We start from the raw sequence: 144,179 nt of genomic DNA, 5'->3' as shown, positions 1-144,179 counted from the left end.
ATCAGAAAATTTTGCATTTTGACCCGTTTGCAGGTTCTTGAATCGACTACATCCCGATTTCCAAAGTGTTGTCGTTCTCATGATGAATCTCATGGGCTGTGTCGTCGCATTTATACCGGAAGGAATGCCCGTCGGAGTGGCTATGACGCTGATGATGATCGCAAAACGCATGAAGCAGAACAACATCTTACCGAAAGGTCTCACCACCGTCGAAACGTTGGGATGTGTTAATGTCATCTGTTCGGACAAGACTGGAACTTTAACGCAAAACAAAATGTTTGTGACTACCGTCGGGTTCGGTGATGTGGAGTGCACGCCGGACGAATGTCGTGATATTTTGGAATATTTGCCAAAAAAGCCAACAGCTATCGCTTTTCGGCAGCTCCACCTGATGACCTACTTTTGTAACAATGCTACATTCGATGCTAGCACCATGGACCGTCCAATTCCGGAACGTTTGGTTAATGGTGATGCTACCGATAGCGCTATTCTTAGATTTGCTGCTCATCTTGGCACCGCTGAGAACGAACTTTCACAGTTTCGTCGCGTGTTTGAAATTCCATTCAATTCCAAAAATAAGTTCATGCTCACCATGTACCAACCTGGAGCCAATCCGGAAACCATGAACAAAATTTTCGGTGCTAGCAACCGATCTCTTATCTTCGTTAAAGGCGCTCCCGACATTTTGATGTCCAAGTGTACACACTACTTGTCAGCAGAGACGAATACCGTTCAACCATTGACACCGGACGTAATTTTGCGCTTGAACAATCTCCAAGAGAAATGGGCAAGAAATGGTCAACGTGTTCTCATCCTTTGTCGCCGCTTCTACACTCCCATAAACTCACTAGAATCAAACGAATTGCAAGACGAAATGGTCAACCACGCTGTTCAAGACTTGACAATCAGTGGTCTCGTTGGTATCATGGATCCTCCGCGCCCTGAAATCATAAAAACGGTGGCTGATTGCCGTAGTGCTGGATCTCGCTTCTTTATGATTACTGGCGACTTTGGCCTGACTGCTGCTGCTATTGCTCGTGAGATTGGAATCTTTACCACAGAAAAAGATCCCGATAACTTTGAAAGCATATCAAACACAAATATTGCGTCGTTAGATCTTGCACACATGACTGGAAGTTTATTGTTAACCGGAAGTGACTTGCTGAAGTTGGGAGATCGTGAATGGGACATCGTTTGCCGATACGAAGAAATTGTTTTCGCACGTACTACGCCGGAACAAAAGTTGCAAATTGTGAAGGAGCTTCAAAAGCGTGACCAAGTTGTCGCTGTAACTGGTGACGGAGTAAACGATGCGCCTGCTCTCAAGGCAGCTGACGTCGGTGTTGCTGTTGTCACTGGCAGCGATGTTGCGATTGAAGCGGCCGATTTGGTATTGATGGGAGGTTTCGATTCGATCACAGAAGCCATACGAATGGGCCGGCTTGTTTTCCAAAACTTGCAAAAGGTTATTGGCTACCTTCTACCTGCTGGTTCATGGTCGGAAATTTGGCCAGTTTTGGTAAATGCTTTCTTTGGCACTCCACTTCCACTCAGCTCATTCCTCATGATCATGATTTGCTGTTTCACCGATTTGTTCCCCTGCTTGGCTCTTATCATGGAAAATGAAGAATATGATCTGCTGTCACAAAAGCCTCGGAATGCTCGCAAGGACCATTTGATCAATTTCAAAGTGTATTTGAAATACTACGGGTAGGTTTCCGTTTCATTTAGTACAAGTTGCCAACGAACTAAATCCCTTCCTTACACAGATTCATTGGAACAATGCAAACGATTTGCTCGATCGGAATGTTCTTTCATTTCATGAAAGAATATACTGGCCTTGGTTGGAACGACTTTGTCGGAACGTACAGTAGAGGTCCGTGGGGACCACCTGGCAACGAGACATTCGGCTGGGACAAGTCTGGCAATCTTTTAACGGAGGATCAATTCAATCTCATCCATTATAGTGGTCAAAGTGTTACGTTCATAACTTTGGTGATTTTGCAGTGGGGAAATGTGCTTTGCACTCGGAATCGCAAGATATCAATTATCGAAGGAGATCCAATTCGTGCCAAACGTCGCAATCTGTGGGTGTTCGCAGGCATTTTCGCAGCATTTGTCACGGCCGTAATCGTTACCGAAGTTCCTTCAATTCAAAACGTTATGCAAACAGGAGCCATACCGTTAAAATATTGGTTGCTTCCATTACCTCTGACTTTTGCTGTCATGATGATGGAAGAGACCCGAAAACTGATAGTGAGAGTGTACCCTAAGAGCTTCATTGCCCGATTGTCGTGTTAGATATAGTATGTGATAGATTAGGTGAAACCAACGCACTTCAAGCAAAAGTGATACTCTAAATAGGGTACTGAAACTTGACAGTGCTCCATACAAAATTTTACACTGTAAAAAGAGTGGGGATAAAATTTCATACAAAATAGTACTCTATTTGGCAGCTGTCATTAATAGAACTTTTGCTTGAAGTGCGTTGGTGAAACACTTTTTGTCTATGTTCTTAAAGTTTAGAAAGAAAAACAGGTTTTATTAGTTGTGTATCCAGTTAGTATGATAAGATTTGAATTTAGTTTTGGTAGAAATAAACAGAGTGAAAAATGAGATTCGAAAAACCTGAGATGTTTGTAAAGTTGTGATGCAATTGACGAGAAATTGTCTTTCCACAGAATCCCTTCGGTCCATTTTCAGGTAAAAAACGAGCCATCAGAACAGTCGGAGCGTTTGCTGCGACTGAGCCCCGTACAAACCCGTATATCTATTGCGTACGTGACCCTAGTGCGTCTGTCACCCTACTTTGACCGTAAGCCTATGCGCCGGTTAAAGTAGTTAAAGTAAAATTATTATGTAATGTGTACATCTTAGAAATTGCGCATTTACGAAGCCCCGTACGACGTTCCTTTCAAATAAAACAAAAATTTCAAATAGCCCTAAAATTTTAATTTATTGAGTATACATACACATAGGGCCTAGTATCGGCCTCAGTCCGAGGATCCAATTTTTTTTTTTTTCAACTACATTCTATTCGGCCTTTGATTACCTTCCAAATGAAACAAAAAATACGAAAAACGGATGAAATTTGCTCGAGTTATATATAAAATGCACATAGGGCCCTAGTAGCGGCCTTAGTCCGAGGACCCAAATTTAATTTTTTTTCAACAACATTCTATTCGGCCTTTGATTACCTTCCAAATGAAACAAAAATTACGAAAAACGGATGAAATTTGCTCGAGTTATATATAAAATACACATAGGGCCCTAGTAGCGGCCTTAGTCCAAGGACCCAAATTTAATTTTTTTTTCAACAACATTCTATTCGGTGTTCGATTACCTTCCAAATGACACAAAAATTACGAAAAACGAATGAAATTTACTCGAGTTCAATGTAAAATACACATAGGGCACTAGTAGTGGCCTTAGTCCAAGGACCCAAATTTAATTTTTTTTCAACAACTTTCTATTCGGCGTTCGATTACCTTCCAAATGAAACAAAAATTACGAAAAACGGATTAAATTTACTTGAGTTCTATGTAAAATACACATAGGGCCCTAGTAGCTTTTCACTTCTAAGGCCCTAACTCACGGTCCACTCACCCGATTAAAAAAAAAATAAATATCACCAAAAGACCTTAAATCACTTAGGTGGCCCTAACTCACGAAGGGCCGACCCGAATATGGCCATCTTCGAACCTAGCCTCACTATTTTGACTATCTTTCAGGGAAAAAAAAAAAAATTGAAATCGGATTTGACTCAAGATATCGACGTGACAGACAGACGGACAGACGGCCCAAATTTTTATTGCGGATTCGTCATCTACTATGAACATAGGCAAACACTTTGCCCGTACCGTCTGCTTCGAATTCCATCAATTACACACGGCATCGTAATCCTATAAGCCCCTTCGTACTTCGTACGGGGCTAAAAATTCATGGAACTGGGATGTCCAGTGTTCAAATTTGTGTGATAAAAATGAATAAGAATCACATTCAAATCGCTTGTAATGTCGGGCGTATAATATGCAATGGTCGGCTGAATTCGCATATATTGGCGCTTACATTATGTTCTCGTTTAAGCAGTAACAATTGGTGTGTTCCACGGGCATACGAATTGTCAAAGTACTGTCAAATTTCATCCATATAGAGACATAACCTCATCAATATTTTTTTGAAAATTGGTCTCTATGGATGAAATCGTGTTCGTTCTTCCGGTGAAAATTCGTGTTTACAGTTACTTGGAACAAACCTATATTGGAACGCGAAGCGAATGTTCCCACGGTACATTTACAATTTGTTGAAAATTTTTCAGTCAAAATTCTGTTTTGTTATTAATTAATTAATTACACAAAATTCTGATTTTTCCTGGGATAATGATGAATGAAACTTAAGTTCTAATGGCCTGACTAAGGTTCCTGTAAAGTTTCATAGAGATTGGCTGACTACTTTCCGAGATAGCCCGTCGATAGATAGATAGAAACATACAGAGTAAGTTGAAAGATTTTGGTTGTTTGGAAAAAGTCAATTTGGTGTATTTAGTAGAAAAGTGACCAATTTCAAAACGATGTATCTCCGATAATTTTAAACCTACATAGTCGAGTGATAGCTCGTTTTGTTCGTATTTAAAGCGAGAATATTTTGAAATAGGTTTTGTGATGATATAGACCAATGGGTAGAAACTGAAATGTTCGGCTATACATAGTTGACGCGTCTCAAAAAAATTTCTTCGTTCTTTTTTTGGGAGTTAGACTGCGCTATCGCTATCGCTCCGGACACTCATACATCGCTTGACAGTAGCATGCGATTCTTTCACTTGTTAGTGATATCGCTATACAATGTTAAGCTCAAAACAAATGATGCAACGAAAATGTGTTTCGACAAAAATTTTCTTTGATGCTTGACGAAACCAAGGGCCCTCTCAATAGAACAAACTGACAAATTAAAATGAAAAATCATATGTTTAAATGTGTGTGTGACAGCTTCGTGTACAGACAGTATAGGGACTCTTAATGTCAAAAGTAAGGGACTCATAATGTCAAAAGAATATTGTCAAATTATGGTCCCAAAAATGTCCGCGAAATTTTGATATTATTACTTCAAACGAAATGCTAATTTAAAAAAAAGTATATTTTTTCGTTATAAGTGTTTGTGAATGAAAATTAGTTGAATTAGTTAATAAAACCGATTAGAGTACCTAGAGACACCGTTTCGTCCAGCTGATCTCAAAACTCACTAGTTCACTTCCATAAAATTCCCGTGAATTTTATGTGGAAACAGCACATTGGGGGACTCGTCAGGAACGACAATGTCGAGAGTTTTGTTATCGTATGCGCTCTACGGAAAGGAGGGAAGCTTTCGTTTAAATCACCCAAAATTCAACGTTAAAGAAAATAAATGAAAAGAAACGGCAGGAAAATGGCTTTATTGAAATAAAAAATAAAATTCAAAGCCTGAAACAAAATCCATTCGTCCATCGGCTACTAATGCAACTCGCTCGCTGAACATCACACAACAGACAAGGAAATAAACTTTCACAAAACTTCCACACGACTTTACGCACTTTTTACACAAATCAGTCTAAGAGGATAACAAGAATAATAAGAATGAATATATGTATGAATGGAACAAGACAATTATTGTAATAAAAAAAGGAAGAAGCAAAGTTGACGTTTTCGGATTTAGTAGTGTGTGTGATATGATTTTTCAATGAATTTCGGGTCATAATTCCTCTAGGTAGTCTACCTCTATGGACGAAACTAGTAACAAAGATAATTTTGATCAAAACACGTTGATGCCTCGTGTGCTTTCAGCTGAAGAGCTGAAATAAAACGAAAACAAATTCGGAACGGAAGTCATTTTATTGGCTATAAGTGAAAATTTACAAATATTTATCAGGCTCAAATCTCCGAACCTATTGCTGCCAGAGAGACTTATTGTATAAGACCTTTCAGGACTTTCACACAGACCGTTGTTACAACTTAAAAGCAAGCGTAGATTTTTGAATTTCACTTTTTTACAATAAATTTTTGAATTTGTTTAAAAATATTATATTTTATATCTAGGACTAAGTCTTTTTTTTAGCGCGTGAGAGGTTTCCAGACAGAGCCGAAGGCGATATTTTGAGCAGTGAGTTCCCCCTCGGATCCAGTACATTCAATAATACTTACCATTTAATTTTAGTTTTTTTTTTAAATAAAATAGCTGCCCACTACTTACTAGCAAGGGACGCGCACGGCCTCCATTATGCGCGCTGCCTTTAAAATCAACTCCATTTTTTTCTTCCTTATCATAGCATCCACGTCTCGCATCTCGTTTTGACGCGCCTCAGAGTCTTCACGATAATATTTAATTGTAAAACCATTTACGATATCACGAAGCTTCCTCTTATCTCTCGACTTCTTGGCACTAACATTGTTTTTCATCCGATTTTCTGTGTACTTCCTCAGTTCTTCAGAAGCTGTTGCCTCCGGCGCATTAGAACCTCGAATGTTACGTCTCATGTTTGGATTACTTCCAATTAGTTGTCCATCCCCGGCTTCACGCATTTCGCTCAGTTTGCGTTCCTTATACTGCTCAACGGTCTCTCTCGCGGTCTTCACCATCTTGAACTGTTCCCTATCCTCTACGACAAACTGAGTCTGAAGCGCCTTATAGACTCTATGTTTCAACTTCTCGATCTCACCATCATCTTCCATCATCTGGGGGGGAGTTATTAGCGCACCACCACTCATCAACATGCAACATATTCCGTCCATTTCGAATTTTCTTATACTGTTGTGTTCGCTTTTATTCGACATTTTTTCGGTGATTTCCAACGCATCTGGTGGTCCACTTTGCGCCGTTCCTGTAATTCAAGAAAAACCTGCGTTTAGAAAAGTTTTTTTTCAACATTTTATTAATTACAGTCAAAGGCAGTCAATTTTCAGCATAAATTAGCTTCAGCTGTTTTTCAGCTGATCCATATAAACAATCACAACCGTTTATACGTCTTTATACGGTTTTACCACTATCATGCGCGTGCGTGTAGCAGCTTCAACCGTATTAACAAGGAAAGCAAGTTTTGATTGTATGTGTGGATCAGCTCAAAAACAGCTGAAGCAAATTTATGATGAAAATTGACTGCTTTTGACTGTAATTTGGTTAACATATTTTTAAATTATTATAGATTTAAATACACGCAACAACAGTAATAATAATAATAAATGCACAAATCGAACTAAATAAATAAAATATTCACCCAACATATCGCTAATGAATAAAAGATCTTCCCCAATAAGAACTGAAAAATTCCCAATTTTCAACTGTAAAAAATAAAAGATCTAGTTTGATAGATAGTGATCGACAATGTAGTATTAGGAATGTGAGGCTGCAAACTCAAGGTTCTGAAAGAACAGGTTAAGACAACTCTGAGTTGATCACGAATGCGGTGCACGGGTGACACACAAATTTTGACGATTAGATGTTTTTTATTAAACAGACTCATTGAAGATTGTTTGAAAAGTTAACTTGAAGAAAAGTTGAAAAAAAAAGTTTTTATCAAGTTGACATTTCAAACAATATGTAATGAACACAAAACATCTATTTGTCAAAATTTGTGTGTCACCCAAGGTTCTGAAAGAACAGGTTAAGACAACTGAGTTGATCACGAAGGCGGTGACAAACAAATTTTGACAGTTAGATGCTTTTTATTGAACAGACTCATTACAGATTGTACTTTATCAACTATTTACAGTAGAGTATAAATAGTATTTTGCATAACAAGGGGCGAAATTAAAAAATTTCAAACGTGTGAAGTTTGCAGCCCGCGCCGCAATGAAACTGTTGAGTCATCAACAAAATTTGCTGTAAAAACAGTAAAATGCCGAAAAGTGCAGGGGTTCAGGGGGCTTTTTATTAAAAATAAAAATAAAATTACTATAAACACATTCACTTGCTCATAAAATATTTGGTTATCGTCAACACAACACTACAATGCGTACTTTCAATCAAGTGAACATGTGCTTTCGTTACATATGAGGACCGAAAGTAAAATGATGACAGTGACATTTACTTTCGGCCCGCAAATACGCAAGCCCACGGGGCGAAAGTAAAATGATGACAGTGGCCTCAATTTTTTTACTATCGGTCACCATTTGAGGACCGAAAATACAAACTTTCGCAGTATTTGGCATAAAAAATCATCAAGATCGTTGGGGATGTAACATCAATACAGTGGCACGGGTAACAACTGCTTTCCATATTAAATTCTCACCTCATCAATGATGAGTCATCATATGAGATAAATTATTTTGTAATAAAGACCGTAAACACACTGTCATATTGACATTTTTGAAACCGACAGTAATTACACTTTCCATTATTTTGCCGAACAAAAACAAATCAAAATTTAGTAAATCAAATCAAACTTGATCATCAAGGTAGGTTATTGTACGTCAAGATCAAGTTTCAAATCAAATTAATTTGTGACATTAAATCAAATTTTATTAACAAATTTTTTATATAAATCATGAATTTGAAAACTGTCTAAAAGTATCTTGTGGTCTTTCTAAATAATGTTTCATAGTCACGGAGAAGTCTTTGGTCTTGGGAAATTAAATTAATTCATAACTTTTATCTTAATCCGTATTCATAATTAAACAGTTCAAAATAATAGTACATTACTAGGTTCGGAATCAGGGGAGATTGTTTTCAGCCTGAATCCAGGTTACCTGAACATGATTGGTCTAATTTTAAGCTGACCTGAATTAACCTGAAATCTGACATGAGACTTAAATTTCTGATTAAAATCTACCTCAAGTCAGGCTAGAACGGAAAATCGTGTCAGGTCAGGTAATTTAAATGAGAAACCTGAACATTTTAGTTTACTTTTGACGATATCTTTCCACCAGAATCCTTTTTCAAAAATATAGGACCGTAACAACGACCACGAATGTAATAGCTTTCAACAGAAAATAGATTTGTCTGTAGCAGTTTGACCAGCTCTGAGAAAACTTAGCAGTTTATGAAAATTTCGTTGAACTTCTGATTTTTCTCAGAGTTGGTCAAACGACTACAACCAACACCTAATTGGTGGTCGCTATTGAATTTTTCAAAAAGGATTCTGATGAAAAAATATCGTCAAAAATAAAATACGAGAATATGTATATAGCTAAACATCGATGCCTCTTAAATGATTTTGTAAAATTATCATAGTCAAATATTTAATTTAAAAAAAATGATAATCCCAACAGGGATCATCAAAATTGCTATAGTGTTTTTGGCTTTTTTGATCTACAACGAAAAAAAATCTAAGTTTTTCCTCTATTGTTTAAAAATTTGAAAAGTACAATAAGTCAATGACGTCTTTTAATAGTTATTTACATGACAACGTATAAAAAGTTCAAAAGTCGAGTTTTCATGATAAGTTTGTTGATCCGAGGCTAGGTCAACAATCACATGAAAACGCGACTTTTCATTTTTTATCCCGAGTTTTGTAATAGATTTTACATGTTATATTCGTCGTTCATGTTTCAAGCACTACTTTCGACGCCCTCAGCATGTAACATCCATTACATAGCTCGGGAAAAAATAAATGTCTCGTTTTAGTGTGTTTTTTGACCTCGGCTTCGCCTTGGATTAACAAAATTTACACGAAAACTGTACTTTTCATCTTTATATCTTTAGTCATGTAAAATACTACACTTATCAAAACGAAGGTAGTGACACAATTTTATTTTTTTAAAAGAAACTTCACAATCCACAAATTTCGATATTGTCCCAGACGACATTATTGCAACAAACTCATAAAGAATAAGGTAGATATAATGGAGAGGTAATATCATATAACATAATCAGATGTGCGGTCGATACAACCACCATGCCACCTCTTTCTTTCATTAAAAACAAAATTTTGCATAGAAACTCGGGGTTGTTTTATGATACACACATGAAACATTCTTGTAGACAATATAGCAAAGTAATTACTGAGACTTGAAAACATCTTATAAACCGATCGGGTCTACCCTCACCTTTTAACCTACGCATCAGCCTTGGTGCATGACATAATTTTATTGTTCTCTTGTGCATCTGTCACTTTGTCAATCAAATTGTGGTGTGATTAAATGTAATTTGAGCTTGAGTTTTTGAATTTGACCGAATTATTCTGATTAATTATTTGTGATTTTGATATTAATTAGTGCAGATATTTTCCAAATTATAGGTCATAAGTTAAATGAATTAAACTCAAAACGTATGCAGAAAATAAAGATCCAATTTTGGTCACCGTTGTTGTTTCTAACTATGTGAAAATACGATCAATGTATTGCGCATGTAAATAACAACAACGGTGACCAAAATTGGATCTTTATTTTCTGCATCTGCATACGTTTTGAGTTTAATTCGTTTAATTATTTATTTAGAAAAATATCTACAGGAATTAATATCAAAATCACAATTAATTAATGACGAAAATTCCGCCAAATTCACTGATTAAAGATCAAGTTATATTTTAATCACAGCACAATAGATTAATAAGATGACAGATGCATTACAGGACAATAAAATTATTGATGTCATGCACCAAGACTGGTGCGTACATCAAAAGGTTAGGACAGATCTGTCCCGACCAGCGTAATTGAATGTTTTCAGCTCTCAGTAATTTTTTTGCTATTATTTCTACAAGAATATTTAATGTTGTAGGTATTCAAACATTTTGTTGTCAGCGTAATGTACACTGTACATTGTACAGCACATAAAATTCCTCGTTAAAAAAGGTTGTCCGAGGAACTTTACCAATGCTTCCTAACACATTTTGTACCTACTCGGATTGTACACATTTATGGTAGTATTGGTGAAAAACAAAAACCAAAAAAGTGAAATCTGTTTCACAATGAAATGAACATGCTTAGGTATTTACTGGCAATTTCATAATTGTTTGAGCGGAAATATAGAAAAAGAAATATTTGAAAGATTCGTACTCAATTTAACTTGAGAAATTGAGCCGATTTCATGTAAATTTGATATATTGTTCTTATCGAGATTAAACAAGCAGTCTATTTGCGCGTCGTAAGAAATGTAGTCTGGGACAACATCCACAAAATTATTCAAAATCATTGCTGGGAAATTTTGTGGATTGAATAAAAGATGTGAAAACAAAATTGTGCTAATACGTATCTTTTCATAACTGTATTACATAAAAACAAAAGCATGTAAAATAATAAAAGTAACCATATACAACATCTTCCAGACTTCACAATAGAGTAAGAGTAATTTTAAACCTCAGGACTAGCGGAGTACCCGAGACTTACTTATTATTATTATTACTATATTTTCAAAATATTTGAAATTTTATTTGCAAAAATATTTTCACGTGTCAATAATGTTTCCTCATTTAAGGAATTCATCCACGACGCAAATGGACCAGAGAGATGACGGCTTTACGTCGTTACGACGGATAGAGGGATATATGAAAACGGAAAATATTCGCTCATCAAAAATTAGTTTATCTTTCAACGAGAACGAGACATTATTTCTGATTCATGACTCAAGTACAAAATGAAATGTCAAAAAGTTTAATTCGATGCCGGATGATGTGAAATGTGAAAAAAGTGAGGAAGTTTTGAAAATGATCTTGAAGGACTTTATTAGGAGGACATTTTAGTTTGGTAATGTTTCTTGTTATCAATTTCAAATGTGAAATGTTTCACCGTTTAAAGAATCCAACGGAAACGTCCAAACAAAATGACGCGTCAAATACCGCATGAAAATTATAAAAATCGCGAGTCCAACATATTTTCACGCGGCAAATATTTCCCTGACGCAATAATGAGTTTACGGCGCAAGCGCAAAAAACGCATGAAAATAAGAAATTTCAAACGCAATAACTTCGGATTCTCTTTTGAAGAAAGTTCTTAGAATCGTGAGAATAATTCTTAGCCAATAAGCCAATTATATATGCATTATGTGCATTAGCGGTAGTTGGTTGAATGAAAATTTTTTTCCACTTTTAAGTTTGTGTTTTACAATCGCTGCTCTCGATTCGGTACTTATCAAGACCAACATCCACAGTCGTATCACATGTTTACATTGCCACAGGTAGATAAAAATGTTTCACATAAAGTGTGGTCCCAAGTCCCAAGGCGCCAATTCCTAAAAATTGGCGCGCAAAATCTGATTTATCTGGAAAGTACCACACTCGAAACTTTAACACAAATAATCATTGATAACGTTATCGATCTAATTTATGCCATTTCAATTTTGCCAAAACAAGTCAATTGAATTTTTCTTTTGATTTGATTTGATTCCACAGCGTCGATCGATCAGGTGGTTTTTTCTCTGCTCATTGCAATGCAGAATTTATTTTGTGCCAAACTTTTGGTTAGTTTTCTCTGGGTAGTGGTTCTCATACCTTCGTCCATCGCCCATTATGATCCGGGATATTACCGTGAGCCAACAGACAATTTTAACCGTCGGCCAGACTGGATGAGGAACATCGTTGATTCAGTGCGATTAAGTGAATTGTCGATGCCCGGAACTCATGATGCTGGCGCATTCGGTAATATTATCGAAGTAGCTAAATGCCAGGGAATGGATTTTGATCAGCAACTAGCCGTTGGTGTGAGATACTTCGACATAAGAATTCGCCACTTCAATAATATGTTTCGACTTCATCACGGCATTGTACGATTGGTTGTGGACTTTGAAGACTTTATGGTCAGTGTAACAAATTTTTTGAACGCATTTCCCTCCGAAACGGTTCTATTTCGACTCAAAGAAGAACAGAATCCTGGCGGAACGAACACAAGAACGATGCGTCAAACTCTAGATTCTTATTTAGCTAGATTTACCAGAGTTTTGCGAACAACTAATGTTTTACTGACGTTGGGAGAGGCTCGAGGACGATTCATAATTTCATGCGATGCTGGCAGCCTTTGCTTGGATATCGGTTTGGATTACAATAATCAAATTATCCAAGACGACTTCAGACTTGGGTCTAACGACGATTTACACTGGAAATGGGAACGAGTTCGAGACCATCTCGTGTTGGCTTCAAATGGCCCAAGTAATCGCTTTTTCATGAACTATCTTTCAGGTTCGGGAACCATTCCAATTGTGTTTCCGTATTTTGTTGCCAGCGGTCACGAAGCCGTTGGTACCAGTGCTAATAGACTGAACACCAACCGACCAGACTCAGCATTGTGGCCGGCGTTTCCTAGAGAGCCATGTTCACAAGGCAGATGCATCTTTTTCGAAGGCACAAACATGTTAGCGAGAGACGGAATAAAAGACTACAATCTTGGAGGTGGAACGGCCCGAACTGTTGGAATTATAATGGCAGATTTTCCAGGTGATTCACTGATCGAAGAAATCGTAAACCAAAATAACCGATTCCGCAGAAATAGAGGTATGCGAGTCTGGCGACAACTAACAAGGACATAGGGACGCGACCAAAAGTTTTTTTTGTTGATGTATAAATTGGAATTAAAAAAGAAAAGAAAACTCTGAATGAATACTAGTAAGGGGTGGGTTACGACCCAATTTCTTCAAAAAAAAACTTGAAACTGAACTGAAACCCACATGTTCGTCAGATTAGAATAGATCGGAAGTCTTTATGGCTTTAACCATAGTCTCCTCCATCGTACTGTAAAAATCATTTAGGCCACCCGAAAACGAACGAGAGCATCCACAGCATCCATAACCACAACGCTCTTACGAATATTTCGTCAACAATAATTTTTTGGGTAAGTCTCTGTGGATGATCTTTTTACCAAGGCCTTGGTTTTCACATCTTGCAACAGCCCGGTTTTCCCAAATAATGTGGTGAACACCGGCACACATTAATAATTAGCTGTTACAATCAGACACACTTTCGCAGAAAAGTCAGTTGTCAGCTACGAATCTTAAATATTTATTAGCGTTTTATTACAAAACATGTCTAAATTGTCAAAATTTGTGTTTCACCCGCCTTACTAAGTGTCTTTCAGAACCTTGAAAAAGTCAACTTAAAGAAAACATTCTTTTCAGTTAAGTTGAAATCGTCATTCAGACTTTTTCAGTAGTCCTAATTCACCTAGTCGGTTGGCCTGTAGAGGCGCCACATTTTTTTAGAGTACTTCATTCTCACTGTACTATTTTTTGTGTAACAACTTCACATTGATTCATTCCCAAGAAATGTCACAGCAGTGAAGTTTGTTCATGAAAAAGTAATTCAGTGACAGCAGACTTTTGATGAAGAAAAGAACTAAATTGTAATAGATTTTGCCCTTAGTTTCTAAACTCCATTCTCCTATTACGCCATCTTAAAAATTACCGTTTTGGCTGGAATTTTTGACCATAGACCTTTTAAGTTGAAAAAAAGACTAGATGGTCTGGAGGGATGAATTGACAGTTGACAGCTGTGAGTCTTTGGTCACTATCGTTCACTTTTCAATTTTATTCAACGAAAGAGAACACTTATGGCATTGCAAACAAAATTTATTTTATTTCATTTCAAGCCGAATAGGTTTGTTCCAAGTAACTGTAAACACGAACTTTGACAACCCGAACAACGACTATTTCATCCACAGCAACGTCGCTTACGTGATATTTCATACAAATCGAGCAACGTCGATTTACACAGAAATATTATTGAGGTTATGGTTCTGTGGATGAAATTTGACAATTCATATGGCCTTAGAACAAACCTATTCACACACATTTTTCAGAATTTTCCAGAAAGATGGTAATATGACGCCGCTTCGATTATCGATTAACATCTCCTCTGTAACTCGTCGTGATTATAACTTGTGGGGTGTTCTTTTTTCGAACATGTGTAGGAAAGGTAGGAAAACGACCGTTTTGGGCTATAAAACTAAAAAATGGGTTGAAAAACATCGGACGTTGTTACACTCAATTTTGGTCATACTAAAACATTTCTTGCCGCCATTTTGTTTCGACTTCGCATAACACCTTAAAAGACATACGCATTTCAAACAAAACTAGAGATACTGTTGGATTTTTAAAAAAAATTGCAAAATTTCCAATTTTGGGGAAATTTAATTTAATTTTTAGAATGCAGGAAAGGTGCTAATGTGACGACTGGGACTGGGAATTTATGGAAAACAGTCAACATCGATGAATAATACACCATATTGATCACAGATGACACCAAACTTTGCATTATTTTCGCATCTAACAAAATGGCGGATATCAAACAACGTAAAACTAAAATGACACTTTAGATGCATGCAAGCGTCCATCAGCTCTGATGCCTGTTACGTTCCTTAGAGCCTTACCACTTAAATTTCTAAAAATCGATTTTTAACCGTGTAGCCACGATGGCACATTTTTGGCCAAATGGAGAAAAATGTAGATCAGGCTGCATGTAGTTACCATCATGGCTTCACGAATAAAAGTCGCTTCATTCATTTAAGTGGTGAGGTTCTTTTGGTGTTTCGTTTATGGCAATGTTTTTGTAGTTCAGAGTCAGAGCATAATGTTCACCTCTTCCGTAATTTTCGAGGCATTTCAATCTGGCATTCATTTGTGCAATTATAAAAAAAATTAGGTTACGAACTTTTCAATGGGTTCATTAAGCGCAATGATTTTTCAAAAACGAAACGTGCGATATAAACTGAAGGTTTTGGTCTGTCGAAAAAAAGAATTGTTTTTTATCACTTACCAATAATAGCGTCGTTGCTGCTTCCTTGATTTGTTAAGTGATTCATATTATTGGCTCCTTGATTCTCGTTATTGGCTTCTCGATTCATGTTGTTGGCTCTGCGATTCGATGTCGGTTTAAATTAATTGGTTCACTCTTTTTGCTGTCGTTTAGTCTGTTGATAAAAAAAATAATTTTTTTCTTCAATCTTCTTTTTAATGAATTTGTAAGAATTGTTTGAAACGTCTGTTGTCGAGAACTTCTAAGCGATAAATGAACTGTTGAATTACTGTTGCATCTATATATGTACATACTACAACCCTCGTTCGTTCGTTTTCGTCCGTTTTCGTTCGTTTCCGTGATTATACACACTTTTGCTTGACAAGGTGTATAAAATGCGCCTCGCATTGCTTGTCTATTGAAGCGCGAACAACTAATTGTTCGTCCTCTTTGTTTCATCATAGCCGATGATTATGGTCATCGTTAAATAAATGGTAAAGTCGAAGAAAAGTGTCTTTTATTTAGAAGGTGGAATTACACCAATTCCGTTAATGGTCCTTCTACGCCATCTTAACAAATCAGTGAAATATAATACAGTCCACTAAATCAATTTATGTAAAATTAAAAATACCGGCGACAATGATACGTTCCGGCCGCATAAATAAATAAATTAAAATAACGGCGACAGTGATACGTTCCGGCCACACATAAATTAAATAAAAACGGCGACTGGGACTCGTTCCGGCCAAGCAATAAAGTGAAAAATTAAATAAAAATAACGGCGACAGTGATACGTTCCGGACGCACAATTTAAATAATTAATAAAAATAACGGCGTCGGTGATACGTTCCGGCCGAACAAAATAATTAAAAATTAAAAATACTGGCGACAGTGATACGTTCCGGCCGCCTTAATAAATAAATTAAAATAACGGCGACAGTGATACGTTCCGGCCGCACAATTAAAAATAAAAATAAAAAAAACCAACCAGCCAACCAACCACCCTAACATCGAAAATAAAAATAACGGCGACAGTGATACGTTCCGGCCGCACAATTTAAATAAATAATAAAAATAACGGCGTCGGTGATACGTTCCGGCCGAACAAAATAATTAAAAATACCGGCGACGGCGATAAGTTTTGGCCGCACAACTAAATAAAATCAAAATCGTCAGTGGTACGTCCCGGATACAACATAAAAAAAATCGTCGATTTGAGGTGCGTCGATTAAGTCAACCAAGCAGCAATTAAATTTTATCAACAATTAATCAGTTTCACCAGTTAAATAACGTTAAGCTTCACTACTATGCATCTGAAAACAAAAATTAGAAGCGCCGAAGCATCCATGGCTGGATCAATGTGAGAAAGCAAGTGCAATTTACGAGGCAATTTCATCAAAACTAATTTGGACCGTATAATCACTTTGCCTTGATAAAATTCACACATATCTAGTACACACATCGAAATTCAGAGGTGGCTTGGTGGACATATAGTAACAGATAAAAAAATAATTTTTCTCTACGGTTTAACCATTCTACTGAATTGATTTTCGACGCTCATCGCCATTCTCCAAGGTCATCAAATTTTGCACTAATCAACATCGATGTACAACCAAAATATCAGCTGAGTCGATGCAAATACTTGACGTCAGTCGAAGCACCTGTAATTCATGAAATTTCCGGAACGATCATGGCTAAGTCATTCGCGTTGAACCAAGTTGCAAATTGTAGCGGCATAATTCGTTCATTCAACAGTTTAAGCGATTCTCATGTTCACCACAAGCGCGTGTGGAAATTTTGTTTTCCTCCCGGTATCCGAGTCAAATTTCCCGGTATCTAAAATCGTAAATTTGATTTTTCGTCACATATTTTTCCCGATTTTTTCGATTTCCCGGTATCTAAAGAATTTTTCTGGAAACTTCCTGGTATCCAGGATACCACGGATAGCGTGAATTTCCACACGCGACCACAAGATGCATACGGTTTCACTCATTTTCGGTGTGTGAAATTCGATTTTGGAGCGACTACCGCACCCAACGTTAAGGAAACCGTTATAAAAACAAAATTTCATTTGATCATGCAGCCAATATATTAATGCAGGGAAATTTGTCACCGTGTTCAACAACGAGATGCTTTTTCTGGAAGGTCTGTCACAGTCCGTTTCGAACGTTTCAATTGGGTTACCGAGGTTACCGATTGGACCGAGCGATACTTGATGGGTTTGATGGCATGTTCAAAAATAGCGGCAAAAATCAAATTTTTATTTAATGAACGTAAATTTAATATCACTGAGGAGTTCGGACTAGACGGTGGGGTCGACCTGCACTAGTTGTTCTCATCGCGGTGTTTGTTTTATGTTTTTAAATATTTTACAAATATTTCAAGGTCGGCAGTGTATAAAATCCGCCTTGCATTAGGCATTTGAAATGAATGAGTATCATTGTAAAGGGTATTTGCTGCCCTCTATTAGATTGGATTTGAAATAGTTGTATTACTTGTCTATTTAAGCGCGAACAACTAATTGTTCGTCCTCTTTGTTTCATCGTAGCCGATGATTATGGTCATCGTTAAATAAATGGTAAAGTCGAAGGAAAGTGTCTTTTATTTAGAAGGCGGAATTACACCAATTCTGTTCACAAGGCAAGTTAAAAACAGTGTTAGAAGAGAGATTACAAATTTTGACATATCACCCATCGGGATCAGTTAAATTAACTGGTTTTTTTCCTGTTTTTAGGCTTAATTACTACTGTATACAGTGTTTAAGGAGAGCGATTTTTGACCACTTTATTTAAACTGGTCTCGGGGTCACACGTCAAAATTAGAGAAATCACATACAAATTTAAACTGGGCTCAACTCTCAATTTCTTTTTTCATTGATGAATATTTGACAGCTGACCCCGACACCAATTAAATTTAACTGGTTTTCGCTCTCCTTAAACACTGTATACCATGCCTAAACTATTTTTGAAATTCTATCAGAAATACGCTGCAAAAATTTTAGCACTCTGGATCATTTAATCGCTTCCAGACGTAATTGTTCTTTATGTTTATGCTTGATTCCCACTTACAAAAAGAACCACTCCGTTTACTTAACCACGCTTCTTTTCTATTGTTTAAAGTGTAAACGGAGAGAAAACGGAATGCTTTTGGTCGTAAGTGGAAATCAAGCAATATGCTACAACAACGATATTTCAACAAACTTTATTCTATTTTATCCGTGCGTTTTTTAGACGATCTACGAATGCTTCCATAGTTGAATTCTAAATAATCGCGTGAATCAGGTTGCTAGGAATCTCGCGCCGCGTCATTCACAATAATTCTCATTTTGACACATTTTGTATAAGGAAGATGTCACTTTGTGAGTTATTGTGAATGACGCGGCGCGAGATTCCCTAACACCATGAATCATTGCATATATGGACGATATGTAGGGGTATGTTTTAATACCAACGAATATTTGCAAAAATTAGAATTGTTGTTTCGTAGAATGCCCTATTCGCATTCGGGCGAACATTATTAAATAAAAAAATATTTGTTTTTCAATGAGGGCAATTTTTCCAATTTTCTCGGGTTTTCTGGCAGGGCCTACTTTTCGGAAGCTAATTTCTTGAATTTCTCGAATTTTCTCGAATTTCTTAAAATTTCTCGAATCCGAGAAATTCGAGAAACTTCAAGAAACTCGAGAAATTAGTTTCTTGAAATTTCTTGAATTTCTCGAAGTTTCTCGAATTTCTTGAATTTTCTGGAATTTCTTGAAATTTCTCTAATTCGAGGAAATCAAGAAACTTTGAGAAATTCAAGAAATATTTCTCGAAGTTTCTTGAATTTCTCGAAGTTTCTTGAATTTCTCAAAGTTTCTTGATTTTCTCGATTTTCTCTAAAAGTTTCTAAAAAGTAGGCCCTGTTTTCTGCCCTTTGCATGAAAATTCACAAATGTGTCTATTTCGTGTCTTGGGCATAAATTACAGTTTTTTTTTCTCGTACAGCTGAAGTTTTTTACAAAAAAAATTTTGACAGTTCAAAACACATTGCAGTAATCAAAAAAAGGACGAGCATTTTTTTAGGAGGAGCTAAATTTCAAATATTTGCCCCCTCCGAGTAAAAAATTACATACATTTAGACGATATCCAATTTTTGCGTAATCAATGTGAGCAACCCCTCGGAATTATCGTGGATTTCTTTTTGATCGGTCATCCTGCGTACTTTGATTCTTTTATGTGAACGTTCAACTTTTATTTTTCTCTGTCACTTTCACACAACTGGATATCTTCTTTTGCTGTGGTTGCTCGGAATACACTTTTTCCGTAGTAGTTGTATTATCGGTCACAGTTGTTGACTTGTATCTGTTAATCTCAATATTTTTCGTTACGAAATGCGTGATTCTCTTTTTAAACATTTGACGATGAATTGTCTTCTACTGACGAAGTGACCAACCAATGTCCAATTGCACGACAAAACGACCTCGACTAATGCCAGAGACTAACGAAATGACCGAGTTAATGTCCAATGAACCAGCCAATGTCCAATGAACCGACCAAATGCCCTCGTCTAATGTCAACTACTAAACCACTGTCCAATGGAACGACCAAGCAAATGTCCAATGAAACGACCAAATGCCCTCGTCTAATGCCAACCACTAAACCACTGTCCAATGGAACGACCGAGCCAATGTCCAATTAAACGACCAAATGCCCTCGTCTAATGCCAACCACTAAACCACTGTCCAATGTACTACCAATGGGCCTCGACTAATGCCAATGTCTAATGGAACGACCGAGCCAATGTCCAACGCAACGACCAAATGCCCTCGTCTAATGCTAATGCCTAACCAAACGACCAACCAATGTCCAATGGAATGACCAAGCCAATGTGCAGTGAACCAGCCAATGTCCAATTAAACGACCAATGCTGATTTGTACAAATCAGCTGTTTGCCTGCTGCGCCACTTGTTCAAAATTCTTGTTTCTTGAGTGAAATAAAACTATTCGGGATTTTATTTGAATGCAATCGTTCCATACAATCCTTCTATATTTATAGGCCGAAACCTGGCTACGTGGATGTGATATAATTCAAATGGTGCCTTGATCCACCCTACTTTCAAGAGTTAATTTTTCACTGGAGTGATCTACTTTTCACTGGAGTGTTTTTCCTTTTTATATTTTTTATATTTGCAACACATATAAACCCCTTTCACATAATTGGTGGAATTTCTGAAAACTTATTCAGGCTCGAAAAACGTTTTGAATAAAATTTGTGCCATGGGTACAAGGAAAGCTGACTCATTTTTTAATTATAGTTATACTAATTATGCTATGTATGCTACTATTCAAATTTTTTTAAGACGATCTGAATGAGCGCTATCAACTGTTCACAGATTTTCATCCATGAATACTATGCAATCGTTTGGTCACAAATAAAAAATAAAATTAAATGCGGAACCTTATTCAGCGCTCCGAGCTGATTAATATTGTCCGAATATATCAAAAGTACAATGAAATTGTTCTACGGTATAATGCCTCTAAAATGCACAGATTTTTTTATAAAATGAATTTTGCTTAAAAAGTACGATCCAAAATCGACCAAATTTTGTCAGCCGCCTAAAATGTGCCGGAGGCCGTTTCCAGTCTCGATGAAAATAAGTATGTGTAAGGCGTTCTGCAGCAAGAACTACATGGGTTTGGGTGTCGACCATTCTGATCAAAAGAATTTCTAAAAACAGTGTAAAATCAATAATATAGGACCGCCATTTTGTAATTTTCTTACGGGCGGCTGTATGTTTCGAAGCTTAGACGAACTTATAAAAAGGTCATTGCATTTTAGCGACATACTGCAAAACAATTTTTTGTTTAGAATAATGTTTTACGTCGATCAAAAAAAAAACCTTATCAAAATTTCAGTCCCCCCATCACACACACAATGACTTTTCATTTTTTCCATTCAAGTATTTTACTTGAGCCAATAAATTGACAATTAGTCGTTGCAGTAATTAATCTTAAATCTTTTTTTAAACACTTTGATAACCTTTTACATACAGTTACCACCGATATAAACAAACACAACGAAAATAATAGAAATTGACCCGTGTTGTTTTATGCAGCAAATTAGTTGTGCAATTTTACATTACGGTGCTTTGACATTACACAACGAAAAGAAATGTCTGAAAATTGCTTGCTTTGAAAGATGGAAGTAATAGATTTGATATGATGGGATTATAGTCTTGGGAAGGTTTTAATGAAATAAAACAAAACGATCTTGAAACGACATTACATTTTATTGGCCAGCAAATAAAGTAACTTTCATGTTACTTGCACGCACAAATTTTCTGAAAATTTCGTCTTTTACTTGCTACCCGGAAAAAATTACCGGAAAAATGAGCAGGCATTTCCCTTGACTCCTTTACTTTGGCATCCCCTAATGAAGCACGTTGGCATCATATTTTATGTCTAATAATTATTGCGAACGATTTGAAACCGAGGGGTAACCGACTCGAGAAATTGACTACACACCCTCAAAGGAATTGCCGGAGTATCCGGTAAATAATTGGAATTGATGGAATTGACCGGAATTGATCGGAATTGATCGGAATTGGCAGGAATTGATAGGAATTGACTGGAAATATGTGGAATTGTAAGGAATTGAAAGTAAATGAGAGTAAATGCTGATAAGTGTGATTATCGGAAAGAAGTACCAGCGAATGCAAAACCACATTATTTCCTTTTTGTTTTAATTTTAAAAGCTCCCGCACAATAAATAACAGTGTACAGTGTTGATCAGTTCCATTTTAGAACAGGTCCAACGTCCTTTTATGTTCAAAATATGCACACTGAAGGATTCTTCTTCGGACGATTCTTGTTAGTCAGATACAGAAGAGTTTGAGCCGCAACAAACAAGTGAATATTCGTCGGGGGAATGTTAGGCTGGGGCATTGCCGTTGCGAAATGCTCCAGTTTCAAACCAAATTTACAAAAAAAATGCATCACCGACAATATCATCTATTCCATCAACTTTTCAAAAGCCTAAAATCTTACGATGTCGATCACTTGAGCGAAACAAAAAATTGAGTGCTTTTGCCTTTGCTGACGTGTGCTGAACAAATCCATTTCCTGTCGAGGTACGAACAACGTTTTGTGCATCGGACAACTGAAATAGACAAAAAACAGCAACTTTCTTGAAAACATACACACTTCACATTCACCATAAACCATAAATCGTAAAGAAATGAAGTTTTTTTCATGCACTGGGCATAAATTACGGAATTTTTCTCGTAACTTAGGCCCTCAGCATGAAAAGTTGTATACGCATCTGTTGTGGACGGTTTATTTTAGGCACTTTCGCTTGTCGCCCTCACTTCGTTCGCGCTACAATCCGCGAAATTGCCTAAAATATACCGTCCACAACATATACGTAAATAACTATTCCTGCACGATATATAGTTCGGGAAAAACCGACATTTCTTAATGAAAAATCATGGCAAAATATGTCGTATTTCAGTTGTCGGCACAAAAGTTTTTCGTCATTTCCTGACTTGGTACGAAAAATACTATTTATCTAAAATAAACAATGATCTGCGATGTGAAATCATTTTAAACAAAACTGCAGTCAATTGGACGGTTCAATCTAAATTGAAATTGAAAAATCTCTTCTAAAAGTATGAGTAAAAATTAAAGATTCTAACAAAATGAGTCACAAATGTAGGACAACATAGTTGTTCCAAATTTTTTCTTGATATAGTCTGACGATTCTTTTTCCAAAATGCTTAAGGGTTTGGTGGAATTGAAGGAATTGATTGGAATTATAGGAAGGGCGAATCCGGCAAGTAGTGGTGTTAATCCGTTAATTAAAGAAATGAAAGGAATTAAGAGCAATTAAAAGGATTGACAGGAAGTACCTTTAGAAATTGAAAGGGTATTGAAAGGAAATTGAAAGGGAATTGAAAGGGAATTGAAAGGAATTGAACGGAATTGAACGGAATTGAAAGGAATTGAAGGAAATAGAGCGAATCCGGCAATTAGACGAGTTGGTCCGGTAATTGAGGTAATTAAACGGAATTGACAGGAATTAGAAATTGATTTGCCACCATTTTGGCCAGTCGGTTACCCCTCGTTTGAAACAAGAATTTCAAAATAGTGGTACGCGTTTTGGAAAATACAAAACTGACAACTATCAAAATTTGCAACGCCTACATGTATTAGTGAAAATCTCTACGTAAAATTGTACGAAATATGAATCTTACACAAACTGATGTCGGGACCACATTTTATCGTACGAAATACCTCTCTAGTCTAGGTATGATTACTCTAAGGCTTTATTACGTTAGATAGAACTTTCTTCCTTTTCAGTGAATTCCATTCATACCACATACAGTCACATCAAATATTTAGGGGATCAAAAGTCTATCATCAGGTATGGTGTTATGATGAAAGAGAAAGAAATAATTTTGCACGTACACCAAGAAAAGTTAACATGGTCTTCGGTTCTCTAGCTCGTATCTAAGCGAGTTGAAAGAGAAGCAAATATTTTGACAAATCCCCCAAGGCAAGTTATAATTAACTGGCTTCTCGCTAAACTAAAACTTGATTACCAACTTGATTATCAAAAGTTTTACCCATTTACGACTTGATCTACAGAAATTTGATTCGATTTGATAATCAAGTACCGAAATTTGACAATATCAAACTTGATAGACGAAATTAAGTTTTTTTTTGTGCGACCAAGTCAAGGTTGATTTGAAGATGAAAACAAGTTCAGAGATTGGATTATCACGTTTTGGTTTCATTAATCACAAACTATGATATGATTTTCATATTCGAATCGTGGGTATAGTCAGGATGCAATGGAATATTCTACTCGAATTAAATTTTGGTCCCAAAGAGGATTATTGATGACTAATAAGAGGAAATGGGACACTTCTAGTTTGTTCTGTTTAAACATAGAGACGCTAATATGACGACTGGGACGTCGTTTCGACGGATATATCATTTTCATGACCATGTAAACGTCAGACACGATCCCAACATCCCAACTGTCAGACATGTCGAAAAATATCGAATGAATTGAACGAACGATTTTCATACAAAAAACCAGTAAATTGAACGCAGTTAACGTCAATAGATCACTAAAATGACCGCTGGCGTGACATTCATTTCAAAGAATTGGACGCACTCACTTATTCATTACTATGTGAAATTGTGAAGTTGGTTTCAATTAGTTTGCACACTTTTCCCCACCATTCCTCAAGTTTCCGTCATCAGTTTCACCAAACGAAGAGATCTATTAATTGAGGTTAAGGATTACTTGACGAAAAATTAAGTGGGGTTACGTTCGTTACGTTGCAAAGTACCGTATAATGAAAATGATCTATAGAGGGAATATTTTGAATGACAGCCGGTTTTTTGAGTTTCAATCGTTTCAATACATTTTCTGTCGAAACGACCCAGTCGTCATATTTGCATCTCTCTGAAGTTTTATTACTTTTTATTGCTCAATGATATCGCGGTAAATTTTTTTCCTAACGGTAAACACTTTAAAGTCATAGAATAAGAATGAGAAAGTGTGTTGTTTGTAGTTCTTATTCCTAAATCAGGTACTGGTCGCATTTACATAATTTATATACTTCTGTATATACTCAAAAACTCCTCGTAAATAGTATCAGACATTTTTAATGGGTAACACAATGATCAAAATTGGTGATAATTCGGATCTTTGTCTCCAGATAATCTATGTACTATTGCCGCCGCCACAGTTGTGATGCCGTACACAAAAAATGATGCCGCACACAAAAAATACAGCTGCAGTAGATAATGTAGATAACCTGGCCACCTGGCCAAAAAATGAAGATTCTGTCCACTAAAATTCCAGTGTTCACATTCTGTTTACAAAGGAAAGTCAGGTGTACAGAGTGTTCACATTCTGTACACGGAAAAAGTCAGGCGTACAGAGTGTTCACATTCTGTGTACACAACTCAAAATGTGCACAGAAACCAAGAACATGTGAACAAATGATACACAGTTCGAGTACAGATGTGAACTATTTTGAGCACGAACTGTGAATTTTTCACATTTTGTTAATATTTTGTGAACAGAAGTCGATTCTAATTTATCGTTTTACCCGAAGGGATGGAGATACAGCTACGCAGGTGAGATTTGTAATAGATTGGTACATAATAGCATGAGTGGTACTCTAAATAAAGTACTGAAACGGCTCAGTGTATCGAACAAATTTCGGCACTGTAAAACTTCAAAAAGAACACAAAATAGTACTCTATTTGGCAGCTGTCACTCGAAGCACTTTTGCTTGAAGTACGTTGATTTTTGGCAATTTAAAAGCAAATCAACCGTCCGAAACATGTAATTTTTCATGCAAAGTGCCGAAAGTCCGAGAAAGAATCTGCTCTCCGGCCCCGAAGCATGAAAACTGTTTTTTGTCAGTGTGTTAACGTTTTCAGGCGTAACATAATAGAATGTTGAACCCGAACCTGTTTTGAATTATATCTTAAATGCATTAGCTACTCTGCGAATTGTGTTTGCAATAGAAAGGCACACATTTCTATTACTACAAATCATACAGCCTTCGATTTATTGTCGAGCTTTCTTGGAATCGTTTGAGACAAATTCGCGTGACCCAAATTAAACCCGATCTGGAGCTGTAACGCAGAACGAAATCTCGAAACAAACGCCATCTCTTGCTTTTACTAAAAACTAAAAAAAAACATCGAAATTTGGCTATCTGTTTTGAGCCGGCGACTTTGAAATAAGTGACGCACATTTTGTTTCAGCTATGACCACTATGAGTATGTAATAGTTATTTGTGTATCTGTTTTGGACGATTGTTTTTAGGCAATTTCGCTTGTTGTAGCCCGAACGAAGTGAGGGCTACATGCGAAAGTGCCTAAAATCAATCGTCCAAAACAGATACTCAAAAAAATTTTCATGTAAGGGGTCGAAAACCTGAGAAAAATATCGAAACTCCCTCATTTTCGGCCCCGACACATGAAAAATAACTGGAGATATAGTGGCCAATTTTTAGTTAAAATTTCTATATTGGCGACTCTTTAGACGTAAATGTCAGCCATACCCTCACTGGATTCGGAGACATTATTTCATTATCTTAGTATGCTTGATGTCGTAAAATTTCTTTGTCAGGAAAACTGAATTTATTTTCAAAATTGACGAGGAAAACTAAGATTTTTCTTAGATGATCTCTCAATCGAGAACAAAGTTCCTACATCAATGTCGGGCGGCTGTAAGAGAAAATGGACAATAATTGTATCACAAAATATTCAACGCGATATCGTTGCAGTTTTCATGTGGGATCCGATATTACAGTCCGAAAGTGCTGAACGGTACCAATGCGACTGTTTTGGAGGACATGTATAATAAATGGAAAACGAATAGATCGTCAGTCCATCCGGTATGTCTTTGCGGGACAATTTTTCAAAAGATTTTCATTTTTCTTTTCATTCTTTCGCAAGTCATGGAGTCGAGTGTTTAATGATGACACCGATTGGTCGGGTGTGTTTTCAGTGAAAACTGCCTTAGATGCTTCCATTGTCCCATCTGTGCCAAGCTGTCCCATCGACCAAACTACTGCCAATGAATCAAAAAATGTTGATTCGGCAACCATTCAAAGTCATATTAACGTTCATTCTTTGATAAAGAGCTACCAGCAACGGGGGCATTTAGCTGCCGACCTTGATCCGCTTGGAATTACCACAATTGCTGTGAGAGAGGAGCATGGAGTTAAGCGGAGAGCTGATGAATCAGTGACCAAAAATTATTTTAATTTCTCGGCGAGTGACATGGACAGAGAATTCTATTTGCCACCGTCAACGTTTATCGCCGGATCAAGGAAAACGCTGAAGTTGAGGTATGTTGTGTTGTTTCTGTAAAATTTGTTATGTGGATTGATGTTTGTCTGGTTTTTCGGAAGAGAAATCATCGAAAGTCTGGAAAAGGTTTATTGCAATAAAATTGGGATTGAGTACATGCATAGTCAGGACCACGTGAAAATTTACTGGATTCGGAAGCAGTTTGAAACGCCGGGAAATGGCCACTTTACTAATGATGAAAAGAAATTGATATTGGCTCGTTTGACGCGAACGACTGGGTAATATTGAGACGCAATTTATTAGGGACCATTTTTGGGAAAACTTTTTCCAAAATTTTCTCGAATTTTTTCGAATTTTCTTGCAGTTTTCCAAATTTTCCAAAAAATATTTTTTTTTAATTTAGGAAAAAATGAGAAAATTGGAGAAAATAAGGGAAAATTCAAGGAATTCTTGAATTTTCCCACGTTTTCCTTTCTTTTTTGAATTTTCTTGCATTTTCCGTAATTATACCCAAAAAATATTTTTGGGAAAAAAGTAAGAAAATTCTGGAAAAACTTTTTCCAAAAAAATTGTCCTTGCTCTAATCCATGATGCATGACTGACATTCACCACATTTATTGCACCATTGTAGCTTCGAAACATTTCTGCAAAAGAAATATCAATCGGAAAAACGTTTCGGCTTGGAGGGATGTGAGATGATGATACCAGCTCTGAAAGAAATAATTGATGTTTCGTCCACACTTGGTGTTAAATCGATTATCATGGGAATGGCTCACAGAGGTCGACTGAATGTGTTGTCGAACGTCTGTCGAAAGCCGTTGAGCACTATTCTGGCACAGTTTTCCGGTTTCAAACCGACGGATTCAGTAAGTTTAGAAGCCTTCTTGTAACGAAAATATTCATAATAGGGAGTAGATCGAGGGATTTTCGGTTCATGTAGATTCAACTGGTGAACTAACTTTCTAGGGATCCGGGGATGTTAAATACCATCTAGGTACATTCATCGAACGAATAAACAGAGTGTCGAGTAAACCAATTCGATTGGCAATTGTTGCTAATCCGTCGCATTTAGAAGCCGTTAATCCCGTTGTTCAAGGTAGAACTAAAGCAGAACAATTCTATAGTGGTGACAAGGAAGGCAAAACTGTAACTATGATGTCTCCATTCTAAATCGTTTATAATGTTTTCTGATCCGGAGGGCTGATCCCATTAGGTTATGTCGATTTTAGTTCACGGTGATGCATCGAATTGCGGTCAAGGTGTGGTCTATGAATCGATGCATCTGAGTGATCTGCCTGACTATACGACCAAGGGTACGATCCATGTCATCGTAAATAATCAAATCGGCTTCACCACCGATCCGAGATACTCGCGATCGTCACGGTATTGTACGGATGTGGCTAAAGTGGTCAACGCGCCAATTTTACATGTTAATGCTGACGATCCCGAAGCAGTTATTCGATGTGCCAGAGTTTGTGCAGAATGGCGTAACACCTTTCATTCGGATATTGTTTTGGATTTGGTGTCGTATCGGCGTAACGGCCACAATGAAATCGATGAACCAATGTTTACGCAACCGTTGATGTGTCAACGAATTTCACAGTTGAAGACATGTAAGTTTTGAGAGTGGAAAATTGGGTGTTGCAAGTGTCTTATGGCTTCTGATTAGGTTATGAATTGTACTCGGAAAAACTAATTGGAGAAGGCGTAGTGACTCAACCGGAATGTAATGCAATTTGGGAGGAATACCAAAAGATATGCGAGGAAGCACACGCTATGTGCTTGAAAGAAACTACAATCAAGGTGATTGTACTGGGGTGCTCCTAATAAAATGAAGGTTGATTTGAAATATTCAGTTCAAAGATTGGATTGACTCGCCTTGGTCCGGATTTTTCGAAGGAAAAGATCCCAACGTTTGCTTACCGACTGGTGTTCCTGAAGAAACTCTAAAACACATAGCTGACATTTTTTCGTCACCCCCGCCCAATTCACCCATGTTTGTTCTTCACAGAGGTATTGAGAGAGTGTTAGCAGGCCGAAAGAAAATGGCTGAGACACGACTGGCCGATTGGTCTCTTGGGGAAGCATTCGCCATTGGGAGTTTGGTGAAAGAAGGTCTGACATCGTTGCTAAAATTGATTTTCGTTGTTCGTAACACTTTCGCCCGTTGAAAGGAATTCACGTCCGGATAAGTGGACAAGACGTGGAGCGTGGAACATTTTCGCATCGTCACCACTATTTGCACCATCAAGAAGTGGACAAATCATGGTATTGTCCACTGCAGCATGTGTATCCCGATCAGGCGAACTATCAGATACAGAATTCGTCGTTGTCAGAGTTCGGTAAGCTCGATTGTTTCGCGAAGATATTTTGTTAAATTAAAACTTGAAATTGGTAGCCGTTCTTGGCTTTGAACTGGGATACAGCATGACCAATCCCAACTCATTGGTAATATGGGAAGCTCAGTTCGGCGATTTCGCCAATACGGCCCAGTGCATAATCGACCAGTTTATAAGCAGTGGCGAAAGTAAATGGATTAGACAGAGCGGCATTGTTTTACTCTTACCGCACGGGCTTGAAGGAATGGGTCCCGAGCATTCGTCTTGTCGGATCGAGAGATTCTTAGCCATGAGTGACGATGATGCAGACGAAATACCCGAAATGACCGACACTTTTGAAATCGATCAACTTCGTGACATCAACTGGTTCGTTGCGAATTGTTCAACGCCAGCAAATTTATTTCACGTTTTGCGCAGACAACTGGCGTTGCCGTTCCGGAAGCCATTGATTATAGCAACACCGAAAAGTCTCTTACGTCTTTCCGGTAATTATGCCATTCAATGCAACGAAAAAAAAAATTGGTCTCACGAATGACGACATTCAGCCTGCAGGAGTTCGTTCGATGATATGACCAAAAATACCACATTTCAACGACTCATTCCGGATCATTCGATTCAGGATCCGGAAAAGGTTGCAAAACTGGTTTTGTGTACCGGTAAAACGTATTACGATCTGGAAGTTGCACGGAAAGAACGAGGTAAATCGGAAGAGGTGGCATTAGTTCGCATCGAACAGGTAGAACAGGTGTTCAGTGGTACAAAATTAGGTTTTGGTTTCCATTCTCCTCCTTTCTGTAGATATGCCCGTTGCCTTACGACCTCCTGACCAAAGAATTGTCAAAGTATCCGAATGCGGATGTAGCTTGGGCGCAGGAAGAGCATAAGAATTCGGGTTGTTGGCCATATTTGCAACCGAGATTATCGACGCTATTGGAAAATCGTTGCCTTTTGTAATTCGACTTTTTTTTACGCTAACTTCAATCGAATTGATAAACCACTCAACAAATCATTTAGATATTACGGTCGAGCGCCGTCGGCTGCACCAGCAACTGGATCCATACATCGATATCTGTGGGAACAAGAGGAGTATTTGTCTGCATTGTTTGGTGATAAGCCCGTTCCAATGAAGCCTAATCACGGCACGAAAGTAACCGTTGATCAAAGTGAAGCGCGGAAAAGGTCTGATCATGAAGTGCTGGGTGGTGGTGAAAATCACAAAAAACACAAAAAAAATTTCGGTTTTTAAATTATAGTTTTTGAGTTCATAGCATTCTTGTGATTTTTCCTTGTTCTTTTTGTTGTCAGCCCCTTGTGTCAATCCGCTCGCCTTAAGTTTTTCGATTGTTTTCTTTATCTCATGTAATTGAGCATGAACAACTGTTTATTGGAAAATGGAAAGAGGAGAAAAAGCTTCAGTCAGTGTCTTTCGAATGCTGCGTGCCGGAATCCTGCTGGTCGAGATATAAGCCAGGATTTCCACGGTTCTTACAACTGACATTTTCCAACAATATTTAGTAGTTCTTTCTGAGCAAAAGAGTGACGCATAATTAATAATTGCCAGTGAATTTTGAAGTACGGCCTGTCAACAGCATTTTAGAAATGAATCCTAGTCACAAAACTAGCTCAGGATGTTGTGGATACCCTTCAATACCCAAATTTGCTGCACTAAAACACTTTCAATTGGATGGCTTAACGCTATAAGTGTTTTAAATGGTGATACCTTACTGCACAATATACCTTCCTGATGTTCCAACGTCTCCCCTGCTCTAGAACCTATAGCTTCCACGTATTTTGTCGGATTTTTTTTTCATGTTTTTTTCTGGATTTATGTCATTCTTGAGGTAATTAGACGTCAGTTCATCCCAACTGATTATTCCTTATCCGTTCTTCATCGTCTAGGTCCTAAATATCTACGGTCGTCTATTTCAGATTTTAATAGCTTCGCTAAAGAATCTCTAGAAATAGACGGATTTCGTAAATTCATCTATTTTAGATTAATCTTAGGAAGCAACCTCCAGCACGTTCTCTAACAAAAATTGCGTTATAGACCAGACTACAAATTTTTGTTTATTTTCTATCTGTTATTTTTGACAATGTTATCACTTTATCTAAAAGGTGTGTAAAATAACGATCAGCAAAACTTAATTTGTATTCAAGCAACTTGAAAAGCATACACAAGCCCACTTAATTAACTCTTACGCGTGATACTATGTCCAGTATCTGCACACACAAGCATATTTTACATAAGATAGAGATTTATATTCGGCGCCGTGCAGAGAGAATTCTCAACTATCGCAGAAGATTTTTTTTCGTTTTCCAGTTCAGCACGCGCGTATGTTATGAGAGCTAGGAGCTTATACATCAAAATAAACGGTCATTATGTTTCTTCATATTTAACACACCACAGAGTAATTTAATAGTATGTTACATTGGGTGCTGCGGAGGTAGTTTATTGCATGAGGTATCAATTTGTGATACGAACGGAACTCACAAGTGTGTGTTTTAAGCGCCAAGGTTTGAAAACTGTTATTTTGACGAGGGTACATATCGTACATATCCGAGCCAAAGACGAGGTATGCAACTACCCAAGTCAAAACAGTTTTCAAACCGAGGCGCTTAAAACACACACGTGAGTTCGCGAGTTCACAAATTGATTCTAAATGTAATGAGCTACCAAGCAGCACCACATACCCCTCCGGAAAATAACATTACATGTATGTATGCGCCCGAGGAATAACTACGAAATAAATTAGACAAATACTTTTCCTTCTTACAAAAAAAAAGTGGAAAAACAAACAATCTGTTGTTGCATTGAAACAAACGAATCTAGCTCACTGGCGAAATTGGCTCACGCACCACACACACACACACACACACACAATTCTTTAAAAATATTGATCCCAAAAACATCAGTTGTCTCTACGTACAACAATAACTACTACTATAACTCCTACAACTACTACAACAAAATTGTAATTATGGAATGCATTTACCATCGATTTTGAAAAACAGGGAAACGGGAAAAACGGTAAATGACACAAAGTTTCCCGAGAAATGAATAGTACATTATGTACTCGTTTAGACATTTGTTTTTTGATGAGTTGGGATTTTGTAACTCGCACCAATGGCAAATGTTTTCATGCTACAAGTCGAGATATCAATGTCTAAACAACTAAGTGGCTTATTGTGCTCGCGAATCCCTGCAGAAACGAGTTTACCGTTTCTTTATTTGCGACTTTTCAGGATGAAAAAGAATTCCATATCTCCACAGTTCAACAGAAATATTGGAAATCGATAGCGTGAGGGCGTGGGGTAATCTGGCACACGGTGCTAAAACAGCACACTTTTCAACTACGAAAAAGCGGAACTCTCACACATTTTTCTCTTACAGAAATTTCGTGAAAGGGAGATTGCGTGTGCGAGATTGTAAAAAGTTCGTTTTTAAAACGTCACTTTTTTGCTCCGTGTGCCAAATTACCCGATACCAGCGTGAGCTAGTTTCAAAATTTCTATTCTGAATTTCTGAATTTTTGACGGACGTAGTTACACAATCTTCTCCACTTCGAATTCTGTAAATTTTCTAAGGAACAGCGATTTCGGAGTTGCAAACTTAAGGCTAAGAACAAACGGTCAATTTTGCGTTGCTCAGATCGAAAATAATGCTGCATTTTCTTTTGTTTATCCTGTGGTGAAAATTCGATTGCAATAGAAATTACAGCATAATTGACCACCTCAACAACGCAAAATTGATCGTTTGTTCTCAGCCTAAAGTTGAAAACACACTAGCAACTGAAATTGCTGAGGTGGACAATTTATCCTGCGATTTCCATTGTTTAGCCTGTGGTGAAAAACGGAATACAATAGAAAAAGCAGCATAAATTGTCCATCTCAGTAATTTCAGTTGTTAGTTTGTTTTCAGCTTATCGCTGTCACTTGGAATGGGGTCAATCCTGGTTCTTGCCTGACATCAAAAATAACCCATTCAAGTTACCTTATCACTAGGTCCCACCTTTTGGGCGGGTCAGGTCCCTTGACTGACAATTTTTTCAATATATTTTTGACCTTCGAAGACCGAATGATCTTTGAGTTCTCATTTTTCTTATAAATTTGCAGCAAGATTTTCAATCAACCACAAATAAAATGTGACTCGTGTGAATTACGGCCCTCGCTCCGCTCTGGCCGCAAACTTCCCACTCGTATGAGCTATCTATTATTCTGTTTGATTGCCATTTTGTCAAATTTAATCAGAGTTGATGAGAAGTTTTACGAATGTGGAACGATGAGAGGACTCTTTCACTTTGGTTTTAAGTTACATTTCGTAGAAGGATGAATTCCCTTGGAACGAACAAAAAACCTTCTCGTTACATTTTGTAAAAGGATGAATTACATTTCGTTGAAGGATGAATTCGCTAGGGACGAGCCGCCTTGGCTTTATATTTCCAAAATCGACAAAGTGTGAAGGAAAGACATTTTTTTTACTTTTTACTGATTTACTGAAGAGGTTCAAGCGACATGTGCCACATTTCTATCGGTATTTAATTATTTTTTATCGGTAAAATTGAATTTTTCTATCGGTTGAATATAATATCCCATAAAATTATTAAGACTCGTGAGAATTACGGCCCTCGCTTCGCTCTGGCCGCAAACCTCTCACTCGTATGGGTTTGATAATTGGAATAATGAATTCAAAAAAAATATTCAGAAATTTGTTGAGAATGACTTATACCTTATATTGCCTACAAAGAATGATGGTTACATTTAACGTTTTTCATAAAATTTCCTACAATTTTCAATCATAGTGTGCTCATGGCATTTTTCTGCCGTAAGATATTGAGCAAAAAAAAACATCTTTCTTTGGTAGTAGACGCATTAAATTTGTTAGTCAACTATCAAGTTGTTAGTCAACTATCAAGTTGTTAGTCAACTATCAAGTTGTTAGTCAACTATCAAGTTGTTAGTCAACTATCAAGTTGTTAGTCAACTATCAAGTTGTTAGTCAACTATCAATTTGTTAGCAGTACACTAACAAGAGATGTTTACCGGTTAGAGGCTGGGCATGTAGTGACGAAATTTTTCTTCCTACTTGTTTCATGCACATTATCGAAAACATACTTATACGATTTACACACACTACGCAACAAAATCAAATTTCATCAAAGTAATCTTTTTCGATTGAGGCTACAATCAACAGTGTAAAATCCTGTTTTTCTGGGATAGCTTCCAGATCCTTCGTCCCACATAGCCCATCTTCGAACTTAGCCTCGGTATTTTACTTCCACAAATTTAAAAAAAAGATTCATCCAAATTGGTTGAAAATTACTCAAGTTATCGTGCCCTCAACGATTTTTCGTTACCCACATTTAACGTTTTTCATACCATTTCATACATTTCAATCACAGTGAACTTTTTTGTTACCCACATATTTCGGTATTTTCTGGTGTAAGACCCTGACTTTCAGTCAAGGGAATAACTAGGTCCCACCTTTTGGGCGGGTCAGGTCCCTTGACTGACACTTTCCTAAATGTATCTTTGACGTATTCATGAAAACTTGTCACATTTATTACATAATATATTTACTATATTAATGACTCCACGCAAATAACAGTAAAATTTGACAAATTTTTTTTCTTGGTTTTCTCTCATCGAGGGTAAGGTGGAATTATTTTTGACCACTTTTTGAGCTCACAATTTTCTTAAAAACTTTCAATTTTCAAGATTTTCAATCAACCGTAAATCATAAATAAAATATGACTCGTGTAGATTACGACCCTCGCTTCGCTCTGGCCGTAAACTTCCCACTCGTATGAGCTGTCTATTATTCTGTTTGATTGCATTTTTGGTACATCAGAGTAGATGCACAAAATTCACAAAATAAAAAAGTGCGATAGATATTCGTCTCTTACACTTTTGCGTAAAAAAGTTCACCGGTACTTAATATACCTTCACATGGTGACATGGTAAAAAATGTACTTAATTGTTTTTGTTTCATCATTAAAATAACTCAGTTTACCAATATTTTCGGTAAATTGGTACCACTCTATATTTGTAAAAGGAGAAATTTATTTGTAGACCGAGAAAAAATAATCCCTCGATTTCCCATTCACAAAACCTTCAATCGTGAATAAAATGTCACGACTCGTGTGAATTACGGCCCTCGCTTCGCTCTGGCCGCAAATTTCACCCTCGTAAATTTTTTTACAATATTCTCTTTGATTCATTTAATTCCATGTATTTCAAAAATTAGTTGAGATAATTCATCTTATATTGCCTGCAAAAATTTAACTTTTTTATTAAAATTTCTTGCACTTTTTAATCAAAGTGTGCTAATTTGATAACAGGCATTTTGCTGGCGTAAGATGTGCTTGTAAAGGGAGTAAAAAACTACCTACTTGATAAATGACTAACAAGTTGAAACAACTTGATAGTCAACTATCAAATTTGATAGTCAACTATCAAGTTGTTAGTCAACTATCAAGTTGTTAGTCAACTATCAAGTTGTTAGTCAACTATCAAATTTGATAGTCAACTATCAAGTTGTTAGTCAACTATCAAATTTGATAGTCAACTATCAAATTTGATAGTCAACTATCAAATGTGATAGTCAACTATCAAATTTGATAGTCAACTATGAAGTTGTTAGCAATAGATGTTTACACGTTAGAAGATGGGCATCGAATGATGAAATTATTCTTCCTACTAGTTCCATGCGCGTTGAAAACAAACTTATATGATTTACCCACACTACCAAACAAAATCAAATTTCATCAAAGTAATCTTTTTTAATTGAGGCTATGATCAACAGTATAAAATCCCGTTTTTCTCGGATAGCTTCCAGATCCTTAGTCCTACATAGCCCATCTTCGAACTTAGCCTCGGGATTTTAATTCCACGTATTTAAAAAAAAGAATCATCAAAATTGGTTGAGAATTACTCAAGTTATCGTGCCCTCAACGATTTTTTGTTACCCACATTTAACGTTTTTCATAGCATTTCATACATTTTCAATCACAGTGAACCTTTTTGTTACCCACATTTTTCGGTATTTTCTGGTGTAAGACCCTGACTTTCAGTCAAGGGAATAAATAAAATTTACGATGAAAATGTTCACAAAGAATTCAAATCAGATGTAATGCTTTAATGCAAATAGAAGAACAATTGCATTCAAGGTATTATGCAAAGGAAAAATGAAAAAATAATTCAATTTTTGAAGGTCGGTTAACCGGTTTTAGATTCACAATTGTCGAGACAATTGTATTTAATGTTTCGATGGTGTTTCTTCAATCATTTCAAAGCGTTTTTTTCTTAAATCATGATGTATACTTGCCTCTACTATCAATAGGAAAATGCTAAGATTTACTAATTCAGTTGTTTGATTTGGTTTATATACTAAGTCCCAAGCTATCCAGTGTTAAAAGAGCGTAGAAATTTTGACATATCTGTTTCTCTGTTTTCACGCTCTTTTAGCACTGGATAATGGTCGCGAGTCTTATACGAAATTACAATGGAAAATTTTTTCCACTCTAATAAAACAATCAATTGGAGGCAGATTCGTTTTCTTTTTTTCAATTACTGTACCTCCGGTATACTGCTTGGGGCAGAAACCATAACATGTTATTACGTACATTACAATCTTGTTTTTGAAATTTTTATTTTGCTTGCGTGTGAGGCTTGCAGTCAGATCCGAAGGCAATGGCTGCAATCAAACAAGGCAAAATAAAAATTTCCAAACCAGCATGTACGGTATTATACACGTTAAACCCTGCAGAAGTAAGTTTTCCTGCGAGCACCCGTGACGAAAAACGACTTTCCGTGGGGTGCAGCGAGTAAAACTCTTTTCGCTTGAACTCTAAATCTCTAACACATTTTTGCAATGATCTTTAGATCATGCTAAAATAATAATTTTGGGTGTTCGTCCTGTATTCTTCCAGAAAATATGTATGAAAATGTACTGTTGCCGTACTCAGAATTTTCGTGCGTGTTCCGGGTAACAATCTTTGACTTCGAATGATTGTTACCCGTTTTGTTACGCACACATCTTTCACACAAACACACTAGTACAGAAAGTTTTTTTTAAATGTTTTTTCGCAGTTTGTTCTCTTTCTAGTTAACTCAATGATTTTACATGCTACATGCGTAGAAAACCGTATAGTACAGTTGATAAGGGCCATTTATACGAGAACGTTGACACGTTGACGTAGTCAGCCGAGCGCCGCCGCCGGTACATAAAAATGACATCAGCCGCCGCCAGCCGCCGACAGTTTTCATCGGCTGGACAACGAAGGGCTTATTCAACTAAATATCAACTAAATATCACAATTTTATCTCCAAAAGAGTTTAGCTTTTCTTTGAACGGTAGCATGGCAAATCTTCGTTCTTAGTGTTGGAATTTGTATTTTTTTGTAGTTCTGCGTGTGATAATGTTTCTAATTTACGTTTTTCACAAGCGGTCATGTAGATGTATGTATTCTTAAAGCTGATTATGAAAGACTGTTGGTCTGTTGTTTACGGCAAAACACTCTACTTGTTGCTGAGCGAGACTGATAGCTCTCGTTAAATTCAATGTCTTTGAATATTTTGAAAACAAATTTCAGTCAACTTCAACTTCACCTTGCATTTCAAGCATTTTAAGAGTTTTTTTACTCTCTATTGACTTCCAAGATTTCAGAAAATTACATTTCCAAAAACTAATTCATGAATGAACATCCTCAAACTTTTTAATGCTTTGGGGCTCTAGGTCTGCATTTTCCAGACTTACCATTATATCTCGTAACAAAGTTTCCATATAGTTCCGAATATTTTGCCCTATCTGTAACAAAATGTCCAGCTCTACTCTCTCGCGTACTTTATGGACCATCCATCTGCATATTACGAAAAATTAACTCGATGTATACCACTAAGGTAATTGGCTTTTGACAATAAAGTTTAGAAGTTTTGTTGTTCTTTCGACTATTAGCATACCCAGTTTATTGTTCTCTTCGAATTAAGAGGCACCGGTACTTATCTAATGTTACATTTTCATCCGAATCCTTTTTGAAAAATGTACGACCGCAATTCCGACCACGAATGTGTTAGCTTTAAATTAGTTTTGGTTGTAGTCGTTGGACCAGCTCTGAGAAAAGTGAGCAGTTTAACGAAATTTTCATAAACTGCTCAAACATTCGTGGTCGGAATTGCGGTCGTACATTTTTGAAAAAGGATTCTGGTGTAAATATATCATCAAAATTAAACTAAAATCCAGTGCTTCTTAAATTGTCAAAGATTAAAAATTTGAAAGAAATGAAGTAGGTATTCTTGTGTCGAACTATCTGTAAAGACATTGATATTTGTATGATTTTTTAGAACATTTTTTCAATTATTCGAAATTTATCGGCGCGCCGCGGCTGAGCCGAGCCGCTGAGAAATATTGTTTTCGGCGCGCCGCCGCCGACACATCTACACTCGGCTAGCCGCCGCCGAGAATTTTTGACCGGCGCACACCTCTAGGGCTACCCTTCTAAAGGTTCGTTTTTCTCATTGCAAAGAAGGTAAAATTATCATTAATGAACCCACTGATAATTTTACCTACTTTACAATGAAAAAAATTAACTTTTAGAAGGGTAGCCTAGCTTTTATACGAGTGTAAACGTTCTTGTATAAATGCTCCTTATCAACTACACTAGTACTTTTCATGTTTGAAGCACGCCTTTCGACGCCCTCAGCATGTAAAATCCATTACATAACACGGGATAAAAGTGAAAAGTCTTGTATTCGTGTGTTTATTGACCTCGGCGTCGCCTCGGATCAACAAAATTCACACGAAAACTCTACTTTTTATCCCTAGTCATGTAACATGCTATTTCAGCTCTCGGTAGATCAACAATTTTTCTATATTTTTTTTAATAATTTTTCAGACGTTTTTTAGAACTGTGTAATGTGTATACTCATTTTGAGGCCACATTATTTTTAAATAAATACAATGATATCGTTGTTCGAATAATATACGTGGCATTGTATTTAGAATCTAAAACTCATATTTTGCGATTAATTTTCAAGTAATGTTTACACAATTGTACATTTCATTGTACAAATAGCCCGTGTGCGATTTTGAGAAAAAAATTTCATATTTCAATAAAAAGAAGCTTTACCATGAAAACCATTGAAAAAAATATTTAATTTTTTTAATAAAAATTATTGAAAAATATTTTTGCCATCCCGATGCCATCCCACTTATTTGAATTTTAAGAATCCAATTAGATTGAATTAGAATTAGAATATGCTTTTAGTCTCATTCAAATGACAGCTTTTAAAGTAAGAGAAAATCAAGGAGACCTTTTTCAGATATTCTGTTTATAGTTTTGTTCTATATAGAATAATATACATAATTTACATCAATTAAAACTAAGTTATTTATATTATACTTCACACGGGCTATTGACGATAAATATGGATGGTTATATTTATGAAATTTGTTCATAAATCGTCTATAATGCTGCTCACCTTAAGTTAATATTGTATTATGCAATGCATCTTAAAAGTTGTTACGTACGCAATCATAGAACCTAGGATGAACATTTGGTTTGATTTGAGAACATTTATTTATCAAAAGATTACAAATAATTTACAAAATTAAGCGATCAGACTGACAAAAACATCAGCGTTCGAAACGCATCAGGTACATTCAGTTGCGGATTTCAATTCAAATAAAAGAATCAACAGGAGAGGGATTACGGCGTGAGGGATTCTTTTGAAAAACAGCCTGCCGAAATCGGACACATTTTCTAGTGGATTTTTTGATATGTTCCTAGATAGGTATTGGTCCCGAGAAGCCAAAAACACTTTCAAAAAAATTCGTCCAAGCTTGTGTGGCTAGTGAGAGGTGACCAAAAACCTAAAACATGCACTTTTCTTATGGAAATTTCTCGTAGGCCACGAAACGTACAAGGTCGTGTGGGGTGTCATTAGAAAGGTAGTTGCATGTACTTTCGGGGCAGATTTTCATAAGAGAAATTTCCATAAGAAAAGTGAATGTTTTAGGTTTTTCGTCACCTCTCACTAGCCACACAAGCTTGGACGAATTTTTTTGAAAGTGTTTTTGGCTTCTAGGTACCAGTACCTATCTAGGCACATATCAAAAAATCCACTCGTATAGCACATGATCTTAGGACTCCGGAACAGCAATCACTTTTTCAATCGGCTCTATATCGGCTTAGCGATTAAAGTTTAAAAAAAGAATATGACGCAATGACAGAAAACGTTTTTAGCCCCGTACGAAGTACGAAGGGGCTTATAGGATTACGATGCCGTGTGTAATTGATGGAATTCGAAGCAGACGGTAAGGGCAAAGTGTTTGCCTATGTTCATAGATGACGAATCCGCAATAAAAATTTGGGCCGTCTGTCCGTCTGTCTGTCCGTCTGTCTGTCACGTCGATATCTTGAGTAAATCAAATCCGATTTCAAAAAAAAAAAATTCCCTGAAAGATAGTCAAAATAGTGAGGCTAAGTTCGAAGATGGGCATTTCGGGTCGGCCCTTCTTGAGTTAGGGCCACCTAAGTGATTTAAGGTCTTTTGGTGATATTTATGGCAAAATAAACGATGGAAATGTAAATGACACAGCAAATGATAGGTATTGTCAATACCAATCCAGGAAAAAAAATCGGGTGAGTGGACCGTGAGTTAGGGCCTTAGAAGTGAAAAGCTACTAGGGCCCTATGTGTATTTTACATAGAACTCAAGTAAATTTCATTCGTTTTTCGTAATTTTTGTTTCATTTGGAAGGTAATCAAAGGCCGAATAGAATGTTGTTGAAAAAAAAAAAAAAAATTTGGGTCCTTGGACTAAGGCCATTACTAGGGCCCTATGTGTATTTTACATTGAACTCGAGTAAATTTCATTCGTTTTTCGTAATTTTTGTGTCATTTGGAAGGTAATCAAAGGCCGAATAGAATGTTGTTGAAAAAAAATTAAATTTGGGTCCTCGGACTAAGGCCGCTACTAGGCCCTATGTGTATTTTACATATAACTCGAGCAAATTTCATCCGTTTTCCGTATTTTTTGTTTCATTTGGAAGGTAATCAAAGGCCGAATAGAATGTAGTTGAAAAAAAAATTAAATTTGGATCCTCGGCCTGAGGCCGATACTAGGCCCTATGTGTATTTATACTCAATAAATTAAAATTTTAGGGCTATTTGAAATTTTTGTTTTATTTGAAAGGAACGTCGTACGGGGCTTCGTAATTGAGCTATGCGCAATTTCTAAGATGTACACATTACATAATAATTTTACTTTAACTACTTTAACCGGCGCATAGGCTTACGGTCAAAGTAGGGTGACAGACGCACTAGGGTCACGTACGCAATAGATATACGGGTTTGTACGGGGCTCAGTCGCAGCAAACGCTCCGACTGTTCTGATGGCTCGTTTCAAATCCTTATCGCCAAGCCGATATAGGGTTGAATTAGTAGAATCCTCATATCAGAGAAATCATCAAAATTCTGTCGTTTCAAATTTTTATCTTGACAGTTCTTCTATTTTCGACTTTTTTTTAAACTTTGCAGAGTGATAGAGTGGCGGTATGGAGGAATTCCCCACCGATGCATCCATTTCGTTAATGACATTTTCAAGACATTGGATATGTCGAAAGTTTTTCATGAGAAACATTACGTCTTTTTTAAACTTTCTAGTTTTAATTGTTATCTTGGCAAAGTTAAGCTTGGTACACCGAATCATAATGATTCTTTTATCACTCAGTGTGCGTCTATGGGAAGAAGCAACACCCCGGCAAGGTGGAGATTCTGGGTTCGGGTCCAAGTCGTGGCACCGAAATTTTATTTCAGATTTAATTTCAATGATTCAATTTCTCTTATAATTTCACTTCAAATTCTAAGTTCTAGATTATTTCAGTCACTATTACTGATAAAGATATTCGATTATACATTACTCTAAGTTATATCAAATTTTGCTTTAGAGATTTTTTGCTTCAATAAGATTCTAAAATAATTTTCCATTGTTAGATGTTATTATTTAAAGGTCTTCTAGACGGTATTGACTCAATTGGTCGATAAGATATACGTAAAATGTTTTGTTCAAATTTAAGACAGATGTAGAACACTTCAATAAAGTTATTGTTGGCACATAAACTTATTTGACTGGGTTTTGCGTATTCAACTCTTTTGCTCCGAAAAAATGTAGTATTTGAACAGTTGGTCACGAAGTAAATAGCCTACGCTTTACTACGTAAGAGTCATTTGCCACTATAAAAGGCAGAGGATTCCACACCACCTAGTCATATTCTCTTTGTTATTACCGCGAATAGCGTAACAGAATAATGAAGTTTTTTGCAGTGATTATCCTAGCCTTTTGCAGTGTTCAAGTAATAAAAAAAAGAAAAGAAATAATAATCGTTGCTGAAATTTCAAATTTTAATTTTGTCTTCGCAGAGCATCGCTGCCGAAGGTCTTGGTGACTTGATCGGTGATCTGATCGCTTCGGATGTAAGTGTTTTAAAAGTTATATAAGATTATTTTCATTGAGGAAAAAGAGTTGAAAATCTCACCTGTAGCTGGTAATTTTGGCTCCAGGTAATCTACAATAGCTGCGACAGCTGTATTTTTTGTGTGCGGAGCTACAGCTGTGGCAGATATTGTAGATTACCCGGAGCCAAAATTTCCAGCTACAGGTGAGATTTTCAACTTTTTTTCGTCAGTGTGAGATTGTCAATCGAGGTTCTCATGTATCGATATCCTATTTTCTCATATGAGCAAAAACGAGACAACAACAGTTGCACTTGTCAATAATTTCCATTTATCCATCTACACAGCCGATTTATCCGTCTAGATAAATACCTGTGACGTCACAACCAAGGCTGTAAACTTTGGGGAGGTATGCAGATACAGATACGCGGGTGACACACCACAGCTGAATATAAAATGGCGGATTTTGTAGAAAAATTCACCTCTTGTGACGACTCTCGTCGCCGTGACGATGTGGTGAATTTTTTTATATGTAAAATCTACAGAAGTGGTGTGTTCTCGCGTATCTAATAAAATGGCGATCTTCGTGACCTCCCCAAAGTGTACAGCCTTGGTCACAACATGGCGCTAGTATAATAAAATTTATTATAATTTTGCTGTTACATTTAGTTTTCACGTCGAGCTTGAACAACAATTTATTAGATGGACAAGGGATTTCTTGACGGAAATTTTGGGGTCAAAACAATACATAGTTTCGATGGAAGATTTCAAAAATATTTGACAAAAATGACTTTTCTCCATACATTTTTGAAAAAAATTTGTGTTCGAACGTATTTTTATTTCTAATCGACGAACAACACTTATCAGCAAAAAAAGGGTTCTTCTGGAATTTTCAAAAATTTTATGGAAAAAAGTCATTTTTGTCAATTATTTTCGAAATTTCGAATTGAAACTATGTTTTGTTTTGACAATCAAAAATAATTTTCCGTTGAGACATCCATTGGATATGTCGAATAAATTTTTGTTCAAGTTCGCCGTGATTCGTTCTATGTTTTGACAATATTTGGTGTTTATTATCGCCTGTGAGCTCACAAAATAAATTGACCATCAACGCACTTCATGCAAAAGTGATCATAGTCGACAGCTGCCAATGTTCAATATTTTGTGTATATGATTATTGCACGATTGATATTTTAGCCATTTTAGGCGAATCGTGCCCAAAATATCAATCGGCAATTCAGGTGCACAATTAACTATTTCATGTAAGGAGCCAAAAACCAGAGCAAAATCTAAAAGAATGTCCTCATTTTCGGCCAGGATGAACACACTGTCAAGTTTCAGTGCTCTATGCGACCACTAGAATTGTATGAAGCCGTCGCGTGCGATAAACCACGTGCATACCATTTGTGTTGCATGCAACGTTTTTATGCAATTTATATGTCAATATAAACTGTCTCTATGCCATAAGAACACACACACTCCGGGCTACTGTTGAAATCATGACCGATACGCAGTGCGCGATGCGTATTTGCTCATTAAAATATCACAGAGGTATTCTAATGAGAAAAATTATGTTATCGTTACTACGTTATCTGTTACCCGAACGAAAAACGATTCACACGAACTCTGGAATCGAATATGAGTGTGGATCAAGACCCTGGCAGCACTAGTGAAAAAATTGAACATCGCATACTCCCGCTCATTTTTTCAGTCATAGAAGGATACTCAGTGTCCAAAAAATGAGTCTGATCCGAGTACTACACACACGGAATTTTGAAAACCGACACATTTTCGGTTTCTGCATTTTACTTAAGTTTCCGATTTCTCCTTTTAAAAACACATACAAAATTCACAAAAAAACAGTAAACCAAAAAACAGAAAATGTGTCGGTTTTCGAAATTCCACGAGTGTAGTTACAATTATCAACGAAAATATTAATCAGCCTATTACCGCTTACATCAATCCCATTCGCTTAAAGCACTGTGATAAATATGTGTATGTAATAGTTATTTACTTCAACCATCCATAAAAGATTCGTATATAATTTTCATGCAAGTGGAATCAGAGAGATGCCCATTTTGCGCAAATAAAAATTCCACGTTTTTTTTTTTCTTACATAAATAATAATTCCACAACATATTTTCAGACTTCAAACAGCCAAGTCGATGACATTAGTCAATTGTCAATCCTCACTGCAAATGTAAGTACACTGAAAAATATTCGAAGAATAATAGTATATTATGAAACTGGATAATATTGCGAGCGTTATACACTCGTGTATATTACACAAAATACAAGTGCAACAAGTATCACGCGTGCAATATTCTCTGGTATCATATATTCTTTAATTGTATTAGCGCAAACGATCAACTTATCGACATATTAATGTAGGATCTATTTACCTAGATAAATAAGTAATAATCACGTCATATCAATGGAATAATTGAAATTACGTTTGTTTACATAAAATACAATTTATAGAACCTTTTTAAAAGAATTTCTCCGTTTATAATTAATTTGATAAACGTAACTATTCTTCAACATTAAAGTTACTTTCGTTCCAAAGATAGAAAAGTTGACTTCTCCCAGTTATCCTAGTTATCTCAGTTATCCTAGCTATCCTAGTTATACCAGTTATTCTAGTTACTCCAATTATCCTAGTTATCACAGTTATCTCGGATAACGGGAATAATTGGCGTAACTAGAATAACCAGGATAACAAGAACAACAAGAATAACTTGGATTACTAGGATAACGAGAATAACTAGGATAACTGGGAGAAGTAAATTTTCCCATCATTGGAACGAAAATAACTCTAGTTTGAAAATAGTTACTTTTATCAATAAATTTAATAAACGGAGAAATTCTTATAAAAAGGTTTTATAAATTGTATTTTATGTAAACAAACGAAAATTTCAAATTCAAATTTCCTTTGCCGCTGTAATGGATTATACGCCGTTGGGATAGAATGAGTAATAGAACGAATAGGACCCTCCAATGAGTTTTGAAGGGATAAGCAAGATTGTCACAAAACGAGACTATTTGAGAAGTTGTTTAAAAATATGACGCTAAAGGAGTGATACTTTTTTCCACAAAATGTCACGAGAAAGGAGTGATATATCCTTCTACAAAATGTAACTATGTAGTGATACATCCTTTTACAAAATGCTACGATAAAGGAGGAATACTTCATTTTACAAAGTCCTACGAAAAAGGAGTGATACTACCTTTTACAAAATGTAGCAACGAAGTAGTGATACTTCCTTCCAAAAAAAGTCACGATAAAGGAGTGATACTATCTTTTACAAAATGCTACGGCGAAAGAGGAATACTCCCTTTTACAAAGTGCTACGAAAAAGCAGTGATAATTCCTTCTACAAAATTCTACGAAAAAAAATCGAATGAACGAAAATAAAGCTTCAGTGTGCAATCAGTCTTTTTATAATAATTTGACGATTTGCACGCGGTGCAGATAGTCTTTTTTATATACTTTGTCTATTTGCACCGTGTGCAAATAGTCTCTTTATAGTACTTTGGCAATTTGCACACCGTGCAAATTATAACAAGACTATTTGCACATTGTGCAAATTGCCAAAGTACTATAAAGAGACTATTTGCACACGGTGCAAATAGCATCAACCGTATCAATATTGACTATTGACAGTCAACTGCGAATAGTATCAATATTGACTATTGGCAGTTGACTGCGAATAGCATGTGCCTTTTGTATTCCACTTCCGATTAAATTAAGGGGAAGCGATGCTTAGCTGAATAGGAGGTGATTTTAAAACGCTGTTTTTTTATTATTCTGTATCACTTAAACTACGAAAACGGTAATTTTCGGTTTCTGAATGTGTTTGTAGCCAGGGATCGATAACGTTATAACGAAAATATTTTCATTATTCTAATAACGTTATTCGAGTAACCAGAACATTTCGTCAGGGATCGTCCGCACTAGATGGGAATTTCGGAAAAGTGTGACCAGACCAGCCATGTTGTAGGTATTGGAAAAGTGAGGACAGAGAGAGCTCAAAAACTCGTTAAAAAACGCGGACGTCCTTTATGGCCGATCCCTTATTCCAATGACGTTAAACTTATATCAAAATAATTTCGTCCTTACAGTAATCTAACAGTACAAATAACGTTATAACGAAAATAATTCATCAAATGCTTCCTCAAAATGTAAAGTACGAAATTGTGGATTTATAGTATCATGTTATTCTAGTGACGAAATTATTTCGTTACTCAAATAACGTTATTCTAATAACGAAACTATTTCGGTATACGAATAACGTTATTGCAACGAGATTAATTTAGTTATTCAAATACCAAAATTGATTTCGTTATTGAGAATAACGTTTTATTCAAATAACAGAAGCAATTTCGTTTCAATAAATGACGTCATTTAAAGTATTTGTTTATAACTTAACGCTACTACCGAAAATAATAACGTCATTCGGAACCCCTGAATCTCCCGTAACTTGTGTTTAACATTAATAGAATTATATTCACTCTTTGTAAATGTTAAGCTACCCAAACGAACAGCGGTTAACAAGTAGAAAACTGAAATATCTTATTTAATATAAAAAATGACGAAACTTTCAATCTTTTTTTAAATCAATAATATATTTGCAGGCCGACAACAACATAGTTGAAGATGATATTAGACAAATCGGAATTCTTTCAGCATCGGTGAGTACAAATCAGTTCGATTCATAATGATCAACGGTAAAACAAATTATAAAGAAACACACAAAGAAAGCCGCCGTATCTTCACATTTCGACGATTTTTTCTTTACTTCGGTGATTTTCTTGAAAAATCCTAAATCGCGAAAAACTGACAAACTGTGCAGAAGGTGCAGAAAAGAATTGCCGCAAAATGTGAAGAAACGCCAATTGGTGAAGTTTCGTTTTTTGGTGATTTGAGTTTGGCAATACTTCGCGTCTATTCAACAAAATTTTCTCAAATGAACAATTCGGTTCCTTGCCTGTCAACCTGTCATTCACTTACTTTCAGATCAACGTACTTCAAGTAAAAGAGATCTACTCGCTAGCTGTCAAATAAAGTACTATTATACTATTGCAGCACTCTAATTAGTAATTAGAATGCCACTCATAAGTTGATCTGATACTTCTATACCTTGTCATCAAAACATCGTTACAAAAGAAGCATGCAGCAGACCTGACAACATTTGATATCGAAAAAGCTTTTGACATCGAATGGCATTAAGGCATGTTACATAGAATGTTTCTTTTGAAATTCACACTATATCTGACTGCACTCGTCGAAGCAGTCCAAGCATTACTGACAAGTGTGTCATTCTATGTTTCAATTCATAATCATGTTTCAAAATTCGAATACCATTCGGATTTTAGCTGGAGTTACACAAGGAAGTGTTCAGAGCCCAACGCTTTACAATATCTTTACTTCCGACCCTGACATCACTCATTGCGAAAACGTACTTTTCGTTAATGACACCTGTTGGTGTGTTTCGGCCAAGTCAACTCACAAAATTGTCAAAAGGCTAAATGCCGCCGTTAAACAGCTTTTAGACTTTGCTCAAAAATAGAACAAGATTAAAGATTCCAAAGCATGTGCAGATGCACGCAGCCTTCTTTACTAGAAGAAATCAGTGACTGTTTGAAATTCAAAAATTGACTTCTAGGTGTTAACTAGTGGTTATTTGTGTACCTGTTTTGGACGATTGATTTTAGGCAATTTCGCGGATTGTAGGCCGAACGAAGTGAGGCTTACAAGCGAAAGTGCCTTAAATCAATCGTCCAAAACAGGTGCACATGTCAGTTTTCATGCAGAGGGCCGGAAACCCGAGAAAATTCGAAAAATTGCCCTCATTTTCGGCCCCGAAGCATGAAATACAAATACCGACTGTGATCTTATTATCGTCTGCATCAGCCATTGTAAAAGGATAAAATAATTTGAAATCAATAAATGTCTGTATAGATCTTTGTGTAAAAGCACCACTGCAACCACCACACACAGCCACAAATAATAGATTTTTTTCATCGATATCATTTCCCATAGCCACCACACCCAAAAGAGTTTCCCGAGTTTGTCGGAATATTTTAAATCAACTCTCGCTTCGCTTCGCGTGTAAGATTGATCGATACTGCCCCAGTGACGAATTGAGAATAGGTGACTCTGCTCTTTTACTCAAGTGCTATTTCCCTCAAGTGTCGCAGCAAATTACTAAAGTTATAATCTAAATTCTTGAAGGAAAACTGTTAATTCTCTCTTATCAGGAACTTGTATACTTGGAACGTTGAAAAGCTTATTAACAGCTGACAACTTGATGTTGTGTCTAAGTTACAAAAACAAAAATTCTTTATACAATTTAGTTTCCAATAGGGAATAATAATAACACATTTTCAGGCTACGAACAACTACGTTGGGGATGATGTTTCCCAAATTGGAATATTCACTAACGTAAGCATGCCAAGGAAGTGAATAAAGTCAAGTGAAAGACTGAGTCAAATTAAATTATTTTCAGCTCGACGACAACGAAATCGATGGAAGTGCATTCCAACTTGGAGGAATCAACGACGTAAGCATACCGAATAAATTATGAAATTAAATTCTCATTAATCAACATTAACATTTTCACAGGCAAGTAACAACTATATCGGCGGTAGTCAAAGTCAAATTGGTGTCATTAGTAGCGTGAGTAGTCTATTGAACCGAAGACGTATGCTGCCTATGCTTCAAAATAAAATATTTTTTTGATCTGTAGTCAAACAACAATTATATTGCCGGAAATCAATTCCAAGCTGGAGGTTTACAACTCGTAAGTATTTAGTAACTTCATATTATAATTTCCGTAACTCATAAATACACGCCCCTTGTGTGTATTTATTTGACCCTACTGTGCTGTCATTAGAATGAAAATGAAAGTGGCTGTTGCGTGTGATTTCGTTATGTGCAAAAGTAATAGAAGATTACATTGGATCCTGCGGAGGTAATTCATTACATGTGGGATCAATTTTGTAATGCAAGCAGAACGTGTGTTTTTAAGCAACAAAGTTTGGAGACTGTTGTTTTGACAAGGGTAGAGTTTTCATTCATATAATTTCCGGAAATTATCGGATTGAAATATGAGGTTTTTAAGATTTGTGTGACGAAACATTGTTTTTAGATGCATTTGAATTTTACTTTCGTTGACGTTTTTCGCGTTTTTGATTTTACTGGGACCATAGAGTTAACTCTATGAATAGGACTTAGAACTCGGCTTTTTTTTAGACGACAGATAAAAAATATGAACTTCCGCGGTGAAAGGCAATAAAATTTGATTTTTATTGTCGCTTTCAACGAAAGTAGTTATTCGTTAACATGTTTAAGATGAGTACACAGTTCGCGCAAAATGCATGAAAAATCGACTGCTGCAAAATGCTTGCAAAATATGACGCAAAATGTATGAGCCAAATGTCAAATATTTTGCAAGCACAAGGTAAACATCGGTTTTACACTAATCTCACTAATTTACAATATTTTACATTTTACAAAGTGTCGATTTTCAAAGGATTTTCATGAATTGTTCTCCCGATCGATCATCTTGAAACGTAGTATTAAAATAATTTTGTTGTTTTCAGTCGAATGGCAACGTCATTGAAGGATCTAAAACTGACATTGGTGTCGGCCAAATTGTGAGTACACAAAAAAACGACAAATAAGACCATATCTTAAAATGAAAAAAAATTATTTAGGCATCAAACAACGAAATCGGCGGAGATTACTTAGGATTAGGAGTAGGCAATATCGTAAGTAGAAATTATAGTAGATTATACAACTGTGGAATATAATGAACATTATGCTTCAGTACAGAATATACGAACGAGCGACAGCTATTGATTTACATATATTCTGACGTAAGCATAATGTGAGTGTATTCCACAGTTGCCTATTAGTACATTAAGGTACCGTTGGATATACCGAGAATTAATACTCTTCTGTATATTAAACAAACACGAGTGTAACGAGTGTACGTGTAATATACAGAAGAGTATTAGTTCGTGGTTTATTCAACTTATCGACATATTAATGTAGGCTTATGAACTCTAGGCTTATGTAAAACAGTGTTTAATGTCGATATATACACCGCAATGCAATAAACTTCTTTATTGTATGGGCGAAACCTACACACATACTGTGGTGTGTGCAATCATCAAAATCTACAACACAGCGGTGTGTATAAAGTAATTCAACACGCATCGTATATACGTTATCACTGAAAATGAAACTATGTAGGTCCAAAGAAATTGCACAAATTTGCTTCCATGCAAATGCTGAGCTCAATCAAAAAAACATTAACTATGTCCTGTAACCTCCACAAGCTTTTTGTTATGATTACAAAAAAAGTTGCCTACCGTATGTTGAAGACATTCGCAGAACGAATATCACCAACCGCCCTTGCTTTTCAAAATATTGTTGACTCAGTCGGCACACCGAACCAACGATATAGAGAAATGTCTGTCTATCTGAATTAAAACAAAACTTCACATGTAGTGCGAGTGCTTAGCATGCTAAGATTTCCAGATTTCAAAAGCCTTACTGCAACAACAAAATTAACAGAACAATTTATTGGTAACGTAAAAAAACAATTAATTGACTTCAACTAAATTTCGATCACAATTAAACTCACCGCGTACTAAAACTTTACTCAATTCCGAATAATATGACATTCATACATCACTTGCTATTCCGCGCCGTAATCATCACCTTTCCATGCATTTTATTTCTCTGTATACTTTCGAGCAGTGAAATAATGATTTTTTCGCACGCTGTTTCACCACTATCTTGAATAAAGATTGATTTCTTATAAAGGAAAAGTTGCACAGACTAGGATTCGGACCTCGAATACCAAAACATTTCTGACTAGGCTACGACTACATCCATTCGGCATTACTATTGTGTACCTGATATGTACACATGCGGTCTTCATGCGAAAGTGACTCTTATCAATCGTTCAAAGCAGGTGCACATGAAACTTTTCATGCAAAAGGCCGAAAATCCGAAAAAAGAACTCCAGAAAAATACCCCTATTTTCTGCCTGGTGCTTCGAATTTACATAAATTTTCTATTCCAGACCAAAATTGATAAGTTCTGTAATAAGACGTGGAATTTTCAGAGAATTAATGTGATTGTTAATAAAATCATAATCATAAAGCGCCATCTATATGAAGAAGTCTGACACAAGTATGTGCAATTATTTGCTGCTATTAATGGATGTCACTAGTTTCTATGTGAAACGCCGGACACAAGTATTGTAATACATGTCGAAGCGTACAGAAAACCCAAGAATCTCATCTCATCAAAACTTTATTGGTAATGTAACCACCAGAATTAAAAACTGAATTTGATATGCAAAGTTCTAAGTATACTGCGCTTCAGGCCCATTCGTCGTCTTGACTTTAGTTCACCCAAACGTGACTTATTTTTGAATTATACACTTAATTACTCTTCTATAATGTGCAGGCTACCGGAAATTGTGTTGGTGGAGATTTCACTCAAGGCGGTGTTGGCAATGTTGTGAGTATACGAATGACTAGAAATTTTCAACTTTTCTTGCCGATTGATAGTGAAATGTTTACCCAATATTTCTAGGCTATCGACAATTGTATTGGTGGAAATGTCGTTCAAGGTGGAGTTGGCAACGCAGTAAGTATACACATGACAATAATCGTGTTGCTATGAAATTGTCGCAGAAGTTTTTTTTTACTAAAATTGTAAATTCGCAGCTTATTGACGGCCATGTTGGCGGAAACGTAGTACAAGGCGGTGTTGGTCAAGGAGTGAGTTTTAGCTAAATTTGAATTGAAATTAATCGTTACACTGTTGAGCTTTTGTATCAGCCGAAATCGAAAAGCTTAAAAGTACACTGTCGTGTTAAGCCAAAATACCGTATCGCATCGATTGTGTGCAGTGTGCTTTTAAAAGCTTTCGAAAGCTTTAAGCTTCTTTTGGATTCCATTGGAAATTCAGAGGAATTCAGCGGAATATAAAAAAAGCTCGAAGCTCTCAAAAGCTTTTAATCAGCAACGACACAACTGCGATACGGTAGCAGCAGCAACGATCTGTTGACTGGTGGGTGACGAAATTGCACGTCGCAACGAATTTTTTTGATCTTCTTATGAGGACTGCGTCACAGATTGCAGATGGCTTTGTGATAGATCTCCCATTTATTGATTGGGTTCATCAAATCAAAAATTGAAATCAAAGATCGTTTCAAATTTCATTACGGTTAACTATACTCTTTAGCCTACAGATGGCAATAAATTAAAATCCACTAACTCGAAAAGAAATCAACATTTCACTTCACAGCGCCTAATTTCTAAATAAACTTATAGCAAAAGAAGAATTACCAAAAATTTAATTTTTCGCTTTTCGGTCAGCCATTTACATTGTAATTTTTAGTTGCTTCCGGTGAATTTCTTTTCTCTTTTATTCATGCGATACAACTGCGTAACGAACACCTGCATGAAATATGAAAAATGGATGTCACTTTTAACTAAATATCCTTTTCGTTTAGATCATTGGAACTGATATCGATGGCAATGTTGTGCAGGGAGCTGTTGGACAAGGAGTGAGTAATGAGTGTAATTCGCTCAAACCTTTAACGAAAATGAATTCTCCGTCTAGATCATTGGAGGAAGTGTTGGCGGAAATGTTGTACAGGGTGCCGTTGGACAAGGAGTGAGTATTTATTTAATAAACAGAAGGAATGCTTTGAATGTACATTGACAACATTTTTAGATCATTGGAACTGATATCGGAGGCAGTGTTACGCAGGGAGCTGTTGGACAAGGAGTGAGTCAGAATGTTTAAATCGAATGAATGAAAAGACTGACAATTGAAATAAAATTGCAGATCATTGGAGGAAGTGTTGGCGGAAATGTTGTGCAGGGTGCCGTTGGACAAGGAGTGAGTATTTAGTTAAAAAAACAAAATGAATGCTCTGAATACACATTGACAACATTTTTAGATCATTGGAACTGATATCGGAGGCAATGTTGTGCAGGGAGCTGTTGGACAAGGAGTGAGTCAGAATGTTTAAATCGAATGAATGAAAAGACTGACAATAAAAATAAAATTGCAGATCATTGGAGGAAGTGTTGGCGGAAATGTTGTACAGGGTGCCGTTGGACAAGGAGTGAGTATTTAGTTAAAAAACAAAATGAATGCTCTGAATGTACATGGACAACATTTTTAGATCATTGGAACTGATATCGGAGGCAGTGTTACGCAGGGAGCTGTTGGACAAGGAGTGAGTAATGAGTGTAATTCGCTCAACCCTTTAACAAAAATTAATTCTCCGTTTAGATCATTGGAGGAAGTGTTGGCGGAAATGTTGTACAGGGTGCCGTCGGACAAGGAGTAAGTGTAATTCAATCAATAAGGACGCGTACGTTTAAGGCTGCTGCAATGACTGAGCGTCGAAAAATTTACAAAAATTGAATTGACGTTTAGCATATCAATATCTGTGATGCCAGGCCAGAGTGTCAAAATGTGGGCACTGTATAAAGAGCGACATTTTCCAATGACCATTTGCAACGTACTCGAAATGGATTTTTATTGTCCGATTTTTTGCACAAAAGATTAATGCACATTATTTGTAACGTTAACTTGGTGTGTACAGTGCCCGCTCGGCATCGGGGAATCTAGCACACGCGATCATAGTATGCGTCCTTTTACTACATGTAACGAAAAGTCATGTCTGTGCCAGATTCGCTCTTTAGACGCCGCCCGCTCAATCACGTTTTTGATATAGATTGTGGTTTTGAGCACTATTTCACAGGATTCTCAATGATTGACGCTGTCGGCAAGTCGGTCACATCTGTCACTTCACCGAACAATATTTTCATGGACAATGTGATCGAAAATTTAATTTCCTAACAAATAATTTTGATATTTAAATTTCGTATCTCAAAGGACCGACTCGAAGGCAGTGCTATCGCTGATTTTTGCGGTAGTGACGATAACTATTTCCACCATCTATTACATTAACCGTTTGGTTTTTCTTGGACTATAGCGGCCAAACACCCAAGAAACTCCAAACATTCATTGACAAACGGCAAAGAAACAACACATAACATTACATTAACCGTGGCACACTTGGAATTTTGAAATACGAGAAATTTTTTTGTCTTTGCCCACAGGCCCAAATATGTCTATATCGTTTGTACCCATGCTCATTGTCCAGTCCTCATACTTTGATTACAAATATCGTAGTACTTAGTTGTTAGGTTTTTACTTCCTAGATTCAATGGCTTAACACCATTGAAAAGCCTACTGAATAGATACACCGTCCCTACACCTTCTCGCTAATACGAAAACCGGATTGTAGCCTTATTGGTTCCACAATTTATCCATTTTATTACATATAATGGGCGCTTACGTTCCATGAATTCAAAAGAAATTTCTACAAATAGTAAAATAGCCGTCGATGCTGATCTCAAATGTAATTTCTTTAGATCATTGGTACTGATATCGGAGGCAATGTTGTACAGGGAGCAGTTGGACAAGGCGTGAGTAGAGAAAAAAGAAACTAAGAAACTCTCTGAAGGTCCCAAGTGATAATCAAAAATCCAAATTGTTTCTAGATCATTGGAGGCAGTGTCGGCGGAAACGTATTCCAGGGCGCTGTTGGACAGGGTGTAAGTGCGGATGTGATTGTTGTTGGTGCCGTGGGATGATCAGACACAATTTACTTTTCTTTTCAGATCATTGGCACAGATATTAAAGGAGATGTTACTCAATTCGCTGTTGGACAAGGAGTGAGTGTGTTCAAATGACTTATAAATATGAAATGATTAACTGACGGAATCATCTTCGTTGGAATTTTTTAGATTATCGGCGGTAGTGTCGGTGGAGATGTTACCCAAGGAGCAGTTGGTCAGGCCGTACGTATTTAACGAATAAAGCTATGAAATGACAAGCTGTGTCCCCAAACTCATATCGATTGTGAACATTTTCAGATTATCGGTACCGCTGTTGGCGGCGACGTATTCCAAGGCGGAGTTGGTTCAGCTGTAAGTACTTAATATGAACCATGGCGGATTTAGTTTTATTAACGCCATTTGATTAAAATATTTAAGGTTGTTGGTGGCAGTGTTGGAGGAGACGTTGACCAATACGGCGTTGGACAAGCGGTGAGTTAACGAACAAAAGACACAGAATCGATAAAAACGAGTTCACCAACTGGTGTTTTTTTGTTAAAATTTTCAGGCCGTCGGAACCTGTGTGGAAGGAGACGTCACGCAAGGCGGTGTTGGACAAGTAGTGAGTAAAGAATGAATATAATTTATATCGAAAAAAATATATGGGAGCGGGGGATCGATATTTAACCATAATTTGTATGACATTATCTGATTGAATAAAATGTTTAGGTTTTTGGAAGTACCATCGGTGGAGATACTACTCAAATTGGCGCTGGTAATCTGGTAAGTGTACCGATAGACATGTCGTTCTACAGAACGAGAGAGACAGCATTTTGGTGAAATGGCGTATCATCAATGACTTCGTGTGATTTCAGGTCGCCTTCAGTGACACTTACGGAGAAGTAGATCAATTTGGAGCAGGCAATGCTGTGAGTACAAATAATAAAACTTAGCATGAATTTACTCAAGCGACTCCGATGCTAATTCCATGAAAAATTAATATAATTCAGATCCTTGGTGGCACAGCCCATGATGAAGTGAACCAAGTTGGTGGAATTAACGCAGTAAGTAAAAGAGACACTTGAAATTATGCAAATCAGAATAAGAGTTAAATTAGTTGGATGTTGTCGATATACTGACCTCATCAGCGAACGTTAAATAAATTGCATTGGGAATGGTACAATTAAAATTGCAGAGCTGATGTTGTCAGTGTTGACAGACTCGGATTATTAGTGCACACAAAGATATGTCTACGGAAATTATTAGTTGTACTCTGTTATGGAGCTTTGATATATTCAATCAATCAGTGTTTTCAATTTTTTACATTTAGCTTAAGAGGCTTCACCAGTTCTCCATGTCACAGAACCTTAAAAACATTTTTTTTATTTTTGAAAGATTTTAAAATGCGTCTTTTTTTGCTAAATTTTTCCATAAACTGCAAGAAAATCTCGGCCCACAATAAATTTATCAATGCAAATACTCAGTCAAAAGATTTCTGCCATTGAATCTGACAAAATAATAGTTTCACTTTTGTTAATTTCATTTGGCCAAACTAATAAAAATAATTTATACCGAAACAAATAGTCAAAATTTCGGTAGCCATTTTTATCAGCTAACACCTGACTGTCAGGTCATGGCATTAATATTTCCAAGGTAAATATATGGGCGGAGGTAATGCCATATATAACCGAATCAGATGTGCAGTGGCACGAAAATTCGCTATAAACGCCGTCTCTCTCTTTCTTTAAAATCAAAACGCCATCTCTCTTTCGTTAAAATCACAAAATTACTTAGAAACCTGGAAATCTGTTCTGTGATAGGAGCAATATTTTGTGAAACACAAGTAAATCATAGTCAACTATTTTAAAAAAAAGGTGTCGATTGCATCGAACTATTGCATCGAACAAGTAACTGTAAACACGAACTTTGACAACCCGATCAACGACAATTTCATCCACAGCAACGTCGCTTACGTGATATTTCATACAAATCGAGCAATGTCGCCTACGCGATTTACACAGAGATATTATTGAGGTTATGGTTCTATGGATGAAATTTGACAATTCATAAGGCCTTGGAACAAACCTCCGCCCATATATTTACCTTGAATAATTCTATGCAATTATTTATAATTCCACCTACTTAACGCTAGGTGACACCATAAATTTCAAAATTTTGGTTGTTGAAAAAACTCAAAGAATCGAACTCTTAAAAACAATTTATTAAATGCTTTCTATATTTTACGCACGTAGTGTGTATAATTTTGGATGCTCGATCAGTGTTGATGGTAATGATTGACTTGCTTGTTTCAAGTCTAAACATTGCGCTGCTGCATTGCGTTCTTCAAATTTTTAATATTTTCACAGGCTGCATTCGCCACTTTCAAAGATAGCGTCAAACAAACTGGCGTTGGTAATGCTGTAAGTTCACTATCTCTAACCGATTTCGTTAGCATTTTTGACCATTCCACATTTCAAAAATATTGCAGTTTCTTGGAAATACTTTCGAATGCGACAACTTACAAGAAGGCGGTGTTAATGCTGCTGCTTTCAACCGTTATTACGGAGATGCCAATCAACTTGGATTAGGCAATGCGGTAAGAACCAATGCTTCAATTTCGTGGTTAAACTTTGTTCGTCTGACAATATTTAATTTTCAGGCCGCTTTCAACGAAGTCGATGGAAATCTGAAACAAAAAGGAATTGTCAATGCTGTAAGTTAACTGAATTGATCGTTAGATTGCCGTTCTTCTATTTTACAAATTGATTCTCTACAGGGTGTTGGCAATAAAGTTGGTAAAGACATCTACCGATCAGGATTACTCAATGTTGCCGTTGCTGATGAAGCTGAGGGAACTATTAGAAACGATGGTCTTCTCAGCGTTGTAAGTATAATCAATGTGCATCAGATGTCAAAATTTCACTGTCGCTAATCTCGAACGTTGTTCGTTTAGGGCGTTGGAAACAAAGCTGGAGCAGTCGATACCAACGGAATCGGTTTGGTAAGTGAAAAGTGGGCATATTGCCGATGACAATTTATCGGAAGTATTAACCTCCCGCAATTGAAAACAACAGGAACTGTTTAGCCAATCCAAAGGAAAGGGTCAAGGTCTCCTTGGTCAACTTACTGGCGGTATTATCGATGTTGGTTTGGATCCCTCAAAGATAGTCAAAGGAGTGACAAATAGTGCCGGCTGTACTCTCGAAAGTCTCACTGCCGGTCTTTCAGGTGTCAAGGCTGCAGGTGATGGCGTTGGCAAGGCCGCTGATGGAGTTGGCAAAGGTGTTGGTTCCGCAGTTAAAGGTGCATCTGAATCTGTCAAAGGAACCACTAGTGGTTTAGGAGGCACCCTGCAAGGAGTCGGAGGCACCCTACAAGGTGTCGGAGGCACAGTTACTGGATTAGCCGGAATAACACAGATTTTAGGTGGTCTCGGTAAACTTGGTGGTTCTGGAAGTGGTTCTGGAAGTGGTTCAACTGGAAGTGCAGGAGGCTGCAGTGGGTCAACTGGAGGCTCAACTGGAGGCTCAGCTGGAGGCTCAGCTGGAGGCTCAGCTGGAGGCTCAGCTGGAGGCTCAGCTGGAGTACCAATATGGGGCTTAACTGGACTTCCAATTGGAGGTGGTTCAAGTGGTGGTTTCATTGGTGGTGGTTCTGGAGCTATAGGTTCAACTCAAGCCTCAGTCACCCGTACATATTCCAGTTCAACTGGAGGTTCAATCAACTATGGTTCAACTGGAGGTTCAATCAACCATGGTTCAGGAGGTTGTCCATGTGGAAATTAAATGGGACGAGTGCTAAATATCTTGAAAGGTTTCCTTGACAAAAGGAAACTGCTTACTCAAACTTGGGTGAGAATTTTGTAACCATTACACATTTTTCCAATTTCTTTTTTGTTGCATTTAAATCGATTAACGTAAATAAATATTTTGTTTCTTGAACGAATTGGCTTTTTCTTTAATCTCAAATTTATAGACTGTCCAATATGCTATGCTGATATGTCTTTACTATCAGCATGTTGGAAAATCTTTTCTGAAGCCATGCTTAACATTTCATCGTAGATGGACTTACCTCACTTAGGCCCTCAAAAGAACGGCAATGTTGACCAGAGATATAGCAAGTGGGGTGTTTTTAGAAAGCTGATACTAGCAAAACCTACCCTACTAGCAAAACAAAATTAAGCTCTTTGGCTGCGAAAATTTATCATGAGTGTGATTTAGGTGTTGTTGAGTTTCATAACTATGGCCAAAAAAGAGAGAAAAAATTTTAACCACTGTAAAGTTGCTATGTAAACAATTTTCGAAAAGGATATTGGTAGAGGTAATGTCCCTCTACTAGTACAACTAATTACCTAGTCTGTGAGTCAAGTATCCCCGCCTTCCAAAAATCGTCATTTTTCAACTTCGATGAGTCGCCATCGGTCCATCTTGCATCCATGAGACAAATTTTTTATATTGATTATTAGAATTCCATACCCTTCCGACTGCAACCGCAATCAGTTCTATCGCATCTACAGAGTACTCTAGGGAGCCATGGTCCGGGTGCTCCGGACTGCACGGTTGAAAATCTTTTTTTTTGTGAAATGTGGTTCAGGGTCGCAAGCAGACTATGAATATCCAAAAATATCAAATTTACGACGACATGATCTTTTAAGATCCATTCAACCACACTGTGCGTAGTTGTAATGAAAAGATGTATGGATTACATGGACTTCGTAAAAAAATTCAATCTGTCCGATTGCCGCCCAGACCGAAACGAAGATACCTGTTTTCCGATAAAACAATATTGAATGAAGCTAGACTAGTCAAAATAGATAGGCATGGACAAAACCAATGGAACGGAGTTGTTTTGTAAGATTTTCATGCAGAAGTACGTTCAACAAGTACAGAGCTCTGATATCACTGACTCAATATCGATCACAATCATTCCATTTTTGTTTTTTTCCGTTCAATTCATATGTTTTGACGAATGTAGCTTATTGTTTATTGTTTTATCGGAAAATAGGAGTTTTCGGTTCGGTCAACGCACTGTGCGTTGGTTCGGTATATGGACCGCACGGGAATCGTCGGTTCGTTACATAACTTGAGTAGATCGACTCCAAATTGAACAAATTCGGTCGATCGGGTTCGGAGATAGGGTCAGATTTTGGTACTGATCGAGGTTTCTCGCATACATTTTCGGGGCTATCCCACCGAAAGGAGTTCTAAGTAGTACGGATAATGAAATCTACAGACTACTATATAAACTTCCTTAGAATTGTGTTAATTTGGTCTTTTATAATTTGAATATTAATTTCAGTGCTATTACTAGCTGAAATTGAAAGACTGTGTTCAGAGGTTTATACCTGAACTTTCGTCGGGGTCACCAATTATGTGGGAGCAAATATCGACCATAAACGATTACTGTGATCACCACAATGTTTTTGCCTTAGACTAATCATACTCTAAGGTTTTTGCCGTCTATAATTTGGTGTACATTTCAATTCTTCTTCAGCAATAAGCGCAAAATTAGGGAATTCTTCTTTCAACGGAATGTGCCGAAAAAACGATTTGTTCAACCATAGGGAATTCTTCCTTTTACAAAGATTAGAACTGATATTTTCCAACATTATTTAGTATTTCTTTCTGAGCAAAATAGTTACGCATAATTAATAATTGCCATTGAACTTTGAAGAATAGCCTGTCAACAGCATTTTAGAAATGAATCCTAGTCACAAAACTAGTTCAGGATATCGTTTCTTTCTGTTTTCTCCACTGTTTATTGAACTCACTTTGTTAAGTGAAATAAAACAAAAGACATTTATTCTATCCCACAAAACTCTGTATATATTTCGATTGCTAAAACATCACAATCATCCTCAGCAGGTTCAGGATGTTGTGGATGCCCTTTTCAATACCTAAATTTGTTGCACTAAAACACTTTCAATTGGATGGCTTAACGCTAGAAGTGTTTTAAATGGTGATAACTGCACAATATACATTCTATTAGGGTTAAGTACCTTCCTGATGTTCCATCGTCTTCCAATCTCTAGAACCTATAGCTTTCACTTCTGTCGGTTTTTTTTCAGGTTTTTTTCTGGATTTATGTCATTCTTGACAACTGATCATTCCTTATCCGTTCTTCAACGTCTAGGTCCTATATATCTGCGGTCGTCTACTTCGGATTTTAGTAGCTTCGCTAAAAGATCTCAAGAAATAGACGGATTTCGTAAATTCATCTATTTTAGATTACGAAACAATCTCCAATCATTGGTTTGCCAGCACGTTCTCTAACAAAAATTGCGTAACCGACCAGACTACAAATTTTGTTTATTTTCTATCTGTTATTTTTGACAATGTTATCACTTTATGCAAAAGGTGTGTATAAAATAACGATCAACAAAACTTAATTTGTAATTCAAGCAACTTGAAAAGCATACACAAACCCACTTAATTAACTCTTACGCGTGATACTATGTCCAGTATCTGCACACACAAGCATATTTTCCATAAGATAGAGAACTAAATTCGGCGCCGTACAGAGAGAATTCTCAACTATCGCAGAAGATTTTTTTCGTTTTCCCGTTCAGTACGCTCGTATGTGATGAGAAGTGAGGAGCTTATTCATCAAAATAAACGGTCGTTACGTTTCTTCATATTTAACACACCACAGAGTGATTTAAACTCATTTCAATCAATTTACAATTAAGCGGTTGTGTCCAAATTGTTGTTAAAACAGGTATGCGTTAATTCAATGTTACGATTAATGTTTTGAAAGTGTAGAAGGTAATGATCAAATCGTAAACAAAACTGTTTTTAATCGTTTAATGAATAAGATTTAACATCGAAAGATTACAACTACCAAGCTGAAGCTAAAGTGTTTGATGTTTATGGTTTTGACGAGTGATACATACCTACTTTAAATATCAGGATAATCATTTGTTAATCACCAACTAATCCTGAGCCTAATATTTAGGAATTAATTCTCAAAAGTTCCCTAAAATACAAAAGAAAATCCAAAAAAATTCCCACATTTTTTTTCTTTGCAATTTTATAATGAAACATTAGGAAAAGTTCAAAATGGTTTACAAACCATGAACAAGCAAAGAAAAAAAAGGGAATTAATTCCCAAATATTAGGCTCTGAACTAATCTCTGGTTAATTATTGACTAGGAATTTTGATAAGAAAAGAGTACGTACCCCCTCGTCGTTCGACTACATTCACATGGTGATAACGTTCAAGAATGCGATCAATGTTATCAAAAACTGTGATTACGTTAACCATGGTCCCATTTTACCAGTTTTAAAATTCGTTGAATTTATTGTTTGTATAGCCAGAATATAGACTTAAAGTAAATGACTCAAAAGTAGATGTCGCTGAAATTCAGTGTAGAAATAACAAACACAATAGGTTTGTTCAATACTCTCTCTAGCATCCAAACTCTCTCAAAAAATCGACTTAGGGGGGAAAATAAGTTTGAGAAACGCTGATTTTTAATATGGCTTAAACACAACAACAACAACACGAGCGAACAAAGTAGCAGTGATTCATAAACGTATCTACCACCTTAATAATTGTAGTTTGGTTGCTAGGGAGGGTATTGGTTTGTTCCAAATAGCTGTAAACACGAACTTTGACAACCCGAACCACGATGATTTGATCCATAGCAACATCGCCTACGTGATGTTTCATACAAATATGAGATTAGATATCATCTGAAAAGAACAAGAATTTTCGCTGAAATCCCTTGACGTACGAAATTGCTTATAATTGTAATTTAGTCTTGAGATCACTCAGGTCTTAGGCTCAATCAGGGCCGAACTGAGTATCCAAAGGCTTTCTCGTCGAATACCGAAGAATTGAAAAAGGCCTTCGGTCACACACAAAATGGAATTTTTTTTCAAATATCGCCAGAATGCCCTTGGGCCAGCCAGTTTGGGCTCATGTTCAGGCCTCTCACACCTCCTTATTTCCTTATTTTTCCCTATTTTTATAAATACCTCCTTATTCCTCCTTAATTTATTAAAAAATCCTTATTTTCCTTATTTTTCGCAAATTTCATCAACGGAAATCAAAATTAAGAAAATAAAATTCGCTACGCGGCTAAATTAACATTTTTTTATATTTGTTTAACACAAAGAACTGTAATAGTACACCGGCTATGAAACAAGGCGTGAGAACTGGTAGGTCGACAAAATGTTATTGCTGGAATCGATGGCACTGATAAAGAATAGTTTGGGGGTGATGCGCTTGATTTTTGGTCATTCTCGGGCTATGGGCATCCTAATCTCAAAAATTGTTTTTTTTTCACATATTTGACATCGCCTAGCGGAAAGTAGTACAAATTAAATTATAGTTTCTTCGGCAATTCGTCAGAATATTCTGCACAAAACTCTCCATACAAGTCAATTCGCTAAAAATACAGGGTGGTCAGTACCAAAATCGAATTTTTCTCATTTTTCGATAGATTTGAGCATTTAAACTTCAGATGTCAACGGCTAATCGTTAGATAATTAATGACCGGTTTAACATATATCTTTGTGGTTCCACACCGCCTCTCGTCTCGAGTAGAACTATTTCATTTAACATGTACATCTCCCTCAACATTGTCTCAGACATGCGTCCTTGATACAAACAATTCAAGGTTTTAGCCTTATTTAGACTCACCACTTCTTTCAAATTTATACTTTTATACTTTCACCAATTTGTTGCCGTAAGCACGTCTCAAATTTCAAAAATTTTGTCTCATCGAAAACTGATTGAAAACTGCCACCCTACAAAAACGATAGGTACGTCAAAATAAACAGTGATGCGTTTTATTTTGAATTTTGAAGCGCACTTACAGTGATAATTGGTGAAGCTAAGCTTTGCTATAGAATCTAATTTAAGTCTTAAACGCGCCCAAAATATTGAAATTTTCATCGTGATAAAAGTGAATTTTACGATACAGCTTTACAAAAACGATACGTCAAAAAAAACAATAATTCGTTTTATTTTAAAGTTGAGGCGGACTTCCGATGTTAATTGCTGTATCTTGGAATAATTTCGATTTTTATCGAAAAATTTCTCCTTATTTTTCCTTAATTTCAACTAACAATTTCCTTATATCTCCTTATTTTTGTGCTTAAACCTCCTTAATTCCTTAATAAGGAGTCCAAATTTAGAGTGAGAGGTCTGGCTCATATTTTGTATTTTCGACATCATTCATAAAGTATGTAACGCGTGACGACCATTTGCTTCTCTTTCTATCACATTTTCAACCATATCTTGCGTCTCTTTCACACACGTGACATACTTTATGAACGATTATCACCTTTACTAGCTAAAAATCGTGTTTTTTTTCGATTTATCTAACAGTTCACATATCATCTGAAACTATGGATGGAGACAAGTTGGATGTACTTATCGTTGGTGCTGGTTTCAGTGGGCTTCATTTGCTGCAAAAGCTTCGTAAACTCAATTTCAATGTAAACATCTACGAAGCTGGTAAAGGAATTGGCGGTACATGGTATTGGAATCGGTAAGTTTGGATTTTCGACTCAAAAATTGTAAAATTTTCTTCTAATAATTTTGTCACTGCACATCTTTACAGTTATCCTGGTGCAAGAGTGGACAGCGACTTTCCATTTTATCAATTCACCCAAGATGACATTTGGAAGGACTTTAAATTTACCGAACGTTTTCCGGCACGGGCTGAACTTGTAAAATATTTCAATTACGTCGACGAAAAGCTCGATTTGAATCGGCACATAAAATTCGATGCGAGAGTAACGTCGGCAAAGTTTGACGGCTCTGAATGGCTGGTTGAAACTAACAATAATCAGGAAAACGTAACGCGCGCCAAATTCATCATACTGTGCACGGGTTTCGCAGAGTGCCGACATACTCCGTCGTTTAAAGGATTGGACACCTTCAAGGGCGTAACTGTGCACACTAGTCTGTGGCCAGAAAGTGGAATAGATGTTGTCGGTAAACGGGTAGCAGTTATTGGAACTGGAGCGAGTGGAGTTCAAGTTATCCAAGAATTTGCACCTATTGTTGACCACTTAACCGTATATCAACGCACGCCCAATTTAGCACTGCCGATGCAACAATCTTTCATTTCGGATCAAACCAAATGGCAATTTCCTGCTGCTGGCGACATCCAGGAAATATTTAACAAAACTCGATCTTCATTCGGTGGAATGGGATTCGACTTCATACCAACTAATGGAAGTGATGCTACTCCGGAAGAGCAGGAGGCAGTGTTTGAAGATTTATACAAACGTGGCGGATTCTATTTCTGGGTTGGTAACTACCAGGATATTTTCGTCAATCCGAAAACGAACGATGCAGCGTATCAGTTTTGGTGTAAGAAGGCCCGTTCACGGATTATTGATCCCATTAAAAGAGACATTCTAGCTCCTTTGGTCGCTCCTCATCCATTTGGTACTAAACGCCCCTCACTCGAACAGTGCTATTACGAGAAATACAATCAAGACAATGTCGGCATAATAAACATTCGCCAGTCTCCCATACTTGAGATCACTGAAAACGGAATCAGAACTGAGAACGAAGGAGTGATTGATTTCGATGTAATTGTCTTTGCAACGGGATTCGATCAATCCGGAGCCATTCTAAACATTGAACTGAAAAACGAGCGCAACGAATCCATTCAAGATAAATGGAAGAACGGTGTCTGGACGAACATCGGCATATCGACGGCTGGTTTTCCAAATATGTTTTTCACGTACGGTCCACACGCACCAACCGCCATTGCCAACGGTCCAACATGTGCAGAAATTCAAGGTGATTGGATCATTGAGCTGTTGGATCGAATGCGAAAAGACAACAAAACCAAAATTGTGGCCACCGAGGAAGCGGAAATTAAGTGGAAGGATACCGTGAACGTCTTATGGAATCGGAGTCTATTTCCGCTGGCTGATTCGTGGTATCAAAGTGCTAACATACCCGGCAAGCCGAGAGAGGCACTGAATTTTGCTGGTGGCATTCCGTTGTATCTGTCCATTCTGGACGAATGCGCCAATAGCAATTACAAAGACTTTGTGTTGTCTTAAAGTGAGCTAACAGTTTTTACTGTTCATTGCAATTCATTTGCCTACTTTTACTTCAAATGCTTGTTGGATTTCGGTGAGTATTGTGAATTTAACCTCAATGGGTTGAAGGTTACATTCATAACATTCACCGACATAAACCTTTATACTACCTCTGGTGAATGTGATGATTCAGCGATTGTAGATTTATGTTCATGTTAAGTAATTGATCTTTGTGGTAACTGTTCCTTCAAGTCTAATATATTTGAAAAGCCTAGTAAAATTTGAAGCATAGACCTGTGACCCACGTCACTTTGAGTTCCTCAGAAAGCCACTGTTAACGGCCTGTGCCAAACTATTACATTACCCAACACTACAACTTTCGCCTTTGAGCATTTTAGGGCCTTTCTAATGCTCAAAGGCGAGAATTGTAGAACAAATATTTTGCTAACCTGGTAATGTAACGATGAACCCCAAGTAACGTGGGACATTGGTCTAATTCGGCAACAAGTACATTTTCAAGCTGATTGATTCGTTGTAAGGACAGAAGATACAGGGTTTGAACACACATTAAATGTCGAAAACAGTTGATGGAGTCAATATGTTGAACGGACATTGTCCAGAGGCATGCGTTAAGTTCCATTTCGTATCTTTACATCCTCTTTACTTCACAATTGCCTGGGATTTTCAGCGTTTAACGCACCTTAACGACTTACTATTGTTGAAAACTGTAAAATTTGAAGAAGTGACACAACAGTTCGCAAAAGCTCCACGCAGGAAACACACAGCTCATTTGTAAATAGCCCAACAATCACAAATTTTCACAGGCTTGACGTAATGCTTGGGAGTATGAAACAAAGGTTCTTTGATTTGTATTTTCTCTTCGGAACGATTGAAGCTCAGTCATTTATTTAATCATCGAAATTCAGAGTGTCTTCCAATTCTGCCTTGGACGGACATTCATATTCTGTTGACTTGAACAACAATTTTCAATCGCTATATCGTCGCAGCTATATTGAACTATATTCCATGGGAGGTGCGGGAAAACAGAAAAATTAGGAAAATATGCAGTTTTCCTTGCTTTCTCGATGGTAGCTCCTGTTTTTTACCAGATTTTTGTTTTTAAAGAAATATTTGGTTTTGTCTCATCTTTCCTTTGACATATCGCACACGATTTTTGAGCTAAATCATTCAGAGATGTGCTGGGAAAGCTAGTGAAAAACAGGCAAAACGAAACACCGTTCCGAAAGGTATTGACGAGACAAATCTGAATATCTAATATCTGAATTCAGATGTAGAAAATTCAGGTTGTTCCATCAGTAGGCGAGTAAGTAAACAAAACAGTCTGTTCTGTCTCTTTTTCAGTAGTTTTTCCAGCACATTTCTGAAGGTTTTCGCTCAAAAATCGTGTGCGATATGTCCAATGAAAGGTATATATGAGACGTACCAATGCACTTCAAGTAAAAGGGATCATAGTGGTCGGCTGCAAAAAGTACTCTATTTTACATGAAAATATTTTTAGTTGTGTGACACACTACCAAGTTTCAGTACCCTATTCAGAGTACCACTCATGCTTGAAGTGCCTTGGACGAAACAAAGCGTTACTTCTTTTAAATCAAGTTAGTACAACAGTAGCTATTTGCGAGAAAGCAAAGAAATCTGAACATTTTCCTACTTTTTCTGTTTTCCCGCACCTCCCATATTATTTCCGGATCATCGGCAAAGCAAGATGAACAACTTATTGAGAACAGCAGTCGCATGGCGACACCACAAATGTAGAAGACATGAAAAAGTTAAAAATGTTTTTTTGTTTGTTTTCTGTTGTTTAATTTAAATAAATTGTGTTACAAACTCTTCTTCCTACGCAATAATACATTGAAGTCTTTAAGACACATTAATCAATTTTATGTATAATAAGACACGAATTGTGAACAATTTCAATTTTTTCATAATAAAAAAGGACTCCCACTGGAAATAAAAATGTTATTTACATCACGTCAATCGTTTCATCATTCATCACTTTGCTTCAGTCACTTTTTATAATAACAAAAACACACAAATGCTAAACAGCATCCACTCGAAATGCATTCCACAAAACGGTTTCCACGCTCGCCTACACACATACAAGATCGGGATGAGGATCTTATTCATTCCTTTCAAAACGTTCCGACTGGACATCAATTGACCATATTTTTGAAATCTTGCGATTGAGTTGTACTACGCAACACGGCCAGCCAGCGATCGTATGTGTGCTCACTTTCTGCTCGGAAGAAGTAGATGTGATTTTTGAACGACAGCTTGAAGACAAACTCCTTCTGAACAACGTCTTGAAAACCTGGAGGACCAACGGAATATCTGAACGAAAGAGAAAAATTTTCTTGTTTCAGAAGCCGTTCCAATCGTTGCCTGTGGACCACAAAGTAAAGAAAATCTTACCCCAACAACGGAAGACTAGCCAATGCAAATTCGTCCTGATAGTTTTTGTAAAAGAACAGACAGAACGACGTAAAGACCACCCACAGTTTTTGCCAACCGGACGAATTTTTAAATTTGCGCAACAGATACCCGGAAAGTTGATTCTCCGCAGCAATCAAATGATCGTGTAGACCGACCGTTGCGCCTCGATGCCAGCACACATGTAGCGCTGTGTTGCTACGAGACGGTGGTGTCTTTTGGCCAATCGATGAATTTAGTCCACACGTTTCCAGGCCTTCTTCAGACGAACCTAATGTGATTGAAAGAGAAAATATTTTCGTGTTTGAGTTCGCGTTGAGTTCTAGGATCTGCGGTAGAGGGAACACTCACTGCAATTCCTCAAAGTTCCCATCGATAACTGGACGTGAGGTCTATTTTTAATGTCCGTTGCAGCTTTTGACAGTTCGGCCAACCATAATGTCTTTTCGGCTGTTGTGCCAGCACTAACCTGAAACGGTTTAAAAGGAGCAAAATGAATACAACGTCCAAATGCTCATTTCACAATCTCATTACTGTAATTGCTCGATGTCCTCCGAAGATGATGAAGGCATTGTGTTCGGCATTCTCGGTTAACATTGACCGAACTGGAACGTGACCGAGAATTTTAAATGCTTGAGTTACCGGTGATTTACAGCCGTACAGTAAGACATCAGAGAACTGAAAACTCGACAAAATTACAATTTGCTCCGATCAAACACACATCATAACCAACCAAAAAGAACATCCTCTGTTGCAGACCGCGCTTGGAATGTTTCAATAAACAGCCTTGCCGTATCAGTAATCGATCCATTTGTACCAATTTGTCGAAACCGCTAATGTCACGCTGTAGTTCGCAGAGCAAGATGAAATTTTCCGAATCGGTCAGTTGTTCCTTGATTTTTTCCGTTGTTCGCGATAGCATTACAAGTGTTCCCTGGCATTCGGTTCGATCGCTGTGATCGGGACCGTAATGGTCCAACAGTTCTAGGAACACAGAAATAAAATTATTTCTATTTACAAGGGAACGGTTGATGAACTGAACTTACGTTCCAAAATAAGTTGATAGTGCAACAGGCGATGAAGCGGTTTCAGCACAAGCATTCCAATCGGAACGTAACAGATTTTTTGTTGCTCAAAGTCTCGATAGATCTGCTGGAATCGTTCATCATTTTCATACAAATCGTGCAGATGTTCGATAACCTCACGATGACTCTCCAGATAGTCTTCGTAAATCTAAAAAAAACATTCGAACCCAAAATTAGAAAAGGAATTCGTCGCATGGAAGAATAGAAACATTACCGGCAGTATGAGCATATTTTTGAACATAACGTCGCCAATTTTATGTGTATCGTGACTGCCACGTCCCTCCCATAACAGGAGTCGATGTTCCAGATCGCGTAAAAATACGGAATGATGTTGGATCATGGATTCGACTAATTGGAATAGAGGCTGCAAACTGTCTACAATTTCTGGTGATAATTCATCTTTGAACCACTGCAACGATACAAAGTTATCATTTTGATTGGTTCCCAAAAGTATTTGGGGATTAAACTGTTGCGTCCGGTCATTGTCTCGTTTGTAATTTTGTCGTAACAATTAGGTTGCAATAACAAGTACTTACCGAGTTCAAAATATCCAAATCCTTTTTGTATGTACGCTCAGTCATCAATATTTCTTTAGCCAAAAAATACGATTTGTCGGTTGGCCACTTCTGCATGAATACGAGAAAAAAAACTCGGTCAAAATTCACTTCTCTCCCCACAATCTACAAACAATAAACGAACCCGTCGTTTCGCATCCCCATCCAACGACTCCAGCGTTCCGTTCCCGTTGCCATTTATGACCGAATTATTATTGATTTGATTGGCATCGTCTTGTGACTTTGTACGACTTTCCGCCTGACTAATGTCATACACTCCGGCCTCGGACCGTGACAGTGACGACGATTTGTCCGATCCCAGTGTCAGATCGTATCGGTGTTGCGGTGATGTAACTAATTCACCACGACGATCCAGCGAAACGTTGCCGTTGATGCCATGGTAAATGTCTGGAAAATTTAGAAGAAATGCGGACATTAGGAATTGAATGGTGAACGAATGGGGTGGAGGATATTTTGGAAATGTTTTGTACCTTGCAGACTTTCCTCTTTGCATTTAAAAAAAAAAGTTAATTCTTTAGAGCTTAATTTGATAAAATTAGTATTTACTATACAAAAATGTACGGTCGTTATGTTCTTCCGATCGAATGTGTCGACTGTCGAGCCAGTCGACTTAAAAATTACCTAAAAATCAACTCGATGAAAAATTCAGGCTCAATCTTATTACTTTTGTCGCATATTTTGTCTTAAAATGCTGACCTATTTCAGAAACTGAGTAAACGTGTAGCACATAGTCCGATTGATTCTGAAATTCTAAATTTGCAGTTCAAAAATTCGAATTGATGGACAGACTACGTTGAGGATGAAAGTTTGACGATTGAATCCTATTCTTTCCAGATCAGTTTTTGTTGCATTCACCAATACATTGGCATTGATCGAACAGTCGCATCAGATCGGTCAGATTTTATGTAACGAAATTAGTCTTTCGATCGATCACACGAAATACACGTCAGTGTAATCACATGTAAATTATTTAACAATTTGGAATAAAATGAATTGAGTTTAAATGTTGGTTTTCGTCAATAAGAACACAACAGTTTGCAAAAATACAAAAAAAGAACATTGCCAAGTGCTACAGGTTTACAGATGACTACAGGTAATTAGCAACACATTAGTTAACCAACACGTTGATTTGAAGCTCAGTACAGTAGTTCCATTGACTAGCTGGTCGTAGTGTTATCATGGAACAATCTAGGCGAATTAGATCCATTCCGCAGAAAATGTTTGGAAAGGACCTGTGATAGACCAGTGTCATACGACATTTTAAGTGGCTCATTAAGCAACTAGGGCCACTCTAGGGGTTATAAATAAAAGTCGTAGAACAAAATGTTTGTTTGTTAGTGTGATAATACGAGGTTTCTAGCCATGACCTTAGGAAGGACTCGTCGGGTACTGGTCTAAAATTAATGCTTGGTACAGATCAGATTGAACCTGTTTTCGTTCCTTGAATTTGCTTCATCTGTTTTTCAGCTGATCGACAAATACAATCAAACCTGTACTTGTTTATATTGTTGAAGCTGCTGCACATCCGAATAAACAATTTTTCTGATTTTTTGTACGGATCAGCTAAAAAACAGCTGAAGGAAATTTATGCTGAAATTTCATTGCCTTTTATTCAAGAAATCAAGGAACAAGGAAAATATGGGAAAATCTACGAAAAGTCCAGAAAATATGGAAAAATGTTTTCCTAAAAATAGTCTCTGGTTTCAGGTGAGAAGATGACCTGTTCCAAGCCTTAATTGTAATGTTAGTAGCTCAATTCAAGGAGTATTTTATTACGATTTCCACTTAGCAGCGTCTGCACTACTTACTGTTACTGTTAAAACTAAAATCGAAGCATTATAATTTGATCGATTCTATTCATTTTTAAATAATTGTAGTTTTTCAAGAAATCATTTCGAAAACATTACAGTATAGAAGCTTACACATGCGCATTAGAGCTGTTTACTCGCGGTATACCTGCGGGTAATCCGTTCAAATGCACGTGTCTAAGCTTTTATACTGTAATGTTTTCGAAGTGATTTCTTCGAAAACTACAATTATTTAAAAATGAATTAAATGAGTAGAATCGATCAAATTAAAATGAAAGCAAAATAAAATGATCGAGTCTGGTTTTTGACATTTGAATTTCAATTGTCAAAAACCAGACTCGATCATTTTATTTTGATTTTACCTTATAATGCTCCGACTTTAGCTCAGTTTCGTATGTTTTTAGAAAGTAAATAACTTTAGGAATCTTATTCATAATCTTAATTTGGTTTTTATTGATTTTATTTCCATTTTTTTTTTCATTTTTCTTGCATAACAATTATTATTAATTTTAAATTCATTTATACTTTAAGTGTTTTCATAAATTTCTTTATCATAAAAAAACGGAATCTTGGATCAAATGAAATTGATTTTAACAAACATGAAAATCTTTTTGATTTTTAAAATTCTTTTTTATGATTTTTCTTCCTCCTTTTATTCACTTTAAAATGGCTAAATAAAAAAAAAATCACATTTAACGCTGTGACCATAGAGGGAACAATAGATATAAATTTTCTCGAATTATAAATATTTATCAAAACGGGAAAATAATCAAACTCGATTTTTAACCATCAACATAAAAGAACAAAACCATTTTTTTGGTCTACGCTTTGTACTCTAACAAATCTCTATAGAATTTACAATTTAATTTTTAGTTAATACGATAAATTTATCACGAATCACAACAATAAATATAAGTTTTAGGTTCCGAGTACTGCTCGCTTTTTAGTTTCTTTTGTTCCATTGTTTTTCACTTTTTCTTTATTAATTAAATTAGTTTTAATAGAATCATTTCGTTAGCAAATTTTTCATTAATAGATTAGAAATAAATGCATTCAAAAATTGTTATACATTTTGTTTCAATAATCATTCGAGTAAATAATTTGGCGATGTTTGGTTATATTGTTTTAAATATAATTTTTTGTTATTATGTAATAATTATACGTGAGTGTTTTGTGTGTAATAATTAATTTGTTTAAACTTTGTGTGTATATAGTTTTCCTTTATTTCAATTTTCAAAAAAATTTGGCACTCATACAAAACGTTTTGCTTTTTTCAAAGGAAGCGCGTCGATCCAATTATTTTCGGTGAATTTTCCAACTAAAAATTGTGTTTGTAAAGAAATAAAAGACTTTTAATGTTGTTACAAATCTCTTTTCTTATTTGCGAGGTGTGATTAGCTGGTTTTCTACCGGAAACGAAAAACATACACATTTATTCAAAACAACAACAAAGATGACAGTTCGGAAAAGAAAATGTCTATTTATCTCCTCTTGTTTTGACAGTATAGAAATTTTCTCCTCCGAACTGTCACCTTTGTTGTTGTTCTGAAAAACTGAGAAAGTTTTTCGTTTCGTGGAGAAAAACGACGAATCACGCCTAGCAAATATAAAAACGCTGTGTTCACCTCTGGAAGAAACTAGGAGATTCCGACTCGAGCGATTCGCGGTTCTCTCTATATTCATAGGTCGGTCCGAAAAAGAGAGTTTTATATAATTTTCTCGAGTTTTCCTCCTCTTACTCATGTCTATCTTGGCTGGTGGTTTCTAGGCATTTTCGTATTTAACACACGAAAATAGTATAAACTATCACTCTGAGAATTGACAATTCAGTGAAGAAAATGTGAATTTTCCCCGCTCTTTTCTTCAAAGAAAAGCGAGCGCCATGAAAGTATTGTAGAATACATCCCTCTTTGGAAATTTCTTTTATGTCAAGTGTGAAGGTTGCAGCGCCCAAACAGTTACGTAAGGTATTATGCTCACTAAGCCAACGGGAAATGAGTTTTAACGCTCATGTCAATGTAGTAATGACTTGCTGTACATTACTGTAGTATTGATTTACCGGGGCTGCAGTTAGTCAAACATTTTCTGCAGTGACTGCAGTGAACAAAATCGAATTTTTGGCATAAAAAAACATTGAGTAAAAACGCAGAGGAAAGAAAGATACAGAAAATTTCATTCAAGCAGATCTCGCTTCGCTCTTCTTGGAAGTTCCTATTTTTGTCTTCAAATATGTGTCGGTCCAAATATGTCACAATTGGACAACTTTCTTTATCGTGGGACAGAATTGTTTTTGGTAAAATCAGTTGCGATGTATAAAAATTTGGTTTTACATAATAAAAGTATTTTTTGAAAGTCTTCCTGGTTTTTTTTTTTTTACTAATATCAAGTTTATCCTTCTGAGAACTGCAGATTCCACTATACAACCTTTTGCATTTCATAGTTTTTCAGTTTTTAATCATTGCTCTAGTTTACGGAAAATATTTCCGAAATAAAATGAAATTCGATCAATCCGGGGATAAAAATTGTTTTTAATGACTTGACTTAATTACTAATTTTGATTGCTCTAACAGCACTAGATTGTGTGTCTTTCTGTGTGTGTTAATTTTGTTAAGATTTCTGTTTCTGTCCTTTCATAATGAAACTAACTTCAAAAGCGATCGGGGTAAATATTTTTATTCTAAATTCTTTCTTCTTTTTTTGGTAATTTAATGTGTAACGTTAAATAGTTTTTTTTTGGTTTTTGTTTATATATAATGAGTGACTCATAAATTTATATTTTTATTTATCTAAAATTATTTCTAATGATTTCGAAGACATCAAACTCATTTTGTTTTCACTAACTTTTTAATGAAATCTAAATAATTTTTTTGTAAATTTTTTTCTCATTTTTTTTATCATAATTTGACTGAAAACGAAACGAAAAAACATTTTTTTTCTCTTAGTTGTTCAATTGAAATTTTTTAAATATAAAAATGTTTCAAAAGATTTTTTATTTAATTTATGGAACATAACAAGTCTTTTTGTTTGGCACATAATAATATATTAAGGGGGTCCTTTATTTCTCTATCTTAAGAAAATGTTCAATGAAATTTGTTGTCGGTTTAAAATCGTTCGATTAATTGAGCTTCGTTTGGCATAAAAGGTCGAAAAATTTGGTTAGTTTTATATTGAGCAGTTTCCGATTCAATGTTGTTTAGTGATTGTTTACGCCGTTGTTTCAACAATTCCATTCATTACGTTAGGCCTAAAAGACACGAACAAATTTGTGTTCCTGAAATCGACAGTTACATGCTGCGATTTCCTTAGTAATTCGATTTGTAGCAATCGCTAAAGAATGGAAATCGCAGCATAGTTGTCGCTATCAGTAACACAAAAATGTTCGTGCGTTTTCAGCCTTACTAGTTTTACATAAAGCTGGTGTCATTCATAAAAAAAAGTAACGTATCCGCTGTCAGGGCGTACTCAACAAATTCAGGAAATTTATTTCCCAAAAAATACCCCTGGTCAGTTGTTGTTTACGTCCCCACAAATGGGACTAAATTAATGATTGACGCCACTGAGAAAAGTGAGCTTCTGTGCTGAGATCAAGATTGAGCTAGTATTTGAGCTAATTGAGAAAATCTTTCACAATTCTATATTGCTTGCATTACCAAGTTGATGATCACTTATCTTTGTAAAATGTCTCTCAAATCTTCAGGTCATGTCTAACTCAACGCAATCGTATAAAAGGCAACATCAAGCTCAAAGCATTGTATTCTTTTCACATTCGATGCAATTTCGCGAAAAAAGTGTTTTTACATTCCAAGGCCATGGGCGTTAATTGTTGTAACTAGTTCACCTTAACACTGCTCCTAAGATTTAAATTTAAAACGTTTCTATCACTTTATTGAGGATTCCTTTTTCGTGCCATTTTTTCTTATCGATTACTTCGTGCATGTCCGTTGCTGCAAGGGCTGACTATATTAACGTAATGGGAATGTTGGCTTTCTATTAATTTATCAAATTGATGCTTATATTTATCAATGCTCTCTTTCTACGGGAATCAACAAAATATTCAACATTTTCGTCTAGCAAAGTTACATTTAAATCATTTAGCATTCGCGGACGCTCCAAGCAAGTGTTTGCCGTCAGTCTTAGCCAGGAATTTGAGGGTATCAAATGTAAGATTTTCATAAAAAGTATTTTGTAAAACTAAGCCAACCGTTTCCTCGATAAACGCAGTGCAAAATATGCGCTGCACACAGTCTATACGTTTATGTTTTATGTTCAGAGTTCAGACCATTTTAATTATCACTTGCATCCGAATCTCCACCGAAAGCTGGTGGCGGTACAATCGGTACTTCAAATTCGGAACCGTAATCAGATTGATTGGAAAAATAGGCCATGCCAGCACCATCTGTATCACAATCCGATAGAAAATCCGGATACGGAAGACTGCCATCAACGGGGATTCGTACTACGGATGTGACACCCGTTCGATAGCTATCTTCGCTGGAATAACACATTTCGTCTGACAAACCGGCTCCTGTGCCTTCATTTCCACTACAACTACCGTCTGGTGTGCTGGTGTATTCGTTTCGTTGATATTCGTTCATTGCGAATTCGTCGGAAGCAACTGATTCTTCGCGCTTCAATTGTCGTTTCTTTTGTCGTTGTGGTTTCTGTGGTGGCTGGGACGATTCACTTTTGTAAATTGGATTCGTAATGTGACCTAATCGATCGTAACGAGGAAATCCCATTTCGTCGACATTGTCATGGGACATGTCTAAACTTTCGAATTTACTGGAATATGAAGTGCTCGGGTATGGTTGGTACTTCCCATCATTCTCATATTCATCCGTCATTTGCTCTTGTTCTTCATCAAAATCTGGATATTTTTGATCGGTTGAGCTGACTTTCGAAAGATCGGAGCTGCCGGAGTCGATTTCTTGGAAGTAGCCCTCTGAACATTCCGAACTTTCCTGTTCAATGAGAACGGGTACTTTATCGACTCGTGAACGCTTATTGGGTGCCGGTCGCTTTTTGCGATATCCGCGTGTTCGAAGCTTGGGATCTTGTTGACGGAAGTCTAACGAACTGTCGGTGTCGTTTCCACTTGGCGGACTTTTCGGTAAGATATTTCGTGGAAGCGACGATTTTCTCGGCGGTTTCTGCATGAGTTGTTGCGGAGGTGATTCAGAACTCAAACTGCTTGAGTAATACGGTGAGCACTTGGAAAGTTTGTCTGGGCGCGTAGGCATCGGCGATGAATTGTCAGTGCTGGTGGTTGTCTCGCTGGTGTGTGTTGTGGTTGATGATTCTTCATTGATAGCTGGAAATTCGGCCGAAGAAATCAAATGCTCGTGGAACGACTGACTTTGACGTAGCTTTAATGCGGTTTTGTATTCACGGATTTGATTTTTCGATAGAGTTTTGTCATCGTAACTGTGGTGTTTGATCAACGGTTTATCGTACGGTGACGGTTCTTTCGGTCTAATGGAAGCAAACGGTGAGAACTCTTGGCTCTGATATCGTTCAGTAAGCTTATCATTCTGACCATAAAGCTTCTCAATGAATGCGTCACTGTCAGAGGAAATGTCCTGACTCTGATATCGTTGTGACATCAATTCAAGGGATCTACGCTTCTTAGCTGTATCTTCGGCAGACGTTAGTGTCGGTTTCTTTTCTTGCATATCAACAATTCGAGGTGGAATTTTCATTGGACGTTCTGTCGAACGAGGAGGAGAATTTTTGTCATTTTCATCGGATGATTGTTCTAGAGACTTTCGATGAACTGCTGGAATTATGGGATTCTCAGGTGGTGAATTTTGCTTCCGTGAATTTCTTGGATGCTTCAGAGGAACATATTCAATTCCACCCGACGGCTTTGGTTGCAATCTAGGTTTGGAATCAACTAAAGAATGAGACTGTGCTTCGGCCATTAAAGTTCGGCTACTGCTAGTCGACCATTCCGTTATAGTTTGTGCAATTTCTGTTAAAGTGAGTGTAGTCTCATCACTTTTTGTTCCAGATTCAGTTTGTTTGTCCGTATCGGAATTGGAAAGAAGTTCATACCTATGGTTGTCCGATCCGTGTACAAACTTATTTTTGCTACTGGACAAACTTCCACTTTTTTCGTTCAAGCTTTCCGTCGATTTGTTTAAAGAACTTAGGCTAGACTTAGTCTGATTTTCGCTTTTGACACCACCTGAATGATTAGACACGGCTGATAAACTGTCAGATCCCGAAAGGTTGGCGTACTGTCTAACAGTATTCGTGCCAGTACTCCATTCCGAAATACTTAAACCGATCGAAGTGTCTTCCGAATGACTGCTATGAGTACACTTTTTCTGTTGCAGTCCCATCCGCACAGTTCCATCAATATCAGTTCCTAATGAACTAGTCTCCTCTTCAGAGTGACTACTATGACTGCATTTCTTACATGAACCAGTACTTAATCTTGGCTCCAAATTCCTTCGAACCACTGTCGGATCGTCAGTGTACGTAGCCGACAAAATGTCATCAATCGACGTATCAGAATTATTGGATCCACGAGAAAATTTACGTCCCATATATTCGATTGGACGAGAGTCATCTGGGGAAATTTCAATTTTCACAGTTCCTGGACCGAAAACATCATCACAAAAGTAAATGTCATCTTCAGACATAGGACTCTGAGGTGATCTCGTTGGCTGACAGATAATTACTGTATCAGGATGAGGCGTGTCACTGATAATGGATTCTTTGATTGAAGGATTGCAGCATGCATCAAATGAAGTTCGTAGACAAGTGGATGTAACAAGTGTTGAACTGAGACAAGTGGCTGGTTCATATTGAATCTGTCCTAAACATTTGGAATCTAATTGATTTCCAACGGGGGAGGATGACATTAAATATGCAGTTTTTTCGTACGGTAAAGCGTTGATCGTCGATGCAGTGGCTTCCTTTTCAGGTGAATCATCTTCGGCAGACGCTTCAGTAAATGAATCAATCATCACCTGTGTGGCACTTTGAGGCTCACTAATATAGAATGTTTCAACGTTTTCCACAATTGCAGTTTCAACAACTCTTTCAGGCGGAGATGGCCAATTTTCGGCGTCTGATTCTGTAGGACGCCGTTTCGATTGTGTACGATCGATCGATGGGACATTTTCTATATGTGCAACGGGTACGTAGTCGTACGGAATTTCTGGTAATGGCCAATCCTCCGAATCCTGACTGCCACCATTAGAAAGACATTCCAATGTTGGTCTATCGGTATTGTGACACCCTCTTCGCGAACCGCGAGCTGCTTCTTCTACAGCCACTTGCGTTACGCAAAATCGACCCTTCACCGATGCTGATCGACCTGCTTTATATAAATCGGATAATCGTTCACCGGTGGCTGAGTCACACGGTATTTCTGGCATTTCGGCTGACGTACGACGATCAGCATCGGAGATGTATGCAAGATTTGTGTTACTACGGGAATCCGATGATAAACTTGCTTGATGATCAGTAGACACTGCCGATTCTTCTCGAACACTTTCAGAATGAGATGAAGCCTTGCTCAGTTCATCATCCATGCTCGATTTTTCAGAATTTGTGCTACGTTCAGAGATGCGAGACAACGTTCGGCCTAATGTAAAATTGGAACTGTAGCCAATAATATCGGAAGGATTCACTCCAATTCCGCCGACATTACTTGTCATCGAGGGGTAACCAAAGTTGGCTGGAAAGTCATTTAAATCATCTTGAAAACTGCTATCGCTCTCTTTCTGGTCGTCAGGTGATTGTTCCTTTCCGGAAAACTCATCTGAACTTTTGGGTGCGCTGGCGTCGTAGTTCTCATAGCTATCTTGTTCGGGTGGTGCCCAATTATCTTCAATGCTAGAGCTACCCGAACTTTCAATTGGAAATGCTTTCCATGTAGACTGCTGTTCCTTTTGCAATAAATCTCCACGTCTTTGTGCGGCTCCAAGAGATCCAGAGCTGCTTTCAGTCCCCGTTTCAAATGATTCTACGCTTAGTGAACCTTTGGATTCCACACTTGACTTGGATTCCAGAGAGCTGCGGTCACAATTGGTTTGTAACAATTTCTTCGGTGCCAGCTTTGGTGCTTTTTCAGTGGGAGATTTTGGTCCGTCAGCAATACGGCAGAGCTTTTTATGACCCGATTCACGTAGTGGTTTTACAATTTTCGGTTTCTGAGCTGAACCGGAGCTGGTGTCACTGTCATCGCGTGCTAAGATTTTTGAGATTCGTTCTTCAATTGGATCTAAGTCTAACTCAGACCCCGAACCTAAATCAATTGGATTCTGCTTCTCCAGCGTTGGCGTTGATACCTTGCGAATCGGTGTTGGAGCTTCATCTTCGGTATCAGAGTCTGGTTTTAGTTTGAGCAGCATATTCTCTCTGAGTTCATTGCAGTGAGTTTGATCGAAAGCATCAAAGTCTTGCGAAATTCCAAGAGGACGCGATATAGAACAACTAACGCTCGATTCGTCTTCAAACGAGCTTTTATCTCTTGTTACTTCTAGCGATGCTTTCAAAGCATTTGAATGCGGCTGATCACATACTGGACTCAAATCTTTGTCCACACTTCCCCAAGAACTTGTGTCGGAACTGCGTGATCGATCAACGCTAGATTTTGGTGAAAATTTCCGTGCTGGTTTTTCAATTTCTGTGGGTTTTGTCACAGATGCATACGACTTCTCAGTTACTTGAGAAGTTTCTGGTGGTGTAACAACAATACTCATACTGCTGTCAGTCCTATCACAAGGGGTGTGCTGTTTTGGGAATTCTTCTAATGTTTTCGGTCTGTTATCAATGCGTACAACATCTGGTATATTTGATGATTTATCTGGCCTGTTAATCTCGGTTTCACATGTAAATCGCTCAATGCTGGACTTCCTGGTAATCGTTTGAACATTTTCTTCTTCTTCATCATCATCTTCCTCTTCTTCGTCCTCCTCTTCTTTAGATAATTCCTCCTCGACTGATGGTTCTTCATATTCTATTGTCGGAACTCGTTGGTGCGGAACAGGTTGTTTCGGTCGTGACTCTTCCTCGGTCGTGGATTCCTTCCGATCTTCCGATGGGAAAGATTGCCGTTTCATCCACTCCAATTTCCTCCTTTCAATAATTACGTCCTGCATGTCCAATTCTTCTACAACATTTTCCGACTGAGATACCGTTCGGCGTTCAACGACTTGTCGTGGTACCGATTTCCTTTCATCAAGTGATAGCCAGACTGTGCCGCTACTACGAACAGTTGATCTTTCATCCTGAGATCGACTGTCTGAGTCTGTCGATGTTGTTGTGCTGCGCCGTGGACTTTGCACAGGACGATCCGAGTCGGACGATTCACTTTTTGGTTTCGAATGTACCATGACGTGGACTACTTCTTGAGTCACAAAATTTGTGTCGGATTCCGGTGAAGAGTTAAACTCAAAGCTTCGATCCAAGCTTCGTGTTTTTATTTCGACATCAAGGAAATGCTGCTCCGTTGTTTTCTTTTCCAGACTTTTCGATTTGCCCTCGAATTTCTTATGCACTACAGAGCCTTCAATAATTTGTTTTATCTCTTGACTTTTCATTATCTTACGCGGAGACTTAAGAAGCATTTCATCGGGGTTGTCTGACTTGTCAGAATCATCCAAAGATTTATTGCGATCTTCAAAGCTTCGATTTGCTTTGTCAACTTTTTCTTGACTTCGATTTTCGTCGAAGCTTCTACTGAATTTAATCAAGGAACTGTCGAGCTTTCGAGGAGCTTTTGCTATTAATACATGGTCTTCAGCCTTTGACCGAAATTCAGTGTCAATTATTATTTTGTCGCCCTCCGTTTTAACAGAAATTTTGTCTTCTGGTACAGGAAATGGTGGTAAAGAATCTGACACTGGGCTCAACATTGTTATGGTTTGCTTCATTGCCGATTCGTAGAGCTTTTGTTGGCGCTCCTTACGTTTTGCTATATCCACTTCAGATTCTTCCTGGGACTTGCTCTTTTCACGACTCATTCGACGTGGCTCTTTTTCGAGAGATTTCGGTCGATCTCGTGAACCCGTCCTTTTGGGATCTTTCTTTTTTCCATTTTCGTCAGGTAAGAGCAGTGTCTCCTTCGAACCACTTTTATCAAACGAAGATCTAGGCGACGGTTTTTGGCCTGGTTTATATTTTCTACGTCCAGTGCTTTCAACGCTGCTCGCTCGACTTACGCCAGGAGATGATTTGCGTGAACTGTTACCGGAACTCATTGAAGATTTGTCGAAATTGTATTTTGGAATGTCAAGTATGAATTGATCCGCTCTGCGAGATCTTGATTTCTTCTTTCCTTTAACCTTTACACCTTGCAAAGTGATTTTTTCGATAAACTGTAGCTGCTCTAGTAATTTAACCTCTTCGTTGTCTAGCACAATATACCGACTTTGTACCACCGAATCGGTTTGTTGAATGAAAGTGGATGAGGGAAATGATTCAATGCAGGATTGTATGGTATCCAATTGATCTTCGCCCTCAACTTGCGCCTTTGACAAGGCCTTTTCTTCTAAAATTTCGCTTTCTTCATCGAAGCCTACCGTATCATCTTTCGACGAAAAAGCGTTCATCGGTGGCAGACGATGGAGCGAAATAACTGGTGCATCGAGACTCTTCGCTCGGCGACCAGAGGTTGGAGAATCTTGAGTGGCTTTTTGACGTTGAAGAGAGGCGAAGGCCGAACCTTCGGACAAATTCAAACGTGCATGAGCAAACAAAACGGGAGCGTGTCCTTTGGAACGTTTTATTATCGACGAATCAATGAGCTCCTCGATCATCTTCGTTCGAGACTTTTTTGATTTTACATCCTTTGATGTGATCAGAGTGTATGCAATGTCCATATCAGAAGCCTTATCTTCGTGGCACGTTTCGTAGACCTCGTCATCAGTGCGCAAAAATTCACAACTTTCCAATATCGGCGATGGAATATTCTCGGTGAAATGGTAGCCTTGACTTGTTTGTTCATACTTTGGCTGTGGCATACCGCCTTCCTCCTCAGAACTCGGTATCGAAATAGACCGTTCCGATATGCGTCTTAATTCAGATTGGTTAACATACGTTGCATCAACACTTTGATTGTAACGATTTTCGAGATCGGCTAGGCGACGACATTGTGGTGGAGAACCTTCGATCTCTGTTGAGCTCATCGTTTGTCCACGACCCCAAGCTGACATTATTTTGTTGTGTTCGATCTTTAAAATCGGTTCGATCTCTTTGCGAGACTGTGGAGGTGAGAACTCCAATCTTGACGGCACTGCCTCTGCCGAACCAAACACATCATCCGAATCGATGCTTTCATCATCCGATGAGAACGATGTTATGCGAATTTTGCTCTTTTTGTGTGGTTTTCCCTTAGAAATGCTTCCACGCGGCTTAATGATTCGTTTCATTGCCAGAATTTCCTTCTTCAATCCAATCTTTGCTTCCAAATTGTGACGGAACTCCACCATTTTTGCATCGTCCTTCAACTTGTTCTCTCTCTGCAAGCTGTCAGTTTTTGAGCTGGTAGCAGAGTCACTTTCGATTTGACTTAACTTACTGTTTAACGTTTCCAACATTTTCGGATCCATGCGTTTGGTTATATCACGTTTTGGGCTCGACAGTTGTATGGGTGGTGACGTTTTGTCAACTTCCAACGTCACGGGATCAACCTTAGAGAGGTCAATATTTTGAGTAAACAAAAATCCGCTTTTGTTGTTGTCTGAGGCAGTTAAATTATCCAAAATGTCTGGTAAAATATCAGCAGATAACAGATTGCCCTGTGTTTGCTCGATCAATTGCTTAGGAGATTTAGGAGACTTGGGTGATTTCGGAGATTTTGGTGACTTTGGAGACTTCGGCTTTTGTTTCGGAGACGGTGCTGTGCCGTTCATCACATGTCGCTTGTGTAAAACATAAGGAATATCGTCTTTCATACCGGTACCATCAAAACCTCGGAAGAAACTTTTTGGTAATTCGAATCCAGATTTGGGGAAATCAATTGCTGACATCGGAGAATCATAACTCTTAGTCATGTCAAAGTGGCCGTGATTTTTGCAAACAACTGGAGGAGCACTCGGAATTTGTTTGTAAAAATACTCTTCGTCACTAGTATCGGCTGGTGTGAGATCAATCGATTTCTGATGCATCAAAACATGACGACGAGAATTCGACGCTAATCGAGAACGATTGGCCAATGAATTCGGATCACTTTTTGTCCGTTCGACAATAGCATGGTTGAACGACAATGGCGTCATCGTACCGGATATCGAGACTCCAGGATCCACTAACATTTTCGGATTGTACTCTTCGAAATGCGTCTTGGCGATGAGCTCTTCTTTCCGGTTGGACTTCTTCAAGTGCGGCGAATCAATGACCTGTTTATCGAATTCTGACATTAGCTCCGGTGTCATTGGATAATCCGGCGATCGTTTATTTTTTTCACAACTCGTCGGGGTGTCTTGGCTTCCGGTTAACGATTCGATTTTGTCTTGATCGAAACTGAAAATATTTTCACTTGAGCTGCGTCGGTATTCGTCGTTTTTGCCTTCGTTATTTTTCCAGTTTTCATGTGTTGTATCAGGAGTATTAGAATACGACGAGTAGGATCGAATGGTGCGTTCAGTTTCAACATTCTGAAGACTAATCGAGTGCACATGTGATGTCTTATGGGATTTATTGCTTGGAAATGTTGACGAGTAATTGGCTTCGCTGTCATAATAATTCGATTTGTTCAATTCCATGAGAAGCGTGTCATGTGACTTAACCTTCGGTCTACCATAGAGTGACGGATCAGCGTCTATTTCATCATTTTCGAAACTTTTGTCTAAACTTGGCATAGACATCTTAGCGTCGTAGTAATCACTTTTCGATTCAATGCTCGAATTACGGTCGATCAATGTCTTGCTGGCCAAATTCTTTATGAGCTGGCTTGTTGTTTTTGGCATTTCGTAGTTCTTAGGTAAGCCGTCGGCAACGAATGAATCTTGACTGGACGCTCGTGAGTTATATCCAGATCCAGAAGTTTTGCTTTTCGTAGTTTCTCTGGATTTTTTACTGTCCGTGTGATAAACACTGTCTCGTGATTTCTTGCTGGACGTGCTACTTTTCGAAAGTTTGTATTCCGAGTATTCGCTTTTCGATTCCTGACTCGACGTCCGTGAACCCATTGCTTTTTTCACTTCTTTATAGAAATTGCCGTCAGATTTGACACACAATTTTTCCCGCGGTAAATATCTCGGATCTTCCATCAAAAACATGTCGTCGTAATTGATGTCGGCTGCACTTTTCGATTTTTCTTCCATGTGCAACCGGTACTTTCCGATACCGATTTCGGATCCACTTTCATCGTCACTTGGTATATAATTACCCGAATCCAGCGAGCATGATCTCGTGTGAGCATGAGCTCGAATGTTAAAGTAAATGTCTTCTTCGGACTTTTCCAGCAGTTCATAACTGTCATGGGACAGTTCATCTTGAGATCCAGTAAAATCGTAATGATAGCGATGTCTGTGAGGCATATCGATAGTATTGTATGTGCTACCCGGATAACTTGACGAATACACCTTGGTGACGTACGGTAGAAATTCTTGATTAATGTCGAGTGAATGGTTCTTCGAAATCGTAAACATAGAACGCCGCGAATCATCGTACCGTGTGACCGGCGAATCAATTCGACTGAATGCCAAAAATTCCCGATCAAAATTGTCTACATGTTTCGATGGTTCGTAAACTGTATCGTAAATGTCTTTGCATGACGAACTACGGAGCCAAGTGTACTTATTGATGTCATCGTCATCAGCTTCATTTGAAGGTTTCTTGTACTGAACCGTTGAGTAGATATTCGAATGTGACAATTCATATTCGAGCTTCTCAGACGATGTTTTCAGATGATGCGGAGAATTATATGCAGACGAGATCTGCTCAAAATCAGCGGATTTTGTATTGGAATAGTGGTGGTGATAATGATTGTTGCGTAAATTGCCTAGCGATTGGTGCGTAGCGTAGTGACTGTCGTAAGAATCAGCTGAATCTACACCAGACATTTCTGAATTTCTAGGCAATGAATGTGTGTTACGCGGTTGTAGGGGAGGTGGATTTTCTAAACCGATCGAATCTTGACCGTAAGGGTCAGTTGTTTGAGCATAGCGATTACCGAAATAATTATCGGTCTCATAGTTTTGAACGTAACGAATAGATTTGTCGATAAATTCATTACTGCAATGTTTACCATTACCAACAACATCGGCTGGTAAAGACATTTTGCTCGGCTCACCGACAGCACTTTCTTTAGACTTGGTTTTCGTTTTACGATTGACCGTTGCGTATAAATCATCACTAAACTTTGGGGTAATTTCGCTGAAATGATTGAGTTTGGCTGTGCTAGTTTTGTGATATAAATCGTTAATGTCCATGTAAATGATATTGTCCGGATCATCAGGCGGTGTACAGGCGGCATTTGTCGACTTAGACGTCGAATAGGTATTGCTATAAAGGACTTGGATGGCATTGCTGCTGCTGTTGCGACTGCTGTGCACCGACAATGGATGACGATAATGGGTTGAATATGTGGGAATGTCCGGTGTGGCAACACTCTCCCGGCTGATAGAGGACACTGTCTCCGCCGTAGAGCTGTTGTGATCCGCTGTGATGATTGTTGATGAGGCCGCAGGTATGTATCTGCTGCTGGGATGAGTGGAGCTGTGAGGCGATTGCGCACGGACATAGTGGCGGAGGTTCAGATCTAATGGCGATCGTTAATTTTGAATTTTCTATTCACTTGGTGGAATTTTTACCATAACGAAACCATAAGAAATCATATGCATTCACGGCATGCCGACAAACGTATTAACTTAAGTCAATTCAACAAAATCGAATAAGAAAATTAAATCTTAAGAGTGATATCGCCAAAACTTGAACCAATTTTGGTGAAAATAAATACAATGGTTCGGCGATCCAGGCAAGCTATAGCTCGTTTGAATCGTCTTTCAATTCTAAGAAATAGGGATCTTTTAGTTTTTCTGTTAATTTTCCATTTTCGCAGTGAACACGTGAAAAGTCATAGCATGTCAAGGGGTGGTGAAAACAGTTTTTTTGTGATAGCTCAAGATAGAAATGTTTCTAAAAGTTGAAAATTTGTAGGAATATAGGCCTTGGGCAGACCTACATAAAGAGTATAATCATCGGTATGGGCCGCCACCCGTTCTAGACCTATGACTCAAAATATGGTGAATGTTTGGACAGTCCTACTGGCTTGCAACAGAATTTATCCGCGGAACTGACTATAGGGTGTTGTAGCTGGACTTACCCTCTTTCATTCCACGTATAAAAAGCCCCAGATAAATTCTGTTGCAAGCCATAAAGTTAGTTGAAGTAAAATGTCGCTCCAGGAGACCCATATTTTTCAGTGTTTTCAACTTGTTTTTGGTCTTCAAACAGGCTGGAGCGATGGGAATGAAATAAACTAAATCAAAATTACATGTTCAGCTCGAAATTGTCCTGAACCGAGCGATCATTGGTCTTAAAAAGTTTGCTTTCCTCCTACTTCGTAGTAGGTGGAAAACCTCATTTCTTTGACTTCACAAAATTAACAGAAACTCATTGGCTTGCTACGAATATAGGTTGATTGTAAAGTAGAGATGTGCACCGTCCATTTACATATAAAAAACGTGATTTTACACACATTTCCATATTGTGTGACCTCTTGTGAAGCACAAATTACATCTTGAGTGGCCATTTATTGACTGTAAACGAACGCTGCGCATCTCTGCTTTACAATATACCTATATTTGTAGCAAGCAAATGAGTTTCTGTTCATTTTGTGAAGTCAAAGAAATGAGGTTTTCCACCTACTACGAAGTAGGAGGAAAGCAAACTTTTTAAGACCAGTGATCGCTCGGTTCAGGACAATTTCGAGCTGAACATGTAATTTTGATTTAGTTTATTTCATTCCCATCGCTCCAGCCTGTTTGAAGACCAAAAACAAGTTGAAAACACTGAAAAATATGGGTCTCCTGGAGCGACATTTTACTTCAACTAACTTTATGGCTTGCAACAGAATTTATCTGGGGCTTTTTATACGTGGAATGAAAGAGGGTAAGTCCAGCTACAACACCCTATAGTCAGTTCCGCGGATAAATTCTGTTGCAAGCCAGTAGGACTGTCCAAACATTGACCATATTTTGAGTCATAAGTCTAGAACCGGTGGCGGCCCATACCGATGATTATACTCTTTATGAAGGTCTGCGAAAGGCCTATATTCCTACAAATTTTCAACTTTTAGAAACATTTCTATCTTGAGCTATCACAAAAAAACTGTTTTCACCACCCCTTGACATGCTATGACTTTTCACGTGTTCACTCCGAAAATGGGAAATTAACAGAAAAACTAAAAGATCCCTATTTCTTAGAATTGAAAGACGATTCAAACGAGCTATAGCTTGCCTGGATCGCCGAACCATTGTTTTCAAATTGGTTCAAGTTTTGGCGATATCACTCTTAAGGTCTGACAAATGACAATAAATTAAGACAAAATAATCGAAGCAAATTAGATGTGGTCAGGAGTCCTCGAAAAATCGTTTCTTCTATAATTATTCAACAAAAGAGTGAATAAATAAATTGCGTACATGAAAGTCCTGCCCACGACTACGTTATCTGCTCTGTAGACTGCTGACTGCAGTTAGTCCAAGCGAATTTTTTTTTAGTTAAAATAGCTTAACAAATAGTCTCGTCTCTTGTGTACTTCACGCTGATGGAAATTCTGGGAATAGAAATTCATCGACTTCCCATTTTTCAATCAGATTTGTCCACAACTGTATAGACTTCCTTCGCACCTTTTCCATCAGCGGTACTTTACAACAATTCCCCCAATTTTATAGCAAGAGCCTTTTGGCCTTTCGTTTGACGAATATGTTCTTGCAGATATGTAGGAAGTGAGTAGTTTCAGTCCACGCTCGACAAATGTGACTATCAAAGTTTGTGTAAGAATCCCAATTCAAAATTCCTCGGGCAATGTTCTAGCCACAAATCATTTCTGTTCAGAAGAAATTTGTTTTGAAATCGCCTGTGATGGGTATTGCAACAAAATATCGCATAATTTGTAAGTGATATTTAGTGTTCAAATGTGTCGAGTTTTTCGAGTTATCACAGTCAACAGTTTCTTGACGTTATATCGATCTAAAGTGGTTCCTGTGGCAGTCTAATTTCTTCTTTATAAAAAAAAGACCAACAGAAAAGATACCAGCAATAAACCCATAAAGTGACAAAATAGAAACCAAATAAACTCATCAAGAAAACAGTAAAACGCAAACAAAAAAGTTAAAAAGAAAATCTATCGTAGTTACTCACCGGAACTGGGAACGTCTGGACGCACACGAGCCCGATCGACTTCTCTGGTATTGTTGTTGAGGTGGTGGTTGTTGTTGCGGGTATTCCATGTGCCCACCGGTGATACAGAGTGACTCAAATCCGATTGGTCCGGAACTGGCTGCGGAGATTCGGGTGCATATGTCTTCGTCTGATAGGTCTCCACCTGGGCTGCTGTGACCTAAACGGTCAAAAAAATAATAATTGGTTAATCTACCAATCGAATAAATCAAAACAAATTCAAATAATTACTTGAGATCGGGTGTGGTCGATAGGAGTTTCGTGTCGGTGATTCGATGAATCCGCTCCCTTCCTCATCTGAGAAGGCGTCATCGATCCTTTGTTCGGACTGCGACTGGACCATTCCGCTGTAAGGGGGTGTATAACAGTGTGAAATAAAATAAAATTTAGCAATGCAGAAGCTGTTCGGATGCACTTCTTATAAAGTATGAATTTTATACAAATTTGATATTTGGTTCAATAAAAAAAAACCAAAATGGAAAAATTGAAAAAAAATAATTCAAATCAGGAAAAAAAAACAAAATAAAAATAAATAAATAAATACAAACCAGTCTCAATTGGTAGCAATGGATGAGCTGAGATGCTGGAATTCACATTGCACGAAGTGTGAGATTGACTTCGACTACTAGCGTGAAGTGGGCCCTGACGGAAAGACTGAGACCTGCGACAAAGAAAAGTCAAGAGGAATGTCACATTCATACCCGGATTCGGTTTTTTGTTTAAATTTTTTAATTTTTATTTTCGTTTTTATTGTTAATGATTAAACATTTAAAAAGATTATTTTGTAGAATGAAAATGATAAAACACATTTAAGTATAATAAATCGGTTGAATGAGAAAGTAAAATAAATAAAATGAATCGAAAAACAATCTTCTTTTATTCGTAAAAAATGTGTGGTAATTTTATAAGGAAAGAGACACAGTTTTTGAGCAAATTTTTGTTTAAATTTTATCGTCGGAGAAGTTAAATGAATTTTGACTGTTCTAGACGTATTAAACAGATTTAATTTCTTATCTTTTAGTTATAAATTTTCATCATTTTATTAAATTTTCTTTTTATCACATCTCATTATTAAATGCTGCCTTTGTTATCCTCTTTCCTTTTCTATGGCTTTCCTCAGTCACATAATAAAAGCAAAAAAGGAAAGAAAAATCAAAATGAGAGACAAAAATAAATTTCAATCAAATAAAATGAGGTGACTAAAAAAAACCAACGTCAAACAATAAATCGTAAAGTACAATGCACAACTGACTACACAAAACAATACAAATTTTTTTTTACCACAAATTAAACTAATGTACAATATTCATTAAGCGTCACTACAATTGATTTGATAGTATTTTCAGGTCGATTAGAAGGATTATAGGCTTCTAGAACCATTAAATCAAGGAATTTTATTCGCTTCTATTCGAATTTTTATTTATTTTTGCTACCATTAAATTGCTAGAGCTATACAGGAGCAAAGGATCGGATTGAAGGGTATTTGATTGTACCTTTCTGCACCACCGGAAATTGTTTTTTTTTCAGCTTTGAAACTCGTTTCCGAAAGGTCGTCGCGAGTAAAATAGTAAGGCGTACTGGTTCGGAGATTGTTACTTTAACAAGTGTGATTGCATCATTTCGTCTCTGTAGCTGTCAAAGTTAAAATGTCCAAACCAATACGTAATGTACTATTCCAAGGTGCTTTCGTGAAAGTAATAACCTATTCTCTTCCAGAATCTAGGCTTGACAAGCTACGAGAAAAATGAGCGGTCTACCGAAACTTTCATAAATTCTTTGCAGTTCTCAGATCTGAGAGCTGGTCAAACTACTACTACCTATTCTATTTTTCTTTTCATTCCATTCAGACATTTGCGGTCTGAGGCTAACAGCATACCACCCATTGCTATAAAATGATTCCAACTGAACAAAAATGATGTGTTTCGATATGAAATATCAAATATTGTAAAGAGGCGACTCATATTGACTAACCAAAGCTTTGAACTAACACTTTGAAACCTTTTTTTTGTAGTTAACTCATTCTTCGTTTGTAATTAACATTAGTTGGTCGATGCTATAAGGACGGGTTTAAAACTGAGGTTTTTGTGACTAAAGGAACGGAACGGTGTCTTTAGGAAGTGTAAAGAAAACAGACGTGCATACTTGGACGTTAGTGGTTGGTCTGATTTCGCTGATCGCCGCTGTCTCTCCTCACCTGTTATACCTGATCATTCGCCTCGTTCACTCAGAAATTGTTTCTTGTGACCACCATGTAGGCAATCTGTAGATGTTACAAACGTTTGCAGAACGTTTTGCATGGAGGTCTCAAAGTAATGTTAATTACAAACAAAGAATGCTTCGCTCGGTTATTTACTATCACCTCATTCTAAGTGATTGAAAATTGTTTATTACAAATGTGTAAAGTTAAACTGGCATGCGACTTACGAAAGACCTACTATTATAATGCAGTCAAAACTTCAAAACTAACAAGAGTTCACTTGCGCTTCGCGAATTTTCATAAATTTTTCGTGAAATTTCACGTTTTTTGTGAGTCGTGAAAATCACGAAGTTCTCGAGAAAGTTCAGTATAACTCAAGATTTTAGAGGTTTTCAAAGGGGTGGTAAATGGTCACGGCAAAATGGGTCATTTTCTGTTATACCTCATGATCTGAGGTTTTGGTTCAAAAATCTCAGATCGTGAGGTAAAACAGAAAATGACACATTCTGGCGTGACTATGAAAGATCAACTCCAAAACTGACAAATGGCCAGAAATTGTTCCATAGAAAGTACCATAGAAGTTTCGCGAAAGCATCTTCAGGCAACACGAACATTTTCGTGAAAATCTGTGTCTTCTGGTGTGAATATTTTGGGTTATCCATCCTGAAAATTCGTAAATTTCAGGTTCAGGTCAAGTTCGATTCGAATCTGAAATTTTAGTTCAGGCTCCGATTTAAATTGGACTCGAGTAAACCTAACGACTTAAATTGAAACAGGTCAACCCGAGCCCGATACGAGACTTAACTTAAGAATCGAAGAGATTATCACAATAAAATGTTAGTTCTTTTGTTGAAAGCTAGCCTGATCTTTGGTACAAAATCTTTTACTTCATTCGCTTTAACATTCAGGTTGCGAAAATGCATAGATATGTCGGAAAAATATTAATCAAAAATGAAGTAATAGATTCTATCAATTATGATGTAGTTTCTTGTGTAAGAACTGTGGGATTTCTCAAGATATTTTTTAATGAATGGCACGTAACTAAACGTTAATACGAAAGCGATAATCAAATAAAATCTACGGTCTAGTGAAATGATTTAGACAATAAGTCCTTCAGTTACATTTCAACATGTTTCATTGTCGATGTAACCTAAAATTATATTTCAACCTGTCTTTCAAACAAAATTTAACCCATTCAACGACATCGAGTTAGCTTTGTCATACACACATCACTCACACATTTCAAACTCAAAATTATGGCTGTACCACAAAATTCAATTGAGTCCCCAATCGATCATCAAAATTCAAGTGTATACCAAAATCTATCGAAAAATCCCCAGGATGTAATTTCTACCAACATATCTACTATTGCGTTGAGTCCAACAGTTTCCGTTCGTTCGAAGTACGACCGGTCGATTTCATCGACCGTTCAAAGCACTAGCCAAGTGAACGAGCAAAGGAAAAGTATATTGGAAGACAATGGCTACGAACGGATTCAAGAGGTCGGTGTCGGTACTTATGCCAAAGTGATCACCGCCTATTCGGCCAAGGAGAAAAACATTGTTGCCATCAAAATCATATCCAAATTGACGACGTCGAAAACATTCAAGAGGAAATTTCTGCATCGTGAAATCGATGTAGTTCGCGGACTGAATCATCGCAATATCATCCGATACTATCGTAGCATCGAAACGACGCATCGCATCTACATCATAATGGAATATGCCCGGAATGGATCACTTTTGGATATGATACGGCGAGAGAGTTATTTCAGTGAAGTGAAAGCTCGACATGTTTACCGTCAACTGTTTGATGCACTCGAGTATATTCATAGTCGAGGCATTGTACATCGTGACATCAAATGCGAAAACATTTTGTTCGACGACAATAATGTGCTGAAAATTATTGACTTTGGCTTTGCGTCGTGCTACTACAGAGGCAGTAGAGGTGCAATGTCCGAAACGTATTGTGGCAGTCGGGCCTACTGTTGCCCGGAACTGTTAAAACAGAAACCGTACAATCCGCAATCGGCCGATATTTGGGCCAGTGGTGTCGTTTTGTTTGCAATGGTGTACGGGAAGTTACCGTTCGACGACAGCGACTTGGCAAAGTTGTTGAAACAGGTTCAGAGCAAGGTTCAGTTTCCGGACAAGCCGATAGTGAGCCGAAAATGTCAACAGCTGATATCGGCTATTCTTGCACCGTTCAAGAAGAGAGCTACGTTGGCACAAATTAACCAATTTGATTGGATGATTCAAAATGGTGTGGAAAATGGTTTTCCATCTGACTGACGAGTGTTACAGTTTTGAATGAAATTCCATCGCATAAGAAAAACAAATTAAACGAAAATTGAAATCACAAGAACAATTGTTCCTCATTTTCGACTCATATCCTAAACTGCAGCTACCCTAAACCTCGATTCTTTGGTTACTGTTTCGACAATCAAATCAAATGTGTTTGGCTTGTGCGATTTTTTGCTTTGTTCAAATGCAAACTGAATAATCGAAAAAAGTATAGAAATTCAATGGAAAGCATCGTACTGCTGCGAGATAAAACAATGAAAACTTTTACGGAATACGTAGCACACGCACAATGATCTTACCTTTGAAATGTTTGTCGTTTCACATAGTTGTCCCGAACGAATTCGATGATTTGCTTTTGTGTTTTGCCACTGTACCTGTGAACCGAAAACGGAATGACGAAATTGACCACTAGTGCAATAGTGCAACAAATATTTACCTGAACGAACTGCCACGCGATAATACTTTAGCCTTCCGACGCGGTGTATTTTGAACAGCCGTACACCGAAAGAATCCATGATTTTCCACACATTTCTTCCAAAAGTTTTTACATTCGTTTCTACCTTCGAAAAAGAACTCGACCGTATCCTTGTAATACCCCTGCAAAAACCATTCGCATAAAATGAAGTGCAAACTACTATCAATCAATCACAACTTACGTAACCCTCCGGATGTAGCTTAACCAGAAATCGTTTCCGTTTAAACGAAATCTTTCGTATTTTCGCCCAGGAGAATGTATTTATACGCGTAATACCTTGAAATACCGCAATGCCCATATGTGCAACAGCTAAATTCAATGCGACACCTTCAATGTCTTTCGCTTGATGCATTTTCATACCATACAGTTCACAGCGTCGTGCTGTTTCTAATAAATTTAAATCTGCCTCGGCAGGTGTTTGACCTCTGCGAGAAAAAGAAAATGTTTTCAGAATGGATGTGTTTCTCTGATCTGCGGAAAAACCGCATAAAACCATATATATACAACACCGGATACATCGTCGAATGGATTTGTTCGGATGGCACTTACACATGTTTTTTGTGATTTTCCATAATTTTTCGTTGTATGGAAGCATCTTGATTTGGCACAAATTGGTACGATGATAGATACGTGTGGTCGGGATAGTCTTCCGGTACAAAGTCACCACAAGAAGCTAATGGAAATGTAATGTTTTCGTAGATAAAACACTCACCGCAAATATGCACTAACAATCACTACATACCTTGAACGATATAACTAGCCATTATGGCTGCTGTGTTATCGTTGCATTGTAAGACCCCCGTAGCTAAATCTCGTTTGATTTGTAAACAGAATAGGAATCTAGCCGAACGAATCAAATGTTTATTTCTGAGCGAATGTTTGGGAAATTCATTCAAATCACCTGGTGAATTCTTCCTCGAGCTGTGCCGGATCAGGAGTATAAAACTTAACACAAAATCGTAGTACTGGCTCGACCAGCGACAAACCCACCTGACGATTCAGTGGCTTCTCTAAATCTAACCAATACTGAGGATGGGGGACACAAGGCGTAAATTAGTTCTGTGGTCGGTTGAGTCTGGAAACAACTTACCTTAATTTTAGACTCTTGCTCTTGGTATTCTAATCCAAAGTAGTCAGCCTCCAGTAAACTTAATTGTCGGCAAACCTGCTCAAATAAGACTTTGCCAAGTGCTTTCGCCTGAAAGATAAAAATAAAATAAAATTTATTTTAATTCCTTTTTCGGTCGCTGCACTTGCAGACATATTCTCCCTGCTGTTAAACATGAGCATAATTGTTTATAAGATGCTTCTATAATAATTGCCATATATACCAGTTCCACGTTTGATAAATGGTGACCAATATTATGTATTGAACTGGCTAACTGGTTATTTTTATTGGCTATGTAAATTTGTTTTTATTTTCTGTTATTAAATTCGTTATTTCATGTCTTCCGATGTCATGGTTAAGGTAATGCTGTGGTTTGTCGTTCACGTTATTTTTTAGTTTAATGAACTTATCGGTTGTCATCCGTTGAAATGAAGGATTCAACACAACAATCAATGCTCAATGGTTAATGAAATACCGCCCACATTTCATTCGAATTCGAATGGTCATTCAATAAATTAGAAGCTTCACCATTCATTCTGGTTACACCCGGATTCACAAAAGCAATTAGACTAAAGCTTAAGTGTAGTTTGGGATAGTTTCAGCAGACTTAATTAAATTAGCGATTCCGACTAGCGGTTTGTAAATTCCAAACTTTCTTGCTGTGCAATTTCCATTAGTCTGGAAATAAATGTGTTGGGGATTGGTAAGGGTTTAACGTTTCGTAAGAAAACCTTCGTTAGGGAGTAAAAAAAAAATTGAAAGGTCTAAAGGTCTTTTACGGACATCCCCATCCCACACGATAGAGCTTTTATCCCAAGAAAAATAAGTAAAAATTATGCCTTTTTCCAGCTCCTGTTTAGTAAAACACAGTGTGGGAAAGTGTAATGAACGTGTGACCATATTCTACACAGCTTTCCTTTTTTTGGGTGTGACCACTTTTGAATTGTTTAGTAAAGTGGTGGTCAGATACGATGTGGTGTCGGCAAGCCTCGTAGTGTAAGACAAGATCGTATGAAGAATCTGGTTATTGTTTTTGCTGCTAATAAATACTAATAGGTTTACTGAGCAGAAAAAATACTGAATTCGGACAAGAGTGCAGCGAGAGTTGTGAGTGAATCGAACGAGTGAATCGAACGAGTTGGAATATCCTAGTTTTCCACTTGGTGAATACAATGTTTTTCATGCGTGGGCGGTATTAATAACTATTTTTCTTCACGACACGAAAATATCACTTCATTATAACGTATTTAATAACAAAAACAAACTGACAGTTCACAAGAGCAAGTTTCTATTTTCTGCCCATGGGAAAGGACGAGTGGAGAAAGTAGACATTTTTACTTCCAAGCTGTCAAAAACGTCAACAATATTTTGTCAATGCCTTATTACATTACTGGAGATAACTAGAGACCTTGTTTGGGAAATCAAAGCAATAACAATTAGAATATCGCATGCTGGCCCGGAATGTCTCTGTGATTGTTGTATGAAAAAAGGGCTTTTTACAAAGTTTCTTCATACTTCGCAAAAAAGGCCAGTAAGGCCCTGGTCGCAGACTTTTCATGTTTGAAGCATGCAAAATCTTTAACTTCGGTTAAATTAAAAGTGTCGTTTTCGAGTGTTTGTTGGCCTCTCGGCTACGCCTAGGACCACTAAAATTTACACGAAAACTATTCTTTTCAGCCCTAGTTATGTATTAAGGACTATTGAGTGGAGAAAATGCGGTTATTCACACCGCACACATGAAACGATTAACATTGAGTGGTGATCGTTAACCACTATTTCTATAGCAAGTCCATTCTCAAGCATAATTTATTTCAGTTTTATTTTCATTTTAAATTAAAATAAAGCGCAAAGGGACAAAAACTGTTTATGTATGCGTACTGATGACCGTAGGCGCCTATTACAGACTCGAGAATAACAATTTACAATCTAGATTAGTGATGTAAACCGAGAAAAATAATTCAGTTGAAATTTTACTGGAAAATGCATAAATTCAACAGAAGAAAAAACAAATGAATTGCCTCACATTATTACAGCATTCCATTTGCATTAAGAAGTAAAATATACACATTTTTCTCTCTCGATTTTTACATTTTTTTATTTTGATCCGATGCATACAAATATTATATCATCGTCGTCGTCGTACATGACCTGTTTATTTTTTTTCCACCATCCCACAATGCGATAACCATAATTTTAAATGTATTAAAGTTGTCAGACATTTTTAATGTAATTATTTCGATCAAAACTCTACGTCTACAGTTAGTGTAATGACTGCCAGCGAACGAACGTAACGTAAGTACACATTCATCATCATTAGGCTAATGAATAAATTTTGTTTTAAAATAATAACACAAAATGCTTGAACTTTCAAACAAATAATTTTCGACGAGTTTTTCTTTCTGTTTAATTTTTCATTGCGATCGTACTTCATGCCATACATGTCTAACAAAACAAAACCAGTGGTACTGGTGAATTAACGTTAGACTCCAGATAAAGATGATGTGTGTGTAATGTGACGTGTTGTCGCTTATGGACCGACAACAGTTGAGGATTGAAAAATTGAAAACATTAGAGTACGTTAATAAATAAAGTCTAACAATATTATCAATGTGTGTACTGCACAGACACTGGTATGCGCATCAGCAAAACATTTTAATCTAGGTTGTCGTACAATTACAATACAACATGCTGGGCCATTCGTTCAACTGATTCCATTTCCATATATTCAGTAAATTGTGTAAATACTCAGTGTTAACGGAGGAACGAAGGCTTTTATAATATAATATGTATTCTTCCCGAAAGACAACATGATTTGTCATCAGGATTTTAATTGGATTTGAATTTTATAGCAAAATGTTTTAGCTGTTTGATTAAGAAATTAGAAATGGAATTCGAAACCCTGAACAGTGATACAGTGTGGTAATACTCTGAGGATCTATTTCAGCATTTTAGTTGGATTAATTTTAAATTAATGGATTGCCAACACTAATCCTATTGACATACATGTTTTACGGTCTCATAGGTTATCAATCGATATAATAATCAGCTACATTCACACACATAACCGCATATTGTGATGTCGTTGAATAAATGATTAATAGATGAAATGCAAATACAGAACATAGTAATTTTAATATCCACTTGTGCATCAAACATACCCATGCTCTTTCATATAAACATGTTCCGAATATATTACACACAAAAAAAGCCCTTAAGGAGTAACGGTGACGCAAGTCCTTGTGCATTTCTTTGGAAAATAACTGATATCGCCAGGGGTGACGCATACTGTATCTGAATTGAACTCAAAGATTTTCACAAAGAAAATTTTACTTCAAGAAAATTGCGTCACAAATGACAGATGCATCACCTTCCTTCTTATAACAGTTTTCTTAAAAGTTTACTCAACATCTGCCACTTGTGACGCAAATTTTTTGGAGTAAGATTTTCTTTGTAAATTTTGTTTTAGTTCAGAAGCCGTCCCTCAGTTATGCAAGACATACTTCATGTCTCATCAGGCCATGTCGTCAGTGGTACTTGATACAATACTCTAAGATCTCTATACAAATTTGCTCATGAACAAGTCTAGTGAATCATTGTTGAAAAGAAATTTCAACTCATCACCAAACTTGCTCTCCCACTTACTACCGTGCTGCCATGATTCCTTAGTCCTAAAATTTTTTTTTCTGTTGGACTTGCGCCACGCTCGCCTACTGCCGTGCGAAATATTCTCCGATTCTCACGAAAGGACACTACAAATCATAAAACATGTTCATCGAAACGTATGAAAGCTTTATTAAAAGTTGCGCGTGATTAGCCATATCATCGACAATGGTTGATTGGAATTATAGAGAAGTCCCGGTATAAAGTACATTTCAATCCATTAAATGATTGCGGTGTACCTTACTCTTTCCATTCGTAATGAGTTTTAATGTAAAACGAATTTAATTGCCTGATGTGGTGGATAACATTTGATTGCGAATAGGAGAGATGCAACCACAATCATACGTTTTGAGGCATCGTTTTGCCTACCCTAGCTATTGTATGATGTCATACCTATATGGCAAATTCATAGAATTTCGTGAAACACTTCACCACAAACACCTCAAATCATTCTGTTCAACGTTCAAAAATATCATCCCATGTGGTTCAATGAATATGAATATGGAACATCAAATCGGTAATGTGGCAGAATTCTCATCTTAAACTACATTTACGAGACTGACTATTATATACACATAAAACCAATCCCTTTGTTTGTTATGAGTTTGAACGGTTTATTCCGTAGAATTAAGGCAAATAAAATATTCAATGAATGTGACACGACAACAATTTATGTGAATTAATGTAAATTGGGGCTAATTTAATTGCATTTGCACACAGTTCAATGGGAATGGGATAAGACGTGTATTATACATGCGAATTAGCAATATCAATTTCGGTTTTGCATTTCAAACTGCTTGGAATGAAAAGTTTTTTTTTATTCCGTTTGAATTGAATAGACGCAAACTTTGTTGTCTATAAACAGGATGGTTAAGTTGAAAAGTTTGTTTAAAATTGAACAACTTTTCCGAAGGAGCTTTTGCATTTGGCTAATTCGATTTTGTGTTTACCACAAGCAACCAGCTCTGATGCAAATAGACATCTAAATAAGTCATTTCAGTTCTATTCATGGTATCACTTCGATTTTCCATCAGAAGGATGATATAAATTTCCTCGGCAATCTATTCAATCCCCGGTACAAGTATGGTGTTGACTAAGCTCTTATTTTTGGCTGAATGAAATAAATCATTATTTGGATTCAAACTTAAAAAGGAAAACTTTGAATGGAAAGTTTTATCCCCGTTTTTGTTTAACTTGACTTTGAAGCGTGTCTTTGTCATACACTCAAATTTACCGAAAGAGAAAACCTTTTCAAATACGATTTAAAAAAACATGTGCACAGCTTTACGGGATGAGAATAGACGAACGATTTGATAATAAAAAATCAAATCGAAATTTCTTTCTATGAAATGTGTTCGTTCATGTGATGTGACAATATGTGTCACATTAACACCATTCACATACATATTTGTTCGGTGAATGCCAGCCTATGCAAGCTTATGTGAGCATGACAAACTTTTAAAAAAAAAGTTTCGAACAATATTTGATATCGGTCCCATGTTTCACATAAAAGTTACTGTGAAAAAGATTACTTGTATGTCTACTGAATCGGAAGGTGTCACAGACTCGGAATCACATCAAAAATTGACGAACATTGTACCCTGTTTATTATGGAAATATTTATAGTTTACCTTACATAAAGCATACATGGGCGCATCCTAATTGGGTTTCTCTGGCTAATCATCTGTTATATGGACACAAATGACAAAATTTATAACTGACCTCTGGCTAATGTGGTCTTATATAGCGAAATGGGTGTTAAAACAAATGAAGTTACTATCTACGTCACAAGGACGAAAAAGTTGAAAAGTCTAGTTTTCGCGTGAAGTTTGTTGATGCAAAGCCGAGGTCAATAACCTCGCAAAAACATGACTTTTCATTTTTCGTCCGAGTTTCGTACAATGATGTTTTGCATGCTGAGGGCACCGAAAAAATGCTTCTTTGATGAAATGAACCGTTGGTGCAGAAGCATGTAAAAGATTTACATGCTACATGTGTCGAAGACTGTACTTTTCATGCATTTCTTTCGACGACCCCAGCTCGGAACAAAAATGAATCTCGGTTTTTTGTATGTTTATTGATCTCGGTTTCGCCTCGAATTAACCAAATTCACACGAAAACTCGACTTTTCAATTTTTTTTTTAAATTCCCTTTAAGTCAGGCCGTAAGTGTGCCTAAAATTTGAATTTTTAGTGAACGACTCGATGAAAAAGTGAACCGAAAAATACATTTCAACGCTTCATTGTATGAAAATGACGCTACGTTAGACCTCCGCACTTTCCATTTTGAATTTCGACCGCACTTACGGCGTGAAAAGACTATTGTACCAGACACAAAGAACAAAGAAAATATCATCCATTGCACTTGACACTAAATGATACTTTGAACAAAAGAAGTAACAGATTCAATTATTATTATGGCAATGACGCTACCATATCTGAAAGATTGAATCTACTGCCCGAGACTTTTTGTATTTAATAAGACTGCTATTGAGGCTCTACTATTACCAGGAACTATTTTTGGGAAAACATTTTACCGAATTTTCCTTCATTTTCCCAATTTTTTTTCCGAAAATTATTACAGAAAATTCGGGAAAATCTAGGAAAATGTCGCTGAAAAATAATCGCTGACTCAGTTGATTGAGTAAGAACTGCTACAGCAAAACAGAATTATTTCACGTGATGTTTTTCCGTTAATTCTTTGATTCAGGGACTTTCGATCAATTTCAAGTACTATAAATAGTAAAGTACAAAACTCAAGTAAAATCGATACTCTGCCAAAGTTCTCTTACTGACTATTTTCAAAAAACCTTTAGCCGATTATACGTTCTTCACAATTAAGTATTGCCAATTGAAATCTATACACAAACAACCTTAACCTTTTACGATACTCAAGTATAACCTTTCTACTCGTTCAATTCGAGTGCAATGGAAAGCTTTCATAAACTATTCAGAACTAATCCTATTAGAGAGTTACGGTCTATTTTTAAGAAAATGTAAAATATCAAAGTTGCATCGAGGAAAAATTATATGTGCATTGTAATGCACTGTCGGGCGACCGTTTTCGATGAATAAATAATGGTGGTGGTGACACGGTATATAAAATGACCTCATTTCAAATTTAAAAACTTCACAGCTGTAGCAAGAATGATAAACAAGAAAACTGAATCAACAAAAATTGTTTTATAGATAGTCGGGCATGTGTATACTATATGTACATACCTACCTACATGTTACATAATTTGCGTCAAACGGATTTAAAAAATATTGTTACAATCGATGCGGGTTACAGAGATTTTCTTTACACAGAACGGAAATTTGTTTCTGAGTCATGCCGAGACGAAGAAATACTTCAATGTAGGGTACGTAAGTGTATTTTCTCTGCTATAATAAAACATTGAATGGGATGAGTGGGAATGGGTGAATGTAATCGGGAAATGGTTTTATGTTTGCAGCAAATATTAGAAATATGTCACCACACTTGCTGCTATTTACTGAACGAGTACAGAATTGCAACAACAAGAAGAAAGAATTTTTCAGAGGAAATAAAATGGATTCGTAAACACTGTCGCCTACGATGAAACATCATACGAATGTGATGCACATTCTCTGCGGTGTTGAGATATGTACGGTGTTTCGATGCAACACATATTTACGGTGGCCAGTGGTCATAATAGAAATATTTCTGTGATGTGCGTATGAAATTTTCAGTACTAAAAGCTTGTTGAAAATGAGTTTTACTACTGTGCACTAAAGTGGACAAAATAATGTTTATCTGCTTCTACATACATGCAGTTAACGTTTGTAGCTACCAATTTAGGAATGTATTCGTTGAATAAGGAAGATGCAAAGTAAGCATTTGTCTCAATGCTCTCAACAAATCAATAGCGTAGCAGTTGATTCGTCCGCTTTCGACTACTCGATTGAGTTTTCAGTGTGAGGTGTTCAAACCTCAACCGCAGTCAGATTTGAACCGATTGCTAAAGTGATTGAATCGGTTCAAATCAAGTGAAGTTCTGTGTAGAGCTTTCACCTTGTTGAGAGAACTGCTACTACTAGTTTAACTAGTAGCGTACCACGGAAAAATCGTAACGAAAAAACTTTCAATTGGACAGAAAGTGTCGACGACCCATTGATTGTAACAGTAACTACTATTACGGCTAATTCATTGTTGAGATTTTACGACAGGCTAGAAGGGAGCAACAACAAATAATATTCCCCAGTTCTTTCCATTTTCATGATGTTCGGTGGGTGGATTAAATGAATCAAATGAAAAGAAAACTGTTCAAAGGAGCACCAGTGCACCAAATTCAGACCTTTATGCGATAAAAAGTGTGCTAAATGGACCGAACTGACGAGAAAAATTAACTAACTTTGAAATCTTTGAAGATTTTTACTAAAAGTGAGATGTTTGCCTGTCGTTGCAGCAGCACATTTGATGTGGGAAGAACATGAGAGATGTCATTAAATCGTTAAATAAATAAATAAAGGCAAAAGTCTGGTTACATCAATGACTAATAGAAACGCATTCATTACAAAACGCCACAGAGAAAAACAAATTTACGTAAACATCTGTTGAACAGAAAATTTGAAGGAAAAAAATCTCAATTTCTTCTTTGCTGAATAGTAAAAGTGATAGTTGCGGTGCCTCTATTTAAAATCGTAGGTTCGTTCAACTTGAAGATTTGATGTAAATCTCGAAAAAAATTACCAAACACTCGATTTTTTGTTTAATTCTACAATATTGATTTATCGGCTCGTGAAGCATTTGAGTCGCGTAAAGCAATCATCAACCAACGAACTCAGTAAGTAATTTTCGTTCAGATCAAACAAATTCGTAACTCAACGACTCATTAAAACAAGAAAAAACTTTGTTTACAACGAACGGCACTGACGAGTACGAGTTCTAGTAGTTATTTGTAAATAAAAATATCGAAAGGTCGGATTTAAGGAAAGATGGTACAGAGGGACTTTTTTTCTAATAGTAGACCAGGCTCCGTCTGTGATGTTTTAAAGGCTTGCTGGTTATATTATATGCATATAACAATATAGAGCAAACACCCCTCAGCTTGAATGGTCCAACTTTTATATTTGCTTGTCAGAGAAACGACGGTCTTTTACACTCGAAGCTAGGTGAAGTCTCTATCAAGGCATCCACTGATCCTAACGTAAACGTTCCCCAGGTGTAAGACATCACCTTCTGAAATTCATCAAAATTTTCAACCCTTGGCTGGCTCTAACATTCTTTCAGCGATTTTCCAATGACATATATCTTGTCTCGTATATCCTGTAGCTGCCGTAATTTACGTACAAAAACATTCCTTTTCGAATTATGCACTTTTACCGCTACCGATAGGCGCACCAAGCGAGTTGAAAAATGAAAGGACACCGGCTTTGGATTATTTAGGCTCAGGTGTGTCTGGGCATATTAAAAATATCTCCGACAGAACCTAGTTAACTTTCAAAGAAATTCCCCACAAAAAAACATAACGGTTCAATGAAATAACAGGGTGAGAGAGTTTAATGGACAAATAATTCAAATCTTGATGTTAAGAGATTACAAAACAACGCCTCAGTAAATATATTGCTTGTCACCGTTACGTGGACAATTTTCTTTTAATTTAATTGTTGGCCGATGCTAATGGCACGCGCGTGCGAATAGTGTATAATAGACTATTCGCACGCGCGTGCGATTAGTGTATCATAGACTATTCGCACGCGCGTGCGATTAGTGTTTAAGAGACTATTCGCACGCGCGTGCGATTAGTGTTTAATAGACTATTCGCACGCGCCCTAATCTTTGGCTAGTCAGAAAGTATTAGAATTCTAGTTTATTTTGCATATACAATGTGTTGTAGCACAGCACTGCTACTAGCATGATCAGTGTTCATTGAACACTCATTCTTCCAACGACTACTCTATTTTACATGAAAATATTTATTCCGGTGTTTTTTAGTTGTGTGACGTATTGTGAAGTTTCAGTACCCTATTCAGAAGACGACTCATGCTTGAAGTGCGTTGATGTGTTGTGTGTTTTTATTTACACTCCAAATATTTCTTATTTTCATTCTAGTAGCAGAGTTGTGGTTGTAGTCGCACGTTAAAACTTTTTTTTCGAATAATTGTCCCTATGATGCAGTCACAGATGGTGCAAAGTTCGGAGCAATTCTGAAGATGTAGTATTCAGTTATATTTGGCAGTACCTGAGTAGGGGGAAACCTTACGTGGTTGTCCAGAGATGCGAAATCAACGGAAAAAAAATGGTTCCTTCTGTAATGTTTGTCATCGCTCTAACTTGAGTAAATCGATTCAGATTTTGATAAACTATTTTGCTCCCGTTTCGTAATCGTAGAATTAGAGCTATTATAGGGGACTTGTTTTTCGCATATAAATCTTCGGAGCTATGCAACCAATGGCATCGTTAGGCACAGCTGACGAAATCTATACCTCCCCTAACAGGGGAAAAAATTGTCAATATCGGATGATGGGATCGGAAGTTAGAGTTACTTTTGCTTCTATCTTGTGTAAATTTCATCTGATTTTCGTGAATTTTTTTATTTTAGTTTAAAAGGTATGTATGACTGTAAAGCAAAGGTATTGTTTTTAGAGCACTAATAAAATTTCTGCCGCCATATTGGGTTTTAGTGTTTTTGCCCACTTCTTTGAGTCATTTTCAAGCGATTTTAATTAATTATTTAGAGATGCAGTTTTACAGTGTAATATTGTAATATGATTGAAGCTTTGACACAGATAGGTGTTTCATACGGGTCGACGCAGCTTATGTTTTTGTAAAAGTAGTGACTAGGTGACTTTTTTTTCTTTTGTAGAAGGAATCAGTGGCTGTGTCTCGGTCATTTTGTAAAAGGAGTCACTAGATGACTTAGCTTTATTATGTAAAACGGATCAGTAATTGTGTCTCAGTCATATTGGGAAAGGAGTTACTTTTGACTTCGGTTTATTTTGTAAAGGGAATCACTAGGTGACTTCGTTCTCTTTTGTAGGAGGAATCAGTGGCTTTGTCTCGGTCATTTTGTAAAAGGAGTCACTAGATGACTTCGTTTTATTTCGTAAAAGGGATCAGTATTTGTGTCTTAGACATATTGTAAACGAAGTCACTGTTGACTTCGTTTCGTTTTGTAAAAGGAATCATTAGGTGACTTCATTGTTTTTTGTGGAGGAATAATTAGTTGTAACTCGGTCATTTTGTAAAAGTAGTCACTAGATGACTTCGTTTTATTTTGTAGAAAGGATCAGTAGTTATACCTCTGTCATTTTGTAAAAAGAATCACTAGTTGACTTCGTTTTGTTTTGTGAGCGCGTGCGATTAGTCCATTATACACTAATCGCACGCGCGTGCGAATAGTCTATTAAACACTAATCGCACGCGCGTGCGAATAGTCTATTAAACACTAATCGCACGCGCGTGCGAATAGTCTATTATACACTAATCGCACGCGCGTGCCATTAGTCACTTCGTTAATTGTTTCGTCCCCATTTTTGATTTTGTATTATTTCTTTGCGTTAATTTGTTTCAAGAAATAGTCATTTACTTAACAAAAGAAAAAAGTTGGAACGTCCAGTTTCGATGTGAATTTTGTTGATCCGAGGCGAAGCCGAAGCCAATAAACACACGAAAACTTGACTTTTCACCTTTAGCCTCTAGTTTTGTAATACGATTTTACATATTGATTTCGTCGAAAGTTCATGAAAATCTATGAAAAGAACGATTTTCCACCCGCAAGCACGTAAAACATATTGATGCCACACTGTGAAATTTTCTATAAATGATTTGTATTGAAACTAATCTCATCGTTGTTGGTTGGTAGAGTAAACAAGAAAAAAAATGGTACGAGTCGAATAAAGCTCTGAGCACCCGCTGATTCAAATGATTACAGTTTTATATCTGTAAGTATACTACCGGTAGCTCTTCAAATACGAAGAAATGAAAGAAAGAAAAACATCGAACCGTAATAAAACCCAGTTCGTTTTTCATCCATGCTCTTAGAAAAATAAGCAGTCGGTCAATCTATCAATTTATCGGATATTTCAATCGATTTTTCTTGAAACAGTTAATCGCTTTACTCTGTCGGATAGCATGAAACCAGTAAAAATAGGTCTTCGATGGTGAACCACACGTGAATAGTCAATCTGACAAACAGCTGTTCGGAGAGTATGCTCACCTGACTAAGTCCTTGGCTCAGTTGTGACTAAACGAAAAATTATTAATCCAACAAACAGCCGCAATTAATTTATTCGGCGCTAAGTGATAAAAACAAGCTACAACTACTACTGTTTGCACGACAAATTTTACAACAAAATTCAATAAAACGTCGAGAAGTTGTCCGAAGGTCAACCGTTTTTTTCTTCTTCTTTTTCTTCTATAAACGTTACAGCATTGTCTCCCGCACCTTCTACAAAAGAAACGTTTTTTTTTCGTCACTGGTATGTGGTTTCTTCGATTAACTATGCTGAATGTAAACATTGTATTAACCAAATAAAGTAAATAAAATGAAAAATTCATCACCTAGATAGCATTTTGCATAAATTTAAATAATTGAAAATCAATCAGAGAGTATTGTAAATGTGACTAATGTGAACGAATCGAAGTTAAAAGAAACATGGAAAAGACATGGAAGAAAGACAAAAAAAACACCTTCGTCGTCGTCGTCGCCGTAATATTTTTTCTTCTAAATGCGAGAGAAGATTACAGAACTCTGTTGAATTCATGTGGTCATATGATTTTTACAGTTTTGATTTTATGGTGTGTAGGTAGACCAGTTTGTGTACAAGTTTATGTACTTAAAATTCACCACGTCAATATCGAGAGTCCCACTACGTTTAGATTGAAAGAAACGTTTTTTTTTAGATTCGGATAGGTACATCATATGAAACGCATTAATAATCCATCGTTTTATACGTCGCAATTCGATGCTACTAGGGTGGTTCAAATTTGTATGAAAAAATGTTCTTTGGTAACCATAGGAATTCTGAAAGGCCATGGCCAGAAACTAATATTGACACACAAAAAAATCAAGAATCGATCGCAATTGATCGCAAAATCAAAATGTGAAAAGGTGCTAAATGTTGACTCCTCAAAATCGGAGTTAAATTGGCATTTAGTTGAATTTTTAAAATTCTTCAATGGTCTCAATTCATTCACTTTTCTCTGAAAAAAAAAATTATTTCAGAATTCCTATGGTTACCCGAAAAAGTCAAACAAAGTGCTTTTTGAACCACCCTTATACACACACACACGAACGTAAAAGAGATGAATTAAATTCGTGATGAAATTTTTAATTATAAATGAAAAGGTTCGGTCGATGAACAACATCATACTATGTACATGAAACTCATATACTATAAATGTATCGTCAAAATTTAAATCTCGAAATTCACTCCAAAAGACAACGTCACACAGGAAATGATGAAATCGGAGAACGAAGGTAAAATATTTAAATGGGGGAGATAAATTTAGTTGTTTTTTTTTTGTCATCTTCTTCATATTGTCTTTGGTTTTATATGGTGCGGGTGAAACATGTGGTAGAATTGCAATTTGTTGCATTTGACTTTTGTTAATATATTTTGTCATTTTTTTGTGTGCAATTAAACTGGGAATTTTCGACCATAAAGTTGATTTAAATGTAATATTGCATGCAACAAGGATACAAAGCTTATACCGTACTGGTAGTTTGTGCTCAGCATAAATTGTTACAAAAAGGAACATGAATGGGTCTTTAGAACAAATAATAAATTCTTGGTATTCCTTTAGTTTCCAACAAGAATTGAATTCCGGTTTATAATAGGATACAACATCAGACGAACATAGAACCACTTTGTTCGTCGATTAATTTTAACATTTTCTGGACGTGTTATGAACAAAAACGTTCAGTTAAATCGACTTAACAATTTGAAAATTACAATCGTTGCCCAAAGCTGAAAACGCTTCGAACATAACACAAGCGGTAAGTCTGTTATGCGTAACGATACGATGAATTTACACTGTAGGTATAACTAAGGAAAGAATAGTTATGATTAACCTTTCAGAAACGGCTTTCCATCTGTTCTAGACAACGACGACAAAAATGAGTGATGAGCACTGAATGGTGTTATCTTATATTGTATGGTGTTTGTTGTAACAAATGAAGTAAAAGACTTGGTATCAAAGATCAGAAAATATTTTAAGCAAAGATTTGTCGATTATAGAAGGATACGTTTGCCGTTTCTCACAGGTTAAGGAATGGTTAGAAGTTAGTATGTCTACCAAACAATATCATTTCAGCACGAGCATCTTCTAATCATGGAATGAAGCTGTTGAATCGGAAGGGCAAAATTTAAAGTGACTAATTAGGCCGATGATGAACCAGAAACACCAGGCACAAAAATCTACAAAATGAGAAAACAAAACTTTTCTCTTGAAACTGGTATGAAAGACTGTCTAAGTCAGTGATAACTAATCTCAAGCACACCTTCGAGTATCGAGTATTCGATAAGGAAGGATCAACCCTGGATGGAAAAGTGATGGGGTGCAACAGGGAGTAAACAATTTCGATATGTATAATCTGGCAACAGCTGGTGGCTACATTGTTGGTAGTACGATCTGTATTAATTTATCGTGTGTTACTTGTCACACACACCAATACAAAGGGAAAATCAAGGTCATCAAATCATCAAAGCCAGCTGTTTCAAGAAATTATTTACTCCCTGCACTGTAGTGAAAACGGTAACACATATTTGGGGTAAGCCATTCGGAACAAAGAAACCTAGATCTGCGTACCAACTTCATTCGACTGTGACCTTCTGCACCCAATAATCTAACATTATGTAAAGACTTCAGTAATTAGGAGTATCGCGCATAACAACGATATCTGCATGCCTGCCTTGGCAAATATTTCATATTAATTTGCCTCACATTACGAACTTGATGTATGCGAAGCCAAAGATAAGAACGAAGAGATGAAAAAAAAATGTTCATAAATAACTCTCCAATTACGCTCTACACTTAGCTAATTATTTCTGTTTCTTTTAAACTTTATAATGATGCATAAAATACTGGACATCAAAAGGTCAATTAAACTTAATCAGTTTTGTAACGTACACAATACACGAACAGAGAAACAGACAAACATTACGTAAATGTTGTAAAAAGAGACGACAAAACGACAAACATTCTTAGCTAATAAACCAAAAACATGGACAATAATCTTACCTGTACTTGAAACATAGTCACCGAATCGTCAAGCATTTGTATACGTATCGCCAATTTTTTGCCACCACGATGAGGCGTCGAACCATCGACACCGGATGGGGTGCTTAGGGAATGTGTCATCCGTGAACCGGGCACGGTTTTTGTGGGTCCCATCGAATCCAAAGACATTTTTGAAACAGATTTTCCGTTCCCGTTTCAAATGATATCAAGAAAGAAAAAAACCGAACGAAAAAGGAAAATCAAAAATAAAAATTTTGTTGACGAAACGACGTTGTCTTTTGAATGGAAAAGCGTTGTGATGTTTGGTACTGTTTTCGGAAATGGGAAACTAGTTGATGTGATGGAAGTTCTGCGTCGTTATATGCGACAGTGTCAAAAAAGTGTCATCTGGAAAATGAAAAGAATTTTTTTTTGCGGTTAATCAAATTTTCAATTCTACAATATCGGTTGTTCTAATCCTACTAGTAGGTATTGGTAAATTTACCGAAAATATGTTCAGTAAATTTCAGTAAATTCGGTAAATGCCCTGTCTGCTAGTCTCGTTAACTATAACGCCTAAATACTTATATACAAATTAAACGAAAATTTTCTATGTTTTTTTGCGACTACAGCAACATTATTCATTGGCAAAATCTGCTCTATGAAATCCCCGAACGGCATGAACATAAATGATGTTTTATTGAAAAATCATATAAATTATGATTCTCATACAAGCACGTCCGGCAAATAATATTATACATCAAAATGTCATCTAAAAGCAAAATAAAAACCGAAATATTCGCAATAAATGGCGCACTCTATACCAGTAAGAGATTAGGGATTTGAAGGTCTTCTTTAACGATAATTAATTTTATCATTGAACGTCATTTTTTATGATTTATAGATTGATTAGTTCAGCTTATGACGTGATTGAATTTACTGGTTATAAGTTAGTACATTTCGGCAAAAAAGTTTTTCACTTCTAACTGAATTAGTGTATAATCGCCTCCGAGATAATTTCAACAATGGAAAATTAAAGTCTTGTGGAAAACTTTAATTGGGGGAGTGAGATCATCATTGGGTAATATTTTGGTTGGCAGCAGGGACTATTTTTGGGAAAGCGTTTCCACATATTTTCTTGAATTTTATCACATTTTCCTAGAATTTTCCATTTTCCCGAAACATTTTTGGGAAAATATGGAAATATTCTGGAAGATGTGGGAAAACATTTTCTCAAAAATACACCCTGTTTCGCAGACCTTTAAATTGTTGCGAAAACATTTTCTCTTTACAGATTTTGCAACCATTTCAGCCGGCTCCTAACCTTTTAAAGTAAATGCGAGAGTTGTTGCAAGAAACATTTTCCTTTTACGAATTTTGCACCTTCTATTGCAACTATTTTAGGGGAATGAACGACATACCCGGGTGAAAATAGTATCTTCAATTCGTCGAGATTAACATCTTGCTTCACTCCTAAAATTCTTTTAAGAAAATAAGTTGCTGATTTCGGCACTTTGAGCATTTCTTTTTCACTAGGGTGTACACAATACAAGAACCCAAACAATGGGAAGTCACCACAAACAGGAAGCGTAAATTGATCCGGTAAAACTCCAGGACTCCCAGCATTGGTGGCACACCAATGGAATGGAGAATTTTAGAAAACAGCTGGTAATCCAGAAAAACACATTTCGGTAACATTTGTATCATCCCGAGTGTTCATATTTGAACAGACACAAATGATTTCACACGAAGATAAAGCTTGACCTAAACATCGCTGTGACGAGTTCCCTTAACGAGAAAATATTTTATTAAATTTAATTTCGAACGTCCAGCATATAGTCAGACAGACAGCCTCAATAAACAATTGACATGGGTATGGAAAAGCGACATGGGTATAGTGTCACATGTTTGATTAATCGGGATATTTAGTACTGAACACATAATTTAATCTCTGCGACGAAGAGTCTACGTATTTCAATTGGAAGAGGAATATACAGTTAAAGGTAGAGAAATTTCAGCATCAATTTGCTTCAGCTGTTCATAACAAACAATCAAAACTGTTTACGCGTTTTCATACAGTTTTACCACTACTACGCGCGTACAGCTTCAGCCGTATAAACAAGTCTGTTTTTAGTGTTTTGTTTCATGTTGAAATTTCACTGCCTCTGACTGTATACAATGCCTTGAGTTTTGTCAATTTTTCAACAGGAATAACAGGTCTCTATGTAATTCAGTGTGACATGTTCACGCGTTCACTAATTTTTTCACCAACTGAACAATACTCATGTTCAATAGAAGGGCTGATGAAATAAGAGCAGCCAGTACAGTGTACTCCGTTCAGCTTCTGGTAACAACTGAATCACCGCATAATGCCTTAATTTTGATATATTGAAGAGGTCTGTTCCTAAAGAGAATCAACCGTTCTCTAAAAACAGCGTCCGAAAACCTCCCATTTTGTTCAATACCATGGTACCACAATCCCATTTCAGTTATAATTCGCTAGACCCAGTTTCATCGGAAAATCATAAAATTTTCGGTGAATCATCATCCTTTTCAAATTGTTTTAATATCAAAATGAATTACGTTGAGTTATGATTGGCACGACGTGACTAAAGACATTCAAAGTCGTCAAAGATGTTCTAGTTGAGTCAAGTTTGTGCGTCATACAACGACAAAATATTCACTAAAAATTTCTCTTAAAATATCAAATTTTCGTTACAAATCGTCGACCGCTAAGATCGAGGAAGCTAATTCTTTCAATCTCCTTAATATGGTATTCAACCTGTCGAGGCTATATAAGGTATATTTCAAACCAATGAATTAAAGGTCGTTCCAAACGTGGAAGTGAAACAATGTACTCCATTGGGGTAGTCTCCATCCAACCAGCAATCTATCAATCAACGAACCTTTATTTCTAAAAAAAATCAAAAATCAATGAATTTTCACCTTCAATCAGCTTATAGTTTGCCTAATCTGTTCGTTAACATTTTAATCGATTGAAATAAATTTTTAAGAAGGAAACTCTGAAATGGCCATAATGAAAAGTGTGTCAATAACTAATGTACGGACATTCTAGCAGATATTTGAACTCGTCTCGAAGTCTAGTCACATTGATTAAATTTCAAATAAAAATAACTTTTTGAATTACAAATATGTCTGTCTGTGTATTGATTTCAATTTATATATCATATCATCAACGTCGGGCAAGGTACGATATTCTATTGTGTTATAACACTTTCAAATTAAACCAATCTCTGCCATAATTAATTCGATATTTTGGCTTTTATCATTCAAGAGGAAAGAAATTGAAGTGCTAAATAGAAGGGGAACGAGCGTATACATGTACATAAAGCAGCTCTCCGCATATTATTATCACAGTCATACGAGAAATAGATTTGTATAACGTCGGCACATTTTACAAACGCAAAACCAGCCAGCAATTTATGCAAATGATTCAGTTTTTCAATTAGAGTGCTTTCAGACGGGACGCTAATTTGTGATTGTTACGAACAACGAACCTCTGTGTATACGTCTTCGTTCTTGTTCTTATTAGAGAAACTAAACATTTATGATATCAAAATGATTGCAGCCAATTTGTAGTAGATGCTATTTGCCCAAAGGGTGCAAATAGTCTCTAATACATCATTTGTCTTCGGAGGCAAATAGTAGAGAGTCTTTTGGTAAAACGTCTTCCCCCTATTTTAGTCTAGTCGATAACGCAAAACGTTTACAAGAGTCTTCTGCTTATATCTCATCCAAAAAAGTTCCAAATGTGTCCTAGTAAGAAGAGAAATTTGTATTTTTGCTATAGCTTCTTGTCTCTTCTTGTTAGAATACTTTTAGAAGTATTTTTGGGTGAAATCTAAGCAGAAAACTCTTGTAAACGTTTGTACTGAAAATTGCGTTATCGACTACACTATTTTCTTGAATTTTTCCTTACAGTAAGAGGCTCACACATACAAACACAACTGACTACGAGTGTTACGGAATTAACAGGAAGAACTGTATAAACGTGCATAGCCAGTTTTGTTTGTGTGAGTGAATCAGCTGAAGCAAATTTGGATCGAGATTTTATTGCCCTTTTCCGTAAGGGAAAATTCATTTGGGAAAATTTGAAAAAATTTGGAAAATTTTAGAAGAATAAGTGAAAATAGTTTACCTAAATTAGTCCCTGGCAAATAGTTTTTAGTACCCTTTTTACCCCAAGGTGCCAATAGTCTTCAATACATTATTTGTTCCGGGTACAATAATTTTTGATACTTGACTCTAACGCACCTAAATGGTATGCCCATTTGTAGACGGAGAAACAAAATTTCATCTTTAATGTAACCCTATTTCTTAGATCATTTTGTAGAAGGAAAGACAAATTTGTGTCACCCTTGCAACAAGGTGCAAATAGTCTGCAATTCACTATTCGCTCACGAGTGCGAATAGTCTCTTATTCGCCCCGGATGCAAGTAATATATTAAAGACTATTTGCACCCGGAGGCAAATTTCAACTTCGTTTATTTACACGTTGAAAATACAAAGTAATTTACTAATTTCGTATAAGACACATATCCAAAACATCAAACAATTCAACCAGTGACTCTAAAAGGGGGATGCGTATCTCTAATTACTTGTTTAGTTTATATTACCTACTAAAATGGGACTGACTGGATTTCATTTATAAATAATAATAAAAAAACATTCAACAGCACTACAACATCCAAAAAAAAATTGTAGTGAAGAAAACGAATCCAAAATACGATCGAGTCTCTCGGCATTAAAAACTCTTTGGTGTGTTTAGTGTATAATATTTTTGTTTTTATTATTTTTTGATTTTGTACAATTTTTTTTTCTTCGTCTCTGTAATGTTTATTTTAACTGCCGCACACATCAATCGGGAGATATTTTTATAAATTTATGAATGACGATGCAATATGGATGGCTCGTATATATTTATAGGTAGTTCATATTTATATGCGCTATCTAGACGGATAGAGATATATACAGATAGGAGGTGTTGGGTTGTATATAGTGACGATAATGTGTATAACACTAATAAGGTGTGAGGTAATATCGTGTAGACATTACTCAAAATTAACGGTCGTATGTATCTTCGTTCTGTTAAATCAGCTTTGTCTTGTAAATAACTGCCACACTTCACACATCAAATAGGAAATAGTACTACGACAATAACGATTATATTGTGCCGCACCGATGCATACACTGTAGAGGCACGAATAAATAATTTTATGTTCGTTGTCCTGGGAATGTGAAAAGTTATACGAGAAGTTTTCTTCTTACTTTCTATTTTCTCCTTTAATTTAAAGTTTTTCGAACTTTTAATACTTTGGCACATCATCAATTTTCTGTTGGAACTGCAAGCAAGCAGAAAATGTTTTACGTTGGTTTACTTGTACAATGTACATCCATAGATGGCTCCTTGCTAACATTTTATTTATTGTCGTTGTTATGTTTGGTGACATAACATTTACAGTTCACAGTCGACATAAAGCCAAATAAAACAGTCCAGTCAATGGATAATACTGGCGGAAGCCAAACACTGACTAAATATAGCACAACCGATATGCGAACCACAGAAAAATTGGTTTCGTTCACTCATCAATAAAGAATCCGTTAACAAAGACTGTATACAACCACGCACCACATCCTCAAATAAATCTCAATTTCTTTTTGGGTGATACTTCGTTGAAGCATAAGGAGACGATAACCGAAACCGAAAACTTTGTGTAATTTCATTGTAATATACGAATTATATTCTCATCGTGAGCAAAGTTAGGAACCAACTTAAAATCAAATTAGCGTATTATGTCACGCAAAATTCGGTGTACATTATAATACATAGCAACCCTCTTGAGATACAATTCGTTGTTTAACCTATAATAATGACGAAAACAATCGACAAATAAAAAGCAATGCGTAATACAGTTTCGGACATTTCGTACGATAACACTCGGCCCTCGAAATATTGGAATGAGAATGTGTGATACACTGCTGGGTATTACTAGCAAAGCTCATCAAAATTTGGGATCAGAACTCAGGGGTTATTTTAGTCAAAAGGGTGTTAACGGAGATGAATTTTCGATCAAGTTATATTAGCCTTGAAGGCATCGACAAATAAAAATTTGAACTTTCTTTTCAAATCTTATGCGGTGTCATTCAAAGGGTGCGTACAGTAAGGCATGATTTCCACTTACAAAAAAACCACTCCGTTTTTCCTCCGTCTAGCTAAATCACGCCTATTTCTATTGTCTAAAGTGTAAACGAAGTGATATTTTCGTAAGTGGAAATCAAGACTAATGTCAGGTGAAGTTCACTGTGAAAATTTTGACAGGTCAAAATTTACTGGTCTGTTCACTACCGTTGCCCTAAAGGTCAGTTAAAATTATTTGGTCTTTCATCTTCGTTAACATTGTATAATAATGTTTATAGACTGTTATGATCAGAAAGAGAAGTCCAAAGACCAGTTAATTATATCGTTCCTTGCAGGACATGTCATTTTGCATTAATCATATACAATTTTGACACATCCCGCAACACAAGTTAAAATAAGTGGTCTGAATTATATTTTATTTTCTATCATAATTCCAGTTTGTAGAGTGTTAACGGAGAGTGAAAGAAAGTTAAATTTAACTGATCTGTAGGCCATCTGTCAAAAGTTCATAAATGAATAAAAAAAAGCGTAAGCTCAATTTACTCTCCGTGCTAGTTAAAATAACTGGTCCGAATTATATTTTCTTCACTATAATCATACCAGTCTATAAAGAAAACCTTTAGGTCCAACGACATACCGTCACAGTTCGTAAAACTGAAATTAATTTCGTGATTGAATTTCACCAAAAATAGTCTCTGTGTGAAATACTATTGAACCAGCAAAACAGAGTCATTTATGTACGAAATTGTAATCAATGTCGGACGTGTGAATTTCTATGAATTTCAAATAAAGAGCATTGCTTGAAGCTGTTAATTTGCCATCTATTTTCGGTTGCGTAGTATAAACACAAACAGAGAAACGGCAATAATACCCATAAGAACTGTTGTGTTGATTTGTTGTTTTTTTTTATTCATTTAGTTCTTTTGCTACATTTCGTTTCTCATCTCCATAACTGACAAGTTCATAAATAAAATTGCCTTTTCGGTGTGGACTAGTGTATCGACTTTTGAGAATGCGCTGCGTACATAATTCAACGTTCAATGTTTTGTAGCACACTTGGTGGATTTTACGACTTTAGTGTATTTTCTTTCTCGTAGAATCGAATTTTATTTTTATTTTTGATTCATTCTTTTGTTTGTTGATGAGAATAACAATGGATAATATGCATATCGAATGCAGCCATTGAAATGAACGAAAATTATTTTTAGGATTTTATGACCAACACTTCTTATACACATACCATAGCATAGACACATCAGGCGTAATGTCACATCACATCTGGTTCTGAACAAACTTTCTTAAAAATTGTTTTAAACGTTCAAATTGACTATACGTTGTTCGGTTGTTCCCGATCTCAAAATGAACTCAATTCTACTGAAAATTCCCACACGGCTTATAACACTTACTCCGGGCGTTGTACAGATATCGATTGCCAAAGTAAATTGATATACCGAACCATTTACACATAAGAACCGGGCGTTGTTTCCCGAACAGTAAGTGGTTGTGGTTTTATTCGCAAATTAAATAAAACTATTGAACGGCTGAGGGGGCATTTACTTATTAAATTGAAATTTTCTTTTTAATTTGAAACCAGCAACACACATCCGACTGGATGTATTGCATAAAAGGAAAACCATATGCCATACATCCAATTTAAAATTCAAAATCAATTAATAAACCAATGGAAAATGGAAATTAATTTTACAACAACAGCAACATCAGTAACAAAAATGCGTTATACGATAAATAAATGCCTCAGAATTGGTTTCCGATTCGACTCAGGGGAAAAAGAAATCAACTCTGTTTTGTTTGATGTGTGTGCCGTATGAACACCAACGTTCACACGTTATCAGTTCTAGTCTTATCACGATGTGAACTATGTAAAGAGTCTAACGAATTTAAAGATTATAGCAGAACATGTTCCTATCTCCAAAATTAAAATATTTCAATGCGATAAGAACGTTTTGTAACAGCAGAAATGTTTAAATAAAAATCTTTCCGATTTGTTATCAGCTCGCTGCCAATAATGCATTTGAAAAAGTAATCGAATTAAAAAATTGTCTGATTGAATCGAATTGAGGTGCGTTTTGAACTAAAATATTTTCTTGATTAAAAAAAGAGAACTTAGAGTGAAAAAGGGGAAGTGTCCCATTAGTACAAATGAACATTGCAATCTAACAATTAAACAACCCGTAAATTTACAGGTTGAAATCTAGCTGGAAGAAGAAAAAAAAATAAGCGAAACACTCAACTCCGACGTAATATTTAACATTCCCACTTCAATATCTCATTCAAACAAAACGAAACGAAGATGCGAAAAAAAAACTTTTCTTCCCTAAACAGACTGAAAATCCGAACGACCTACTTTCATAAATAAGTGGTATGGTAGGTATATACATCAACACAAATAGCAGCATCTCTCTACCACCCACAACGGATATTCCACCCCATTCCAATTTATGAATGAATAAAAAAAACACATTCCATCACAACCAACAAACTATAATCAAGTCTGGGCAGTTAATTCGCTAAAAACCTATGGAAACGTTTATCAATTGGCAAAATTACGGCAGATTTATGCAATAAATTGAGCAAAATTTGCGTTGAATGTAGTCTGTCCTCGAAAAATTAATCTTTATTATTGAAATTTTCACCAAACATAAACCATCCCTAAAAAACCTTTTTTTCCTAATACGAAAAGTCATTGATCTTGTACGAGGGAATTACTCTACTTACATTATCTGATGCCACATAATCCACAATACAAGGAATGTCGTTACTATTATTGACCACTCACTTAACACTATTTTATTCACTCAATTGATCACTGGTAATTATTTATAAAAACTTGATTTTTGATTAGAAAAGACAGCCAGAACACTTTAACACACCCAACTTCACAACGCCATTTTTCTATCTGACACTTCGAACACAATTTTTTTGGTGTAGCGAAGAGTAGGTGTTTTAGTTTTTGTTAGGTTGCAATTCCATATACCGACAATACCACAAATGTACCGAAATGTTTTCAAACCGGTGGCGGGTAGTAAATGACAGTGCTGTAAATAGCACCGAAAATACTAATAGTTCCACAAAATAATTAATAATTAATAATTTATTGTCAAATAAATCGACAAACATTTTAAATGCAAATTTAACCGATTTCCGGGATAAAATTGGAAATTTCAGATCTTCAGAATTGTTCTATTCGTAACAACATTTTTTCTAAAAATAAAATTTAATTTAATTGAAGAAGTTCAGGCGTTTAACGGAGACAAATGAATGTTATGGAAAATATTGTTATCGAATTTTTTATTGTCGAAATGGTTACGGTTCTGTTACGGAGATATGGTTCTTCTATGGAGAACTGTTGATGGTTCTTCAATGGAGAACTGTTGATGGTTCTTCAATGGAGAACTGTTTATGGTTCTTCTATGTAGAACTGTTAATGGAAATTATGAATTGCTTGTAGGTTCTTATTGAATAGCGTAATAATAATTATAAGAATTCGGGAATATAAAAAAATGCTTTTACAGGTTTTGTCGAGGGGTGGATAAACGTAAATTTAGGTCGGACCTTGTTTTTTTTAAATCATTTTTTTCTTGTTTTTTTTTTCTGTTTTTTATTGTTTTAAATTTTATTTTTCTGTTTTTTGTTTATCTTTTGTTTTGTTCTGTTTTATTCTGTTCTCTTTTTGTTTTTAAACAAAACAAAACAATTTTTCGTACCTCGACAGGAAATGACGATTTTTTCAGCACCAGTCCTAAGTTACGAGCGAAGCGAGTAAGGAAAATTAGGACGTGTGCTGAAAAAATCGTCATTTCCTGTCGAGGTACGAACAACGTTTTGTGCATCGGACAACTGAAATAGACAAAACACATCAATTTACTTGAAAACATACACACTTCACATTCACCATATTAAATTTAATCAATCGTATAGTCATAGAAAAATTCATGTAATTCTTTTCCCGCACTATAAATCGTAAAGAAATGAAGTTTTTTCCCGCACGATATATAGTTCGGGAAAAACTGACATTTCTCAATGAAAAATCATGGCAAAATAGGTCGTATTTCAGTTGTCGGATGCACAAATACTATTGGTTTTCTGTGTTTCCGTTTATTTTTCTGTTTTTTTGTTGTTTTTTCTCGTTTTTCTCTGTTTTTTCTGTTTTATAAACCGAACAATTGAAAGTAACCAGGAAATATTTATACTAATACGGTGTTCTTCTTGATCCTTATTTATCAAATGATTCGTCAATAATAAACAATAATAAACACTGTCGTATATTCTCTGAACGAGACAATAAAGACAAAACAAATTAGAATCTTGAACCATCATTATAAATCACGAAAGTACTCACAATAATCACACGAAACTGATTCAATCGAATCGATAAATACTCGATACTTGATTGATTATACTGGCAAAGTATTAAAGTTAAAAATCGGTGCGGTAACTTTTAACCTGAAAAGACTGTGCAAAAAATTGGTTAGTTGGTTGGTGGGCAACTGCAAAACTCATCATTTAGAAGAAATATTTACCAGAACCGAAACCAGAAATCGACTAATAAATTTAACCAGAACCATACCAGAACCAGAACTTTTCGGCACTATTATAATTCTACACAGATTTCATTCGGTAACATTTTTTTCGATTAAAATAATCCCCCTCTCCTACAGCCATGGTGTACACGGGAATTTAACTTGACTAAACAAAAACCATAATCTGCGTTTTATTCGTTTTATTGCAGTTCGTTCAAAGTGTCACATGCCTGCATTGGAAAAACTTGAAAGATGCGGGTTCAGTGGACCGATTTGACATTTACACTGTTCACACCGTTCACACTGTTCAATTGCTTCAGTGTTGCCAACGCATGGGTGATAAACCTTCTGGTTTTGGTGGCAAAATATGACGTTTTGATTTAGGGTGATTTTGTACAATATAGTAAAGTACATTTCTGTTCATGGCCCATTATGGTGCTATAGATAGGGAATTTAGGGGTTATCATTGTGTCCAACATTTTTTAAAACAACCTCTCTGGTCGGCGCATTCTTCGAAATTTTGAAAATTCCAACCTTTTAGAGATTTTTTACGTCGAAATGTAGTGGACTAATAAACCACTTATTTATGAAGAATGGATAACAATACCACTAAAGGAATATCCTAAAGGATCGGGCACTTGATGATGGATGATAAATTGAAAATTTCGTCGTAGAGTGGCCTTGCTGCAAACGAAATGTCGTAACAGATACTTTTTGTGAGGCTGGTATGGCAAGTTTGGTATCGTTGTAAAGCTAAGACCATTCAGGCTGATCAGACGTTATTGTTTTGTTGCAGACATGATCGATCTGTTATGTGTATTACAGATGAGATCAAGTTTCGCCGGGGATGATGAAAATTAACTTTTACGGATATTGTACAATTCAGACAAATTTTGTAAAATCCATTCTCGGCGTTTAATATAGCATGGAATCCTCTACCAATATCGCCATTCAAAGAATTTCTAACTTTTCTCGTCTTGGACATATCACCATTCAAAAATGTCGAAATTTCGACTTTAGCTGGCTGTTGCTCCGTGGCCAGGTTGTTGAGAGAAGCAATTTTAACACGAATTAACTTACAATTATTCCCTCTATCCGTTGCTGTAAAAATCTATATTTAAATTGACTCGTGGGTCCCGCACGGCCACGTGTGCCGGTTCTCCGAAACGGCCGGACAGATCCGGAAACTGAATACAGTTTCGTGTAGTACTAGAGTCGCTCAACCAGAACATGTAAAAAATCATAGGTGGTGTCGCGACTCTATTTAAGTTTTGTTAAGATTTTGATTTAGAGAAATCATCAAAAAACGAATATTTTTGCGCACAAATGTAGGCTAGAAAATTTCCAAGGGGTGAGCGCTCTTAATGGGGTGGAGTCTCAATACTCTTCCAACGATCAAGCCATAATGGATTCTTTAGAACTGTACACAACTTCCCATTGCCTTTTAAGTTTGTTTATTTCTGTGTTTCTGTGCTAAAATCATGTAAAACAACCAAATTGATCCCATCACTACCAGGGAGTACTTTTGTGAAAATTTAGAAAAATATAGGAAAATATGGAAAAATTTATAAAAATATTAGACAAGCTTTTCACAAAAATAGTCCATATAGCTCTGCAATAGTCAGGGTTAAAAGTTTCTCAACAAATTTAGAATGAAAAGAAGTTAAAGTGTTTGATTAGTGGAAAACGCTTTTCCGTGACTTCCTTCACCCGCCTCACCCTCACGAGAATAATTAGTCGGATGCACGTACTCAATGAACGTTGACATAATTTCGATTGCAACTTGGCGCAGTGTATTTACAGGTGATACATTCGTCAATAATGATACAACCATCTCTTTCTCTGGAACAATCAAAAGATCAGCTATAGCACCAGATGACCCGCCGTTATGGGCAACAGCCAATGAAAATGGAACGGTTTCACATTGTGAGCAATTTGTTGATTTTCTTTCTAGTACTTCCCATCCCATTCCATAAAAAGACTCGAATAAATCATATTTTTGAAGGGGTGCAACTTTAGCCCAAAGTCGGGCGACAGTAGTATTTCTCAAAAATCCATTATTAGTCTTACTGCTGCCGATCATCACATTGCCAAATTTCAGCATATCGTGGACGTTTGATAACATACCGCCACCCGGCCATTTACAACTTGAATCAACAAATGGAGCAATCTTCAATTGGTTCGCCTTATTCACCTGGTAATAACTGATGCGATTCGGTATGATTTCGTAGACCTCGTCAAAGTACGTTCCTCGCATACCCAGCTGATTTTTCAGTATGTTTAGCATCGCTAATTGAAAAGTATCATTTTCGTGTAGAACGGATTGTAGGACAGCACCAACAGCAACGAAACCAAAACTGCTGTAGTGGAGCTCTGTGCCAGGTTGGGCAATCAATGGATCGTCCTTGAAGTAATTTAAACTCTCGTATATGGAGTCACAACTATCTTTTACAAAATAATCTGCAGCGCTATTGTAGTGTCTAATGCCACCCATATGAGAAACCAATTGTCTCAGCGTGATATTCACTTCACTCCCGTTAAACGTTTTTCGAGGAAACTTGTCACCGAGATAGTCATATATCGGTCTATCCAAATCCACTCTGTTCTCCTCCAACAACTTTCCGAGCTTTGAAACTGGCTTGGTTATACTACCGATACGATGCAAAGATCGGCTTGTACATGGGGTGCCAGTTTCCAAATTAGCAAAGCCGAAACAATCTGCCCATATTTCTTGGCCACGGTAGGAAACACCAACAGAAATGGCTGGAACTTTAGACTCAATGCGGAGTAATTCAATTTGTTTCGCTGCTTGTGATATTGCACTCTCAATTCGATTTGATAAATCGTTTCCGGTTATTGCACCGGAACGCGTAAAACTGTTCAACACGATCAACAACACAGTCGATTTCGGTACAAACATTTTCAGTATTAGAGAACCACTACCGCGTTTATGGAAAGTAAATCTGCGTTTGATTATATATTAACATTTATGGCATGACATAACAGCGCGCAATGAACTTACTTATCAACCCATAAGTCTGTTATCAACACTTAAATGCAAAGCTATTCATGAAGATCATCGCAAAAAGGAACACAAAAAAGTCGGAATTCTACAAATTAGTCAAGCAAGCTGGATCTAGATCCGATATCTGCACAAACTATCATTTTCAACATTGATTCAGAAATACAACGCTTGATTAGAGTTAAATAACCTGTGGGGACCTCCATTCGGTTATTTTGCCATATAGACCGTCATATAGAGGTTGTCGTGATCTCCACAGGCACAGCACTGCTACTAGCACGAACATAGAAAATATTCGGAGCCTGATGAAATCACAGTAGGCACTGCCTTTCTGTTATACAGATAGATGACTTGTTTTCGTTGTATGAGTTAAAACATTCAATACAAACAATTCTAAGCGGTAGGTCGTAGCACTAAAGCATCCAAATTTGACACATGACAATTCAGTGTTCATGCTAGTAGCAGTGCTGTGCTTGTTTTCGTTGTATGAGTCAATGAAAGTAGAGAACAGGTATGGTCGATCGCCGAATTCGTCTTAAACGCACTCACATTTTATGTCAAAATAATATGAAAATGAGTGCGTTTAAGTACGAAAATCAAATTTTTATGTCCTCCGGACGGACAATAGACCATACATGTTTTACACTTTCATTGGTATGAGTTAAAACATTCAATACAAACAATCCTAAGCGGTAGGTCGTATCACTAAAGCATACAAATTTGACACATGACAATTCAGTGTTCATGCTAGTAGCAGTGCTGTGCCACAAGGAAAGTTTTCGTAAATACCTTTTCAGGGATAGCCAGCTAGGTGGTGCAGTCCGTACTAGACCTTGAAACACAAAGTAATTCACGCCTAAAATTTGAATTTCAAGTGAACGAGTCGATGAAAAAGTGAACCGAAAAATACGTTTCAACGCTTCCTTTGCATGAAAATGACGCTGCGTTAGAAAGACTTGCGTGAGGAAGATTTTGAATTTCGAATAGATCAAGATATATGTGAGTCCGCAAGAGCACACGGAACCCAAGTTTCGGTCTCCCAACATTCATGCTATCATATTCACCATATTCATCCATTCTGTAGAAGTCGGTAGTGCTACGGGTGCTACGTCGCGTGTGCAAATTATGTTTTCTTCCCGGTATCCGAGTCAAGATTTCCCGGTATCCAAAAATGTAAAAGTGACTTCCCGCTACATACATTTCCCGCTGGTTTGTGCAGCTATAATTCGATTTCCCGGTATCCTAAAAAAATTTTCAGAAATTTCCCGGTATCCTGGATACCACGGATACACATAATTTGCACACGCGTGCTACGTCAAGTGAAACATGACGCTGCGCTGCACTCAAATCGACCCAAAAATTGGGTTCCGTATTTTTTGTGACGAATATTTGCATTACCTTCAGTGTTTCTATATATTCTGTTGATACTGATTGTGTACGATTGAGCTTGTCCTGACTTATGTTCAGAGAAAACGAAATTCAATTTTCCAATTAATTTATTTGAACCAAAATTGAAATATTCTCACTCTGCTAAGAATTAGATAGTCTGACTACTGTGTTTCTAATTTGTCTACGTAGAAACTTTCCCCCCACTGAGAATGGAAATGCGTCCAAAAAATGAACACCGCCGCGAAGATGTTTATAGTCGTCAAAATTTTCTGAAACAAAATTTCATGAGAAGAAGAGCTTTATCAGTGCCACCGATTTCATTATCACTTTTCCCTATCAGCACTTACTTGCAACCATATCGTAGATATCACGTTCGGTTATAGTTGAATTTTTCTTTCGTACAACAGCTGCGGCTGGCCAGTCTCCAACCGAAGCGTCTGGAATCCCTAGCACACAAACCGACTCAATGTCTGGCAATTGAATGAGAAACGATTCGATTTCCGACGGGTTAATGTTAAAGTTATTGCTTTTGAAAATTTCTTTCAATCTGTCCACAATGTGCAGATCACCGTTCTCATCAAACCGACCCACATCTCCAGTCAATAGAAATCCTTCGTTGTCGAACGCATTTGTGGTCGCCTCTTCATTACCGTAGTAGTACAAAAATGGGTGACAGGTTTTGACACAAATTTCACCATCAATCCCTACTCCACATCGAGCACCCACGTCGTCGACAATCTTAACAGTAACACCCTTGGCTAGTTGGCCGACGTGATCTTCTTCGACAATCCTTTCAAATGTTCCGCTAACCAGAAGCGACAATTCTGTCTGACCATAGGCCGTGACTAATTTTCCATTCGACAAGAGTTTATTGATTTCGGCAGGTGCTCCCAAAGGCATACGATTTCCGCCAACGAAGTAACATTTTATACTCGACAAATCTGCAGTTTTGATGGCTTCATTTTTCAACGTCATAACTAAATGGTGCGGCGAGTTCATCAGAAAGCTAATTCTGTGCTTCTGGACCAAACGAATCTGCAGGTCAGTTGAAAATGGTTTTTTGGTAACTACACCTGTTGCTCCATGAATGACACCTAATACGAAAATGTACAGCCCGGATATCCAATAGAATAAACCCGGACAGTAATGGATGTCACCAGCATGGAGAGAGGTGATATTACCACAACCCTCGACTATGTTCATATGTGATAATGCCACAATTTTGCATAGTCCTGTTGTACCGGATGAACAAACTAAGGCTGCAACGTCTTTGGCTCCATCAACAGGAGTAGGTCTGAGGGATTTTCGGTTGGAAATGATTTTTTTTACGCAAATTTAGTTTAAAATTGAAAAGAATTACAAGAAGGTGTGCTCCATTCCCGTTCCAACGAATAAATTTTCAACGGGATAAGAATGCATCGTTGACCCACCAAATGTAATGATTTTGGCATCTAATTCGGCTTCCAACAAACAGTCAGACACGAAGTGGTGTCGCTCAACGTCACAGAACATTAACTTTGGCTTCGCAATTCTCAAGACGTGAATCATGTCCGATTTCCCGAAAGATGGACTAATGGTGTTCACCGGACATCCCAAGCAGAATGCTGCGTAAATAACTGGAGCAACGTGACGATCCATAACCGAGTACGAAAACACATCCCCTTTGGAATATCCAAGCTTTCGGAGATTCTGCGCTGCCCGAACAGTTTTCAACCACATCTCATTGTAATCCATCCGTTCGCCTGTATCGTCACAGATCTGAGAATTTTTTTTTCCTGGTTTTATTCCACACATGCTTTAGAGCGAAAGATCAATATGTGTGTACCTGAGCCAAGTTCGATCCGTTTACTTTCATGAACCGCTGGAAGACTTGGCCGAGTGAAATTTTAGGATGAAAGAGTGGAGTGTAATCGTTTCCAGTCCACAATTTATTTTCAGCATCGTAATTAGTTGCATACATTTTGGCGACCGATTTTAAGACAATGGAATTTTGCTGGAATTATTTTTCTAGTCACAGTCCACGACCTTACAACTTGAAGTCTTCGAAAAAATTAAAGATCCCGAAGAGATTTGAATATTAAAGTGAACTAAAATAAAATGCCAGTCATTTCAGAGATCTTTAAAAAAAATACATTTCTTATCAAACGGTCTATCAGAAGAGCTGTTTACTGTTTATGTGCAAACAAATAGTCAATTTAAGATAATATTAATTCTCTGACATGAACCATCATAAACTATATCTGGAGGATTAACATTCCATGACATGACAAAACTGAGTCGAGATTTAAATATTGCCGAAAATGAATTTTTGTGGTCTAGGTAATCGCTTTGGTTCAATAGTAGATTATTGAACTGGTCTACTAAATGCTGTATTAATCGAATATGTTTATGCATTCGTGAATACAATGCAAATAAAAATTATATTCCGAGTGGAACCGGATTTATAATTTTTCGTATTCGTGTAAACATAAAAACTTGAGTTGTCAACGCATTTAGTAGACTAGTGCAATATCCTGCTTAAACTTGGTATCGGATAATTTGGCACACGGTGCTAAAATAACACATTTTTAACTACCTAAAAGGTGAACTCGCACACGCAAGTTTATTGCGGCAAATGCTTTTTAGCCATGACATCGACTTAATGACTCCTTTTACAAAATTTTGGTATCGAAAGATCGTGTGCGAGTTCACATTTTACGTAGTTGAAAAATGCGTTTTTTTAGCACCGTGTGCCAAATTACCCCACGCCATAAACTTGTAGGTGAAACCCACTTTTATATCGATTCTTGTTTCATAAAGAAATATTACAGAACAAGACTGCAAGTATTTAATGATTCATTTACTGTCCTATTAACTTGCTCTGTAATGTCACCATGCCGACCTGCAAGTTACATTGATTTAAATGAATTTGACTATATCGATCTAGTTGTAAAATCAATACACAGTTCATGGTTAAATCTAATTTTGCCAAAATTGCCTTCTACTCTCACGCCTCCAAAAATTGACCGAAGAATTGTCATTTTAAACGCTGAAAATGTCTGTTCATTTCACTGGTGAACTGGTTGGAATCGACATAAGCACGGCAGAGTAAAAGTAAACCTGGCAGGAGCGGTTCATTATTGAAACGTCAAATGAGGGACCTAATGCACTGTATGAAAATGAACTCAAATGAACACTGACATAAGTTGAAAAATTTGATTCGCAAAAAACATAGGGCTACTAGATTATTCAGGTCCCTAGTCAAACAAGCGCTCCTGCCTGGGTTACTTTTACTCTGCCGTGACATAAGCAATTGGAGAATGTTGGCTAGGAATAGGTCCAATTGGATTTTGATGAAAGATTGCAAAACTACGAGTTCAGTTGCTTCTACAACAAAGTTGCAAGTATGTAGGAGACCTTTTGCACATGGAAACATTAAAATTAGACAACGGTCACTGTAAGTATTGATGGAATGGTACTCTTCCAGCGATTCTGCTGTAACAATATTAAATTTTTAGAACCCATCGCCATTTTATTTTATTTTATTTTCATGCAAAAATTATACGAAACATCGAAATTGATCCCTCAATGGAATTAGGTGCTCCTGTAGTTTACCCCTCGCTCACAGGTCATCATCGTTAAAAGTTACTCAGTGAATTTCGAAAGAAAACTATTTATCAGAGGCAGTTTAATGGTTTAATTGGTGGATGAACTGGCACCTGGATGATTGCCTGTACAATTAGTCTGATGCATACACTCAATGAACGTTGACATTATTTCGATTGAAACTTGGCTCAGAGTCTCCAGAGGTAATATAATTGTCAATAAAGATTCAACCATCTCTTCCTCTCGAACAATCAAAAGATCAGCTGTTGCACCAGCTGACCCGCCGCTATGACTAATATTTCCAAATTAGCAAAACCGAAACAATCTGCCCATATTTCTTGGCTACGGTAGGAAACACCAACAGAAATGGCTGAAACTTCGGACTGATTGCGAAGCAATTCAATTTGTTTCGTTGATTGTCCCTTATTTGACGTTTCGAAAATGAACCGCTCCTGCCTGGTTTATTTTACTCTGCCGTGAGCTGTAAGCTTGTGTCACTCATCCACTGTAAGTGGTTTTTTGATTGAGATCAAGATCTACAACGACATAGTAAAGTTAACCAGGCAGTAGCGCTGATTTGACTAGGGACCTGATTAATCTAGTAGCCCTATAGTTTTGGAAATTTGCACTAGAAATGAGTTCGTTTGAAATGGCGCGATGCAAATCCGTATGTGCTCCGGCTAGAACAAATTTGAACGTTTGGCCATACCTATCTATTTACTTTCATTGGTATTAGGTCCCTTATAGGCAATGAAAGTAAATAGATAGGTATGGCCAAACGTTCAAATTTGTTCTAGCCGGAGCACATACGGATTTGCATGGCGCCACCTCAAACGAACTCATTTCTAGTTCAAATTTCCACTAGAAATGAGTTCGTTTGAGGTGGCGCCATGCAAATCCGTATGTGCTCCGACTTGTATGGACTGGCCATACCTACTTATCTACTTTCATTGCTTATAGGGCGTTCCATTTCGGATATAGTTCACTTTTTTGCCGTGGGACATCATACAAAAAATGAGTTACGTGTTCACTTTCGGTATTTTTTAAATGAAGATGCCGTGGGACAAACTTGAACCATCTCCGAAATGGAACACTCTATTTGACGTTTCGAAAATGAACCGCTACTGCCTGGTTTATTTTACTCTGCCGTGAGATCTACACTTCGCATCGACGATAAGGTGAATGGTGCAACTCAATTTAAAATGCAGAATTATTTTTCGTGCATAAAAGCTCAGTCAGTATGACCTGAAAAACGAGTCAGATGTGACCTGTCAAGTCAAATTTCAAGTAAAACCTGAAATTGATCATATCAATCTTCGCTCGTAGTATCATCATAAAAAAAAGTATCACCATAATGAGAGAGCACCACGTACCGCATTTCTTCCTTAGTTTCTGTTCTTCATTTTATAGTTTTAATGTACCAGTGACTTACATACAACCAGCTCAGAATAGTTAGAAATATTCATGCGACTTTCTGCTTTTCTTAGTTCCACACGTTCCTCACATTTCAAATGTTAGTATTATTCGGTCGGTATATACTCGGATTTGCCGCTTAAACGCGCACACGTAGAGTGAGACAACTAGCGTAATGTGCACATAGTGTGTGTGTGTGCAATATATTGATAGAAGTGTGGAACTGTTGGAACTTAAAAAATCAACCAAACACATGAATTTATTGCTATCTATTCTGCGATTACTGTATAGTTGTTCTATGTAGAATGATATGAATTATGATGAAATTGTATACTTTGTTCGAATGCTGGACAAATAAATGAAAATGTGGAATGATTTGCAATAAATCTTTTTTTTTGAACTTTTCTTAATTTTTACTGAAAATAGATGATCATTTTACATGTGATGAATATTTACGTGTATTACCATTTGTAAACTTCATCTAGCTGATAGATTGTGGAAATTGTTATCGTCACTACCACAAAAATCAGCGATGGCACTGCCTGCAAGTCGGTCTTTTGAGATACGAAATTTAAAAATCAAAAGCATTTGTTAGGAAATAAAATTGAGTGATGCTATTCGACCGCGCGGGCAAATAGCCATTCCTAGCAGTGACGACTATTTGACCGCGCGGGCGAATAGCCATTCCTAGCAGTGACGACTATTTGACCGCTAGCGGGCGAATAGCCAATCCTGCCAGTGTAGACTATTTGAACGCTCAAAAAATGGTGGAATAAAATTTCGCGCAGCGCGAAATTTTATTCCACCATTTTTTGAACGTTCAAATAGTCTACACTGGCAGGATTAGCTTTCTTTGACTCCTGATATATTTTTTCATTCAAGCGGTAATTATTAAAGATGAGAGGGAACTCTATCTGTTAAGGGCTTTCAAAACTTGAAATTCATGCTACTACAAACCGAGAAACATAATATTAATATTGATTCACCCTTTTGTAAATAATTTTCTGTCTTACTTTCACCAACGCATAGCGCAACAGTTTTTCACGTTTCTACTAAAGCCTCCAAATCACGAAACATTTAAAAATTAGTAGCAGTAGTAGCAGTCATACATGACATCTAACTGCGCCTTTGCCTTGACTAGTTTCAAGTTCTCTGCAGGACCATAGAGGGCATCATTATCATTACACACGTTACATGACTGTCCTAAATGTTAGCACTTAAATATTACTTTGCATGCAGTCAAACTAGTTACTTTATGTATTTTCAATAAAGTGAAACATTATAGAGAATTACCGGGGATCTGACAGTCCACATCCATCATACATACCCCTCCATGCATCGCAAAACACCGCGAAAGTAGACTTCCAGCACTAATCTACTCTAATATGTGTGAAACGTCTAAGACTCAAAAAAAGTTTTGTAAAAGGAAAATCTACTCCGATCTGCGTGAAACACCTAGTTTTAAAATTTAGTTTGTAAAGGGAAATTTTCTCTAACTTGTCCGAAACGACTTGGTTTATGATTTAATTTATAAAATTTATAAAAATTGACAACTTAGCTATATTATAAAATTATTGTATCTGGATGTAAAACAAGCAAATACCATCGAGTTGTATTACACACAACGAGCTTTAGCGACATTTTTTGCAATGTATCGCATTCATTTTTGCGAACAAAAAAGAAGTAAAATTTATTCTTTTCGACAGTGGAAATTATCAATCTAGACTTACCTATGTGTTAACTATCGTGCCTGTTATTTGCATGAAAAAGTTAGACGATACGGGTATTTAGATGATATTTTACGAAATATATTTCCCAAAAATATAGCTTGAAACAAAAAAATTTCAAATGATTTCACGATAGAAGCGGTCAAATAGTCTACAAAGGAAGAACTGGCTATTCGACCGCGCGGTCAAATAGTCTACCAAGGAAGAACTGGCTATTCGACCGCGCGGTCAAATAGTCTACTAAAGAAGAACTGGCTATTCGACCGCGCGGGCGAATAGTCTACTAAAGAAGAATTGGCTATTTCGCCGCGCGGTCGAATAGTCACTCCGAATAAAATTTTCGATCACATTGTCCAAGAAAATATTGTTCGATAAAGTGACATAAGTGACCGACTTGCCGACAGCGTCAATCATTGAGAGTCATCCTGTGAAATAGTGCTCAGATCCACAGTCTATTGTTTGATGGGCGTGTTCCAAGAATGCTGGTAGCATTCCCCTGTTGTACGGCCAGAGAAATGTTGTTGCACAAAAAATGTTTGGCGCGAATATCACCCGATTCTTCAATAAATCTTTCCTTAGTAAGTTAATATGGTTAATACACACACAGGTAACACGAGTGAGACAGCCGTTAAGCTCATCTATTATATACACGTCTGCCTCCCCAGTGATTTGCTCAAACTTGGTTGACGGCAACACTGATTCCAGAAATCTAGTACCATTATCCGTCATTCATTCACCACACGCATTTTGAGTTCATATTGTTTACAAAAAACAGTTCTCAAAAAAACGCCAGAGTCTAGTTCGCGATTTGATTTCTTCTAATAAAAAGTAGAGTTGAAACCTTGAACATTTATGGAAATTTATCGCTGAATGTTAATGTTTTTACGACGGTCACGGCATTGGATGTATTGATAAAACATTGAGGTGAGCTGAGTGATTAAAATTTCGATTGACTAAATTGTGTTAGTATCGCTCTTTGGGGGAGAGCTTTTGGATATAAATTGCCTAAAAATTACGTAAAAGGTGTGTTTTAGAAAAGATTAGTTCCGATTTTTATAGCAATATCTATTTGTCGCATACATTGATAGAACATTCTTCAGTAAAGTTATTTCTATTTTTGACTTTCGGTCCCGTTTTCATTCGAATGGATGTATTATACGTATTGTATTCTACGCAGAGATAGGCATATATGTTTCGAATGTGTGCTTCTCTATAATATGGTCAATTAATTTCGGTAAAAATGTGCGTGTTTTTTAAATAGAAAAAGCCATTTCTCTCGTTTCGAATGAAATGTAAACAATGAAGGTAAACATATAGTATACGAGTGCGTATAACACAGACTGTTCAAATGTCACCATTAGACCCATTACGCTATTAATATGCATTTTAAAAGCCATTAGTATGATCTCTCACACACACAATAGTGAATCAAAAAAGAGCTGAATTTTATATCCGAATGCCATAACAAACCGGCCCCAAAATGTTTTCCTCTGTTCGTGATAGTATCTTAACGATGTAAACGAAGCAAATTTCTATGATAAAATTTTTTCATAAAGCCGAAAATATTGATGAATGAATCGCTAGCGGTGTAATGTTTGTTCAACTTTAGTGTTGATGATGTCATTTGCGTCTATTTCTTTAATCTATTTTTTGTATGTTGTGTTGACTTTTCCCGCCTAAACTTTAAAATCTATTTCGTCAGACTGGTGTGTCTTCTTAAAAAAATTTGTCGTTGTATGAAGGTCGATCTGAAATTAGTTTTCCTTCATCAATTGATTTATTAGATATGAGTGAGCAACTAGCGCCCGAAACACGCAACAAATCCAGAGAAAGGTCAAAGACACCATTTCACCTACGTTCACAATGTGATGGCGATAACTGCAATGAAGTAGGTCACATTCATGGTCCTACCAAAAAGATTCCTACAGTGTCGTAAGTACCATTGTTACTCCGAAAATTCATCCCTTTAACAAAATGTTGTTCATCTTGCTTAGAACTATCACTGAAGAACCACAATCGTCAGCTTCGAGTCATAACAGCGTATCAGTAACGAAAACAGTCGTCTATTCAGTAACAAACAATGCTACGTCAAGCCAACACAATCAAAATTCAATTGAAGCGTCTCTATCTTCCACAAAACCGATTTTAACGGTACCTGCAACAACAACGACCACCAAAGTTAACACAAAGTCAAACCAAAGTAGTAGTCAGAAAACGGTGCGAAAGACGATGAGCGGCAGAACAGAAGTTAGAGAGCATCAAGACTTATCCAACCTGAAACACTCGACGCCTAAGCAGAATTCTGTGAAGGTCAGCCAAATTTCACCAAACATTTTGGAAAATTTGAATTTGAATGACCATCTGGCATACAAAGAGTACAAGGAAGCTGGAGAATATTGGAAGTAAGTTGTTGTTATCACTCGACGGATGTCAGGGGCAGACATGCTAAGAATTTATTTCAATTTTCCAGAAAGTATCCGAAAACGGACTACGTCTACTCGCCCACCTATTCCCCATTCCGACGGGAAATTAAACCGGGCATCATCGCAATGCCAAACATGTCTCGACGAAGTCTCGAAAGCCACCAAAATCGGTCCAATGAACTGGCATCATTAACCACCACCGCTCAAGAGTCGTACATTCGATCGCGTTTTCAGTCCAATTTCGACAAATTTCAGAATTTTAACCTATCAGACGACGACCTCGATGCGAATGATTATCGTACGACGTCCATTTATCAAAGTACCGAACAGAAAGCGTCCATCATACGGCGATTTTTCACATCAATTGTTACGATCATTGTGACAACCTTTCACAAAACGTGTCGCATATTCAGCAGAAGTGAAGTGGATTACCGAAATTACCGGAATGGGCGCTATGACGGTGTGAATGAAAGTGCAGATGGAACAGTAACAGGTCTATTGTCTACAACATCGTCAGCGTCTAGAACAATGTTGGCGTCGATCTTTCGTTACATCTACGTAACCATCGCTTCCATTCAATTTTGGGATTCGTGTGTCCTGCAGTCATCAAATACGGAGAATCGTGGCAAGAAGCGTTTCCTGCTATTACTGTTACTTCTGTTATTAGCAGGTGAGTCATAAACCATCTGTTATCGACAGCAGTGAGAATAGGAAATGATGAGCTCTGACTAAGACAGTATTATAATAGAAAGCTTTTGTGTTAAGACAAATGAAGTAATAGATCCGTCGCGTCAGTCTTTTGAAAGCATTTAAAGATTCGATAGATTTTCTGGTTTATAAACCACGCAGGTCTGGTGACGAATAGCTTGCAATTTTAATTTATCGACTAACACCCAGACATACTTGCTACATGTAGCCTGTAAGCACGGCTTACTAAGCAGTCCAATGAACATAATTTAATCATCTTGTTCAAAGCCCCTGCTTTTGATTTACTCTCCGCTCGAAAAGTACGTGACAACTGCGTGTAGCCTCTGTTCCTTTGTAACGCTTATTCGACTTTTTTGTTCTCTTGAGTTCTCTTCCTCAGGAAAAATTATGTAATTTGGGAAGATTCGATCAACAGACCGAACCTGATACAAAAAACCTTTAGTGTTTTGTTCTGAGACTTTTGTTTATGAGCGCTAGGTAGAGGATGGGCCTAGTGCATATCTCACACCGTCACATGTTGTTGAAAATCCGAATCTAATTTGACAAATTGATGTCGAAATGAAGGTACTGGAACCCAGTGAACACTGCAATGGAAGAATTAAATTTTTGTTGGCGGTCTGACAAATTTCACTTCTCCGACCTTGAGTAATTTCTACCCCAGTTCTTCTCTACTATTTGGCTGTGCAGCCCCTATTATAGTTTGTCATCAAACGATCGTACAATTTTTCAATAAAAATGTTATTCCTCAGCTGCTGGACTATGTGCGAGTCAAACAGATAAAACGACATCCCTATCCGATCGTCTACCACTTGCTCTGCAATCATTTAAAAACACGGGCTACGACTTCGTTGCGTCAACCAAATCACTGCTGAAATCCTGTTTCGATTTCCACTGGTCGCTACCCATCCTCTTCCAATCATATTGGACCACGACCAACAATTTTCCGTCCAGTTCATCGCTGAGCGATCGACAGTATGCGGATCTGATCAAACACATTGATGCCTACATCGAACACATTATCGCGACAAAGTCGAAAGAGACAATATCACCGGAAGCCAACAACATTCTGATCGCATCGATTGTCAAGGACACCATTGTCAATTACAAATATCAGCTCAGTTTGGACGACATCGAACGGATTGCTAATGTTGTGCGGGAAAAGCTACGGGAAGATGAGTCTAAATTGGGCGTTCCGTTGGACGAACACAGAGAGTACATTGCGAATGTGGTAAAAGAGAATGTGAACCTGTACGCTGCTTCGGCACCGACAAGCCAACACCACGATGAACTGAAAGTTGATGACATTCTGGCGAAGGTTTTTGGTTCGGCCACATTGTCGGAGGCTATTCACAAACAGGTCGTCAATCAAATCGATCCACAGCAGCGCCGAATTGGTACACTCGAAAGTAAAATTGAATTCATGACCGACAAGTTATCGGACAAAACATTGGAAAATCAGGATCTTAAGCATTCGTTGGATATGTTAAAAGCGGAGTACGCAAAACTGTTGGGAAGTGTAAATGTCCACAACGATGACGTCGATCTAAAATTGATAAAATTGCTGAACGATGTCGACGCTAAATTTGCAACGTTCCATCAGAGCCAGTACGCAACGATAGACAGTCACGTGCAATCAATTTTGATTGACATCATGGGCTATGACAGTTCGAGTGGTAAGCCAACCGAGGTTGACTTGAGGGCATGGATTCAAAATGTTTTCGTTGCCAAGACATATCTCGAGCAGCGACTGAACGAGTTGAGTGCTACCTTCGACAAAAATCTAAAAGATGAACTTCACCGTTCCGCTGCGATACTGATCAAAGATGTGGGCGACCAGATTAAGAAGGAAACGTTGCTGGTAATTGAAAATCGAGAGAAAGGTCATGCTGGTCATGTCGGAACGTTGGATGAAATGAAAATTAAAGGCATTGTCAAGGAAATACTGGCCGTTTATGATGCCGATAAAACTGGATTGGTCGATTATGCGTTGGAAAGTGCCGGTGGTGAAGTACTTTCGACCAGGTAATTCCGATTCTATTTGACACATTTCTTCGGTGGTTAACTCATGTTGGAATTTTAGATGCACCGAGAACTATCAGGCACATTATCGGCTCTCCGTTTTTGGCATTCCAATACCATTCACGTATCAGACGAATACACCGCGGACAGCCATATCCCCGGTAAGCATTAAAAATCATAATGAATTCATTGTGAGGCTATAGGGCACCAGGAAAATATTTTATTGAGTTGTGGCGCCCGTTTTAGCCGCTTAAATTAGCTCAATTTCTCGTGAGACAATCAGATTTATCAAATTCAGAATAGTTTTTGTAAGACACGGATGCAGAGGAACTGTGATTATTAGAGATGAGTGGGCTGCCTGAACCTGGTAAAAAAACAGGGCTCGAACTCGACTGGATTTGATTTTAGCTTTTGGGTTCGCGAGATTCAAAATGTTGTTCGGGTCGGGTCTTATTTGAGTTTCATCGCATTTTCGGATGCGGTTCTGGTTTCTAAAATCTTCGACCCTCATCTGATAATGAGTGATTGTCGGAGTGAAAATGGACAACAGGAGACGTTGAAGAAATCCTCTGTCGTCCAAATTGTCTCAACCAGAGCATTCCTGTCATTGTAACCCTATAGACTAATGAATTTGGTCTCGCAATATTCGTTCGTCGAGCGAGTCGCCAGCAACCCACTGAAAACCCGTGCTTCCATACAATGCAAGCTAACCTTGATCCATTCACTCACTGCTAACATTGCCGTCCTAGTTTTGATGATCGAACAAAAATTTCTTTCAGACAGTCCAACCTGGAAACTGCTGGTCATTTCAAGGATTCCCCGGTTTCCTAGGTAAATTTTCTCAGTCCGAATCGAATTAATTTGTCGAATGCAATCAAATCAATCATTTTCAGTCCTAAAATTGAGTACCTACGTGTTCGTGTCAGGATTCACCATGGAACACATACCAAAATCACTAGCACCAAGCGGAAAAATCGACTCAGCGCCGAAGAATTTTAGCGTTTGGGTATGTTAATACGTCGATGCATGCACATGTCATTATCTTAACCATTTTTGTCATTTTTGGTCTACAGGGACTGGAAAGTGAAAGCGATCGCGATCCAGTCGAATTCGGAAAGTACACATTTCTGGAGAATGGCACTAGTCTGCAATATTTTGCCGTTCAAAATACCGACGTGGACCGATCGTTTAATGTGGTCGAACTTCGAGTGGAATCGAATCACGGCAATCAGAATTACACTTGCCTGTACCGGTTCAGAGTTCACGGTCAGCCAGATACTTAAAAAAAAAGGGAAACGTTGTGCGTCACAATTTTTTCATTGTCACTTCCGTAACTAGAGTGACTCTTTATTTACTGAGAAGTTCTTTTCATTTCTTTTTCTTCTTCGTTTTGTATTATATGGAAAATGTAAAGTCGAGTTTTGCCTTAAATAACATTAGCATAAGTCTGTTGTATGTTCAAATTTGCCATATGCCTTATGCAGATGCAGATGCACTTGTAAGATTGTTTTCTTCCTAATATTACGTTGTATAAGTATCCCAGAAACAGAAATCAATTGGGATGAAAATTTAAATTAATTTTGAAAATAAAATGGCCAAAGTTTGGCATTGTATAAAAATCAAGTGTAGTACCACTACTGTCTCCAATTTTAGATATCCTCGTAGATCATAGAACATCAACGGTTTGAAGTGATAAGTTAGACACAAACATACCTCCCAAGATTTATTTAGCTCACGCAGCTAAGAGTTACTTTTCATATCGTATACCATTTAGGGTAAAAATTCCAATTATGCATAATCAGTCCCTCAAAACATCCACTTTGTTTGAAGCTTCGAAAGTATTTACGCCCACGTTTTGGCATCACATCGTAAGAGCAAAAATTACTATTTTTATTCGATTGAATAACTCGATTTTGTTCGGAAGCATTTACGGTTTCATCAAATTAATGCTACGCCCTCCAAGAACAGGCACGAGAACAGAATTAAGTAAGAGGCCTTCATAAATTCAGTTTTTGATGTTGGTATAGGCCACTGTTATTCCCTTGACTGAAAGTCATGGGTCTTACGGATGATAAACACTCTAAAATGTTTGTCACACAATGTTCACTACTATGATTGAAAATACATGAATGTATGACCAAAAACCTTAAATACAGAAAATGTTTGTCACACTTTGTTCATTCCTTGATAACACGATAACTCGAGTAATTTTCAGTGAATTTCCAAAAACTTTTTTTTATTTTACGGGGAATTAAATTCCTCAGGTTAAGTTCGAGGATGGACTATAACAGACGGGTGATCTTAGAGATATTCTCAAAAGAATTTTTGTCTGGTCGCTTGATTCCACGATAACTCGAGTAGCTTTCAACGGATTTTTAAAAACTTTTTTTTAATCGACGGGGAATTAAATTGCTGAGGCTAAGTTCGAAGATGGGCTGTAACGGACGGGTGATCTCTGAGATATTCCCAAAAGAATTTTTGTCTTGTCGCTTGATAGCACGATAACTTGAGTAATTTTCAATGGATTTCCAAAAACTTTTTTTTGTTCGACGGGGAATTATATTCCTGAGGTTAAGTTCGAAGATGGGTTATAACGGACGGGGATCTCTGAGATATTCCCAAAAGAATTTTTGTCTTGTCGCTTGATAACACGATAACTTAAGTAATCCTCAACGGATTTCCAAAAAAAAAAAACAGATTATCTGTCTAAATAATAGTCTCCTTATCATACGGAGTAATTTTCGACTTTCCAAGAAAATTTTGTTTGATAAGTACTGAAGTAACTCGGGTTAAGTTCGTTAATGGAAAATACTGAAGTAATAATCTGTTATTTATTCTGAAAAGACTTTTATGTGTCATTTATTGTTGTCTATGCTAGAAAAAAAATCAACGAGTGTGAACTTTGCGGCCAGAGCGAAGCGAGGGCCGTAATCACACGAGTTTCATACTTTATTCATGATCAAATAAGGCCGAGTTTCAGTAGATTTAATTGCTAAAAAATTCTCATAATTAAGAAAATTTAAACGAATGTGAGCTTTACAGCCAGAGCAAAGCGAGGCCTTCCATAATTTTTTTTTAATCGACTAGGACTGAAATTCATGAGGCTTAGGTTAGTAAATGGAAAGTATTGGAGTAACAATCTAGACTTTATTTCGAAAAGATTTTTTTGAGTGATTTCGTGGTAGTTGTATACAAAAAATTGAACAAGTGTGGACTTTGCGGCCAGAGCGAAGGGAGGGCCGTAATCCACACGACTCGTTCAATACATAATCAAGAAATCTTTTCACCGCCGTTTATAGCAGACAATGGGACTTTCTGAAAAAAAAAATTGGAATATAATAAAGCGAATGCGCAATTTATAAGAAAATAAGAAGCGCGCAGATTCTCGTGAATTTATGATTTCGTAACTTGACAGTTGTCATCTTAAAAGTTACGAATCGTATGGACATTCGCATTAAGGTGACAACTGGAATTCTTAAATTCACGAGAATCGGCGCCCAGAGTGCAGATTGTCTTATTTTCGTAACTTTAAAGAATTCGTAACTTGACAGTTCTTGTATGATTTTATACACGCAACCGTCAAGTTACGAATATTTATTCAGTCAGTCAAGGGACCTGACCCATCCATAAGGTGGGGCCTAGTTGGAGTGGAGTTATTGCGTTGATTAATGTTTACATGCTCTAGCGTGCGGTGAAGTGCATTTTCCTAACTAGTGTTAAAATAGAGCATTTCGTCGGGTATTTCCGACGTCATTTAGGAAAGACGTTGTTCCTAACTTGTGCTACAATTTTTTTTAACGAATTTGATTCCAGAACTCACCTCCGCCTCGTGCTCGATACCCCGATATGTTAGGAAAATAAGTAGCGAGTTACGTTTGTGGCAGGAAAATGCATTTATTTCCTGCTAGCATGTAAAATACGTAATTGCTTGTAAATTTATGATTTTAGCTTGTGTAAATACTGCACTCGCTTTCGGCTCGTTGCGAAACCTTCCCGCTTGCCAAAACAGCAAACTTTCAAGAAGGAACGTATAAAATCGAGGGCAACATCACTTAAGGTCGTAACTAACATATTTCTGGAACTAGTAGTTCCGAGCTACTCAACCGATTTTCGTCAATTCCCGAAAGTTAGAATTGTTTCTGGCTTTAGAGCTTTTAGATAGATAGATAGATAGATATCTATCTTAGAGCTTTTAAGTCAATGTGAATGTTAGTTCGGAAGATACGGTCAAAAAGCCATTGTTAACGATTGCAACTGATGTGCTGGAAGGTAAAGCGACATAAGAAAGGGTTTTCTAATCTAAAAATCAGCTTCTCTGAAATGTTTCGAAGCATTTTCTGAGTCCAGATCAGCAGAACAAGTTTTTTTTTTAGAATGTCGTTCGGAGGTTTCACACTTTGAAATTTTTGAAAAATGGTTCGTCACAGCTCATTGATCTCCTACACGACAAAAAAATCAATCTAATTGACAAACAATCTACGAATATCAGGAATCATTATTGTTGTCCTCAAAGTTCACCGAAATTTTTCGGTTTTTTCAACCATTGATAGAATTGACTTTATATATGCTCAAAAATTCACAAATAATTCTAGCTTTTGGGGAAAAAAGTTCATGATAATCGGTTGTATCGTTCAATAGATATTAGTTACGCCCTTTAGTGATGTTGCCCTCGATATATTATGCGCCCCAAATGACGTTTCTCTGCCCTGTGCTCACACGTTCGAGAAAATTTTGGTTGTAACTCAGGCCAAAAGACTTCTTTAGCTAGCTTGTACGTTCTACAGAAGATCGACCTCCCCAAAATATCTTGCTTTTTGCTTCATAAGCAAAATTCTTTATTCACTTCTTAATGGTTTAGGGTCGAATTAGTCTATAGTGGGATGATTTTAGATGAAGAGTTCAACGATTTTTGGTTGTAGACTTAGCTGCACAAAATGTCCCCCTTTTATATGCGACACTAGCCCAGCAAAATTTTGTAACTTTAATAGAAACATTTCAATTCATTATCTTATCGATGAGAAACAGATAACATTAAGGATGAGTGAACAATAATAACAGGTAAGCATAGGAACAGGAACTATTGTAAGATCTCCAACTATGGAAAATCGAAACAAAGGTTCAGATCTGTGCTTCATGATCTTAAAGCGGACCATATCATCCTCAAAATCGAGAATCTGGTAAAGTTTGGATTTAAAATACAAACATAGCTAACGCCGACCCGTACGAAACGCCTATTCGTATCAAAAGCCTTTACTGTGAAACTCTTCATTTCTTTTACTTCATTCTCTACTGAAAAGCTATTCGCCCTTTAAAATCACTTACATTATCTTTCTTTGCCTTGTTAGCATATACAAATAAATTGCCGGAGGCAATATAGACAGCCCCGTACGAAGTCAACTTTCATAAATTCCTATTTAAACAGCTATATACCGCTATATTTACCTATATTTTCCTATAAATAAACATTTCACAGATGAATATGCTATTATATAGCTATATATGCCTGTATATAGCTCAATATAGCTGTATATAGGTATATATAGATGTCCATATATAGAATGCCTGAAACACCCCACACACATAACAAATTATTTCCATGTTAACAGAAACTCTCTAAGTACCATTTTTCTCAATATATATCACTTTTATTAAAATCCAATATGGCCACCAGCAGCCATTTTGTTAGGAGACCGGAAATTTTACCGACGCTTTACATTCGTTAATACCTTTCAAACAAAAAAAAATTCATGAAATTCGGTCAAAATTTACTCGAGATATTGACAAAATGCTCCACGTTCACTGTACGGCCGAGTAGCCAGATAAGAGCTCACTCGAAGAGACCTAGATCACGCTCCGGAGAACATAATTTCAAAAACTTTTTTTTCCCTGATTGGTACGGTCAATACCTATCTAATAAAGCTAAAACAGACGAAATATGTTGAAATGTGGCCAACCTACAAGCAAAAACTGCTTGCCGCCCTGTGCCTGTTTCACACCAAGGGGTCTAACTCACGAGTCGGTCATCCGATTTCCATAAACTTTTTTTTTTAAAAATACCTTT

General features: G+C 36.9%; 10 protein-coding genes across 38 annotated transcripts in view; 6 read left to right on the top strand and 4 right to left on the bottom strand.

The window, feature by feature from the left end:
* The window catches only part of LOC119076733 (sodium/potassium-transporting ATPase subunit alpha-1-like), a 7,258-nt gene extending 4,926 nt beyond the window's left edge, over positions 1 to 2,332 (top strand). For both annotated transcript variants that reach the window (XM_037183649.1, XM_037183650.1), the window contains 2 exons: positions 34 to 1,710; positions 1,770 to 2,332. In XM_037183649.1, coding sequence (XP_037039544.1) covers positions 34 to 1,710; positions 1,770 to 2,301 — 2,209 coding nt within the window. In that variant the 3' untranslated portion in view covers positions 2,302 to 2,332. The remainder of the gene's footprint in view (positions 1 to 33; positions 1,711 to 1,769) is intronic.
* A 3,756-nt stretch (positions 2,333 to 6,088) lies between these two features.
* Positions 6,089 to 15,876, bottom strand: LOC119076760. The gene is made up of 2 exons (XM_037183717.1): positions 15,644 to 15,876; positions 6,089 to 6,850 (listed from the first exon to the last, which is right to left on the bottom strand). Exons 1-2 carry the CDS (start codon positions 15,729 to 15,731, stop codon positions 6,222 to 6,224), a joined length of 717 nt encoding a protein of 238 aa, XP_037039612.1. The 5' UTR covers positions 15,732 to 15,876; the 3' UTR covers positions 6,089 to 6,221.
* A 10,873-nt stretch (positions 15,877 to 26,749) lies between these two features.
* LOC119076735 (2-oxoglutarate dehydrogenase-like, mitochondrial) lies at positions 26,750 to 31,073 on the top strand. The gene is made up of 14 exons (XM_037183653.1): positions 26,750 to 26,864; positions 26,922 to 27,032; positions 27,094 to 27,488; positions 27,552 to 27,728; positions 28,082 to 28,316; positions 28,417 to 28,596; positions 28,664 to 29,063; positions 29,120 to 29,253; positions 29,307 to 29,565; positions 29,625 to 29,792; positions 29,849 to 30,274; positions 30,335 to 30,525; positions 30,588 to 30,739; positions 30,804 to 31,073. The coding sequence occupies exons 1-14, from the start codon at positions 26,817 to 26,819 to the stop codon at positions 31,033 to 31,035; spliced, it is 3,108 nt and encodes a 1,035-aa protein (XP_037039548.1). The 5' UTR covers positions 26,750 to 26,816; the 3' UTR covers positions 31,036 to 31,073.
* Positions 31,074 to 43,048: 11,975 nt separating this feature from the next.
* Positions 43,049 to 59,850, top strand: LOC119076739 (WAG22 antigen-like). Of its 23 annotated transcripts, XM_037183660.1 has the most exons (37): positions 43,049 to 43,140; positions 43,208 to 43,261; positions 45,387 to 45,440; positions 47,876 to 47,932; positions 49,632 to 49,685; positions 49,750 to 49,803; positions 49,866 to 49,919; positions 49,990 to 50,043; positions 50,846 to 50,899; positions 50,960 to 51,013; positions 52,728 to 52,781; positions 52,857 to 52,910; positions 52,991 to 53,044; positions 53,782 to 53,835; positions 53,892 to 53,945; positions 54,006 to 54,059; positions 54,120 to 54,173; positions 54,235 to 54,288; positions 54,349 to 54,402; positions 54,463 to 54,516; positions 54,573 to 54,626; positions 55,724 to 55,777; positions 55,853 to 55,906; positions 55,973 to 56,026; positions 56,099 to 56,152; positions 56,228 to 56,281; positions 56,348 to 56,401; positions 56,478 to 56,531; positions 56,639 to 56,692; positions 56,785 to 56,838; positions 56,920 to 56,973; positions 58,276 to 58,329; positions 58,398 to 58,505; positions 58,569 to 58,622; positions 58,686 to 58,793; positions 58,863 to 58,910; positions 58,984 to 59,850. In XM_037183660.1, exons 1-37 carry the CDS (start codon positions 43,096 to 43,098, stop codon positions 59,692 to 59,694), a joined length of 2,751 nt encoding a protein of 916 aa, XP_037039555.1. In that variant the 5' UTR covers positions 43,049 to 43,095; the 3' UTR covers positions 59,695 to 59,850. The 23 variants fall into 23 exon arrangements, with proteins under 23 accessions (XP_037039555.1, XP_037039556.1, XP_037039557.1 ...); XM_037183661.1 differs by lacking the exon at positions 53,892 to 53,945; XM_037183662.1 differs by lacking the exon at positions 55,853 to 55,906.
* Positions 59,851 to 62,445: 2,595 nt separating this feature from the next.
* Positions 62,446 to 68,902, top strand: LOC119076748 (baeyer-Villiger monooxygenase-like). The gene is made up of 3 exons (XM_037183693.1): positions 62,446 to 62,626; positions 65,246 to 65,408; positions 65,481 to 68,902. Exons 2-3 carry the CDS (start codon positions 65,266 to 65,268, stop codon positions 66,943 to 66,945), a joined length of 1,608 nt encoding a protein of 535 aa, XP_037039588.1. The 5' UTR covers positions 62,446 to 62,626; positions 65,246 to 65,265; the 3' UTR covers positions 66,946 to 68,902.
* Positions 68,732 to 120,219, bottom strand: LOC119076734 (FERM, ARHGEF and pleckstrin domain-containing protein 2). 2 transcript variants are annotated; one of them, XM_037183651.1, is made up of 21 exons: positions 120,028 to 120,219; positions 111,153 to 111,539; positions 96,270 to 96,377; positions 96,081 to 96,205; positions 95,922 to 96,019; positions 95,729 to 95,852; positions 95,361 to 95,604; positions 95,141 to 95,301; positions 95,004 to 95,078; positions 90,753 to 90,865; positions 90,436 to 90,551; positions 90,166 to 90,364; positions 71,160 to 71,422; positions 70,997 to 71,086; positions 70,675 to 70,869; positions 70,422 to 70,608; positions 70,109 to 70,359; positions 69,910 to 70,053; positions 69,727 to 69,844; positions 69,358 to 69,646; positions 68,732 to 69,276 (listed from the first exon to the last, which is right to left on the bottom strand). In XM_037183651.1, exons 2-21 carry the CDS (start codon positions 111,318 to 111,320, stop codon positions 69,099 to 69,101), a joined length of 3,246 nt encoding a protein of 1,081 aa, XP_037039546.1. In that variant the 5' UTR covers positions 111,321 to 111,539; positions 120,028 to 120,219; the 3' UTR covers positions 68,732 to 69,098. The 2 variants fall into 2 exon arrangements, with proteins under 2 accessions (XP_037039546.1, XP_037039547.1); XM_037183652.1 differs by lacking the exon at positions 120,028 to 120,219 and adding an exon at positions 118,532 to 118,549.
* On the bottom strand, positions 73,696 to 87,700 carry LOC119076731. The gene has a single exon (XM_037183647.1). The coding sequence runs from the start codon at positions 87,231 to 87,233 to the stop codon at positions 77,127 to 77,129; it is 10,107 nt and encodes a 3,368-aa protein (XP_037039542.1). The 5' UTR covers positions 87,234 to 87,700; the 3' UTR covers positions 73,696 to 77,126.
* On the top strand, positions 93,593 to 94,722 carry LOC119076753 (testis-specific serine/threonine-protein kinase 3-like). Its single transcript, XM_037183702.1, has one exon. It carries the CDS (start codon positions 93,658 to 93,660, stop codon positions 94,690 to 94,692), a length of 1,035 nt encoding a protein of 344 aa, XP_037039597.1. The 5' UTR covers positions 93,593 to 93,657; the 3' UTR covers positions 94,693 to 94,722.
* Positions 120,220 to 126,332: 6,113 nt separating the features above from the next.
* On the bottom strand, positions 126,333 to 128,348 carry LOC119076746 (probable 4-coumarate--CoA ligase 3). 2 transcript variants are annotated; one of them, XM_037183691.1, is made up of 4 exons: positions 128,069 to 128,333; positions 127,604 to 128,001; positions 126,591 to 127,537; positions 126,333 to 126,512 (listed from the first exon to the last, which is right to left on the bottom strand). In XM_037183691.1, exons 1-4 carry the CDS (start codon positions 128,201 to 128,203, stop codon positions 126,385 to 126,387), a joined length of 1,608 nt encoding a protein of 535 aa, XP_037039586.1. In that variant the 5' UTR covers positions 128,204 to 128,333; the 3' UTR covers positions 126,333 to 126,384. The 2 variants fall into 2 exon arrangements, with proteins under 2 accessions (XP_037039586.1, XP_037039587.1); XM_037183692.1 differs by having other exon boundaries at positions 126,393 to 126,512; positions 126,587 to 127,537; positions 128,069 to 128,348.
* A 5,336-nt stretch (positions 128,349 to 133,684) lies between these two features.
* Positions 133,685 to 139,741, top strand: LOC119076738 (SUN domain-containing protein 2). Of its 4 annotated transcripts, none has more exons than XM_037183655.1 (9): positions 133,685 to 133,892; positions 134,753 to 134,900; positions 134,963 to 135,370; positions 135,439 to 136,061; positions 136,849 to 138,121; positions 138,180 to 138,279; positions 138,898 to 138,949; positions 139,012 to 139,124; positions 139,192 to 139,741. In XM_037183655.1, exons 2-9 carry the CDS (start codon positions 134,755 to 134,757, stop codon positions 139,399 to 139,401), a joined length of 2,925 nt encoding a protein of 974 aa, XP_037039550.1. In that variant the 5' UTR covers positions 133,685 to 133,892; positions 134,753 to 134,754; the 3' UTR covers positions 139,402 to 139,741. The 4 variants fall into 4 exon arrangements, with proteins under 4 accessions (XP_037039550.1, XP_037039554.1, XP_037039551.1 ...); XM_037183659.1 differs by having other exon boundaries at positions 133,701 to 133,892; positions 136,852 to 138,121; XM_037183656.1 differs by lacking the exon at positions 133,685 to 133,892 and adding an exon at positions 133,904 to 133,991.
* The last annotated feature ends 4,438 nt before the right edge of the window (positions 139,742 to 144,179 follow it).

The sequence above is a fragment of the Bradysia coprophila genome, unplaced genomic scaffold, assembly GCF_014529535.1.
Source record: "Bradysia coprophila strain Holo2 unplaced genomic scaffold, BU_Bcop_v1 contig_232, whole genome shotgun sequence".
NCBI classification, from domain to species: Eukaryota; Metazoa; Arthropoda; class Insecta; order Diptera; family Sciaridae; genus Bradysia; species Bradysia coprophila.
This window is presented reverse-complemented; position numbering and strand designations above follow the sequence as displayed.

Coding starts and splice junctions, on each gene's coding strand:
- LOC119076760 (XM_037183717.1), bottom strand. CDS start 15,731: ATGAATCGAGAAGCCAATAACGAGAATCAAGGAGCCAATAATATGAAT. Junction 6,851..15,643: donor CAGCAACGACGCTATTATTG/GTAAGTGATAAA, acceptor CTTGAATTACAG/GAACGGCGCAAAGTGGACCA.
- LOC119076735 (XM_037183653.1), top strand. CDS start 26,817: ATGATCTCTCAATCGAGAACAAAGTTCCTACATCAATGTCGGGCGGCT. Junction 27,033..27,093: donor ATAGATCGTCAGTCCATCCG/GTATGTCTTTGC, acceptor TTCTTTCGCAAG/TCATGGAGTCGAGTGTTTAA. Junction 27,489..27,551: donor AGGAAAACGCTGAAGTTGAG/GTATGTTGTGTT, acceptor GTTTTTCGGAAG/AGAAATCATCGAAAGTCTGG.
- LOC119076739 (XM_037183660.1), top strand. CDS start 43,096: ATGAAGTTTTTTGCAGTGATTATCCTAGCCTTTTGCAGTGTTCAA. Junction 53,045..53,781: donor AAGGCGGTGTTGGTCAAGGA/GTGAGTTTTAGC, acceptor CTTTTCGTTTAG/ATCATTGGAACTGATATCGA. Junction 54,517..54,572: donor AGGGAGCTGTTGGACAAGGA/GTGAGTAATGAG, acceptor TTCTCCGTTTAG/ATCATTGGAGGAAGTGTTGG.
- LOC119076748 (XM_037183693.1), top strand. CDS start 65,266: ATGGATGGAGACAAGTTGGATGTACTTATCGTTGGTGCTGGTTTCAGT. Junction 65,409..65,480: donor GGTACATGGTATTGGAATCG/GTAAGTTTGGAT, acceptor ACATCTTTACAG/TTATCCTGGTGCAAGAGTGG.
- LOC119076731 (XM_037183647.1), bottom strand. CDS start 87,233: ATGGACATTAACGATTTATATCACAAAACTAGCACAGCCAAACTCAAT.
- LOC119076753 (XM_037183702.1), top strand. CDS start 93,658: ATGGCTGTACCACAAAATTCAATTGAGTCCCCAATCGATCATCAAAAT.
- LOC119076734 (XM_037183651.1), bottom strand. CDS start 111,320: ATGTCTTTGGATTCGATGGGACCCACAAAAACCGTGCCCGGTTCACGG. Junction 96,206..96,269: donor AGCAAGAGTCTAAAATTAAG/GTAAGTTGTTTC, acceptor CCCCATCCTCAG/TATTGGTTAGATTTAGAGAA. Junction 95,605..95,728: donor GAAAATCACAAAAAACATGT/GTAAGTGCCATC, acceptor TTTTTCTCGCAG/AGGTCAAACACCTGCCGAGG.
- LOC119076746 (XM_037183691.1), bottom strand. CDS start 128,203: ATGTATGCAACTAATTACGATGCTGAAAATAAATTGTGGACTGGAAAC. Junction 127,538..127,603: donor GGAATGGAGCACACCTTCTT/GTAATTCTTTTC, acceptor AAAATCCCTCAG/ACCTACTCCTGTTGATGGAG. Junction 126,513..126,590: donor TATCTACGATATGGTTGCAA/GTAAGTGCTGAT, acceptor ATTTTGTTTCAG/AAAATTTTGACGACTATAAA.
- LOC119076738 (XM_037183655.1), top strand. CDS start 134,755: ATGAGTGAGCAACTAGCGCCCGAAACACGCAACAAATCCAGAGAAAGG. Junction 138,280..138,897: donor CGCGGACAGCCATATCCCCG/GTAAGCATTAAA, acceptor AATTTCTTTCAG/ACAGTCCAACCTGGAAACTG. Junction 138,950..139,011: donor AGGATTCCCCGGTTTCCTAG/GTAAATTTTCTC, acceptor AATCATTTTCAG/TCCTAAAATTGAGTACCTAC.